General features: G+C 34.8%; 1 pseudogene; it reads left to right on the top strand.

Moving 5' to 3' along the window:
• The first annotated feature begins 18187 nt into the window (after positions 1 to 18187).
• On the top strand, positions 18188 to 63896 carry LOC121036487 (heterogeneous nuclear ribonucleoprotein A1-like; annotated as a pseudogene).
• The last annotated feature ends 63835 nt before the right edge of the window (positions 63897 to 127731 follow it).

Genomic DNA, 127731 nt, shown 5'->3' with positions numbered 1-127731 from the left:
ATATATATATATATATATATATATATATATATATATACGTGTGTGTGCATTTTATTTATATATTTATTTATTTATCTGATTTTTTGAAATTTTGAATCTTGGTTTAATTTCTTAACTAATTGTTAAAAACACTATACTAGACTCATAATAAAGTCAATGATACTAAATAATTACTTTACTTGTAAATCATACTTCTCATAACATTATTTATTTTTCTCTAGAACAGCTTTCTTATCAGTAGTAAATAATATTTGCTAAAATCAATAAGGAACAACTTCGTTTTATTAAATTGATTCATATAAGCATTTTAGCTATACTTGTGTCAATTAAACAGCAAAGTAAAAGATGCACAAAAGTATTTGCATAAATAAAACTTTTCTTCTCGCCTCCTCCAGTTCTCACATGACATGTAGCAGAAAGGAACTGGAGCGCATTTGTCAAAATAGTTAATATTGGCTTTCCAAATACAATCTGAGTATTCACTGGTAGACATATCTCTGATTTCATCTTCCTTTTTGCTTTAAGTGCCATTTTCATGCAAATAACTCTTAAAGGCATTTCCTGACCTGGAACATAGGCTTTAAACTCCAAATTGGGATGTCCACTGCTGTGAAGTCTCATTGGACATCTTCCTGGTAAATTAAACTGAACTTGGCTTCTCTGCTTCTACCTGCCTACAATCTGTTTCTATTCCAGCCAATTTCATATCCATCCCACTTGCTCGTCACATTGCATCAGATTTTTTTTTCATTGTTCAAAATATAGCTTGAATCTGCCCAATCATCAACTTTCAACTTTGCTTTTTAACAAGTTATCATCAGAGAGTTCCCAGTGACATTTTTTATATTGAATGTTCTGCCATTGTACTGCTTTAAGCCTTCTAATAGGCATCAATGGCAACTGGAATTTACCATGGTTTATAGATGGATTCTTCTAGGTTCTTATAGATGGATTCTTCTAGGTTCTTATAGATGGATTCGTCTAGGTTCTAGCCCTGTAAGCTTAAGCTTCTAGCAGTCATCCTCTTGCTCAGTGAATTGTATAGTAGTTCTTTTCAAAGTGTCATTCCTGCAACCTCATTCCAGGATCTAGGCTTTTTCACATGTCTCAATCATCAACACAGTTGTATCCAGCTATATGTTTGAAGAATAAAAGCTGGGTACCATATGGATCCAGAAGACAGGATGAGAACAAACTTGATGAAATCAAGTGTTCTAAAATTATACAAATGTTATAATGTTAATCTAATTTTATTTATCACTGGACTGTATTTGTTCCTTTGTGTACCATTCCTGGGTACCCAAAAGTTGCTTTACATTTTTTTAAACTTAACGAAATTCTATCTTGCACTAAATCATTTGTGGGGCGCCTGGGTGGCGCAGTCGATTAAGCGTCCGACTTCAGCCAGGTCACGATCTCGCGGTCCGTGAGTTCGAGCCCCGCGTTGGGCTCTGGGCTGATGGCTCAGAGCCTGGAGCCTGTTTCTGATTCTGTGTCTCCCTCTCTCTCTCTGCCCCTCCCCCGTTCATGCTCTGTCTCTCTCTGTCCCAAAAATAAATAAACGTTGAAAAAAAATTTAAAAAAAATAAATCATTTGTAATATTCAAATAAATTAAGTATAAACTTTAGATGATCTGAGACATGTAATTTTGTTTTTATCTCTTTTAACTTATATTCTGGAAATAGCATACATGTTCATTAAAAAAACATGATTATTAACAGCAGTAATAACAGCATTCTTCTGTTATTAGTTTAAGAGACACAATTTACTTATTCCATTATTTCTGATAGCCATACTTTTGATGGGCATTTCTAACTAGGTATTATGTAAAATCAATACCACTTAGTGAGTTAGCCTTCTTTTCCTTCTTTTAAATGTATATTTCTCTAATAACAAATAAGTGGAGAAAATGGTGATTAAATGCTTATCTGAGACATTCAAAATCATCATCATCTCTACCATCATGTCTGAATAGGTAAATTTAACACATTGAGGTCATGAGCATTATGTTATCATCATCCTTAATGTATTCCGAATATCGACTTCAGGACAGGACTCTTCAGAGCTGCCTGCTTTAAGGTTCTCTGCCATCACACTTAAATGTAATCCCCTGGAGTGATTATGTGTGAATAATTCAGAAAATTGCACCATGCCTGGGGTTTTAAAGCCACATGTTGAAATACAATACAAGCTTTGTACTATTGGAGCCAGAGTACTACATATATCTTAGTGATGCCCCTAAAAATTATAGATCCAGTGAGGAATTCACATTTCTTGCTTATATTTTGAGTGTTAGGCAAATAAAACACCATCCTAGTAATTTAAATATCATGCATGGATTATGTACCCAGACATTCAGGAGAAACAGAATTAAATTTAGAAAAACACAGAAGCATGTATAAGTATAAATATATCACTGGCACCAAATTAACTACCAAACAGATATATGCACTTACATATGTAGGTATTTATGTATAAATGTGTGTGTACACACACATATTTATACATAGATGCATGTACATTAAAGTATTTTTAAAGTACTTCTGTTGATTGATTTTTTATGGATACGTCATACAAGAATAAAATACCAATGTCTAAGGAAATGGTTGTTTGAATATATTAATCATAATCTGATTGTGACATATTTTTATACTGCCCCCTCCCCAGAAGTATTCCTTTAAAAAGAAAAAAAGTTTCCTCAAGATTTAAAAACTCCATTTGTCCAAAAAAGCTCACAATTGTGTTCCTTTAATATTGTAACTGTGAGGAATGGCCCATTTCATCACATTTGAGCTGAACGTGGATAAACGTTGATCAAGTGTCCAGTTCACAAAGCTTCCAACTAGAAAAGTGTTTCATTCAGAAATTGTGAGCTTGAAAGTGTTACATAACATTGGCAAAGGCAATCAACCAATTACAATTTGGTGAGTTGTACAATTTACGCTTCCTTGTAAATAAAGTTTTATTGGAACATAGCCACACGTCACACTCCTTTGTTTATGTATTTTCTATGGCTGTTTTTACACTAAAATATCAGCATTAAATAGGTGCACAGAAACCTTACAGCCTTGCTACCTGACCCCATACAGAAAATAGCTTGCCAACCCCTGGTTTAAATGAATATACTATATTTTGCCAAGGCCTGGTTTAGATGAATATATTGTACTTTAATAATGATACACATAATATAGCTTACCTGAATTCTGTCTTTGTACCTCATATATACCATTAGCTTTTTAATTTTCCCATGTAATACATTCTACATGTGTACTTTCAAGGATATTTATATTAGATATTAGTTTGCATTTTAAAATAAATTTTAACTGCCTTGAAAATTCTAGTTATTGACAGCTTTAAAATGCCACATACAGTTCTATACATAAAATATGGAGGATAAGACTTTCCTTTGGCACTAAATTCAATTTATGGGCATAGATTCTAATATTCTAATATTATGGGCATAATATTGCCATATTGCCATTATTGCCATAATATTGCCCATATTGCCCATATTGCCATAATATTGCCATTATTGCCCATAATATTAACATGGGCATAGATTCTAGTATTCTAATATTCACTTCAGGAAAGTATTTAGTAAAACTGCCATTTCAAGTGCAGAAACATGAGTGCTTGAAACAATTTAGGGGTATCTGTTGAAGGTTTTTTACTTTAATGATTAATGACATGTTTCAGTAGTTCCTAGATTTATATCGACTTAAAAATATATACAGTAAGAATTAGCAACTGGCATCATGTTAATCAGATTTTTTTGAAATGAGCATTTTTTATTCTAGATAGATATTAAAGTAATAAAACAGGATATCCATAAAAGCCAATTCTAGTTAGAATGTCTCCTTACACAAATAGTAGGAATTATTGTTGGAGTTTGTGAAATTTATTTAAAAAGGTCAACTTGAACATAAGAGTTAATACAGATCTATGGTATTTCCAAAACAATAATCTGAAAGCAACAACAACAAAACCTATATGACCATTAGCTTTAAGTTTGGAGAGTCTGACTAATTATCTGAAGGAGACAAGGGTTGAAAGGCAGTAAAAGGGCACTTGGGTGGCTTAGTTGATTGAGTGTCTGACTCCCAATTTCAGCTCAAGTTATGATCTCACAGTCTGCTGGTATCACTCCCCAGGTTGGACTCTGTCCTAACAGCACAGAACCTGCGTGAGATTCTTGATCTCCCTCTATCTCTGCCCCTCACGCATATATGGTTTCTCTCTCTCTCTCTCTCTCTCTCTCTCTCCCAAAATATATAACTGAACACTTTTTTTAATGGCTAACTACACATGTTTTTAATGGAAGTGGAAAGTTAGTGATAAGCCTCAATGAAATAATCATTGAGAAAAAATATTAGTGATTATACCAATCGAAAATATTTGATGGCATGATTTTAAACTCTTCAAATAGCATTAACAGCCTTCTAAATTATAGTGAATAATCAGGAAAATCCATAAGCATTGATAAGTTGGAAATATGTTAACTCATGTGGAGTTAGTGTTTCAGAGAAAAGGAGGAATATTGCTACAGGTGCCGCTCCTTAAATACCTATTGTATTTCTCCAATTCTTTGGTAAAGTATGATTCTGTCAGAGAAAATAACACATATTCTACTTACTTTGATATCATGACTAATTAAGTAAAGAGAGTGTTATAAACATTAGTCATAAACTGATGCTGAAATAAACAAATTTGACACTGATTAGACAACCATTGAGAAAATGAGTTTTTCTTCCAGAGCTTTAAATAAAAGAAAATTTTCCATGAAAAAAATGTGTAAGAAAAGATACATTCTGATTTCTTATCTATCCCCAACTGTCAGAGATTAGATACACATTAATTCCTTTTTTTTTTTAATGTTACTTATTTTGACATAGAGAGAGAGTGAGAGTGGGGGAGAAGCAGGGAGAGAATCGTCGAGCCGGATGCAGGGCTCAAACTAATGAACCTTAGATCATGACCAGAGCTAAACGCTTAATGGACTGAGCCACCCAACTGCTCCATTAATTCTTAATTAATATACAAATTAGCTGCTATGAAATTTAAGTTTATTTTCAGCTTTATAAAAGTAATCATTATGTTCATCAATAAATGAAATTGTGTTATTCTACCAATAATATATACTTGTGAAAAAAGATAACAAAAACCTTTAAAAATTTTGTTAGCATTATTTATTATTATATAAGGAACATGTCTTGTTGTTTCACAGATTTAGAACTAGGAATCAAGACTGCTGGGAACTTCTTGAAGGATGGAAACTAATATTTACAGTATGATCATCTTATATTCTTGCATCTCATAACTTTTTTTTAGTATTTATTTTGAAAAAGAGCACCGTCAAGTGGGGGAGGGGCAGAGAGAAAGGAGGAGAGAGAATCCCAAGCAGACTCAGCACTATCACAGTGGAGCCCAATGCAGGACTCCATCCCATGAACCGAACTATGAGATCATGACTTGAGCCAAACCAAGAGTCGGAATCTTAACCCACTGAACCGCACAGGCACCCCTACATCTCAATATAATTCTAATACTCTGGGACTATCAATTCATGATAATTCATATTTCATCAGAGAAAATTGAGGTCCACATAGAAGGTCAGGAACTTACTACCTGAATACCAGTGTTTGTGTTCAATTAAAGTCATACATGCCTAATTGTCAGGTTTTCTCCCTTTTCTCTGGGTTAGGTGATCTGGCTGTCCCATGCAGAGTAGGACCTTTAGTGGATTTTTCCCAGATCACCTGCTTAAGAAACATTTAGACAACTTATTGCCAATGTTGAATTTGGGTAGAAATAGTATGAATATTATATAAACTATTCTAATGTTTCATTTATTCTTACAGAAAGTCAGAAATGTGTGAAAAAAAGAATGAAAAAGAGTGTCAAAGTAAGCTACACTCACAGAACTCTCAAAAGAGGATTGCAACATTGTAAATCTAGGAAAAGTGAAATGTTCTTGGTATTCCCTCAAGAATGACAGGATGAATGGCCTGATTTGGATCTCAGGGCCAGATAGAATCTCAGACTATAAAGTGGTTGTTGATGTCAAGTGACTCCAGAGATCTTCAAACAACAAAACGTCTTTTTCTTATATCTTCTTTCCCTTTCAAATACTAGAGAACACACACACACAAACACATGTACACCCACACCCATACCCACACCCACCTGCACGCGCGCACACACACACACACACACCAAATACTGGTAGAGCATATATCACATTTTCCTAGATGTCTGAGTAAAATCAATTAGCACTAAATCATGCTTAAAAAATTGGAAGACTTCCAAGATAAAAACATTTGCAAAAATCAGAATGATAAAGATGCTTATGTTACGAAAAGCAGCTGTTAATTAGTTAATTTTCAGGTAGATTAATTGTTAGCAGTGGCACTTTTACTCATGAGATAAAATGGAGGACATTTTTTTCATGTTTTTCCTAAATTTGAAAGAAAAATTCTATGGATAATCACTCAAATAAGATCTTCCAAATATTTCATAACCCATGGTAATGAAATTTGTTTGAAATTTGTTTCTCACGCCTCATATTTTCTGCAAAATGGGATCTGCTGCCCAACTGAAGAATAATTTGTGTTAACAATTCTATTCAAGATTATCTCAATTGAATTACTAAGTCAGATGGACCCCCTAAACATAACTATGTCAAGAAATTTGTAAAAATGGACATAAACAAGAAATTAGAAGAACGAAGTCAGCAACCAGTAGTCTTGATTTTGTTTATCCAAGGGCCTGAAGGTGATAATTTTTAATTTTTTTAACGTTTATTTATTATTGAGAGACAGAGCACAAGCAGGCGTGGGACAGAGAGAGAGGGAGACAAAGAATCCGAAGCAGGCTCCAGGCTCTGAGCTATCAGCACAGAGTCTGATGTGGGGCTCAAACCCACAAACTGTGAGCTCACGACCTGAGCCCAAGTAGGAAGCTTTCCCAATAAGCCACCCAGGCACCCAGAGGGCACATTATTTAAAAGAAACAGCTTGTCTCCAATTTCTGTATGTTTTTAAATATTTACTTTAGAGAGAGATAGTGGGGGAGGGGCAAAGAGGGGGATACAGAGCATCTGAAGCGGGCTCTGCAACAGCAGAGAGCCTGATGCGAGGCTCACACCCACAGAACCGTGAGACCATGACCTGAGCTGAAGTCAGATGCTTAACTGATTGACCCACCCAGACACCCCTAACCTGTACACTTTAAGAGATACTTTATACCACCTGCCTGACCAAGCACAGCATAGGCAGAGAAAAGAGTAACAAGGTAAAAAAAGTGCTTTATGCATAGTCATAATTCAGCAATGAAAAATAAAAAAAAAAAAAGAGAGAACATATAAACTGAATACATAAATCTGAAACTTAAGAACTTGGCTATTATGAAATCAAATAAAAGTAAAGCCATATTTTAATCAGAACGTGATATAATATACACACCCAGCAAATTTTCAACTGTATCACCTTTTCTGGTACCTCTTATCTCTTGTCTGGCTCCTGATAAATCATACTTTTTTAAAGAATACTAAACAACAAGACCTGTCTGCATCACTGCTTTGGGGAAACGAAATCCATCGATTTCCCTTTGAAATTTGTGAAAGTTGGTATTTTTTAGTGATAAAATCCTAATGCCAGTGAAAATATCTAATGCCTGTTCATTGTTGATACACTATAAAACACATTCTGCAATTACCCTAAAGACAAAGAGCCCTACCATGCACATTTCATAAGCTATTTTTCTACCTAAAAACTTGCATGTAGCTTTCCTGATTCCAGCAGAGGTTGGGGAGAGGTGTTGCTATTGTTGTTTGTGTTTAACCTTTCATTATTTGGGTTACATCTTGTCACATCTTACTGGATCCAAGTCCTCCACCCGTGTATTACCAGATCATCCTCACTCTACTGCTTTACTCCTAAAAATGTCTTGAGTCTAGATCTCCCAGGCAGAATTAATATCCTCATGCAAACCTTCCTTGAGAGATTATGGTAAATGTTGCTTGTGGCGATTTTTGTTTCCTCTAGCATTTACCACCCTCCCACACCTTTCTCTACTTCATGTTTCTCTTTTCTTTTCCTTTGTTTTGTTTTGTTCCCCCACTGATTTTCAATCCCCTATTCTATTCTATACCCTCCAGCCTGCTAACTCAATACCTTTATTTCCTTGCTGTCTATTCCACTATGAATTGAGAGTGGTACAGTATGACTTTGAAACCTGGCAGCACAAGTGATGTGGGGCTAAAGTGCCAAAGTAAAAAATCCCAGATACATCTAATATTTGGTATTTACAAATAGAAAATGATTATTTATCTCTATAGTCATGTATAAACACATATACGTATGATATGCATATACACAAGTTGTGTGTGTATATATATGGAGATTCAGATACGGAATTGTAAATGGAGATGCACAAAGGATCTTCATATCTTCCAAGTGGCAGAAGCAATCTAAAGAACAATATGACAGTCCAAGAGCTGCTCTGAAGGAGTAACATTTTCCTAGAGTAGTCCTAATATTGATTTAGAGATTGTTCCTAAATTATCTTACAGTGTTCTGAGAAAAGCTATTCACAGTGGTTGATGTAGCAAATACTGAGCTACTATTTACATTCTCATAATAGCCAAATTTTGGCCTTGAATCAAAACAAAAGTGAATTCTAATGGCACAAAGATAGAACTAATTAGAGGTAAGAATCCAAAAATATAGAGTATTAACAGATATTTGTTGAATTAAATGTCATCTTTAGCTTAATTGAATACAGTGAAAACAAAAAAATTATTCAGTATAAAGAACTGTAGCTTCTATTTAGTGGATATATGAATTATTTTAGTTGTTTATTATCTGTTATTATTTCTTATTAAAATATTATGTTTTGAAGACTTAGCTAGAGAGAACAAAATGATAGCTACCAGAGAACAGGTGGGAGAGGGATGGATTAAATGGGTGATGGGGATTAAGGAGTGCACTTGTGATAAGCACCGGGTATTGTATGGAAGTGTTGAATCGTTCAATGTTGTACACATGAAACTCATATAATGCTGTAGTTTAATTAACTGAAATGTAGACAAAACCTTTGAAAAACAAAAATATATTGTGTGTTGACATAAATTTTAACTAGCCATCTCTGCTTTAGAATATAAATCTATCAGGTCATAATAATTTTTATTTTGGCAATCAAACACCAGATTTGTTCACATTATTAGGGGAATTTGAAGAATCTCATAAAATGTTTCAAAATCTCAAAAGTTCAATAAAAACATGACTTTCACAAGTTGTAATTTTTTTATCCAAAATATAATCTAAATATGAATAGCTGAGTGTTCACAAAGTTATTTATTGAGATAAATCAACCATCAGAACAAGGAGACAGGGTTTAGAAGCCTCATTAATCCACTTTTATTAAAAGTGGCCAGTTATTTGGTTATACAGTAATAACACTTTGGTGACACAGTTAATTTCAATTAAAAAAAATTGAGATTATACTGACTTTTTAAAAACATAAAGCAAAATGTTCTTGGTTTTTACATGTCCCAGTCTTAACATGGATATAAATAGAGGGAGAACACTGGAAAATTAAACAGGGAACCAAAACTTAGCTAGGTTTTTTAATGAATATGCAATGCCAGATAGTAATTAAGAGTTTAGTGTGGGAAGACAATCATTTGTATGCAATTCCACCTTGCCTTCTTACAGGCCATATGATTTTGGCCAAGCCATACAAACTCTCTAATATCATTTTCCTCATTTGTAAAATAAAAATGATAATGGCAATCATTACATAAATATTTATATGAATGAGTTAATTCACACAAAGTGCTTTAAACAAATAGTAATGTGGCTAAAGTCCAAAAAGTGTAAGATTTGCCTATATCAAAATATTAATTTAGACATAAAATCCATGGCTTATGATTTCAACTCTAGCATACTTTTCACCCTAATGTAAAAGATATGATATGCATCTTTTGATAAGTTCTCCATATATAAACACATATATACATAGATTTCAAGTATAGGTAAAACTGGATTCTGTATACATAGTATATACATATTCATAGTTTATATACATATACAACTGGATACTAGAGGCACCTGGGTGGCTCAGTTGGTTAAGTTTCCAATTCTTGGTTTTGGCTCAACCCATGATCTCAGGATTCTTTGGTTCAAGCCCTGCATCATGTTCCTCACTGCCGGTGTGGAGACTGCTTGGGATTCTGTCTCTGTCCTTGTCTCTGCACGACGGGGGGGCGGCGGCCCCCACTTACTCTCTCTTTCTTTCTCTCTCACAAAATAAATAAATAAACTTTAAAAAAGACTGAATAGGGTTGCCTAGGTGACTCAGTAGGTTAAGTGCCCCACTCTTGGTTTTGGTTCAGGTCATGAACTTGCAGTTTGTGGGCTGGAGCCCCACGTTGGGCTCTGCATCTGGGAGTGCAGAGCTTGCTTGGGGTTCTCTCTCTCCCCCTTTCTCCCTGCTCCTCACCCGCTTGTGCTGTCTCTCACAAAATAAATAAAAACTTAAAAAGTAACTGGATAAATATGTACATATAAATGAGGATAAATATATAAGCATGCTCATGAGTATATTGAAGTATGTATATATACATTTTAAAGGAATAAAACTATTAGATTATGCATAAATATGTGTATATATATATAGTACATAAAATATGAATGGCTTATCTAAAGAATTTCATGAAGAAACTGCTTTCAGGAAACTTGGTTTTATTCTTAAATTATCTTTTTTAATTTGGGACAAAATATTTAAACTCTTCAGATTGAAACCTAATCTGAAATATGAGAGAATTGAAATAGGTGAAATCTGAGGTCAATTTCAATTCTGTCAAAAGTGATGAAAAGTGATGTCTGAAAAGCAGTATATATGTATGTATATATGTGTACATATATATGCACACACATACATGTATTAGTATATATGCACTCACATATATTTGCATATATACAAAGTTATGTATATATTAGTTTCTTAAATTTATAAAAATACAATATTTTTAAAGGGTATACTATTATGTTAAGAAATTTAATGTCTCTTCCACAATAGTTGCTGCAACAATCAGACAAATAGAATCAATGAGGTTATGGAATATCTGAACAATTCTATCAACCAACCTGCCCTAATTGATATTAATAGAACACTGCACCCAAACACTGGAACATTAATCAAGATAGAAAAGACAGACTATATGCAACCCCATAAAATAATTCTCAATGCACTTCAAAAGATTATAAAGTAATATGGAATAAATTACAAGATAAAAGGAGTATTATACATCTCTTTGAAAATTTTACCACATATTGCTAGAGATGCATCACTTTTTGTAGTTGTGAATATAAAGTGGAGTGGAAAATTAAAGCAATAAATCAAAATATCATAAAATATTCATCAAAACATTGAAGTGCTCAAATCATTTTTTTTTAATTTTTTTTTCAACGTTTTATTTATTTTTGGGACAGAGAGAGACAGAGCATGAATGGGGGAGGGGCAGAGAGAGAGGGAGACACAGAATCGGAAACAGGCTCCAGGCTCTGAGCCATCAGCCCAGAGCCTGACGCGGGGCTCGAACTCCCGGACCGCGAGATCGTGACCTGGCTGAAGTCGGACGCTTAACCGACTGTGCCACCCAGGCGCCCCTGAAGTGCTCAAATCATTTACATGAACAAATGGTTTTATTTTTGCTAAGGTAACTTTTTTATTTTATTTAATTTCCCCAAACCTAAACACATTGAAAAGTTTTGAGTAATAATAAGCATATATTTCATTCATCATAATCAGAGGAAGTATTTAAATATTTTTATAATAAAGAACTATACAGTTTTTTTTTAATTTAACAGTACGAGTAGTAGTCTTGGAGATTATTTCCTACTTTCAACTTAATGTTTACAAATGTACTTTATGGTATCTCTTGGAACCATTTTTATCGTAGCTTTAAATTATATAAAACTTAAACTTTGTATAACTATACTGCAAGGGGTTATGCTTCCAGTCAATAGCAACTAATTTTTGGAACTAACTTCCTTCCTGACAGTATTAAAGAAGTCATAGATTAAACAGCCATAAATTCTTAAAATTTGGGGAAGATGATTTTGGTATGCTATAAAAAATTTTTTTGAATATGTACAGCAAATATGTCTTTAAATCTGTTAGTTTAGTAATACTTCAAAAGTGATGTTTCTAGAAAAACGTTCATTTTCCCCTGGAGTACTTTTTAAAATTAATTTGTTTATATTCAATAATTATCGTCCCTGTCTTCAACAATTTTATAGCTGAGGACATTTAGAAAAATAAACTTATCTAAACTTACAGAAATTAGATTTAATTGTTAATTTTCTTCGTTTATTCATTGCTCTATTCTGCTATTTTATACATTAAAATTCAGCCATGATTTTAATGTAATTTTTCTGAAGACATATTTGTGTGGTTTTCTTTTGCTGTGCTATTTATATTAATCAGGAATTGATTAGAAAAGATCACCTTGCACCTTAACCAAGTGAGTGCATTGCTTCATTATTTTACTATACAGAGACCTGCTGCTTTAGGGGAAAATAACAATTGTGTTCAATTACATCATGAAATTGCATCAGAAGTTGTTTTTCGTCACACAGCTTTTTTTTCTGGAGAATTTATCTTGAGTACTTATGTTTATGTATAACTTATTTATTTATATTTATATATCTCTATATAATTCTAAATATTTTAGTTAAAGAAGGTGTCTTTAGGGGTAGCATCTAGCCAGGATAGTCTTTGATAAGGAAAATGTCCACCACTTAGCAAGTGTATGAAAGTACACATGAAGGAACACATGAAAATTCAGGTATTAGACAAATGACTTGAACAGTGTCCTCAGCGTTGAAACAGGCCCATGGCTCTTAAGGTGTCTAATTTGAAGCACACATTATTCATGTGCATTTGCGTATGAAGCTGTAGGCAGAACAGGAAAACAGAAATGTGATGGTTTCTTAAAATGATTTATTCAGTTTTTAATTGAGATATGTAATTTCATCGTTCAGTCTAAATGATTATTTAATGTTCTCTATATTAATGTAATTAAAATTAATGCATGTGTTTCTTTCAATGGGAAAATAAGGTGTACTACTTAGAATATGAATGCAAATTTGGGGGATATTTTTATTTGCTAAAATTCCACTATATAATGCATATTTGTATATTTGCATATATTCTTTCTAGTTATGTGTATTATATATTTACCTTTATATCTTAAAATCTGTGTACAAATCATATAATAAGAAGTGAAGTTAGAGAATATACATCATATTTTTTTATTATTGAAATATAGCTGACATATGTGCTTTATTAATTTTAGGTGTATAACATAGTGATTCAACAATTCTGTATGTTACTCAGTGCTCACTCTATAAGCATAGTATATGTTGTATTAATTATGAAGCTAGGGAGAAAGCCCTAACTTAAATATCATATCCTCCTTGGTAACTTAGATGAGTAAAAAGGAGTATTTTCCTTCATTTTCATAAAAAAGCAATAGTACCTATTGCTTAATCCAAACTTACACATCTTAGGTGACACCCCAAGAGACTTCTGCTCAAAAATGGTGACTTCACTGTAATACCGGTGCCTTCTCCTCTCTAAATAATGTCTTAAGCTAATAGAAATAGAAATAAGTATCTTGTGATTTGCAGTAAACCATCTCTACTATCTTGATAGTATTTTAATGTTTATTTACTTTTGAGAGAGAAAGAGACTGAGCGTGAGCTGGGAAGGGGCAGAGAGAGAGGGAGTCACAGAATCTGAAGTAGGTTCCAGGCTCTGAGCTGTCAGCACACAGCCCTACACAGGGCTTGAACTCACTAACCATGAGATCATGACCTGAGCTGAAGTCGGACACTTAACTGACTGAGCCACCCAGGCACCCCTATCTTGATAGTTTTGAGCTAAAATAACAGGGAAGCACATAATTGTCATTGGTTACTGAAATGGCAGCAATTATGTTTGTACATCAGAAATGTATACATGTGCATAAATATTATTTAAGGAGAGTTAAAATCCTAAAATAGTGTTTAGATGAGATTACAAAAAGATAAAAGAGATCAACTAATACTGTGATTTATTTATACATATTGAATGAGATATGCCATTTTCTATGGGTTATCTTTGGGCTGTAGCTGTGCATTTAAATTTCGGCTTCATAAACAGATACTAAGAACATTATGGCTCCATTTTATCCATTTTTATATTCACCATCACCCCCATTTTTAGATTTCTAATCGGTACACAATTATTTGGCTAAATCTCTTGCATGGAAACACTCCAGAGAATAGTGATCAAAGAGCCTTATTGAGCTGGTTGCTACAGTAAGTAAGTTTACAGTTTTCTAGTGTGCAATCGTTAAGAATGGGAAAGGAAATGACCAGTGAAAAAAAGAATGCTTAAAGAATAGAGACTAGAGTAGAAATGCTGAAAATATTCAGCTCACATTTTATCTTGTCCCAAAGCACTGGAGGTTATCAAATTCACTGTGTTTTATTAGCAAGCTGTAGTTTTACAAGGAGCATGTTCCAGAAGGCATTAGCAGAGCTCATTACTTGAAACTATTTTGTATAGATCACCAATATATAAAGGAAGTTAGGAGTGAAAATAGAAACACATACCACTGATAAATGCTGAGTAATTAAAAGTCAAAACAAAGGTACACAACGAGGTCCTTGAAGAATTGAGAAGTAACATTTTGATATAAAATACTCACTAGAACAATGGATGTCAGCACGAGGTAGAAAAAATAAAATAAAATTTAGCAGAACCAAAGGACTCAAAAGATGACTGGTCTTGAATAGAACGTTTGTCTTAGCAATCCTGGCCATTGATTTCACCAACATGTCAGCTATTTCTAAGATTTTTTGTAGTTGATTTCCAAGAAAAGAAGTCATCTCATCTTTGTTTTAATATTCCAGGGCCTTTAAAAAATTAGAATATATTTACATACAGTAAATTGTACTCTTTGAGTAAACCAGATCTGTGAGGTGTATTAAATTCATAGTGTCAGATAAATACAATCAATTGAAATTTACATCACCCCCCCCCAAATTTGCCCTGTCTCCCTTTGTAGTCAGTGGATGATAAAGATTCACAACAATGCATAAAAACCACCATAATCACTGTGCTCTAATTTGTCTTGGAGAAACACTTGCTGTGTTAAAACTAATGGATGGATAATTAAATTGTCTCCAAGTGATTTTTCCTGATTTCATGTGTTTTCTCATACCCTTTATACTAATTTTATTCAACTTCTTTATAAGTTTAGGAGATTAAAGTGTGCCATGGATAATATGTTTTTCAAAGATTACTGAGAGAAATAATTTTAAAACATTTGAAAATAAAATGTATATTGATATAATGGATTTTTCATTTGAATCTTATTGAAGATACATAATCCACACATACATACATGAAACACAAATGCTTCGCATTAACTTAACTGTAAAAAGTCAATTGAACATTTATTGAAATCCTGTGAATTAATACATTCTGTAAGTAATATTGGGTTTAATATTTTCCTATTTGCTTCATAGTTAGGAGTTACATGTATCTCCCACTTCCATGTATGTCTGTGAGTCAGAACAAATAAACACCACCTAAATAATGATGCTTTTGTATTGATAGAACAAATATGAGTGTTCTCTGGTCATAACTGTGATAATTGTTTTTACTTGCCTGAATCTATTGTAAATATACAAAGTTGTGCCTGGTGTATTGAAATGTACATTATAAGTATACTACCACTAAAACAAATAACATTTATTCAATCCTAATCATTTTAAATGCTTTGCATGTATTATTTCATGCAATCATCACTGCAATTCTATGTAATAAGGACTGTTACGCCAATTTTATAAATTAGAATCTGAGGCAGAGAGTGTTTAAATAATTTGTCCATGGCATGTAGTTAATAAATAGTACAGCTTAATTCGAATGCAGATTCATTCTGGAGCCCACACTCTTCACTGCTACGCTTGAGACACTCCTGTGAAAATTTGAAAGTGCTTTAAAATTTATTTCAGTAAATAAGTTAAACATGTCTACATTGTTAAGGCTGTATCCATGCTTACCTCTAATGCATTCACCACTTTTTAACCATCACAGGATATGTTACTTTTCTACCATTTTACATACATTGTCTCTAGCATTTACATGACTTGTTTAAAACAAACACTATTAAGCTTGCATAAGATGGAACTTACAGTATAAACCATTATTTGGGTTGACTTATATATTATTCATTGATAATTATTAATTATATTTGAGTAAACAGATTTTGATATCATTGCCAAATAAAGGCACTTTACTATGCTAATGACAAATATGTCTCAAAAATTTTCTTCCAGGATGCAAATGGCATTTTTTATTTATTTATTTATTTTTTAATTTTTTTTTCAACGTTTATTTATTTTTGGGACAGAGAGAGACAGAGCATGAACGGGGGAGGGGCAGAGAGAGAGGGAGACACAGAATCGGAAGCAGGCTCCAGGCTCTGAGCCATCAGCCCAGAGCCCGACGCGGGGCTCGAACTCACGGACCGCGAGATCGTGACCTGGCTGAAGTCGGACGCTTAACCGACTGCGCCACCCAGGCGCCCCGCAAATGGCATTTCAATATTAAGTAAAATGTGAGGAAAATTTTTAAAATCAAACTTATGAAAATTTTGAAAAAATCTTGAGCAAAAAATATGAGAGGTTACACTCACTTTAACACTAAATTGAGAGTGTAGCAAAATGTGTTCTTTTCCAAATTCATGAAGTAAAATTACAACATTCATTTCATTCATTGAACAAATTGTTATTATCAATTCTGTATAATTACATGTTATTGTGAATATATTATTATTCACTTCATAAAAATGAATACGAAAAACATTTTATGATGTAATTATGGAAATTATTGTTACTGATAGTTATTACTCTTTAATTATTTAAGGAATGAGACCAATGAAGTTAATAGGACAGTTAGATTATCTCATTTGACAAAATCATCAGATGGTGCAATGAAATTAAGCCATATATGATAATGTCTTTGATATACGGTAGTAGTTGAGGAGTAGCAGAATATGCCTCCCCAAAATATACCACTTTGGCATATTGATTATTTTGGCATATTGATTATTTTGAATTAAGGTTACTTGAGAAACAGCCAGTGCCGGAACGATACTCTGATCTCCCTCTGTCCTCCTGAAAGGAGGAAGTCAATCTCCCATGAAAATATGGTCCCTACACCGGGAGGGTAGAAGGCATCATTACTGACAAGGATAGGAAATTTAGGGCCAAGAACAAATCTTCCTCACTAATTTACTACCTGATGCCCTGTTCTGAATAATAGCAATTCACGATAGCTGCACTTTCAGTTTGGAGGAGGAAAGTTTTATTGATTGTAAGGGAAAGGGAATGTAAGAAGTATAGAGAAGAACGAAGAAGGGTTAACCCATCAAATCAGGGACTCACAATAGCCAACCTTCCGGCTGGGGAAGTCCCCTGGTAAAGAGCCTGGTAGGAGTCCTGTAGCATCCTGGGCAAAACGTCCTGCCCTCAGGTGAGACTTCCAACTAGCTAGCTATTCCTGCCAGAGCAATGTCTATACTACTCGTGAGTGATTGATGGTTCTTAACTAAGTTTGCCCAAGTGCAGTCCCCAGCAAGCTGGGTTTTCTATTTCTCTTATCGTATCTCACAACCTTGGGAGTCCGGGAGTTTGTGTATTTCTTTTTCCTCCTGATCGGTTCCAGGGGGACAGCCTGGTCTGGCTCAAGGAGGTGAGGCAAGTTAATGGGTCTTGGTGTCAGGAACAGAAGGGCCAGTTATGATCACAGGCCGGACACGGAGCACAAGCCAACAACTAAGGCCCAGTGACAGTGTATGTGTGGCTCTGGGCAGAATTGCATGACAAGTCACACCAACAGCTTCTAGACGGAACAAGCCCAAACTTCTTTGTCCTGGCAATTCTCCACTGTTTCTTAGTCTAAATGCTAGAAAATCTTCCTGCTTTAGTCACTTGATCCCTTTAGTATTTTACAAGATTATATAAAGTTTTATTTTCACAATCTCCATGCAGTGTGTATGTATTTTTTTTAAGCAAGTAAAGAAAATGGATTAAGTATAAATAAAATAACTGGGATTAGAGAGTTAAAATGGTGGAGAAGTACGGGGAAGGGGATTTTCCTCCTTCCTCAAACACAGCAGAAGTGGGTTTGCTAGACTTCCCCTGTGCTGAGCTTAGTGGTGAAATGAAGTGTGCTCAGACGCCAGTGCTTGGGACCACGAACCCCTGTGAATCTGGGGGTAAGTAACGGGAATATTCAATCCTGCAATATCCCACAGTAGGGCATTTGGTGTATCAGCCAGGTATGCTGTGACCTAGCAGACCTATCGTCCTTGAGAAATTATAAATTAGATCTATGTGAAATACCTGGGTGGAAAAAGAGTCCAAACAGTTCTGCCTTGCAGCATACCAAAAATAGTATGAGCTCTTTTACTATAATAGCTTTGTCATTTGTTTTATGGCTTGATTCTATAATTATTTATCAATTCAATTCTTTGACGACACTTTTTGGTTTTTCAGTCAAGTCTTTAGGAGCAATGAACATAATCTATCAATGAAGTTTCTGCTTAACAAAAAAATCAAGAACCACATTTTCTTTTCCCAAAATGGTGAAAGTAGACATGTCATTTGCACAGAATGTTTGTTGACATTGACCATTGGCTATTAGGTATCCGTTGATGTCTAAAATCATATGCAAACCACATGACCTAAATCTGCGAAATAAACTGCAGTGCTTATTCAAACGTTAGTAACTATTTAGGAAAATGTTTGCCTGAAACCCAAAATGTGGCACACGCATCTACAGAACTTTATTCACATATTATTTTGTGAAACACGACTTTTCTTTTGAACAAAATAGCTATTTTTCTAAACTAATGTGACCCATCTCTAGACTTTCTCCAAATTTGGCACTTACGAAAAGTGAAAATTGTGAATTTTTCAGCTTCATAAGATGGAGTGACAATTTTATATTATGTGTTTCAAATAGAAAATCAGTTACATGAATTCCATTAACATACCTTTTTTTAAATTCAATTCATGAAGTCAGTGTTTAGATTTTGGAAGCTCATTCTGTTGAAGGTGAAACATCAGATATTCCTATGAATGCTTTATAAACTAAGTTGAAAGTTCAATGTTGAGGACAAAAAATTATTTGTTTTTGTGCTGTTAACATGACTACAAATTTGGATGGAGACCGGCATTGTTGCACAGCACAATGTACTTACTAAATTTAGAACACTATGGAGCAGAAATGCATTTAGACATGGTTGTGGCACATACATTATTCATAATTGCATCTGAACAGGCTGAGATATTCTGCTAACCCAAGATAAGCAGCTGACAGAATTCATAAAAATTAAGATATATGTCTTCATATACGTGCATGTTAGATATTTATTCAAAGGAATTAAATTACAGTCATTTGTAGAAATTCTTATTTTGAACTAAAATGCCCACCACTAATCAGATTTTTTAAATGTTTAAAACTTTAAAAATTAATGCAATTCAAACTAAGTGTTCAAAAATGATTTTGATATTTTTGTAACTGTCATCTAAATTTTGCTGTATTTTATTCAAAATTATTTAATAGCTTTCAAAATGTTCAATAAATGAAGCACCAATAATCTTCATTTTTAAAGTTCACTTTTAGTTATTGAAAATATACATTGAAGACAGGAAAATGCATTTTTCCCAACAAAATGACAGGGAAAATATGAAAAAAATATTTAAATAAAGCCTGAGATTTAATTTTCATTTCTTTAATAATATCTCAAAAGTCTAGACTTTTGAGAATAATCAGTTGAAGATGCTCCTAGAATGCAAATAGAATTAAGTTGAAAAGAGCTGCAATTTTGCAAAATCTAAATTTGGCCAAATACTTAAGAATAATAACCTTTTTTATGAAGTATTTTCAAAGTAAGATATTTTGAATGGAGAAAAAATTGTGAAAATTTGGGGGCTGAAATATATATACATTTTAATAGCGAAAAAAGTTATATCCCAAATGACCACCATGTGGTAAAAATTTCCTGAATTTACTTCAGCCCTTATGAGAGATAATATTCTCAATTAAAATATGAAAGTCCACAGAGAATCATTTGAAGGTGTCAAAATTTTAAACTTATTAAAGGTAGAATATAACCACTGTTTACTCTTACTATGTCATTTGTTTTCTCTTATAAAAATACTACCATCATTACTAATACCAGGAAAGGAAGAGGGACCTAGACCTAAAAATGATAAGAGATTACTACAAATGATGCTATGAACAAAATTTGGTAAATTATGAAATAAACATTCTTTGTCAAAAACAACCCATAACCTGGCAAATATCATTCAAGAGGAAATAGATAATCTGAGGAGCACTACGTGAATTAAATTAAATCAATAGTTAAACCTTATCAGAAAAATAACTTAAGCACATTTGCTTCACTGAGTAATGTTACCCAACAATTAAGGAAGCAATAATACAAATACTTCACACTCTGGAACTTAAAGAGGAGGGAATACTTAACAATACATATAAGCAGTCCTGCATCACTCTGATACATTAGCAAAGACACCAAAAAGTTCTGCTATAATACATCAGTATATGGAATCCAACAATATATGCATATATATATCTAATAAATTATATATGATAAACGTATAATTTATAAATATATAAAAATCATCATACATAACAACCTAGTAGCATTTATCCTGAAAATGCAAGAAGTTTTCAAAATGAATCAATGTAATCTTCATATTAACACTGTAAAGAAGGAAAGCCACATGATCATATTAACTGGTACAGTAAAAACATTTAACAAGCTCAACGTGCATTCATATAAAAATTATCATATTGGGAATTAAAAAAGCTGTCCTTAAATTGACAAGGGGGCAGCTACAAAATACCACTGATAACATTATACTTATTAGTGAAAGACTAAATGCTTTCCAGTAGGTCTGGGAACACAGTGAGAACAGCTAATCTCACCACTTTTATTCAATATTGTTTTGGAAATCACAGCCAGTGCAATAATAATAATAATAATAATAATAATAATAATAATAGTAATGGTGATGCAAGAAAAATGCAGATTCGAAAGGGAGTGAAAATTGAAATGTCCCTAATCACAGATGAACTGGTTATTTTCATAGATATTCCAAAGAATCTACACATAAATCTCTAGAACTAATAAGTGAGGTTACCAAGGTCATCGGATATGAATTCCACACCAACAACCAATCACATTTTAATGTAACAATCAACAATTGGAAACTAAAATTAAAAAAAAAAAACTATTTGTAATAACTCCCTTAAATAAAATACATAGGAATAAATCCAGAAAAACATATGTAGGACAAGTGTGTAAAATCAAAAATCATGGATACAAGAAATCAAAGAACACCTAAATAATTATACAGATATTCTATGCTCATGCACCAGAAAAGTTAACATAGTTAAAGTGACAACTCTTTCTAAGTTGATGTGAAATAGAGAATAATTCTAATTAAAATTCAAGCAGTAATTTTGTTCAGACCTAGAAAAGCTGACTCTAAAGTTTACACATAAATGGAATGAAATAAAATGGCCAAAATAATTTTGAAAACTAAGAGCATAAAGGACTCACACTATTCGATTTTAACACTTTCCATAATATTCGATTTTAACACTTTCCATAAAGTTACAACTATCTAAACTGTAGTATTGACAAAAGAATAGATGTATAGAACATGTACTAAATGAAACAAAAAGTATTGTCTGAGAATACGCCTATGTATAGTCATTTGATTTTTGACAAAAGTTCAAAATCAATTCAATGGAGAAGGGAGAGTCTCTTTTTTCTTTTTCCAAGCTTTTTAGTCTTTTTTTATTTCAGCTGTATTGAGGTTTAATTTACATATAAAATCATAAGATATTTAAAGTGCACAACGTGGTGCTTTGATATATGTGAACATTGTGAAAACATGCCTCCCATGTAGCTAACTTACACATCCATCACCTCATGTATTTACCTCCTTTCATTCCTTCCTTGTTCCTTCCTTCCTTTCTTTCTCTTTCTTTCTTTCTTTCTTTCTTTCTTTCTTTCTTTCTTTCTTTCTTTTTTCTTTCTTTCTTTCTTTCTTTCTTTCTCTTTCCCTTTCTTTCTTTCTTTCTTGTGAGAACATTAAAGTTCTACCCACTTAGTACATTTCAATATGGATTACAGTGTTATCAACTATACTCACCATGTTTAATTAACCGATCCTCAAACCTCACTCATCTTGTAGCTGAAAGTGTGTGCCCTTTTACCAACCTCTTTCTAATTCCCCTACACCCAGCCCCTAACAACCACATTTTACTCTGTGTTGCTTTGACTTTTTTGTTTTTTAAACCCATGTATAGGTGATACCTGGCAGTATTTTTCTTTTCCTGGCAGTATTTCAACAAATGAAAATTTAGACTTCATACACAAGAAAAGAAACTTGTGCTTTACACCACATTTTATATAATATTAAAACAAAATGGATAATATATTGAATTTTTAAAAGTAAACCTATTAATTAGAAAAGATCATATCAGAAAATCTTTGTGACCTTGGGTTGGAAAAAAGCTTTAGACATGGTTTAAAAAGTACAATCCGGGAAAGGAATTTATCCTTGGCATGCCTTCCTCAGGTCCTGTACTTTCTGATTTAATTTTAGGACATGAAAATCTATGTATTGAGAAACTACAAGCTTTTTTTTTAAAGCAGTTTGGGAACGCCAGGAATACTAGAAAGATGGAAAGATTTTATATAAGTGCAAGAAGGAAATGTTAAAATTGTACAGAAGAACTGTATTAGATACTTTAGGAAGAACAGAATATTTAATTATCCTGCTCTATATCTTACAACCATTGTTTTTATGACATGTATAAATGTCTCTATTTCATCTTGAGACATTCGAACTTCATAAACTTAATGTTTTCTTCTGGAAAGCAATCTTTCAGATCTGAAAACCTTATATTTTTATTATCATCTGTCCTTTTATATAAATGGTGTAATAAAGTCTGAAATACAAAACACTGTGTGTCTCTGTTACAGATGAAACTAAATAACACAATGTCCTCCAATTTTTCTTCTCTTGAACAAGAGATGCATTAATATATCGACTCTAATAAACTTCTTATCCTCAAAAGTATATGTCTGAAGGATTAGGTTTGCATCATACCTTAGAAAGTATGCTATATCAGTTCTTTTTGTTCTTTTTATTTTCTTGTTTGTTGTTTATTTGAAAATTGCAAACATACGATGTGATATATTAATGAGGGAGGCATATATTTGGGAAACAGCAGTTTGCCTGTCTTCCTTTACTGAATCTCATTTTATTGGCAGTCTGGGTAGTAGAACTGAAGGGCTTTCATGCCCTCTTAGCATTTCAAGTTTGTTTATTTTCTGTTTCCATTAGGAGAGCAGTGGTGAGTTATCATTTATTTTCATTACAGTTTTATGATGCAGATCTTTTCATGAATTTCTATTTTTTATAATATACTGGTTATTGCATACTCATAGAAATATGCATAATAGATAGTAGAAGAAATGTTTTATTAATCTGAATGCCTACCTTTAATGAAATGAAACTACAACCTCTTACATTTCATTTATATATTTGAAAACTACTTTGTCCTAAAGGGTTTGAAGCTGATAGCCACAAATCCTACTATCTTTAAAAAGAGTATAATTTCATTAAAATTGAGAAGAAATTAAGCTGACATATTTTACAGTATTAACCAAAATTGAATTTCCATAACTCTGAATAAGAATATATTGAAATGATCTTTTTTTTTCTAAACTGAAACGGTTTTTCTGCTAATGCTAATTGGATTATATCTTTGGCTTACTATCTTGTTATTACAACATATTTAATTATAAGATCATGAATAACATTACAGTTGTATAAAATATAAAGAATATGCTAACTTAAATTTGCTATATTTGCTCTCAATAATGATCTAGAGAGGCATCAAATTAAAGATGCCAAAGGCATAGTGTAGTTTTTAATACATCTTATCCTTCACCATGCAGTTTTACAGATATCCTGAAATTTTAAGTGTAAAGAAAGAGACTGGTATTTGTTTGGTATCTTCCTGATTGTTCCTTCTCCTCAACGCATGCGCGCGCGCGCACGCGCACACACACACACACACACACACACACACACACACACACACAAATGCTATTTCATTGATACATATATTGGTAGATTATCACATATGGTGTGTTAATTAGTTAATTAATTTGGAAAACTGCCACAAATATTATGTATCCATGTTTACAAGTTTTGAAATGTAGTTTATAAATCAAATTCAAAAAATAACAATTGGAATAAGCACAGGAAATTGGAATGCTAGACTAATGTGCATGAAATAAATATAAATAAAATACTATCTACAAGATGGCTGATAATCTTTTACCAGAAATTCTCTCATTAAAAAGTGTAAATGGTAGAATTTAACTAAAAGAATGCGAATCGTCAAAAGTAAAATGAATGAGATGAATTTTTCCAGTGAAATTAATCTGACAACAGTTGATCTCTTTCTGATCAATTTTCTGCTTCACTTATTCACTCCCTATTTCTAATCTGAGTGAAATAATGTGCCATTAGTGATGGTAGTTACATGAAATTACAGATAGATAAGATGTTTAGTGATTGACAAAACATAATAATTCTACTGAAATGGATCAAAATATTTATCACATTTTCCTTCCAAATACATAGAACTTATTTATAAATAGTGCCAATATAATTACATGTATAATAGAAATCATGTATAAAATAATCTGTTACTCTACAACTGTGCTGCTAAGCTCACTAGTGCTCACCACACAAATACTATAAGTAAAGGCATCGTTTCACTCAGGACCCTTACATGCCAAAAACAAACTCCACCCTATCTGGTTTAGGAAGAAAGATTTTAAGAAAATATTAGACAATTCAAAACTGTCCCTGAGGACAGAGGTCATGAGGCTTGACAGATATGAACCTAATGACATTGCTCAACCATGTTTTCAGGCTGACTAAAACCCACCGACACCAGAGCTCAGTGCAAAACTTCAGCCACTATTGTCCTTGTCACCTCCAAAACATGGATTCCATGTGTCCCCTGTTTTTGTACATTGCTCTGCTCTGAATCAAAACTTCTCTTGGGTGTATCTCAGTGCCTAAATTGTCTGCTTGTGTCCTATCTTCAGTGGATGTTGACAAAGAATAACAACACTAGTTTGTAATCAGGGTAGAGTCATCCTTTATAATGAAGAATATTCAAGAGATATGAGGGGACCCCAATCAAAACAAATGTCCACCAGAGTCCAGCAACCTTGCACACCCTTCTTCCATGTTAAATTTCTAGGGGCACCTGGGTGGCCCAGTCAGTTAAGCTACGACTTCGGCTCAGGTCATGATGTCACAGTTCGTTGGTTCGAGCCCCGCCTTGAGCTCTGTGCTGACAGCTTGGAGCCTGGAGCCTGCTTCGGATTCTGTGTCTCTCTATATATCTGCCCCTCCCCCACTTGCTCTGTGTGTGTGTGTGTGTCTCTCTCTCTAAAATAAAATAAAACATTTAAAAAAATTCATAAACAGTAATAAGAACCAGATCAACAACAACAACAAAAGATGCTTCTCCCTTTCATGTTATAAAATCACTTATAAATATGAAAATAAAATATCTGGATCTTTTTCTAGACCATCACATTTAGCATGACTTAAACAGTGTGCTCTAGTCACATTTCTTCTGTGTGGTAACACTTATATGTAATAAAATATGAAGTATCCCATGAAAATTTATGCAATGGAGTGGTCTTAATCACTCACTTCTCAAAAGTGGGGCAACACAAACCCTCAGCATATTCTGATTCAAAACCAAGTTTTGCTTTTTATTTCTCTAAATTTCTGAGGTATATCCATGTTTCCTCTCCTTCCACCCTAGTTTTATCTTTACATTATTCTATATGCAAATTTTAAAATGTATACCGCTGAAGGATCTAAAATAGTTGCAGAAAGAGACTGAGGGACAGGAAAATTATTTAACATGTATATATAAATATATGATACTACAAGGAAAATATATGAGTAGACAATTCAGTCCTTAGTTTTGAAACTGATCACAAGAGTATAATTGATATCTATGCCTTCTTCCTCCACTGTCCCGTCTATATTCCCTCTCTTCACAGCCTGCATCTTAGCTGATTGAAGTTTGTTATTTAATAGGCCCATCCAAACCTTCATTCCTGAAGGATGTAAGTTCATGCCAGTCCTTCACATAGGGGTTTATAAACACTTTCATTATTTAGTTCCAAGCATACTCTCTCTTCCTTCATTATGTAGCATCATATTTGACTTTACAAGAGGTATAAATACCTAATTCAACACTGGAACTGCTCATTTTACCAGTTTAAGCAGTGGTATCTGAACCCCAAAATGGAAGATATTTCAGGTTTTATTTCAATTGGGCCATTGTTGCATAACCTGGCAAGCACTTTTGATACATTCCTTTCTTAGATACTAATGAAATCTAAATGAGAGGTAGGCAAACTCTTTCTGTAAAGGAGCAGATAGTAAATATTGGTAGGCCATATGGTATTTTTTTACAACTACTCAACTCTACTGTTATTGCACAAATGCAGCCATAGACAACATATAGACAAATAGATTTGGAGATTTTCCAATAAATTTACAAAGCGGGTGGTGGACCAAGTTTGGCTCACAGGCAATAGATCAAAGACTCCTCCTTCTCTAAGCTGTCAAAATTTAAGTCATGAAAACAAGAAACAAATAAATTTGGAAATGAAATATCAAACTCTGTAGTAAAAAATGCCACTTCATTTTCCACATTCTTAGTTCCCAAACCTGTGTGTTTTGGCTCTTTGTGACACATGACAGTGCATCTGTCTCCAGTTCAAAACACGGAACACATTCAGTTAGACGAAATCCAGCTCTGCAAGCTAGCATCTGGGACTTCATCAAGTAAAGGTTTTAAAAGGTCCTATTATTCTCGTGAATGACTTAGATAATAATACCAAAAATGCTTTTAGGTTAAGTTGCCTTAATTAATTAATAAATTAATTGCCTTCATCCTTTTGCTGTACATGCTCAGAAGCAATGTTGTATAGGAGTAATGGTGATGAGGCTATTTGGAACCTCACAGATAGTTTTAGTGACAGAGACATCTACTCAAGAAAGTCAAATAAAACCCAGAATACAATTTATTTTTTTATGTTTATTTATTTTGAGAGAGACATACACAGTGTGTGAGCAGGGTAGGGGGTGCCAAAAAAGAGGGAGAGAGGGAATCCCAAGCAAGCTCAACACTGTCAGCATGGAGCCTGATGTGGGGCTTGAACCCATGAGCCTTGAGATCATGTCCTGAGCTGAAATCAGACGCTTAACTGACTGAGCCACCCAGGAACCCCAAGAACATAATTTAAAGGACATAAAATTTCTGCCTCTCAGTGATTTAAGGATACTACAATAATCTAAACCTGCTACCCAGTGTTTGGCTGGTCCCCCATGAATATGGTAACCTATATGGACTGAGTGTTGAACTCCTGGCAGATTGGGACTTTAGCATTGGTAGAAGCAAGATCAATCTCAGTGAACGGAAGTCTCTATTATTGATATTAGGTATAATCCTAAAATCTGATACCATGACACATGGTCACACTTTATTTTTGCACATTTTTGAGCATGCATTGGGATCACTGAGGGTTAGAGGCTAAACTGATCAATATGATTATTATAATGTATGGTTACTACCATTTCCCCAATATAGTCACTATGGTAATAAGTACATGTCCCTTGGGAAAAAAAATGTAAGAAAATATTTATGACACAATCTTAGGTTTTATCAGAGAGTCTTTTCTCAAAGTTTTCCTTTAATCAAAGGGCCTTGGTTCTGTCATATGATGGCATAGACTCAAGAATTATATGAGGATCCTTAGTGTATACTTTGAGGCTCAGTCATTTCTATTTTCTGCAGATGTAATTTTTTTTAAATTTTACACATCAAGTAAAACTTTAGTAGCATCTAGTATATTTTGGTCCTGAGGATTCTGATATTTTTTTATGATTAAAATCTGGGCCCATGGAGAATCTAAGATGGTAGAGTAGTAGGAGGATTCTAGGCTTGCCTCATCCTTAGAACACAGCTAGATAAATATAAAGTCATTTTGAACACCCAAGAAATCTATCTGAAGACTGACAGAACAAACTGCACAATTAGAGGGAGAGAAGAGGCCACATCATGGAAGGTAGGAAGTGCAGAGAGGTGATTTGGGGGAGAAACAGATTATGAGTGCTGCAAAGCGGAGGGAGCCCTGGTCACAGAGAGAGGTGAGGGACAGAGGAGTGAGGATGGGGGAGGTATACAGGGAATCACACAAGGAAAACACTTCCCAAAGATATTGACTGGAAAATGAGAGAGGCTGCTTTTGTGAGTTTTTACAACCAGTGGAGCTCAAAGACTATAGTTTTAGAGGTCTGTGACATGGCTGGTGTGGAACCCTGAGGTGCTGAGGTGCTCCTGTGGAAAAAAGAGATCTGAAGTCCGGGAGCAGATGGAATGATCTGAGGATCTCCTATAAGGAGAGACAGTTCCCCCTTCTTGAACCCCATCTGGAAGAGGTGGCATTGCTTCCATGGAGACAAAAGAGCCAACTGGTGACATTTTCCTCCCCCACACCTCAGTTCAAAATAACTCAGCAGCCTAGAAGGGAGTGGCATGATATATTCAATGTGCTGAATGGGAAAAATATGCAGCCAAGAATACTTGAGATTCAGCAAAGCTATCAGTCAGAATAGGAGAAACAAAGAGTTTCCCAGACAAAGAAAAACTAAAGGAGTTTATGACCACTAAAGCACCCTTTCAAAAAATATTAAAGGGGACTCTTTGAGTGGGAAAGAAAGACCAAATTGACAAAGACTAGAAAGGATCAGAGAAAATCTCCAGAAAAAAATGACAAAACAAGTAATAAAATGGCACTGAATTCATATCTATCAATAAGTACTCTGAATGTAACTGAACTAAATTATCCAATCAAAAGACATAAGGTGTTAAGTTGGATATAAACAAAACAAAATGAAACAAAACAAAACACAAACACCCATCTACATGCTGCCTACAAGAGACTAATTTTAAACCTAAACACACCTAGGGGACCCTGGGTGACTCAGTTGGTTAAGCATCCAAGTTCAGCTCAAGTCATGATTTCATGGATCATGAGTTTGAGCCCCGTGTCAGGCTCTGTGTTGACAGCTTGGAGCCTGAAGCCTGCTTCACATTCTATGTCTCCCTCTCTCTCTACCCCTTCCCAGCTCGCTCTCACACACACACTCTCTCTCTCTCTCAACAATAAATAAGCATTAAAAAAAAAAACCCAAAAATCAAAGACACCTATAGATTGAAAATGAGGGGATGGAGAAATACTTACCATGCACAGGGATGTCAAAAGAAGCCACAATAGCAATACTTATATCAGAAAAAAAATACTAGATTTTAAGCCAAAGACTGTACAAGAGATGAAGAGGGGCATTACATCTTAATAAAGGGGTCTATCCAACAAGATAGAACAATTATAAATATTTATGCCCCCAACTTGAGAGCACCCGGAATTTAAAACAATTAATAAAAAAAAAATAAAGAAACTAATTGATAATAATACAATAATGGTAGGGGATTTTAACACCCCACTTACAGCAATGGACAGATCATCTAAGCAGAAAATCAACAAGCAATCAATGGCTTTGAATGACACACTGGACCTGATGGACTTAACAGATATATTTAGAGCATTTCATCCAAAGCAGCAGAATACATACTCTTCCAGAGTGCACACAGAATATTCTCCAGAATAGATCACATACCAGGTCACAAATCAGCCTTCAACAGCTACAAAAAGATCAAGATGATACCATGCGTATTTTCGGATCAAAAAGCTATGAAACTTGAAGTCAATTACAAGAAAAAATGTGGAAAGATCACAAATACATGGAGGCTGAAGAACATCTTACTAAAGGATGACTAGATCAACCAGGAAATTAAAGAGGAAGTTTAAAAATACATGGAAATGAAAACACGATGGTTCAAAATCTTTGGGATGCAGCAAAAGCATTAAAAAGAGGGAAACATACAGCAATACAAGTCTGCTTCAAGAAACAAGAAAAATCTCAAATATACAATCTAAAGTTATACCTAAAGGGGCTATAAAAAGAACAGTAAATTAAGCCTAACACAAGCAGAAGCAGCAAAATAATAAAGATTAGAGCAGAAATAAATGACATAGAAACAAACAAACCATAGAACAGATCAATGAAACCAGGAGCTGGTTCTTTGAAATAATTTAAAAAATGGATAAATCCCTATCGAAAAGAATAGAGAAAGGACCAAATAAATGAAATCATGAATGAGAGAGGATAGAACATACTCGATGCCACAGAAATAAAAACAGTTGTAGGAAAATATTATGAAAAATTATATGCCAACAAATTGGGCAATCTGGAAGAAATGGATAAATTCTGAGAAACATATAAACTACAAAAACTGAAACAGGAATAAATAGAAATCTGAACAGACCAATAACCTGTAAATATATTAAATCATTAATCAAAAATCTCTCAACAAAGAAAAGTCCAGGGCTAGATGGCTTCCCAGGGGTTTTCTACCAAACATTTAAAAAACAGTTAATACCTATTCTTTTGGAACTGTTCCAAAATATAGAAATGGAAGGAAAACTTCCAAACTCATCCTGAAAGGCTGTCAAAGATCCTGTATAGCAAAACAATCTTGAAAGCAAAACAGGAGGCATCGCAATTCCAGAGTTCAAGTTATATTCCAAAGCTATAGTGATTAAGACAGTATGACACTGGCAAAAAACAGACACATAGATCAAATGGAACATAATAGAAAATCCAGAAATGAACCACTACTATATGGTCAACTAATCTTCGACAAAGCAGGAAAGAATATGTAATGGAAAAAAGACAAATGATGTTGGGAAAACTAGACAGCAACATGCAAAAAAAATGAAACTGGACCATTTTCTTATACCAAATACAAAAATAAATTCAAATGGATGAAAGACCTAAATGTGAGACAGGAAACTATCAAAATCCTAGAGCAGAACACAGGCAGTAACGTCTTGAAATCAATCATACCAACTTCTTACTAGATATGTCTCCTGAGGCAAGGGAAACAAAAGCAAAAAAAAAGTATCATAACTTCATCGAGATAAAAACCTTCTGCACAGCAACAGAAACAATCCACAAAACTGAAAGACAACTTACAGAATGGGAGAAGATATTTGCAAATGACATATCTGATAAAGGTTAGTACCCAAAATCTATGCAAAACTTATCAAACTCAATGCCCTAAAGATACTTCAGTTAAAAAATGGGCACATAACAAGAATAGACAATTTTTCCAAAGAAGACATACAGATGGCTAACGGGCACATGAAAAAAATGGTCAACATCACTCATCATTATGGAAATATAAATTAAAAACATGATGAGACACCACCTCACACCTGTCAGAATGAACTACAATTAACAATAGAAACCAACAGTTGCTGGTGAGGATGTGGAGAAAGGGGAACCATCTTACGCTTTGGGAGGGAATGCGAACGGGTACAGCCAGTCTGGAAAACAGTATGGAGTTTCGCTAAAAAGTTAAAAATAGAACTACCCTATGATCCAACAATTGCACTACTAGGTATTTACCCAAATGTTAAAAAATACTAATTTGAAGGGATACATGCACCCTGATTTTTGTAGCAGCATTATCAACAATAGCCAGATTATCGAAAGAGCATAAATTTCCATTGACTGATGAATGGATAATGAAGAGGTGGTAAATATATTTATTACCACCTCTCATACACACACACACACACACACACACACACACACACACACACACAAAATGAAATATTATTCGGCCATAAATAAGAACGAAATCTTGCCATTTGCAATGATGAAGATGGAGCTAGAGACTGTTATGGTAATCAAAATAAGTTAGAGAAAGAAAAATACCATATGATTTCACTCATATGTGGAATTTAAGAACAAAATAAATGATCAGGGAAAAAAAGAAAGGCAAACCATAAAACACAGCCTTAACTCAAATTTTTATTAATGCAGATATTGCATACAGAATTTCTCATAATTTCATCTGGCATCATTCTATCTCATCTCAAATATATTCCTTTCTTTTTGCTCTAATATCATCAGTATCCATACATATTTCAGAAATTTAATTTACTTTAAAAAAGCACTTCTTTGGCATGTAGAGTCTCTCCTCTGAGACACTGAATACAATACTGAAACTTTGTATTTCACATAGTGGAAATGCTGGAATATAACTCTTGTTATAGTTAGGAACAGTGACTGGCTTCAGGTGAGGAACATGAGGAGAAATTATTATTCCTTGGCAAAATAGTCTCAAGGGTTTCTAGTATAGCAGGAAAAAAACCTGGGAAAGGAAGGAAGCCTGCTTGTGATGAAAATGAAGCTCAGTGAGACTTAGAGGTCAAAATGGGTATCAGTTCAATCTTTAAATTCTGATAAGTGTTCCTTTTCCAATTCTCAGGGTCCCACTCTTTCCATAACAATGCCCTATTACATCAGAGATACAGTGTCTAAGGAATAAACTTCTTTTTAGTTTGCTATTTACTTGTGGTTTGCAGCTATACTAGCCCTATGACTGGAAGAAATGGTTGTTTCCTCATAGCACAATCATAGAAAATAGCTATGCCTCATCACATTTTCTTTTGTGAAATTAAGACTGACAAAAGGCTCATTCTGTAGGTTTTTCAATATATTTACAAGAGCCAATTAGCCAGTTCTTTTATTCATCTTGAACTTTACAATATTTTTTGGCAAGAGACAAGTACATCTCCCAAGAACTTACTCTCAATTTGTAATTCATTATAGATGATTAAAGACAATGATCTATTAAGCATTTCTACATTGTGTACCATGGTTCCTAGTGTCTCATACTCAAATACTAGAGGGTTACTTGATGCTTTTTAAATTCACTAAAGCCAGTTAACCTATTCTCAGGTCTCATTCTCTTGAGTGTCAAAGCTGACATCATGGTAAATGTCAATTTCTATAATACGTTAATACACAGGGCTCTTAGAAGCAAACATCAAAAACTACTTTTGTAAGTTTCTTTATAAAGTTTATTTATTAAATGATATTTGCTGTTTCACAGACTCTCTGGTGGACTAGAATCTGGCTTAGAGGACTAGATTCTGAGAACAAAGGCCAATGTCCCTACAGTCATAGGGACATCAGTCATAGCTACATCAGCTGTGGATTCTGTGCACCAGGTACCAGAATCAATTGCTACTTCCCAGAGTCAGATGAAGCCGCCACTGTCCCCTCAGCAAAAAATAAAATCCACACAAATCTTTCTTTCACATATTTTTTTTCTTTAAGTTCTGCATGAGTACATCTGACTACCAGTACCTGTGTTATATTTGTTTATTTGTAGTTAATGGCAATGCATTTTCTGATTTCTACACCGAGGAATTATTTACAAAATGTGGGAGATTCCCCACATGTGAGAATGGTATGCAAGATATGCTGAGCTGACTCAGTCAAGTACAACAGCCCATCCAATGACACATTTTGTTCACCTCACTGTAGGGGTTGGTCTCACAGTGTTCAACCTCCCCTCACCCATGCTTATCCTAGCTTTTGTTAATAATTTTTTTTTCCTTTTGAGTTTATTTAATGTTTTGAGATTTATTAAGGTGTCAGTTCATTTATTATGATCTTGAGGTTCATTGGATTTTCTGAAGGTGAAATTTGTGGGGTTTTTTTCTTAACAAGTCTTAAAGGTTTTTAGCATATTTTCTGTAAATGTTTTTAAAAACTTCTTATTTTTTAAGTCCTTCGGTAACTCTGATTAGATATATGTTAAATCAACTTGCTTTATCCTACAGGTTGCCTTACCTCTCTTTCATATTTTTTTTTAATTTATTTTACTTTGATTACATTTTGAACAGTTCAGTTTAATTTAAATTCCAGTTAACTGATCTTTCTATTCAAATGAATCTAATAAGTTGTTTACTCAAGCCACTAAATCTTTAATTTGGTTTATGTATTTTTTCATATCTGTATAAAGTCTCTCTGACTCTTTTTCAAAGTTACAAATTCTTAAAATCACTTTACATATTTCCTGATGATTCATGATATTTTCAATATTCTCTTGTACTTCTTAAAATCACTTAAATATATCCAGCTAATTTATGTCTCCGGTATTAACAATACCTGAAGTCTTCATATGTTTGTTTCTAATGTCTGTTGTTTCTGCAAACTCACTTTTCTTATTGCCTGTTTGAGTGCTGTGTGAATTTGGCTATAAAGTCTCTTGGAAATTTAGCCAAAATAATTATTCAAGTTCAATATGAAGTTATTTTCCTCCTGAAATGGATCCCATAGTCTTCTACTGGTTGCATGAAATCAACCATTAAATAAAATTATCCACATGTTTTGGAATTATATAAATATTGTAAATTTATGCCATGAATCCACATAATAGCTGACCTGTTGCTCTTTATTTTCAATTAATATTCCTTAGTTTTTCTTTTCTTCATTTACCCAAGGTCTAGGTCAAAACATGAGACTTTATTTACTATTTATTTCTGCTTTTCAGGCTTATTTCTTATTCAGCCTTGCATTAAGTTACATTATTTGAGGATCTTAGCTTATGTAGTTTATGATATTATACTTTCTATATGGTGTGGGCTCTAGGCTTTAGTTCTTTAATCTCTGTTCCCATGCAACCATTAAAATTAAGGTGAAATTCATTAAGTTTTGAAATACTCTTTAAAGTGAAAGCTGACTTTATATTACCTTATCATACAAAGCTTTTTCATTTCAGTTTTGTTACTGTCCTCTAGATTCTTTGATTTGTTCCAACTCAAGGATACATTTTTAAGCAAAAATAATTACCCAGTGTTTAAGGACACATTAACCAGAAGGATCATTCATGGAATCTAGTCCATCATACTATATTAGTCTATTGTTTTATATTTTATAGGAGGAAAATATCTAGCAAAGGTGTTTTTGGCTATCCTTGTGGGTCTCCCCCTGTAAGTCAGGGACTTCTTTTCACTTGCTGCTTTTAGAATTTTTTTCTTTATCACCATATTTTGCAAATTTAACTACCATATATCTTGATGTTGACCTGCTTTTGTTGATTTTGATGGGAGTTCTCTGTACCTCCTGGATTTGTATGTCTGTTTCCTTCCCCAGATTAGGTAAATTTTTAGCTATTATTTATTCAAATAAACTTTTTGCCCTCTTTTCTCTATCTTCTTCTTCTGGGACTCCTATGATATGAATGTTATTACATTTAAGTGAGTCGCTGAGTTCCCTGAGTCTATTTTCATGATCCATAATTCTTTCTCTCTTTGTTTAGCTTCATCATTTTCTATTATTCTATCTTCTATATTACTTATTTGTTCCTCTGCGTCACCCATCCTTGCGGTCGTTACATCCAATCTGTTTCAAATTTCACTTCTTGCATTTTTCATTTATGTTTTTTTAACTCTTTTATCTCTGTGGTAAGGGACTCCTTGGTGTCTTCCAGCCTTTCTCAAGCCCATGTAGTATCCTTATGATTGTTGCTTTAAATTCGGGATCAGACATATTATTTATATCTGTCTTGATTGGATCTCTGGCTGTGATCTTTTCTTGTTCATTCATTTGGGATATATTCCTCTGTCTTGGCATTTTGTCTAAGCTTCTGTCTTCTTCTGTGTGTTCGAAAAGCCTCTTATGTTTCCTGTTCCTGAAAGTAATGGCTTTATGAAGAAGAGGTCATATAGTACCCAGAGCCTGGCATAGGAAAAGCATTTTCTCACTAGTAAAAGGTAATGAGAAGTATGCGTGTATCTAATTAATGGATTTTTCACTGAAGGTTTTGTAACAAGTTTTTATTTTGAAGCTGACACATTACACTTTACCTATTAAAGAGTTAATGCTAGGGGCGCCTGGGTGGCGCAGTCGGTTAAGCGTCCGACTTCAGCCAGGTCACGATCTCGCGGTCCGGGAGTTCGAGCCCCGCGTCAGGCTCTGGGCTGATGGCTCGGAGCCTGGAGCCTGTTTCCGATTCTGTGTCTCCCTCTCTCTCTGCCCCTCCCCCGTTCATGCTCTGTCTCTCTCTGTCCCAAAATAAATAAACGTTGAAAAAAAAAAATTTAAAAAAAAAAAAAAAAGAGTTAATGCTATTTGCAAGTGTCATGAACCTTAGGCCTTAGGGAATATGAACCAAGATGACTTAGCCCTTACAAGACTTGAGAGGTGTATAAACTTCCCATTTCCCATTAATTCATTACAGGTAATAGGCCAATATAAATTATTAATTATGTCTCCATTCTTTCAAAGTCCCTTCTAATAGTAATAGCATGCATTCTATCACTGCTGCACATCAGGGTACTGGATATCCAGTGACACACTATTCTTTATAGACTTATGGGTTTGTTGTTGTTGCTTTTTTTTTTTTTTTTTGGGTTGAAAAATGCTGCTTTTAAGCAAAGAAAGCATTGACAGCGATAGTATACTCACCAAATATATTACTACAAAGTATAAGCAATATTAGTCATGATCTTTAAAATATTAAGTTAAATAGTGCTGTCTGAGTAGAGAATTTATTTGGAAGGATTAAAATAACAACCCTTAAGTTTCATTACATCCAGTTCATTGACTAACTTCTCACTCACCAAAACAAGAAAAAACAATGATAATTAAATTAAAATGACAAAAACCTGTTTCTTACAATATTAGATATTGTTAGAATTTATTTTCAGTAGTCATCAGAGTGTACAAGCATGTTACATTAAAAAGAAGCAAAGAGAATAATTTTTATTTGTCCAGTAATTTAGGGGTGAGGTTTTATGTAAGGGATTTTATGTGTGAAAAATGACTCAATAAACTGATCTGAACTATAAATCATCAGCTATAAGAGAAAAAGCAAACTTACCTTTACTTAAATTAGTAATAAATATGTATGTTGAAATGGTTCAGTGTATTTTAGAAGTATATTAACCAGGGGAAATATTAATATCCATTTCAGTAGTTTTTAAAGGTTAGAATTCCCAATTCTATAACACAGCAAAAAATTCTTATTAATTGAGATATGAAGTATTCGAAATTTTCAAACATTTCCATTCTGGTAATGATTTAAGGTTGCTAAGCAGCACATTTTTAATATATAAAGCTTTATTAGGGAATCTGTATGAACATTCAGGTAAAGTAACACAATTTTTATATAGGCATTTATAAATTTATCATGTTATCAGTTATGCATTGATTAGGATTATTAATAACAGAGATTATAATGATTAAACACTCAGCAGTTTGTTGTTTTTGTTTTTGTTTTTTTTTCACATATGACGTCTTTCTTCAGTGAGCAGCCCAGGGCTTATTTGATGGTTTACAGAATTTTAAGGACACAGACTGACTCTACTTTTCTGCTCTGCTGTACATAAATTCCATTTTTTAGAAGACTCCATTCTTAAGAAATCATCTGCACCCTTGTTCATGGTGATGACTTGGAAAGACAATCCCAACCCCAAGCACCAGAAAATGTATTAGTGTCTTACTTGGTTCAAATTGTTATAACAAAATTATTATAGACTGAGTGGCTTAAACAACAAACACTTATTTCTTACTGCTGTTGAGTCCAGAAAGTCAATGATCAAGCTGCTGGCAGATCAGGTGTCTGGTGAGAGCTCTCTTCCTAGCTTGTAGATAGCTACTTTCTTCCTGTTTCTTCACATGGCAGAGATTAGAGCAAAAGTCAAGTTCTCCTGTCTCTTCCTATAAGGGCACTAATTCCATCATGAGAGCTACCTCTTTATGACCTTCCAAAGGCCCCATCTTCACATATCATCACATTGAGGACTAGGGTTTCAATATATGAATTTGGTAAGGAAACAAAGAAACAATAATAACAATCAGGATGTGCTATCAATTGCTAATTTCCCTCTCTGGTTATTGGCTTAGGCATGAGCATGTGAGGCGGTTCTGGCCAATAGGAAGCAGAAATGGATTCTGCAACTTTAGGGGGGGGGGGCGAGTAGAAAAGTTTCATTCTTTCTCTAAGCTTTCTTAAGTGGATTTGCACCCGGGGGCTGCTATAGTTATCTTGCAACTGTAAAAGAACCTAGTCCGAGGGGGAAAAAATCATATACTGAAGATGGCAGAAGAGAGTAATAGAAAAAAATACCGATCTTGGGGCACTGGTGGCTCAGTCAGTTAAGCATCCAGCTCTTGATTTTCAGCTCAGGTCATGATCTCACAGTTTGAGAGGGTGAGCCTCACCTCACATTGGTCTTCTCACTGACAGCACAAAGCTTGCCTGGAATTCTCTCCCTGTCTCTCTCTCTGCCCCTCCCCTGCTCATGTGCTCAAATAAATAAATAAATAAATAAACTTAAAAAAAAGAAAAAGAAAAAGAAAAAAATACCAATCTTGATAAAATCTTGCACCACAGATAAAAACCTAGTCTCCTCTAAATTTCTGTTCCACATAACAGAAATATTCTTATTGTTACAATAAGCCTGTAAATTCAGAGTAGTTTTCTTTGTATTTGTAACAAACTATCATGATCTTATAAGAGCAACAGTAGAAAGTACTACACCATGATATTTTTTTTCTTACCTGATATATGATTGATCTTCAGGTTTACATTTTGCTCTAAGTCAACTTTTAAACATTTATAAGACAAAATTAAAGAAAAAGAAAAAGAAAATTGTCCCAAACAAAAGTGATAGGAATGACATGTCTGATAGTATCATTAGAGATTGAAATAAAAACTATACTATCTTTTAATTTATTTCAAAAATAACATACAAAATTCTTTACAATATGCCAAAATGTACTTCTATATACACTGTCTTTAGTTTTGCACATTGAAATACTGAACACAGGTATGTTCTGCTGTCATGATTATATCGTAACTTCAGAGGGATCTGATAAAGACACGATGAATTTAGGGAAACGGAGATTTATAAGGACAACAGAAACCCATCATTTCTTTTAAACCATAAGAGAAGGTTCACTGGACAAATGTCATATCCTAATTGCCTAACATATCCTATTTATCCTAACAACCTAATTATAAATGTCATAAAAACTCTGTAAAAGTTTTGGGGGAAATATCCCAGTTTAAGAGTGGCAATTTTTATTTTTTCACTAACACGAGAAATGTTTTGTGCAATTTGTGTTCTCAATCACTTGTGGTACAAGAAACCCATTTTTGATCTTCTATTGATGATTATTCTATGCTTTGGTAATTTTTGTAGACTTTTTAATTTTCTATAATGATGTGTTTTTTTTTTTCAACGTTTTTTTATTTATTTTTGGGACAGAGAGAGACAGAGCATGAACGGGGGAGGGGCAGAGAGAGAGGGAGACACAGAATCGGAAACAGGCTCCAGGCTCCGAGCCATCAGCCCAGAGCCTGACGCGGGGCTCGAACTCCCGGACCGCGAGATCGTGACCTGGCTGAAGTCGGACGCTTAACCGACTGCGCCACCCAGGCGCCCCAATAATGATGTGTTTTTTATATTAATTCATACCTCTCATCATGACACTTAAAGAAAAGTTAATGCTAGAACTAAAAAACGAATGTAAATATCAAAAGGGGTAAGAATCTCTTGCCTGTATTTAAGATTTTCTTATATTTGAGAATGTATATATTTTGAATGACAAGAATGTCTTCTAATAAGCAGAATTTGTTCCATAATAAAATTCTATATAAACTTGCTTTCTAAGGAAAGATTTTTAAAACATCGTTAAAGAATAAAGGTAGAGACATTTACCAAAAGACTATTAAAAAATCAGCAATGAACACTTATTATTAAGTAACATAATTTATTTTCTGTACAAAACTGAAATTTGGCCTCTTGAGAAGGAATGAATGGCAGGAGCTATTTTCTGAAGATATATGCAAAATTACCATGATTTCAATGAGTCATTATCACAAATGCCTGGACAATTATGAATTATGAGTTAAAGATAAACTAGTTGATAGAGGACATTGAATATATATGTGTGTATGCCTATTATTAGATGACTCATTACAAAAAGGCAAAAATTTAGTTCTTATGCCCAGAAAAAAAAGTCACAGTGCCTCTGTGAGTGGGCTTAAATTAAAGTATGTAAAATAGAAATAGGTTCAATCATAAAATAAAGGGAAAGGGTTTCCCTTACTTAAAGACTTACATGTACTAAGTAAACTTCTACTAGTAGGGTCAAATGGCCAAGTGGTGTGTTGGTTAAACGCAGGCACATTAGATTCAAATGGTCTAGGCTTCATACCTTAGTACCAGGTTATAATTGTACCACTTCAGCTTACTAATGTGTGTCTTTGAATAAATGACTTAACCTTCATTTTTCCCAGTTTCTTCATCTGTAAAATGCACATGATGAGGATAGAATCTATAGTGTCATTATCATTTTCATATAAGTTAATATGCTTAGTAATGCCTGGATTATGTTAAGTATACATTATTTGTTGATTTTTTTAAATATGGGAAATTTGTTATTTCTGTAAAACATGATAATTAATTTTGCATGAAATAAAGCCAAGATTTTTTAATGAGAAAAAGCAGATTCATTAGTAGTATTCACTGCTCTAAGATCATTATATTTCATTGTATTGGTTAATGCCTGAAGATGAAATAAATGATAGAAAAAATTGATATAATATAAATGAATTAGACTAGTTGGATATCTGGTCTTGTTTTAAAAACTACAAAATTAGCAAAAGAACTTTTCACGATTATAAATTCTAGCATGATTACTATTGATCACTATTTGCACAAACTGCACAGATTATGAACTACTTTGGGGGAACCAAACAGAAGTCATGAACTAACAATATGTCAGAACACTGATAATATAAACTTCACAAATTTGAGAAATCCTAACAACAAGATAGGCTGCTTTTGCACATTTGAAGGCTCTTTCTAAATCGTACAAGCTATGCAACATATTTTGTTTGACAAGGACATGGCTAACAATATTTCAAGAGTGTGACCTCCAATTCGAAATATTAAAGGCAAAAAAAAAGCAAACTATTTCAAATTCCAGTGCACATTGAATATTTTTTAAATTTATTTATTTATTTTTTATTTAATCTCTACGCCCAACAAGGGACTCGAATTCACAACCCCGAAATCAGGAGATGCACACTCTTCTGACTGAGCCAGCCTGGTGCCCTTTGAATATATTTTTAAATAAGCGTAACTTTCTATTTGTATATAAGACTGAATTGGTTTGTTTGTTTGTTTGTTTGTTTGTTTTTATGTTTGAGACAGAGAGAGACAGAGCATGAACGGGGGAGGGTCAGAGAGAGGGAGACACAGAATCTGAAACAGGCTCCTGGCTCTGAGCTGTCAGCACAGAGCCCAATGCGGGGCTCGAACTCACAGACTGTGAGATCATGACCTGAGCCGAAGTCGGCCGCTTAACCGACTGAGCCCCACCCAGGCGCCCCAAGACTGAATTGTTTTTAAAAAAAAATTTTTTTTTACATTTATTTATTTTTGAGAGATAGAGACAGCGTGAGCAGGGAAGGGGCAGAGAGAGAGAGAGGGAGACCTGGAATCCGAAGCAGGCTCCAGACTCCGAGCTGTCAGCACAGAGCCTGATGTGGGGCTCTAACCCACAAACTGTGAGATCATGACCTGAGCCAAAGTCAGACACTCAACCGACTGAGCCACCCAGGCACCCCAAGACTGAATTGTTAGTTGATACTATACTCATAATCTTAGCAGCCTTCTGTGATTCACTGATGAATCTCTGTTACAAATAAATAAAAACCCCATCAATATGAGAAGCAGCAAGCAACACAGGAGCAATTCAGTACGATATTGTGCTTAACATGTAAAAACAATACCCACATTCCTAAAGAAACCTGCTAACTACGAAAAAAAAAAAAAAACAGTAGGAAAATTGAAGTCCCTGTCATTAAAAATGGATTGATATATCATCTATATGTATTTAATATGTGTTGTGTCCCCTTGCTTATAATACAAGTTCTTATTAAGCAATGATCCCATTTTGTTTATATTTGCATTCTACTCAGACCCTTCTATAATGTTCAGAAGACTTTATATTCACAACGAGCTTTTGCCAAACCTAGAAAACACTTTCACATCAACACCTGTTGCTTCCATTTTGTTCAGGTCACTGAACCCAATACACCCCTAGAACTGTTTGTGCATTGACAGTCTGCAAGCTGACATAAGAAACTTTTCCTGTGGATATTTCTCTGGCATTTCCAGGTTGAGACTTTATAATCTCAAAGTGAAGGTCAACGTAGTAGACATAAAACAAGAGTACAGTTCAATGCAGGCATTCAATGACAAGTTAACTTGATATGGTTTAAATATGCTGCTCTCAGGATTTGATTAAATGTGGGCTACCAGCAGAAAAAAATGGACTATATCTCCTTTGGGCCATTCTCAATAAATATTCAGAGAGTCTCAGAGCAATTTATCAAAAGGTTATACTTTTCTGACAGGCACTTGGTATATCAACATTCTATGTTGTCAATTAAGGACGGACTCATATTGTATAACTTTCAGGAGCTGGGGTTGATACCTTCCTAAAAACATTGATAGGCCATCCAGGATTGCTTAATATTAGGGCATCTTACTTCAGCCTATACTTTTTCTTTGAGAAATAATTCTAAGTCTTCTCTAACGCAGGAACGAACACATAAATATGGCCAAGGGTCATTTCTACAGAGTCCCCTTTATTTATTAGCCAATTAATTAAATTTTTCAATTATGCAATGTATATTTATATAAATATATATTTATATTAACTGGTTATTATTATGTGATTGACAGTATGTACAATATCCCTCATAATTTTACATTAATGAAAATTAATTTTTTTAATGTTTATTTATTTTTGAGAGAGACAGACACAACATGGGCAGGGGAGAGGAAGAGAGTGAGGGAAACACAGAATCTGAAGCAGCCTCCAGGCTTTGAGCTGTCAGCACACAGCCTGATGTGGGACTCAAACTTACTAACCATGAGATTGTGACTTGAGCTGAAGTCAGATGTTTAACTGACTGAGCCACCCAGGCATCCCTAGAGATAATTGTTTTAATTTTGGAATGTTTCATCTAAGTTTTTGTTTTTTTTTTAATTTTTGTTTTTTTTCAACGTTTATTTATTTTTGGGACAGAGAGAGACAGAGCATGAACAGGGGAGGGGCAGAGAGAGAGGGAGACACAGAATCGGAAACAGGCTCCAGGCTCTGAGCCATCAGCCCAGAGCCCGACGCGGGGCTCGAACTCACCGACCGCGAGATCGTGACCTGGCTGAAGTCGGACGCTTAACCGACTGCGCCACCCAGGCGCCCCTCATCTAAGTTTTTTTAATTCAATTACATCACAATTCTTAGCAGGCCCTGTTGACATTAGGAAATTTCTTATCTTTCTACTAGAGAACAAATCATTCTAGGTGATTCAGATAATTACTTAAATGCTAAATAACTTAATCCAGTATTTTTTTTACTTTATTTTCTTCTTTCTTTCATTTGTAACTCCTAAGAACAACAGTAAGAATTAACTTAGTTATCCTAAATAAACAACTGCTAATTAATAGTAAAAAGAATTACATAACACACTGTGAGAGTCATGGATAGTTCTCTAAATTTGATTCACTTTGCTATTTAATTCTCCTTTTTCATCTTAAATAATAATGTAAGATTTTTTATTATCACATGGATGTTTCATGTAACTACATAATTATATGCACTTATAATAATTATGGATCATAATTAGAACAGGTAATTACTATGTGAGCATATTTAATTACATGGTTGAACACTTAATGCATGCAAATGTACTTTGCACTTGAGAGTAATATATGCTGCACAATAAATAATGTTTTTGGAGCTCTTATCAAGTAAAACTCTCGAAATCAATAAAAAAAAAGTAAAAATAAATTCAGATTTCGATAAACTTGGCTTGGAACCAAATTTAGGAAGGACTAAAGTGTCTTAAAAGAGCTAAAATATATTCATTCAAGTTTAACTAAGAATTCCCAGTCTATAAAGATATATTTAATACGCAGATTGTAAAACTTATCAGTTTTAAGTTATCTCTTAGTAGTTCTGGTATTTTAAATTCTTGATATTGAAATAAAAGCTTTTATATACTGCGTTCTAAGCCAATATAGAACATAGCCAAATATTTATATCCAAACTTAATATTTTTGTATGTAAATAATCTGAATGAATAAAGAATGATTGGAAAACTTTATGAATCCAAGATTCAATATCATATATTTTTCCACATATATATACATATATACATGTGTATATACATATTTACATGTATATATCATATATATATATGTATATATATATGCCACAAACCTATTAACTCCAGATATAGCATAATTATTCCTCATTGTGTTTTTTTTAAACTTCTAAAACTTGTTCTGAATCCCGAATAAGTGCTCTGTAAAAATTTGAACCAGTCAAATGTATTGCATACCCATTATTTCCCCCACATATAATTTTTTTTCGATGTTCCTAAAGTCTGGCCTCTGTTTAACTATTCTACTAAAAATTTATCTTATTACAAACTGCTTGTTATTTGACAAAAGCAGTGAATTTTTTTCAATCCTCATATTAAGTAACCTTTCTAATATTTTCTGTTTTTACAGTCTTTTTTTTTTTTAACTTCCTGAGTTTTCCTTCTATAGGATGCTTTCACTTAGATCAGAAAATTTTAGGAAGATGGTGGCATAGGAGGATGCTGGGCTCACCTCATCCTGCCAATTGCTTAGATTCCACCCACATCTGCCCAAATAACCCAGAAAACCACCAGAAGACTAGCAGAATGGACTCTCTGGAGCCAAACATAGACAAGAAGCCCATGGGGGAGGGTAGGAAGGGCAGAGAGGCAGTGCGTTCTACGTGGACTGGCAGGAGGGAGCCAGAGCGGTGGAGGGGCAGCCCACTGTGCAAGGCAGAGCCCCCGAAGTCTGGCTTGCAAAAGCGGAGGGGCCGGACTGTGTGAGTTCTGACAGCCAGTGGGACTTAACATCTGGAACGTTAAAAGTATACAGTTCTGTTCTCAAAGAGCGTGGAGGGTGAGAGTGCACTGGGAGGGAGTGTTGTTAAGCCCTGGAAGACAGAGGTCAGCTCGGCAGCAGAACAAAGGCACTGGCAAACACCATTTCCCTCTCCCATCCCCCAGCTGAAATTCCAAAGGGAACCAGTTCCTGTCACAGAAATTGCTTGAACTGCTTAAATGCCCAACACTGTGCCACTAGGGATCCATCCCTCCCACAGGTTTGCCTCACTACCGGTGCTGCAGGGGACCAACCACAACAAAGCAAGCTGAGCCTTCCCCTCCCACCCTTGTGCACCTTGGGTATCCACCCCGGCTAATACGACCTTGGCCAGATCCCATAGAAGCATCACCGCAAGCCTGGCAGTGTGCAAGTAGCCCAGACAGGGGCCACACCACTCCACAGTGACACAAGTTACTCCAGACAGCACAGGGGAAGTGCCTTTCAGTTTGGAACCACCGCAGGGACTACCCAAAATGATGAAACAGAAGAATTCTCCTCAAAAGAAACTCTGGGAAGTAGCAACAGCTAATGAATTGATCAAAAATGATTTAAGCAATATAAAAGAACAAGAATTTAGAATAATAGTCATAAAATTAATCACTGGGCTTGAAAAAAGCATAGAGGACAGCAGAGAATCTATTGCTACAGAAATCAAGGGACTAAGAAATAGTCATGAGGAGCTAAAAAATGCTATAAATGAGGTGCAAAATAAAATGCAGCTGACCACAGCTCGGATTGAAGAGGCAGAGACGAGAATATGTGAATTAGAAGATAAAATTATGGAAAAAGAGGAATCTGAGAAAAAAAGAGATAAAAAAGTTCCAGGAGTATGAGGGGAGAATTAGAGAACAAAGTGATGCAATCAAACGGAACAATATCCGTATTATAGGAATTTCAGAAGAAGAGATAGAGAAAGGGGCTGAAGGTGTACTTTAAAAAATCATAGCTGAGAACTTCCCTGATCTGGGGAAGGAAACAGGCATTGAAATCCAAGAGGCACAGAGAATTCCCTTCAGCCATAACTTGAATCGATTTTCTGCACAACATACCATAGTGAAACTGGCAAAATACAAGGATAAAGAGAAAATTCTGAAAGCAGCTAGGGATAAACAGGCTCTAACTTACAAAGGTAGACCATAAGAGTAGTCGCAGACCTATCCACTGAAACTTGGCAGGCCAGAAAGGAATGGCAGGAAATCTTCAATGTGATGAACAGAAAAAATACGCAACCAAGAATCCTTTATCCAGCAAGTCTGTCATACAGAATAGACGGAGAGATAATGGTTTTCCCAAACAAACAAAAACTGAAGGAATTCATCACCACTACACCAGACCTACAAGAGATCCTAAGGGGGATTCTCTGAGTTAAATATTGCAAGGACCACAAAGTACCAGAGACATCACTATAAGCATGAAACCTACAGACATTACAATGTCTCTAAACCCATATCCTTCAATAATAACATTGAATGTAATTGGACTAAATGCTCCAACCAAAAGACATACGGTATCAGAATGGATAAAAAACAAGGCCGATCTATTTGCTGCCTACAAGAAACTCATTTTAGACCTGAAGACACCTTCACATTGAAAGTGAGGGGATGGAGAAGTAGCTATCATGCTACTGGAAGTGAAAAGAAAGCTGGAGTAGCCATACTTATATCAGACAAATTAGACTTTAAATTAAAGGCTGTAATAAGAGATGAAGAAGGGTATTATATAATAATTACAGGGTCTATCCATCAGGAAGAACTAACAATTATAAATGTCTATGCGCCGAATACGGGAGCCCCCTAATATATAAAACCATTAATCACAAACATAAGCAACCTTACTGATAAGAATGTGGTAATTGCAGGGGACTTTAATACCTCACTTACAACAATGGATAGGTCATCTAGACACAGGATCAATAAAGAAACAAAGGCCCTGAATGATACATTGGATCAGATGGACTTGACAGATATATTTAGAACTCTGCATCCCAAAGCAACAGAATATACTTTCTTTGCGAGTGCACACGGAACATTTACCAAGATAGAGCACATACTGGGTCACAAAACAGCCCTTCATAAGTATAAAAGAATTGAAATCATACCATGCACACTTTCAGACCACAATGCTATGAAACTTGAAATGAACATTGGAAAAATGGAAAACTTCCAAAACCATGGAGGTTAAAGAACACCCTATTAAAGAATGAATGGGTCAACCAGGCAATTAGAGAAGAAATTTAAAAATATATGGAAAAAAATGAAAATGAAAATACAACATTCCAAATGCTTTGGGATGCAGCGAAGGCAGTCCTGAGAGGAAAATACATTGCAAATCAGGCCTATCTCAAGAAACACGAAAAATCCCAAATACAAAATCTAACAGCACACCTAAAGGAAATAGAAGCTGAACAGCAAAGACACCCCAAACACAGCAGAAGAAGAGAAATAATAAAGATCAGAGCAGAAATAAATAATATAGAATTAAAAAAAAACAGTAGAGCAGATCAATGAAACCAAGAGTTGGTTTTTTGAAAAAATAAACAAAATTGATAAACTTCTAGCCAGGCTTCTCAAAAAGAAAAGGAAGATGACCCAAATAGATAAAATCATGAAGGAAAATGGAATTATTACAACTAATCCCTCAGAAACACAAGCAATTATCAGGAAATACTATGAAAACTTATATGACAACAAACTGGACAACCTGGAAGAAATGGACTAATTCCTAAACACCCACACTCTTCCAAAACTCAATTAGGACGAAAGAGAAAGCTTGAACAGACCCATAACCAGTGAAGAAATTGAATCGGTTATCAAAAATCTCCCTACAAATAAGAGTCCAGGACCAGAAGGCTTCCCAGGGGAATTCTACCAGACGTTTAAAGCAGAGATAATACCTATCCTTCTCAAGCTGTTCCAAAAAATAAAAAGGGAAGGAAAACTTCCAGACTCATTCCATGAAGCCAGCATTACTTTGATTCCTAAACCAGACAGAGACCCAGTAAAAAAAGAGAACTACAGGCCAATATCCCTGCTGAATATGGATACAAAAATTCTTAATAAGATACTAGCAAATCAAATTCAACAGCATATATAAAGAATTATTCACCATGATCAAGTGGGATTCATTCCTGGGCTGCAGGGCTGGTTCAACATTCACAAATCAATCAATGTGACACATCACATTAATAAAAGAAAAGAAAAGAACCATATGATCCTGTCAATCGATGCAGAAAAAGCATTTGACAAAATTCAGCACTTTTCTTAATAAAAACCCTCGAGAAAGTCGGGATAGAAGGAACATACTTAAACATCATAAATGCCATTTATGAAAAACCCACAGCTAATATCATCCTCAATGGGCAAAAACTGAGAGCATTCCCCCTGAGATCAGGAACATGACAGGGATGTCCACTCTCACCGCTCTTGTTTAACATAGTGTTGGAGGTGCTAGCATCAGCAATCAGACAACAAAACGAAATCAAAGGCATCAAAATTGGCAATGATGAAGTCAAGCTTTCACTTTTTGCAGATGACATGATATTATACATGGAAAATCCAATAGACTCCACCAAAAGTTGCTACAACTCATACATGAATTCAGAAAAGCCGCAGGATACAAAATCAATATACAGAAATCAGTTGCATTCTTATACACTAATAATGAAGCAACAGAAAGACAAATAAAGAAACTGATCCCATTCACAATTGCACCAAGAAGCATAAAATACCTAGGAAAAACCTAACCAAAGATGTCAAAGATCTGTATGCTGATAACTATAGAAAGCTTATGAACGAAATTGAAGAAGATACAAAGAAATGGAAAAACATTCTGTGCTCATGGATTGGAAGAATAAATATTGTTAAAATGTCAATACCACCCAAAGCAATCTACACATTCAATGCAATCCCAATCAAAATTGCACCAGCATTTTTCTCAAAGCTAGAACAAGCAATCCTAAAATTCATATGGAACCACAAAAGGCCCCGGATAGCCAAAGGAATTTTGAAGAAGAAGACCAAAGCAGGAGGCATCACAATCCCAGACTTTAGCCTCTACTACAAAGCTGTCATCATCAAGACAGCATGGTATTGGCACAAAAACAGACACATAGACCAATGGAATAGAATAGAAACCCCAGAACTAGACCCACAAACGTATGGCCAACTCATCTTTGACAAAGCAGGAAAGAACATCCAATGGAAAAAAGACAGTCTCTTTAACAAATGGTGCTGGGAGAACTGGACAGCAACATGCAGAAGGTTGAAACTAGACCACTTTCTCACACCATTCACAAAAATAAACTCAAAATGGATAAAGGACCTGAATGTGAGACAGGAAACCATCAAAACCCTAGAGGAGAAAGCAGGAAAAAACCTCTCTGACCTCAGCTGCAGCAATTTCTTACTTGACACATCTCCAAAGGCAAGGGAATTAAAAACAAAAATGAACTATTGGGACCTCATGAAGATAAAAAGCTTCTGCACTGTGAAGAAAATAATCAACAAAACTAAAAGGCAACCAATGGAATGGGAAAAGATAATTTGCAAATGACATATCGGATAAACAGCTGGTATCCAAAATCTATAACGAAATCACCAAACTCCACACCTGAAAAACAAACAATCCAGTGAAGAAATGGACAGAAGACATGAGTAGACACTTTTCTAAAGAAGACATCCAGATGGCCAACAGGCACATGAAAAGATGCTCAATGTCGCTCCTCATCAGCGAAATACAAATCAAAACCACACTCAGATATCACCTCATGCCAGTCAGAGTGGCTAAAATGGACAAATCAGGAGAGTATAGATGCTGGCGAGGATGTGGAGAAATGGCAACACTCTTGCACTTTTGGTGGGAATGCAAACTGGTGCAGCCGCTCTGGAAAACAGTGTGGAGGTTCCCCCCAAAATTAAAAATAGATCTATCCTATGACCCAGCAATAGCACTGCTAGGAATTTAGCCAAGGGATACAGGATTGATGATGCATAGGGGCATTGTACCCCAATGTTTATAGCTGCACTTTCAACAATAGCCAAATTACAGGAAGAGCCTGAATGTACATCAACTAATGAATGGATAAAGAAATTGTGGTTTATATATACAATGGAATACTATGTGGCAATGAGAAAGAATGAAATACAGCCTTTTGTAGCAACATGGATGGAACTGGAGAGTGTTATGCTGAGTGAAATAAGTCATGCAGAGAAAGACAGATACCGTATGTTTTCACTCTTTGTGGATCCTGAGAAACTTACCAGAAGACCATGAGGGAGGGGAAGGGAAAAAAAAAAAGTTAGAGAGGGAGGGAGCCAAACCATAAGAGACTCTTAAAAACTGAGAATAAACTGAGTGTTTATGGGGGGTGGGAGGGCGGGGAGGGTGGTTGATGGGTATTGAGGAGGGCACCTGTTGGGATGAGCACTGGGTGTTGTATGGAAACCAATCCAACAATAAATTTCATATTTAAAAAAAAGAAAAAATTTTAGACAATTAAAGATGCAGCATGCATGGACACTGAAGACTAAAGGATGCAGTAGAAGAATAATTACACCATTTAATAGATCTACATGTGATTGAGCTTTTATACCTTAGTTCCTTTCTCTAAATCTATAAATGCATAATTTATGTAAAATTTGTAGTAATAATATTGCCTACTAATAACATTATTGTGTGGATTAACTAAAATACTCCTGAAATGTTGAAGTTTCAATAAACAGAATATATGGGAAGATAATATCTAATATATATGGAATATATTTTATACCAGGCTTCTTTCTAGAAGTAAATTAACTCATTTAATCTTTGTACACCCTATGTGGACAGATGTAATTGTCATGACCATTTTATAGATAACAAAGTTAAAAGAGTGCCTTTTTGATGCCAAGAGATTAATGGCAAATATATTATCCATGTAAAATAAAATTTAAAATCACACAGTTTAATTGAAAAAGAAACAAAAAGCTTAACTCAAAGGAATAATCTTTAAAAAATGATAATAGTGTATAGTCACAGATTTGGGAAGATTTTTGTCTGCTGAAGGATTCTTTACAATATTTCCCATTTAGTGTAACCCATGTAACTGTTTTTTGTAATTATATGTAAGGCTGATTGTAGCCATTATTTCAAACCACTAAATAACCACTTAGATTAAAATAAAATACTTTGGATTTTAAATAAATACAGTTCACTAGAACGAGGTAGAAATACAAAGCATTTATAAAAGAATGGTGTTTTTGATGACTGTACTTTGCATATATTCTCTGAAGTTTCCTGGTGCAAATTGTCACCTGTAGTCTCACTTCTATAGGAAATATCTTTACTGTGTAACTATCTTTTGCTTTTACCTGTGGGCACTCTATGCACCCTAATGGACAATCACCTATTCCATTTCAGGAATATTATGCTGTAAAACTACCTATTTACAATGTGATCTTTCACAAGTTAAAGTTTCACACATAAACCATATAGCTATCCATGCTTATAGCTCAATATTTATTTTTTATTATTTTTTAATGTTTTTATTTTTTATTTTTGAGAGGGGGAAAGACAGAGCATGAGTGGGGGAAGGGCAGAGAGAGAGGGAGACATAGAATCTGAAGCAGGCTCCAGGCTCTGAGCTGTCAGCACAAAGCCTGACATGGGGCTCAAACGCATGAACCATGAGCTCATGACCTGAGCTGAAGCGGGATGCTTAATCGACTGAGCCACCCAGGCACCCCACAAAGCACAATATTTATTAAAAGTTCTTACATGTGGTATGGTTAAGGGCTTTGTAGATGCTCAGGTTTTGTTTTGTTTAGGTTTTGTTTGGTTGTTTGTTTATTGTCCTTGTTTTTCCTCAAACGGTAATTTCCTAGCTTGCACCTTGCTTTGTGAAAGTAATTTAAGGATAAAATTCCCTTAAAAACAAACCTGTTGGTGTCCAAATATTAAGTAAGTAGATAGCAAAGGGAAAAAAAATAAAATGATCTGTTTCTGATAAATTTTGTTAAAGGTTAAAGGGAAGTTATTCTACACTGTTATGTAAGGCTCTTTTAGATTACTGTAGTAGTAACGGTACTAATCACTAGGAAATGAAAGGATAATCAAGTGATTCTGTGTTTCATACTCTTAATTCATCCCAATCTAGAACTAAGACTTTATAGAAGCTATATTTCTGAAGGAAGAATATTTAGGATTCCTTCAGAATTCAGACTTGGTAATAGCAACATGACTTTTCCTTCTTATAGCCATAAGAATATTAAACATAAAAATATCATTTTCAATGTTTCTTTTCAATCTCTATTAGGACCACTCAGACGATGCTTTATTATAATCTTCTTAAAATTTCTATTGTCAAGATTCCCAGTGAGTTTATGATGACAAATCCAATGGTTACCACTCCATTCTCCTGTCAGCAGCATGTGACATAGATAAACCCACCCTCACTCCTGGAAGATTTTCTTAACTTATCTAGAAAGACACCACACACTTTTGGTTATGGCTATGCCACTTTGGTTGTCCTTTGGTCATTCACAATTTTTTTTCTTTTCTTTTTTTTTTCTCTTTTTTCATACTATCTCCTAGAACTTAATGTTGCAGTATTGGTGCTCAAAAATATCAGAACAAACATTTTTTTTAAACGGTGCAAAGAAGTTATCAAAGATAATCATCTGTTGATTCTTAAAGCAGGTCACAACAAATTTCAAAATATTGAAATCATATGGAGAACGTCTGCATTCACAGTGCAATTAAATTAAAAATTAAGCACAAAAATGATTAGTAGATAATCCACATTTTTTGTTTTTATTTTTTTAATGTTCGTTTTTGAGAGAGAGAGAGCAGGGGAGGGGCAGAGAGAGACAGGGACAGAGGATCCAAAGCGGGCTCTGTGCTGACAGCAGAGAGGCTGATGTGGGGCTCAAACTCACAAACCATGAGATCATGACCCCAGCCCAAGTCAGATGCTTAACCCACTGAGCCACAGAGGTGTTCCCACATGTTTCTAAATTAAGCAATTTCCTTCTAAAGAAACCATGGATCATGTTTTATGTTAAAACATTTGTTAAATTTTTATGCATTTGATAACATTTGAACACAATAAAAATACAAATGTCAGCATACTTAATGTTCTTATAAAATGGTGCAAGTAAGGTGAGGCATCAAAAAATATTTATTCATATGGCACACTAGAATGCCTCTAAATATACATCCTTACAATCAATAAAAAGGCTCATAGCCCAAAAGAAAAATATGAAAATAGTGAATTAAAAATTAATAATAGAAAATAAAAATAGTCAATGATCATACACATGAAAATATATTAAAAATGTGATCTCCTTTATTTACTTATGTGAGGGCCAAGGACAGACTGTCCCAAGATGGGCCACTTTGGCATAAAGATTATTTTTCGTTAAAAATAATCAAAATCCAACAGATGTAGGAAAGAGCAGTCTCTCTGCCTCCCCCTCAGATGTCTAAATTTACATTGGAAAGGAGAACCTGTTCCAGGAAGAGAGCTATTAACTGAGCCAACCTTTGTTTTTCCAAACATCTCCTTTCAGCTTCTTGCTAAAGATCTATCTCCCCTTTGCATCCCCAGAGCCCTACCTCTCTCCTTAGCTCATATAAGCCTCACGTTGCCTCCTTGTCTTTGAATTTTCATGTATATGTGGATTCCCTCTACATAAGCCTATTAAATTTAATTTTCTCCTATTAATTTTTCTCAGGTCAATTTGATTCTAAATCCAGCAGAAGGACCATAGGGCACAGGAAGGTCTTTCACCCCAACACTTACCTGATTGGCTGTACCTTGCTTTGGTGATAATAATATGATTGTCATTTGATAATCTGTATTTTGTTAGTGATTTGTCAGTATATCTCAAAATATAAATACTGCATTTCCTTGGAACTAATAATTTCAATTCTAGGGGTTTATTCTGAATAGATAATAAATGTAAATGCAAAAATTCAATCAAACATTTTTTTTACTTGTTCTTAGCCAAAGGGCTGAGATGCGATCAAACTTTTTTTAATGATCAGATGATTCTATATAAACTAAAATTTCATAAGTAGAGGATTGACTAAATTGGGATAAATTTGGATGAATACCCCTACATATTAGTTTAGATGTTAAGAATAATTGATGAGAGGTGTCTGGATGGTTCAGTTGGTTAAGTGTCTTGCTCTTGATTTTGACTCAGGTTGTGACATCAAGATTCATGGAATTGAGCCCCACATTGGGCTCTGTGCTGACAGCATGGAACCTACTTGGGATTCTCTCTCCTTCTCTCTCTGCTCCTCCCCAGGTTGTGCATGCTCATACACTCTCTCTCTCTCTCAAAATAAATAAATAAATAAATAAATAAATAAATAAATAAATATATTTTAAGAGTTTAAAATACATATGTATATATATAAATATATGATGATGACATTAAACGAGAAAAATCATAGCTGTGTGACCTTGAAAATAATTCATAAACGAAGGAGTTGTCTTTATCTATAAAATAGAGATAATGATTATTAGGATATAAGGTCATTTTAAATAATAAAAGGCATAATAATTATAACAACCAACATTTAACATTTGTTATATGCTGCTTATATTGCTATATGTCTGGCACATGGTAAGTGCTTACTGAATGGTAACACTTTGTTAAAATATTGACAATATTGTAAAATATTTTGAAAAATATTTTGAAAAAAATATTTATGGATGAGAAAGAAGCCATGAAAACTTTTTAGTCACTAAAGATGCATAAAGCAGCACATCTTGTTCCATTTTTGTAAAATCATTTGTTTGTGTATGTGTGTAACAGAGTGATATCTGAATGATTTTATCAGAAGGGCTAACAATGTTACAACTGGATAGTGGGTCTTGAAATTATTTTTACGTTACTGTTTGGATCTTTCAGTATTTTATTTTATTTTATTTTATATTATATTATTTTAATTCATTTTATTTTATTTTTATTTTAAAGAGAGGGAGAGAGTACGTGTGAGCTAGGGACAAAAGCAGAGGGAGGGAGAGAGAAAGAGAGAGAGAGAGAGAGAGAGAGAGAGAGAGAGAGAGAGAGAGAGATCTTAAGCAGGCCCACACTCAGGGCAGAGTCCGACGACATGGGGCTCTACCCCATGACCCTGGGATCATGACTGGAGCCGAAATCAAGAGTCGGATGCTCAACTGACTGAGCCACCTAGGCACCCAGAGAATTTGATAATTTTAAAATAAGCAGGTTGTGTTAAAACAGGAAAACAAATGAAACAATTTTAATTTTGGAAAACTAGTAATGTATTGCATTAACAAGTTTCCTTGCGAGTAAATTAGGAAATCTTGGTGCTGTATTCAGGAGACCATTTATTTGAAAACATGAGTAAAAAAAGTAAGGGTAAGGATTATATAATTAAATAAAAGTTTTAATAGAATATAGTTTATATTCAAGGTAACTGTGTTTTTTAAAGTCTGCAGAGATACCTTGGTGGCCCAGACAAACGTCTGACTGTGGCTCAGGTCATGACCTCATGGCTAATGAGTTCAAACCTCTCATGGGGCTCTGTGCTGACAGCTCAGAGCCTAGAGTTTGCTTTGGATTCTGTGTCTCTCCCTCTCTCTGCCCCTCCCCTGCTTGCTCTCTCTCTCTCTCTCTCTCTCTCTCTCAAAAATAAGTGAACATTAAAAATAAATGTAAAACTGTGATCTGGCAACTCTTAGATTAGAATCAGTTGTAACAATACAAATTAAAATGCTGATTATATTTCCAGTTAATATTTTTGAGGAGCCATAGTAAATTAAGTGTTCAAATGCATAAGACTGCCTGATATGCTTACCTCTTAAGCTTTTAACCGTTATTCTCTCTTTCTTAAACATTTTGCTGCGATTCAAATCCTCTTCATTAATTTTCTAGCTATGAATATATATTTCCCTACCTTCTTTCTTCCATGAGGGCATTTTCCATTATATTTACCATTCTAAAAAGGACATGGAATTTTCCTTCCTCTCACCATGATCATTCACTTTTTTCCATGAGACCATCTGCCTAATAGGCTTTGCTCTTTGAGATTACCATTGTAGATTCTTCTGTACATCCCCAGAGACTGTGATCCATGTTTTCTCATCATTAATGAAAATCCTTCTCATTTGAAGCAGATTTTAGCAACAAGTTTTTTCTGCATGCTCTTATAAAATTTACATACAGAACAGTATGCTCATTTTCCATCCCTCTGGCATTAACATATATTGAGCACACAGGATTTTGTTCCCCCACCCGATTCACACTTGTAGCTCTCTATAGGATTAAAAGATTAGTGTGTATTAGCATAAACTCTAAGAAAACAAGGTGTTGTGGTATGAGTTGATATTAATCAAATAAAAAATTGTTAAGTCCATGATTGCATCAGTGAGTTTTTAAAAGAAATGTACTATATCTTCAAGAAAATAATGTTTTAAGAATATATAACAACTATATTAGAGCGATAGCACTGTAATTTTAAATAAGAATGGAAGGAAATTTCATTTTGGCACTTAGATCCAATGATAATTGGCACTGGCGTATTCTTTTTTTTTTTTTTAATTTTTTTTTAATTTTTTTTTTTAACGTTTATTTATTTTTTTGGGACAGAGAGAGACAGAGCATGAACGGGGGAGGGGCAGAGAGAGAGGGAGACACAGAATCAGAAACAGGCTCCAGGCTCCGAGCCATCAGCCCAGAGCCCGACGCGGGGCTCGAACTCACGGACCGCGAGATCGTGACCTGGCTGAAGTCGGACGCTCAACCGACTGCGCCACCCAGGCGCCCCAAGCACTGGCATATTCTAAAAACATGTGAAGGATTCCTCTTTGAGCTGAAGCAGGGCATTTTGCATCCTTAATAATCCTGCATTGCATTTAAGATTGAGACCCCTGAGTCTTGCAATAACTAGCAAATCTTCCTTAATCCCCAGTTCCCTTTATCTGAAATTCTAATACATGTAGATTTACTTTATGTAACTTTTCAGCCTTTTGTGCCCTAAAACATTCTAACATTTTGAGGTCTAATAGAGAAATGATTGAAGTAGAAAGAAAACTTTATATGTAACCCCTTAAACGTGTTCTTATCAAAAGCAATATTAAAAGCACTACACGATTTTGATGAAAAGATGTTACCAAGAGATAGGGATTTTATTTCTGGTTCTGGCGGTAATGGTGACTTCGTTTCTCAGAATTCTAACTGGCTGGCTCTTATGTAAAAGAGGGGGGCCAAACGGGATAATTTTAAAGGTCCCCTAAAAGCTCTTTTCAAAAATCAATCTTTCTACGTTATAGGGTTATATACGCTGTATTAACAAAAAGAGTTCCATACAAGAGGGATAGATTTAAAAATCTATGATATTGTAAAATTTACTTTTGAAATTATTGGAGCTCTCGTTGATGATTCTTTTTTTTTTTTAATTTTTTTTTCAACGTTTATTTATTTTTGGGACAGAGAGAGACAGAGCATGAACGGGGGAGGGGCAGAGAGAGAGGGAGACACAGAATCAGAAACAGGCTCCAGGCTCTGAGCCATCAGCCCAGAGCCTGATGCGGGGCTCGAACTCACGGACTGCGAGATCGTGACCTGGCTGAAGTCGGACGCTTAACCGACTGCGCCACCCAGGCGCCCCTCTTTGATGATTCTAATAACTAAATTTTTCAAACTAATCATCATTAGATCAGAATATGTAATTATATCATTTCATTTGGAAAAGCACAGTGATGTAGGTTTCATTCTGTAGTAAATATGGTTATTTCTTTCATCTTTACTTAATGGCGTAGGAATTTTGAGCCACACTATATGCAATATTTTTATGTTCATAATTTTATTTCTAGTGACCCAGGCTTGGCATAATTAAAGAAGAGGACAGTCTTTAATAAGGATCAAAAAACATCTCAAATCAACAGGGTGTCAGCTTGAGTCTTCTGGGAAGTAGATGCCAAGAAAGAGCTAGAAGATCCAAAGTTATATTGAGAGAAATGCCCATGAATGCTTCACAGAACGAGGAGCGGGGATGGGCAGGGAGAGCCTTCTGACCCCTTTGCACTTGAGAAAAGAATGAGTTAAGGGAGGAGGGTAGGTAGGAGGAAGCTCACATTCCAGTACTGCTCTGAGAAAATCTCTGCCAGGCAGCAGTCATGATTATCTGTATGAGGTGCCCACATTGAGCAGAAATGGCCCAGGTCTCTTGCCCTGACTCTGTTCACTAGTTCACTGGGAGCGCCTAGAAGAAAATATGTACACTTCAGTGAAAACAGAAGATGTAGCAGGTGGAAGCTATGAGCTAACTCGACCTCTTGCAGCAAGTTTTCTCTTGACAGGAGCTCTGGGTGCCACAGCTCCACGGCTGCCACAATTAGTGAAATTTACATCTCTACAATTTGACATGCTCTACTACTTGTACTCAGTGTTGTATGTGAAATATTTGATTCTCAGGAAAAAGCATGGAAACACTTAAAATGGAACAAAAATACATTTCTTTGTTACATTCAAAGTGGATATTCTTTTGAGAAAGAATTTTGCCCTGGACAGTTCCCTGTATCGCAAGTATCTATTAATGCTTGGTAAGACTAAGTGATTGATTACTCTTTTAATGAATTAATTAAGGTAACTGATTTGGAGGTAGCAACATTTACTGAGCATAAACTATGACACTCTATTTTATGTTTTCCCTAAATTATTTCATTTAATCTTCAACTAGTCTTGTGACATTGAAGTTCAACAAATGGAAAACTAAAATCTTTTGGTACGAACAATGTGAACTAATTGAACCACCAGCCCATTAAAACCTACCTGTGGAGAGCCTCCAGGGAAATTTCATGTTTGATTAGATGCCTTGAATGTACTAAGGATTGTCTGTCATCAGAATAAAATGGTATCAAGTCAGTTTTGCTAGAGAAATCGGGAACTTTTTCAGAGTCCTCAATGTAAGTGCAAGTTTTGGATAATGCCATATAGAAATGTGTATGGGAAATTTACCTTGAAGGAATTTATTCTAAAGTAACTTTTCACGATGTCTGCTAGGTTCATTATCATTACTGTCTAGCAGAACACAAAGTAGTATATACCACTGAGAGATTCAGGAATGCAGGTGAGAAGAGACACAGGCAAAACTGTCAAGACTCGCATGTGAAGGCACACAAAGAACACGTGAAACCGCAAGAAACTAAGAGAGGAAACCAGTAAAAGATGGGGTGCCTGAAAAATACAGACGAACCACAAGAAGAAAATTAAAAGATAAAATTGAGAGCTGAAAACCAATAAAATCATTAATAAAAATAATAAAATGATTTCAATATTAAAAGTTGGCTTATCCAGGGACTCCTGGGTGGCTCAGTCAATTAAGAGTCCCACTCTCTATATAGGCTGAGGTCATGATCTCAAGGTAGTGTGATGAGCCCCACATCACTCAGCGATGGAGCCTGCTTGGGATTCTCTCCCTCTCTCTCTGCCTTTCCCCCTCTCAAGCACACACTCTCTCTCTCTTTCTCTTTCTCTAAAAATAAATAAACATCAAAAAAATAATAAAATAAAATAAAATAAAAAATAAAATAAAATAAAATAAAAAACAATAAAATATAATGAAATCCAATTATGGATTTGAAATCTTCAGAAGACACAGGATAATTTTTAAAAAGCCATGAGTCTAAAGATGTATTTCCTCTTTATTTCAGAAAAAAATGGGAATTATTTTTATATTCCACAGATTGTTATAGTGTATTAAATTAACATAAACAATGTCTAAGTATAGAATGCCATACTCTGCACAATGGATTTTACAAATTTTCAAGTAGTTTGTTGTAACAGGGTGCTGGGGAATGATAAAGAGATATATTACAGTTCTTTCTGACTTTTATTACCATACTGAGCACAATAATAGCTAATTAAAAGATTATGGTATTTTGCTTTTAGGATTTATAATTTTGGCTGCAAAAAAGATGTATCTTTATCTAGAGTTTTAAATTACTATATTCCAGACAGGTAAGTCGTAACTAAAGCATATTTTCTGCATAAAGATGGGTAACATATTTATCACTTCCACTGTGTTTTTTATTTCAAAACTTCAGCATCATTAATCAAGCTATAATTTAATTTTGATTAAAGTGGATTATCTACTGAGTTGAAACATAAAATATATTAAGATAGATCTACTAAAAATGTAACTGTCCAGATGCACTGTTAATTTGCACTGAAATAAAACACCTGTAATATCTATAGGTATAACAATGTATGATGCCAAACTTCAAAAATAATACAAACATTATTATAAATAAAACTATTTAGATTAACTTTAATAAAGAACACTACAGCTGAGAATCAACCTCATACAATACCAAAGCAAATTAATCTAATTAATCCATCAAAATTTATCAAATAGTATTAATTTTTAAAACAGTTATAATATTAGTTAAAATAAATCTAAATAAAATAAATATTATTAACTTTAATACATGTGTGCTCATTATGTAATTACTGATATTTAACATTCAATATTATCATTCTTGCTAAATAATATAATCAAGATAACTTTTTTTAAGAATTTTATTCACACAGTTTTAATTTTCAGCAGATGCAAAACTTAATCTGAGTGCCAAAAAATCAATCTGACATTTGCTAAGGATTTAATCACATATAATACAAAATATTAAAATAAATAATATTTTGTGTTCATTCTATTCTGATTCAGTTAAAGAGGATTGGTAGGTTCTTCTAAAAGTTTTATATAAAAATTATGTGGGAATAATTTAAATAATCTAAACATTAATTATACCGTAATATATATTTTCCCGATGATTTCAGTACTCTAGCCTCTTAGTTACTTTATTGGGCATATTTCCAATCTTCTCCCCTGGATTCTAAGTACATTGAATTGAAAACGATGCCTTGTCAATATGCATTTCTTAATGTTGAATAGTTATATAAAGACAATAGAGCATACTTCCCCAAAACAGACTAGGCCCACCCGTGCTCAAATGATTCGGCTGCCATTTCTGGAAAACCACTTAAACTGTTGGGTTCTAATTTATTGACGGAAAATATGGTGTCTATATCATGTGACTGATACAAGGACAAAATTCCAGAAGATACAAAAGTACCTATATGGCATTACATGTACTAAACATACAGTAAATTCTGGCTTTTAATTATGAATGCACACACACTAAGCAAGTGTTGTCTGATAATGCAGGTGTCATAAGATGGACTATTATTTAGGATAGAAAGTTATACTTCCCATCACTAATATTTTAAATCATATTATGCTTTAAAAACTCAATTCAACTCTGAAAAGAAAATAAAGGATATATTTTCAACAAATCATTGCATTTTACCACAGATTAGAATGAAAGTGTCTCCAGTTCTAGATGATGCATCAGGATTTATGCAACAGAAAAGTGTCAAAATTATTTTTTCTCTCATGCTGTAACTAATTTTTATTTTCAGAAAACAATTCTCTATTATAAATTAGATAATTTTGAAAGAATGATTATCACAATTGCTGAAAGTTTGTTTTCAAAAACGTTTCTTACTCTCCTTCTATCATTTATCCTTGTCATCAGAGTTATAAACTTAACATGTAAAGAATTGCACTCTCTTCTGTTTTTGCTCCCACACTTCTTTTATAGCATGTCAATTACATATGGTTGAAAGAGGTTTTTGTTTTCACTTTTTCTCTCCCAAGATCACACTGAAAAAATACAGAGTGAGCAAGGATTTGAATGCGAAGATTTTACCTAATGTATTCCAGGTATTTACTGAATCGTAGAATTCTACTTTTTGATACTTATTTTCAGTAGCTGTACACAGAATGAGATTTATTTATCATGTAAACTAATTCATTCACCTCAGAGTGATTTTCAGAAATCTATTACCTTACAATCTTTCCCCACAATAGTATTTATTTAATACTTGAAAGGGAGAAATAAAAAAGGAAAACAAAAGAAAGAAAGCTATATTCTTTACTTGAGCACGGTTTCGTTTGAATTCATTTGTATGATAATTTAATCCCAAGAGATATATTTCTAATTTATTTTATAGAAATAGTAAAAAAAAAAAAAATTGGAAATAGTAAAAGCAATACAAAGGACATCATCTGAAAAATCCCTTTCCTACAATCCCTTCCAAATAATACAACTTCGTATAATAACACTGTGAAAATTTTAAATATATAAGCTCCCAATACTTTCACTAAGCTTCTATGAGAAGTAAATTGACTTTCTGCCCATGGAAGCCACTGAGGAAGCACCATTAACGTCTCCCTGTCCACTGCCATCATGTCTGAGTCAGAGTCTCCCAAAGAGCCTGTTCAGCTGCTGAAGCTTTTCATCGGAGGTCTGAGCTTTGAAACAAGCAAGGAGAGTCTGAGGAGCCATTTTGAGCAATATGGAACTCTTAGGGGGCTGTATGGTAATGAAGACCAAAGACCAAGAGCTCCAGGGGCTTTGGCTTTGTCATGCATGCCACTGCGGAGGAGGTGGGTGCAGCCATGAATGCAGGGCCACACAAGGTAGATGGAAGAGTTGTAGATCCAAAGAGGACTGTCTCCAGAGAAGATTCTCAAAGACCCAGTTCCCACTTAACTGTGAAAAAGATTTTTTATTGGTGGCATTAAGGAAGAGATTATTTTGAACCTTATGAGAAAATTGAAGTGATTCAAGTCGGTCATGACTGACTGAGGCAGTGGCAAAAGGAGAGGCGGTGCTTTTATAAACATTTGATGACCTTGACTCTGTAGACAAGATTGTTATTCAAAAACACCGTACTGTGGGGACACCTGGGTGGCTCAGTCGGTTGAGCATCTGACTTAGGCTCAGGTTAACTCAGGTCATGATTTTGTTTTGTGAGGCTTTGGGCTCTGTGCTGACAGCTCAGAGCCTGGAGCCTGCTTCAGATTCTGTGTCTCCCTCTGTCTCTGCCCCTTCCCCACTCACACTCTGTCTCTCTCTCTCAAAAATAAATAAATTAAAAAAAATAACTTAAAAAAAATAAAATTTAAAAACACCATACCGTGAATAGCAACGACTGTGAAGTAAGGAGAGCTGTATCTAAGCAGGAGATGGCTGATGTTTCATCCAGCCAAAGAGGTCAAAGTATTCTGGAAACTTCGGTGGTGGTCATGGAAGTGGGTTAGGTGGGAATGACAACTTTGGTCACAGAGGAAACTTAGGTTTCCCTATGATGACAGCAGGGATGGCTGTAACAGATTTAGTACTGATGAAAGCAACTTTGGTGGTGGTAGAAGCTATAATGAATTTGCCAATTACAACAGTCAATCTTCAAATTTTGGACCCAAGAAGGAGGAAATTTTGGAGGCAGAAGCTCTGGCCCCTATGGTGGCAGAGGCCAATACTTTGCCAAACCATGAAATCAAGGCGGCTAGGAGAGTTCCAGCAGAAGCAGTGGCTATGGCAGTGGCAGGAGGTTTTAATTACTGTCAGGAAACAAAGCTTAGCAGGAGAGGAGAGCCTGAGAAGTGACAGGAAGCTACAGGTTACAACAAATTTGTGAACTCAGCCAAGCACACTGGTCGCAGGGCCTAGCTGCTACAAAGACATGTTTTAGACAATACTCATGTGTATGGGCAAAAAACTCTAGGGCTGTATTTTTGACTAGTTATATAACAGGTCATTTTAGTTTCTGTTCTGTGGAAAGTGTAAAGCATTCCAACAAAGGGTTTTAATGTAGTTTTTTTTTTTTTTTGCATCCATGCTGTTGATTGCTAAATGTAATAGTCTGATCATGATGCTAAATAAATGGGCCAGAAAGAAAGAAAGAAAGAAAGAAAGAAAGAAAGAAAGAGGGAAGGAAGGAAGGAAGGAAGGAAGGAAGGAAGGAAGGAAGGAAAAGAAGGAAGGAAGGAAGGAAGGAAGGAAGGAAGGAAGGAAGGAAGGAAAGAAAGAAAGAAAGAAAGAAAGAAAGAAAGAAAGAAAGAAAGAAAGAAAAAGAAAGAAAGAAAGGAAAGGAAGACTCTGAGTTGTAGGAAATGATCCTTTGAGATTATTACAAAGCAAGGAGATCCCTAACATTAGATAACAGCTTGTACAATGAAGAAGGCAACAGAGTATTTATATGTTAGCTGTACTAAAACACACTGAAAATATAAACAGTACTTACATTTGTATAAAAGGTCTGTATGCCATATTTCTACTTAACCTCACTTTGTCATTATCAGAATGATCATAACTAAATTCTGATTTTAAGGAAACTTCCCTATGAATTTCTACTTTAATAAGTTTATTCTAATGTAATTCTCAGTCTTGATACAATGATGTTTATAGTTCATGAAATAAACTTCCATTCAGAAATCAAATTTGAATTTCCTCACCAACCTTGTAATCTATAACTCAGTGACAAAGATGTCACAGATCTTGATGTAAATAACAGTAGTATGGGTAGTTCTTATGTACCTGAAGTTGGAAAAATATATTTACTTTCTTGTGTTAATTTCAATGCAAGTCAAAATTAATATTATTGTGTATGGGAAAAATAATTTCGTGCATAAAGCATAGTATTTAGGGTCATTTCTCACTATTAACAATTCCTGGTGTATCCATCTAGAAACCTACTCTTCCTATCATTTTCTTTTATACAAGCAATCTATTCTCCAATTTGCTTTATGGATATCAACATACCTTGACTGTTGAATTATTACTTAAGGCTGAACTGTCAGACACATGATTTATAGATCCTACCCAACGTGACTGCCACATCAGCATCAGTGTCTGGGAAGTTCCCAAACAATCAGACTTGACTTCCTGTTACTCTCCTTTCTACATTGGGAGGCATTTGGGTTCTGGAATGACCATTGAACACGACCTGCAATACAAGTCAGTCTAGTGTAAGTGGCTTAAGTTCAGGATTTATTTTGTGTATCTTGTTAAAAGAATTCACCAATACAAATTGAGAATATCCTAACAGCTTTAAGGTTATCTTTCAGCTAGAAAATGCTATCAGAATACACAGAGGAAGAGGGCAAAGGAGGTCAAAACTGCCTAAAGCATTGTGAGGAAGGCAGAACTTTACAGACTTGCTTTTTTACTCACTCTTTCCTAGCTATGCTTCTATATCAGTAACCAGAAATCTCCTTCATCCCTTGTAAAGGCAGGGTTGTCTACTACTAACCTAGTAGTTAAACGTAGATGTTCCACGTTTTCTAAATATATTACCAGAACTTTATTATTGAACTCTATATTTACCTCAATTCTATATTAAATGCTGAAATTGCAACCCAATATTTTTATAGCTTTTTCTATTACAGCCATGGGTGACCTTGGAATGAAGGTCTGGAAAATGATAAATAAAAATGATAAATAAATATACATATATATGTAAAAGGCATCCAGGAAGTCTCCTTAAAAGAAATTTTAGGGGTGCCTGGGTGGCTCAGTTGGTTAAGCAGCTGACTGGGGCTCAGGTCATGATCTCGCCTTTTTGTGAGTTCCAGCCCCGTGTTGGGCTCTGCACTGACAGCTTTGAGCCTGGAGCCTGCTTTGGATTCTGTGTCTCCCTCTGTCTCTGCCCCTCCTCCACGTGCACTCTGTCTCTTAAAAATAAATAAACATTAAAAAAATATAAAAAAAAGAAAAATTTAAATTCCTAAGTCTAACTGTTGGGAAAAGTGATACATAACTAAAATTTTGATAAGTATCCCAATGTTGACAATGTATGAGGAGGCTTTATGACAATGCCTGTTTTTTTCACACCCTGACAGAAATAGTTTCTGTCACACCCTGACAGAAAAAGTTTCAACCTTTTTCATCTTTGCCAAGTTGATAACTAAAAGTAATATTTTTCATTAGTTTTTCTTTATTTGTGAATGAATTTCTATCACATACAATTAGGTTTGTGCGCATAACAAAAGAAAATACAAAGTAACACAGGTTCAAATCACAGAATGCTGCATTTCTCTCCTGTTAAAAATAAAACAGAAGACTTTGGGAGGTAGGGAACCCGGGGATATGGCAGCACCACAAAACTGACTGTGTTCCAGGCTTATGTCTCTAACCTCATGTTCATGTTCCAAACATCGCCTGGAGACTCAACTATCATAGTGCGTTCAAAAAATGAATTAAGAGGGGGCGCCTGGGTGGCGCAGTCGGTTAAGCGCCCGACTTCAGCCAGGTCACGATCTCATGGTCCGTGAGTTCGAGCCCCGCGTCAGGCTCGCATCAGGCTCTGGGCTGATGGCTCAGAGCCTGGAGCCTGTTTCTGATTCTGTGTCTCCCTCTCTCTCTGCCCCTCCCCCGTTCATGCTCTGTCTCTCTCTGTCCCAAAAATAAATAAACGTTGAAAATAAATAAATAAATAAATAAATAAATTAAGAGAAAGCAAGAAGAACAATCAAGATTTGACCCTTCTTTTAAAGCAGATTTCCTGGCTATCTCCCAACACTTTCATTTACATGTAATTTTGAGACCTAAAGTCAAATGGCCACAAGCTGCAACTATAAAGCAAGTTTATTTATTTTATTTTATTTTATTTTATTTTTATTTTATTATTAAGTAATTATTTTTTAAGTAATTAATTTTTTTTTTCTATGAAAGACGGGAGAATGACCTCTGGCAGACAACTAGAGGTCTCCAAGTTGAAACCCTTCTCATGGGTTTAAAAAACATTTGTGTACCAATTTTTTTCCTCTGGAATTCATATTCCTGTTAATGACATATTTTCTGTTTTTCGTTATGTTGGTTTTAAGCGTCCTTTCTATGTTCAGACATCAAAATTTTTGCCAGATATTTGAGTTGCAGTTATATTTTTTCCTAGTTTTTCATTTTTCTTTTGATTTACTTTCCTGCTCAGTATGCTTTTAGATTCTATATAGTTGAACTTTTCATAAAGATCATTATTTAAAGGTTAGAAGGATGGCAGTTTTGTTTTTTTTCTAAAAAAAATAGATAACACCAATTCATATACATTCGGCTAAATAGTGTTACAAAAGTATTCTGATGGTTGTTAAAAAGAAGATTGCAGTCGGGACTATTGCAGTAAGGGAGGTCTGGCTCAACTCTGACTACAGGGATAAGTGGGAGTTTATAGCTAAGCAGCAGAGCCAGAAGCTCAGTGGATGGATGGAAAATACGAAAAGGAGACAGACATCAAGGGTAAGGTGATTCTTGCTACATTCATTTAACAGGATTAGTGTGATCAGATATCAATGGTGGAGGGATTGCCATTAAAGTGACTTAGCAGGATTCTTGCTACATTTGGCTCAGGTAGGCGGAGGATGAATTGACCCAAGATGAAGCCTTATCTAAAAACAGGATAATGGGAGCCTAACTGAAGTTTCATAAAGAAAAGAGTCTTTGTCATTAATTTTAGGGTAAAAGGAACAAGGCAAAAATGAAACTTACTTGCAGATAACCCCATTTATTTTGACTTCCAACTGGAGACAGATTACACTGGGCTACTGAATATCCCTTGATAATAAAATACATCAGTATATATGCATTTTAAAAATGCTGGAAAAGAGAAAGCAGGGCAAGCAGAACAAATTAAAATCTATATAGCTGTCATTTGGGATATATAATACCCACACATCAGAAAGCATGTGAGTGATCTTTTTTTAATAAAATGTAGAGATGTTTGGGTGGCTCAGTCAGTTGAGCATCCGACTTTTGCTCCAGTCCTGATCTCACAGTTCATGGGCTTGAGCCTCATGTCAGGCTCTGTGCTGACAGCCTACTTTGCATTCTGTGTCTCCCTCTCTCTCTGCCCCTCCCCCCCCAACACACTGTTTCTCTCTCTCTCAAAAATAAACATTAAAAAATTAATATATATATCAGTAATAAATTATTAAATGTAATAAATTTTGAATTCATAAACAATGACCTATAGTTTTCAAGATACATCCAACCTGTAAGCAAAATAAAGTATTTAAGACTGGAAGATTATAACCATTTTGTGTCTTATCTGCTTTGTGAAACTTTTCATATTAAAAAAAAAAGATGCATGAAATTAAAACCAAAGAGATGTGATTCTATTGTTTCAACTAACAGTTTATGACTTAATTTGGAAAAACAAAAAGATATACTTTATTAGTGAAGAAAAAAGACACCAAAAGTATTTGTTCTTATATATCATCTGAGATGTCAAAAGAAACTTACAAAGAAATCATAGTTTTATTATACAGTAGAAAAAATATATATGTATATATGTCAACCTTATATTATTATTTTGATGATTGCTATATCATACGTAGAAAGAAATTTAAAAAATTAGTATTTCTAGGGTACACTGGTTAATGTAGTAGGGAAAATATGCATATAAAATATATACACATGCATAGTAATAAAATTGCTATAACATTTTATCTGAAAACATAAAAAGATGTTTTATCTTTTTAACTCAAAAGAAAAAATAATATTATGTCATCATATTTTGCATTAGAAACTTATTATGGCAGCAATTTCTTTCTAGTTCTGTTATTCTTAATAAATAAATACATGAAAACATTATATCTAGAAACCAATTTCACTGCCATTACGTTTAGATGAATAAAGGATGACTGAGTCTCTGTACAATTACAAAGCTGTAATGCAGACACTTTTTTAATTCCTGATGAATGAAATGAAGCACTCATTACATTGCATAAATTAATTGGTAGCCACGTAATCCACATAATTCCAATGGAATCACAATGAATTTTGTGGAATTAACAGCTCCAGACCATCTTGCAATTATGTTAGCAGCACTGTTTCTCACATAAAAATGTCATAGAAAATAAATGATGTTAATATTTACCCTATGAATAACAGTTTCATAGTCCACATGGTGAGTTAAACCACTAATGGCTAATCAGAAGTGATAAAATAGTGATGCCAATGAAATGTAACTGACTATGAGAAAAAAAATGCTATGGCTATGGATTAGTAAACTAAATTCAACATACAAAACAAGTAACAAATCCCAAATAAACTGATTAAATTAATAGGACCTGCTGTTTTCTTTTCCTTTCTTTGTTTTTTTTTTGGGGGGGGGAGGATGGAGAGGGAGTACAGGTGGGGGAAAGGCGCATACACAGAGAGAGAAAATCTCAAGTAGCCTCTGCACAAAATCACTCAGCACAAAGCCCCGTGTGGGGCTCAATCATATGACCCTGGGATCATGACCTGAGCCCAAATCAAAGTTGGATGCTCAACCAACTGAGCCATAGAGATGCCCCTGGAGCTGCTGTTTTCTTAAGACATTATGTATTATAATCATATTGAGACAGTTATACTGACCAATACCCACAATTTCATATCCATGAACAGAGTCTGAATGCAAAACTCCTTTTCATCCATAAATGATTGTATATATCTCCACCTTTTATGTTAATGTTTGCTTCATTGGGAGTATGTTTTCTTTTTTAATTATATAAAAGTGTATATTCTTTATATTTTTATAAAAATTATCAGATTAAATATTTTTAAAGTATATCTCTTGTTTTGGAAGTTGATGTTAATTTTACATACATGTCCCATGGGCACTTGACAAATATTTATTATAATCATGTTATGCTTAATTATTCAAAGTAGTTAGAAAATAAAAATTGATTTCCCTACTCTTAAAATGTTTTTATAAAATACATTCTTTTTTTTAATTTTTTTTTAATGTTTTTATTTATTTTTGCGACAGAGAGAGACAGAACATGAGCAGGGGAGGGCCAGAGAGAGAGGGAGACACAGAATCGGAAGCAGGCTCCAGGCTCTGAGCTGTCAGCACAGAGCCTGATGCAGGGCTCGAACCCACAGACTGTGAGATCATGACCTGAGCCGAAGTCGGACGCTCAACCGATGAGCCACCCAGGCGCCCCTATAAAATACATTCTTAAAAATATAAACAAAGACTTGACAAGTTCTCAAATAGCACAAACATACACATACACACATACCACACAGATACACACACACAAATATACATACCCACACACAGGTAATTTATCTTCAGGGCATGTTGACATGGCTAAATGTTATATTGGCAAGTAATCTGGATTTCTCACTGGGTATTCTTCTCAAGGTCGCTGTGCTGAATATTCTTGGTAAGTTACTAAGGCTGAATATTCTTGGTAAGTTACTAAGGCTCTAACAAGTTTCACCAGAATTTGATCTAACAGCAAAGACAACAAAAGGATTTTGTCTTGAGGACCAACCAACTCTGATTCATTGATAGTATCTGCTTAGATTGTTATGTTGAAAAGGATACTAACATCGTAAATAAGTTTAGCAACAGAGACCATTAAGAATATGATATTCTTTCTCCATTCTTTTACTCAGTACAAATGAAGACTTGGCCTGGAAGGATCATCTTAGAAAACCAACTAGTTTATTCATGGCCATTTATCAAGAAAAAAACTAATTTACCTGTCTTCTCTGCACACTCATTATTTTATACATATTGTAAGTTCATTACATAGAAATTATCACAGCTTTTAATTATTTTAAAAGTCATTCTCTAGTAGAGTGTGAACTTCCCTATGGTATTGTTTTTAATAGTACATGCTCAATAAATGTTCATTTCATGAATAAATGGATGAACAGGTGGTGTTGTTTTGAGGTTTAGAGTTTAATATTTTCTTAGTGGAAGCAACCCAAAAGCAACTATTGAAGATAGAATTTAGTCCTAAGGCCAAATACATGATCCATGTGTTAAATCAAGTTGGCATCGTATATATTTCCTATTCTAATGGACTGTGTAATTTAATTCATCAAAAAAGATCTCTTCTCTGCCAAAGGCAGCTCTTTCATTTAACCTTATAATATGGTTTGGAAAGAGCTTTCTTTGTTTCCTGAATGAGCTCAGCTTAATTTCTCCTGACTTCAGTCAAATTGGAGAGAATGGTAAAGATATAGATGGCAGAGAAAGAATGCAACCATGAGCTTCTACAAAATAATTATTAATTCAGAATGCTATTGAGTACTAGACAGTATTGGAAAAGAGCTTAGTCATGCCACACAAAATGAAAAATGGCACATAACCCTGAAAGCAATACATTTCTCAAATTTCAAAAATACCTACTTTAACAAGAGATGTGCCACGTACATGTCATTGTTGGCCTTTATGTGTAAAAGTTTACATGTATTTGTATTCATCTCCCTGCTCATTTTATATAGTATATTATGTGCCCTTTTTGTGTGTCATTGATTCTTCAAGACAGTGAGGATTCAAAGAAAATTAATATAGAAAATCTTCCATAGAGTCCATTTGATTTCACCTTGCTAGGTTGTTAAGAATGTGATAAGGATGAATTTATGCTGCTCAAGTATAGCATTGGGTTCAAAGAATGAAATAATGCTGCAATCTCTTAACATATACTGTTTAGAAGTTAGATAGTAAAATAATTCTTTTCTTTAACATTTATTTATTTTTTAGAGAGAAGACTGACAGAATGTGAGCAGGGGGAGGGGCAGAAACAGAAGGATACACAGAATCCTAAGCAGGTTCCAGGCTCTTGACCTGTCAGCACAGAGCCGGATGTGGGGCTCGAACTCACCAACCACGAAATCATGACCTGAGCTGACGTTGGATACTGAACCGACTGAACCTTCCAGGTACCCTGGAAAATACTTCTTTATACAGAAAACACTTCAAAGTATTTTTGTGAGCAAATATTTCTTTAATTCTGTTATTTTAGAGAAAAAGATATATTGAAGGTCATGGAATTCTCCTTAGTAATTTCTAATTAATATTAATAGTACAGCTAACACATCAAACATACTGTCCCTCATTTCTTCATTAAAAAATTGAGCATATACTTTGTGTCAAGCCCTGGGATATAAAAATGAAAACATCATACTCTCTGCCCTTGATAAACTCATATTTTGCTGAATTTTTTTCTGATATATGCAAAATAGATGCTAATAAGATGCTTGTTTCACCCTGAGGTGTTCAGAGAAAGTTTTGCCGAAAAGTAGAGGAGCTGGAATAATAATGGCAAAAGCAATTTCAATAGAAAGCACAGCGTGTGTAAAGGTAAGGGGAAAATAGCATCAAGATATGTTGACAAACAATACTATAAAAGGAGCACAGATTATTTGCAGGGGAGGGTTTGCACATGAGAACTTTCTGCTTTTTACAATACCATGAACTGATCCAATATGAGCCCCTTGTGTTTCAAACCATAGGAATGTGACCTTAAAAAGAAGAAGGAGGAGGAGGAGGAGGAGGAGGAGGAGGAGCAGGAGGAGCAGGAGGAGGAAGAGGAAGAGGGGGAGTGGGAGAGGGAGAAGGAGAAGAAGGAGAAGAAGAAGGAGAAGGAGAAGGAGAAGGAGAAGGAGAAGGAGAAGGAGGAGAGGAAGAAGAAGGAAAGATAATTTTGAAAAACTAGTGACATGTTTTAGCATCTCTTGGTTGGTAGCTGTTATCACTTTAATCTCTGTATCCTTTATTTCATGGCCTTCTTCCTTATGTACGTCTATGTGTCTTTAAATGTCCTTATAAGGGCACCAGTCATTGAATTTAGGAAATTACTGTGAAATCCAGTATGACCTCATTTTAATTTTGTTACATCTTCAAATACCCTATTTCCAAATAAATTTATATTTACAGGTACCAGGGCTGAGATCTTCAACATATCTCATTTGGGGGGAAGGTGCGGGAAGGTATAATTTAACTCACAAGACAAACTAAGGGAATTTTCATGATATTGCATGACACAAGATCTGCATCATATATATGTGAAGAGTCCACATTTATATTACCTTTCTAGTGAAATAATTGCCAATGTGAATGATTAACATAAAAAGTAATTTCAAACTGGTTGAATTCCCAGAGCTTCTAAAAAGGCAAATGAAAAATTCCTTTCTTAGTGGCATTCATACAACCCAATATGAGACTACTACAGAAAAACAAAAACAAAATCAAACAAAACACAGTCATTAAAAATCACACCACGAAGTGAGCCACCATTAGGGACAATCAGCTGACACAATGAATAAACAGGATGGAAGAGGAATATGTCTAGATTCAGCACATCTGTTCATCACTGCAGTTCCCCAAGATCCACTTCTATTGTGGATGCTGGTGGCCACCTCAAGCAAGTACATCAGGAAATCTACTCCCTGGTTCCAATCATCTTTTACTCTTGGAATAGGGTTCTTTTAAGAGACAGAAACCAATCCCACTTTAATGCAACGCTTATATTCTCATAGTGATTTCTATAGGACAATGCCTCATATGGTAATCCTTTTAGGCCAGTTTTCCACTGCTTTCCTGCCTGACTGTATGACCAAGCCATTGACTACTGCCCATGGATCAGTAAAAACTGAAACACTGGGGCAAACAGCATGGAGTTTTATCCCACCACACTGACATGTGTTTACCTTCCTCAATCAGAGTGGTAGTCTTCCAAACTGCGTGTTATCCATTCACTTAAGAACTGCTACCCATAAACTAAGCAGCTCTTAGTTGGTCAATCAAGAGCTCTTTATAGGCCACCACCCAAATGGTAACAGGATCAGGCAGCTCTTCAGGTGGTTTCACGGTCCTAGGGAAAGAGAGTCAACTTGCTTGTGAACGTATTGAGTACTTCTTTGTATTCCCCTATATGTCACATGTTCCCACACAAACCATTTTCATTTTATTATGGAACACTTCTGGACACTCTCCTTCCCTTTGGGTTGTTTCTCTGACATCACCCAAGAAATCATGGATATTTCAGGTTTTAAGAATACTTTATGTCATTCGCTCATGGAGGTGGTTTCACCTAATGTCTGATAGCAAGCTAGTAAATTGCCTTCAAATAGAAATTCTCTGATCCAAAATCCTAGCAATCATTGCTTGGTGGTGCCCACAGGTTTTGCTATAAGCCCTTGTCTGCATAAGGACTTCAAGACTCCTTTCATGTAGTTTTATTATAGGAGTTTCGCAATATTTCCAAGTGTGAAGTATGTGTCCCCCCACATCCAAATAAACCAACTAGATCCTGATATTCTAGTGTATTTTGTCCAATAGACAGTTTTAAATTAACACCTTGTGTGGGATCTGGTACTCCTATCGGTTTTCATTTGGCATGTTCAGTCAAGACTAGTCTGAAAGTAGATTTACATGCCTTCTATTTTATAATACTGAGTAGTGAAAACATTCCAGTTAGACATAACACCCATTCCCATAATACATTCAGATAAAAAGATATAATCATTTCACATAAAGCCTATTTAAACATCTCAATTTTCATCCAAACTTTAATTCTCTAATTTTTTGCATGTCTATATTTCTTCCAGCCTGTGGGCCTCATTAAGATTTTATCAACAGGTTTTGAAAACACAATGCATGGGACTCCCGTGTCAAGGAGTTCCAGAAACTTCACTTTTCCACCTCCTGACCATTTCACACACTCAAATGAATATGGCCTTTGCTACCCAGTCGGGCGCCTGGCCGAGGGACACCGGCCGCTTCATTAGTCCCTGTATCAATTAGAATGTAGGACTATCAACCCAAATTGAGGATAGGTTTCTCATTGCCTTCAAGGGTTTTTTTTTTTTTTTGGTTTGTTTGTTTTTTATTTTCCCCACGCTCGTTTGAATAAGGCAGATTTGTTTAGGGGTCTTTAAGGTTGTTGGTCCAGTAAGGGCTTCCATCAGACAACCTAGATTTCAAGACTGTAGACCTATGATCTGTGTTTTGATCTCACCAATGTATGCTTTATTCATCCCCTTTCTTTGTTTTTTTTTTTTTTAAGTTTATTTATTTATGAGAGAGATACCACAAGCTGGGGAGGGGCAGAGAGAGACAGAAAGAGAGGGAGAGAACCTCAAACAGGCTCTGCACCATGAACATGGAGCCTGACATGGGGCTTGAACCCACGAACCCAGATCATGACCTGAGCCAAAATCAAGAGTTGGACACTTAACTGACAGAGCCACCCAGGTGCTCATATTCATCTCATTTCTTAATAATAGTTTATTATTTCTTAATAGAAGTTTCCACTTTACTGAGAGAAATGTCTTTTTTCTTTCCTTTCTCTTTCCCCATTGTTTTGCCCATTCTCTTATGAATTATTGCAACCTTTGCAATCTGTTTTTTCAGCATAACACTTCCCTTTGGAAGAGTACATGAGGATAGGGGTTGTACCATGGCCAGCGGAATCCAGGCTTGTCCTGGTCAGCTTCTGTCCCATCACTCTCTCTTACTTTCATTTTCACTATTACAGAGAACAAGAACCAAGGGAAGGCATAATTTACCTTTTTTTGGTGCATGTGCCATTTGTCCTTCATTTTCTTATGCATTCAATAAGCCAATTCCTTGGAATCTGGATTCAACGTTTCTAATTTCCATTGGTCATTTTTCCTGCCAGCAGGATTCAGAGCCCATCTCCCATTCCACACCGTGGGTGCCCCATACCTCCCAAGAATCAAAGGTTTCACATTTCCCAACCTTTTAACCTTTCTCTTCCCAAACCATGTGATCCAGTGAGTCAGCATCATTAGACGTCCAAATGTCTTGTGTCTTTTGCACTACTTAAGACTGTACTTTAAACTGACAGCAATGCAGTGGAGTTGAGAGGAAAGAAAAAATACTAATTAAAAAAAAAATCAAGATAATCAGATTTGCCTTTCTAAATGACTCTCTTGGAGAACCTAAATTTGAAGTGATGAGCTTGACATACGGAATTCATAGGCAGGCTCTTTCAGCAATCCAAGTATGAATAGAAAAACAGTCTTAAACTAAAGTGGGACACCTACCTAACTCAGTCAAAAGAGCTTGCAACTCTTGATATCAGGGGTCATGGGTTTGAGCTCTACACTGGGTATACAGATTACTAACACAAAATAAAATGTAAAGGATAAATAAACAAACAAACTCAAACTAAAGTGATGCCAAGGGAAAGTGATCTGAATTAAAATTTTAAGTTATAATGGAAAACTGACAGGTCACTTAAATGTGACAGGTAAAAAGGAATGGTGTAACTAATTGGATTCTGCCTTTGACAGATAGTAAATTTTCATTTAATTGACTAATTTAGAGTAGAAGTAGTGTTGCATTTGAGATTCTTGTGAGGAATATGAGCAGAAATATACATTTGGCAGCATTTTCTATATTTTTAGCAAACAAATCAGGATTAGCGTCATTACTGGTGAGTCATCAGAAAGTAGTTCATGAACTGAGACTCAAGACGAAGAAAAGAAAAGGCTTAAAGAAGAAACTCTTAAAATTATCCATATTTGAGGGCCAGGGGGAAGGAAAGAGGAAGAAGAACTAGAGTAGACGATGATTAGTAAAGCTAGAGAAAGAAGCACTTCTAGGAGTAAGTCATTAATAAAGTTAAATGTTGCAGAAAGATAAAGACTAAAGAGAACCTTAGAACTTGTATAAAATATTTTCATTTAATGTGTTAATAAACAGGCACATAAGTTACTATATGATACCTTTTTGATAATAGTATTTCTTCATTATAGACTTTATTTATAATGTTATACATTTTTTTAAGTTTATTTATTTTAAGAGGAAGAGTGAACACTAGTGGCAGAGGGGTAGAGAGGAGAGAGAGAATCCCAAGCAGACTCTGCACCATCAGCACAGAGCCCGACGTGGGACTCGAACTCATGAACTGTGAGATCATAAGCTCAGTCGAGACCATGAGTCAATGCTTAACTGACTGAGCCAGCCAGGTGCACCTAGAATGTTATGCATTTTACTTGTACATTTGAAACATTATTCTAAGAAAAAATATTATTCTGCATTTGCTTGCTAAGTCTTCCATAACAAAGTACCATATATATGGTGGCTTAAACAAGAGAAATTTACTGTCTCAGTTCCAGATGTTAGAAGTTCAAAATCAAAGCAGGGGTGTTTCTTCAAGTTGTGTTACAAAGTTGTAACCATCAAGACAGTTTGGTCTTGGCATAAAAACAGACATATAGACTAATGGAATAGAGTAGAGAACCCAGAATTGGACCCACAAATGTATGGCCAACTAATCTTCAACAAAGCAGGAAGGGATATCCAATGGAAAAAAAGACAGTCTCTTTAGCAAATGGTGCTGAGAGAACTTGACAGTAACATGCAGAAGAATGAAACTGGACCACTTTCTTACACCATACACAAAAAACAAATTCAAAATGGATGAAAGACCTAAATGTGAGACAGGAAATCATCAAAATCCTAGAGGAGAAAGCAGGCAAAACCTCTTTGACTTCAGCCACAGCAACTTCTTACTCAACACGTCTCCGGTGGCAAAGGAAACAAAGGCAAAAATGAACTATTGGGACCTCATCAAAATAAAAATCTTCTACACAGCAAAGGAAACAATCAGCAAATCTAAAAGGCAACCAACAGAATGGGAGAAGATATTTGCAAATGAGATAGCAGAAAAAGGCTTTGTATCCAAAATCTATAAAGAACGTATCAAACTCAACACCCAAAAAGCAAATAATCCAGTGAAGAAATGGGCAAAAGACATGAATGGACAGTTCTCCAAAGAAGATATCTAGATGGCTAACAGAAACATGAAAAGCTGCTCAACATTGCTCACCATCAGGGAAATACAAATTAAAATCACATTGAGATACCACCTCACACCAGTCAGAGTGGCTAAAATTAACAACTGAAGAAACAACAGATGTTGGCAAGGATGTGGAAAAAGGAGAACCCTCTTGCATTGTTGGTGGGGATGCAAACTAGTGCAGCCACTCTGGAAAACGGTGTGGAGGGTCCTCAAAAAATTTAAAATAGAACTACCCTCTCACCCAATAATAGCACTACTAGGAATTTATCCAAATGGATACAGGACTGCTGATTCATAGGGGTACATACATGTTTCCCAATGTTTATAGCAGCATTATCAACAATAGCCAGATTATAGAAAGAGCCCAAACATCCATCAACTGATGAATGGATAAAGAAGTGGTATTTATATGCAACAGAATACCACTCAGCAATGAAACAAAATGAAAACTTGCCATTGACAACAACATGGATGGAACTGCAAGGTATTATGCTAAGGGAAGTCAGTCAGTCACAGAAAGAAAGTTATCATATGTTTTCACTCATATGTGGAAGTTGAGAAACTTCACAGAAGACCATGGGGGAAGGGAAAGAAAAAAAAATAGTTACAGAGAGGGAGGCAAACTATAAGAGACTCTTAAATACAGAGAACAAACTGAAGGTCGATGGGGGTAGGAGGGTGGGGCTACAAAGAAAACGGGTGATGAGAGTTAAGGAGGGCACTTGTTGGGATGAGCACTGGGTGTTTTATGTAGGTGATGAATCACAGGATTTTACTTTTAAAGCCAAGAGCACACTGTATACACTGTATGTTAGCTAACTTGATGATAAATTGTATATAATACATACATACATACATACATAAAACAGGTAACACCACTTTTCTGGGTTACTCAGGGCCTTCTGAAATGAGAACACCCATGGATGTGGGTGGGGGTTGGCTTTCTATCTAGTTGTTTACCTAGTACTTGGCATACAGCTGGCAATTTGTTCAAGATGGATGTCTTTGAAATGGATGCCTTAGTAATCAAAAGCTTAATATCAGGCACTTACATTATAGTCAAAAAAGCTTAATGTCAGGTATTCACACTATAGCCCATTATATGCAAAATCTTCAGTTGCAATGTGTAATTGAAAATTGCTGAGATTTGTTTTCTTGCTTAAGTCCTTGATATCAGGTAATTTATACTCATAACACATCTTGATCCAAACTAGCCATATTTAAAGTGCTCAGTGGCAACATCTGGCTAGTGACTACCTTATTGGATAGAAGAGTTCTAGAATACTATTTTTAACTTTTTTATTTTGTTTTGTTCTGTTTTCCCACGAACTCCTTGTTAGTCTTGTAAAACGGGCAATCATAGCTTAGTAGATTTGTTATTTATATTTGAACCTTTATGACAGAACATGGCAAATCATTTGTGAAGCAGATAATACTGGACTGAAGAAAGGGAGCAAATGTGAGACGGCCATCTTTGGGAGCCATTATTTGACCTCTCATGTGGGGCATCTAGATTGGGTGGGAGCTGGTGGCATGGGCAGTGAAAGCATTCACCCACAACAGAACAAAGGAGGTGGAAGTTTACTGAATGCCCTGCAAGGGAGCAGCAGGGCAGGACAGCAAGGGAGAAACCAACGGCCATGATGTGGTGATGAGAGGTCACAGTTAGAGGATGGAGTGAAGGAGTATGGGAACATATGGACTTTTTCCTGTTTTGGTAATCTTAGGAACTGTGCTTGCTTGTCAGTAGCCCATTGGTCAGTTGGGGCTTATGTCTTAATGGGCCTGTTTGCCTCAGCAGGGTGGCCAGTGTGGCCCCATTGCCTTGCTCAAGTTTCCATTGCTCAAGCCTGTTGCCTAAAATCAGACTCTACATTTAACATCTACCTATTTGAGCATTTATTTGCTAAAAAAGCATGTATAAATTATTATTTAATATTTGTAAAATATAAACATTCATAAATATTTTATTTACTTATTAAACATTTATTAAATGTTCACAGGATACAGATTTTATGTACTTTTTTTTTTGAGGCTACACAATTGCATTTTTTCAAAGTGTTTCCCAAGTGTACATGTAAAATGTATACACAAAAAGGATTAGGTAAATTGATCATGGCTTGATATGAAGGAAAAAATCACACACTCTTGGAATTGTACATGTGAGAGAGCTCTATTCCTTTGTATTCACATTTAGAGTTAATTTATGTTTATGATATCAGAAGGCTTACTAGTATTTTAATTAAAACTATATAGATCATAAATTTTAATCATGAATTTAATACTAAAAAGTATATGAGTAGCATAGAAATCATCTTTTTCCCCCAATTGCTCTTCAAGATAAGGAAAAAAAATTATAACTTTGTTTTTCCTACAAAACCCTGTTTAACTCTTGTCATGCTCTTCTCACTTCTCTAGGAGGCATAGACTTTCCAGGTCTAGTAGAATAAAGCACCAGGGCCAAGTATGGTCAATAAACACCTTGCGGATATTCCGTATTTTATAACTCAGCAGAGGATAATGGTTAATGAAATTGGTAAGATGTAAACACTTCAAATAATTTTTCACATTACAACTTCACTATGTATTTCTGTAGTGTTGTTTAATACATCAGCACGATCAAATTTGCTCAATAACATTTATCCAAAGAGCAGGCTCGTTCTTGTTAATATAAATACTACACTTGGAATTTAAATGCTATTTCATTATTGAAAATTATATTTTTTGAGGTTCTATTGATATGAATTATGACATCAAGTAATTTCATAAATGCAACAAGTTGGCCAGTGAGAGGGGAAACAATATTTTATAACAATGTAATAATATCATCATCATCATAAGTGAATTTTAATAGCATAATACTATGACTAAATGGAAGCATTTTAAAATAGTTCTCTTAAATGTACAAATAAATATTAAAGAAATACTTTCAGAGTATTAGGTATAAATAATAGGAAATAGGATTACATAATTCCTTGTAGTTTTGATTTATGGCTCTATCGGATTCTACCTAGCTACAGTTTACCTAAAACATAATGCCTAGAAAGTGCTATTAGAATACTATCTATTATTAATCAGTAGGCTATTTTGACAAACTCGTAATGGTTCTTTATCCTGGTAGACAATATTGTAGCAATATTTTATCAAACTACTATTAAAAAAAATTACCCTGGTAATAAGTTTACATTCAAAAAGTACAAACTAATACTATTAAAATGGAGTTTTATCAAAATTTTCTAACAACAGATAATTAATCTTGCTTGTAAGCTAGAATGCATCATAGTTTGAAAAATAATGTAGTGTAGTGGTTAGGAACTTGCCTAGTTTTGAATCCTGGTTCTATCTTGGACAGATCCATCAGTTTCCTCATAGAAATTGAGACTAATAATAGTCCCTACTTCATAGAGGAATAAATAAATTGATAAATGTATAATACTTGGAAAATTTCAAGTGTTCAGTAAATGTTAGCTGACATCATATCTTGAGTATTAAGAGACAATGACAGTAATTGTGATAAATCACTATAATTGGTTAAAGAAATTGAAAAGAAAGAGTTGATGTGGCACCTGTGTGGCTCTGTTGGTTAAGTGCCTAACTTCAGCTCAAGTCATGATCTGATGGTTCCTGAGTTCAAGCCCTGCATCGAGCTCTGTGCTGACAGCTCAGAGCCTGGAGTCTGCTTCAGATTCTGTATCTCCCACTCTCTCTGCCCCTCCGCCACTTGAGCTCTGTCTCTCTCTCTCAGAAATAAATAGGCATTAAAAAAAATGTTTTTAAAAGAAATAGATTTGATGGCCATATTTTAAGATGCATTGAATTATGCTATAGTTTCAGAATTTATGTAAGTGCATAGAAAATGCCTACTATGTGACAAGGGCCCAAAGCACGCAATAATTATTTCTATTATTTGTGGTAACAGTAATAGATTTTTTGCAACTAGTGTAATTCTGATCTAAAGCTGGTAAGGAAAGGGCAAAAATGAAAACATACATGTCAATTGACCTATGAAGCTGAGCCAAATTTTTAAACTATTAGCTAAATGTTTCCAATGCTGTATTAAAATAATGAATCATAACTAAAAAAGGCTTATCCCAGGAATAAATGCACACTTTATCAACAGAAAATTCTATCCCTATAAAATTCCACACAAATAAAATAAAGCAAAAAATCATATTGGTACAAAGCCTTTGATACATTCAACAACTATTTATTGTGAAAGTTATTAAGAAAGAGAAATGAAAACAACTTGTTCAATGTGACAAGTGTTAGTAATGTAAAACTTATAAAATATATCATTGTACATAATGGAGAAGTTTTGAAGCAATTGTCTTATACTTGGGAACAAAATAAAGATTTATACTATTTAGGAATAACATTCAAAGTATTTAAAAATAAGTCCAGAATCGATACTAATCACACATATGATGTAGTCAAATCCCATTGGAGAGTAACAGCTGATTTCTATCTTTGCTACAAATTTGCTACAAATATTAGATTTGAGGATCTAGCCAATGCAATAAGACAGAAAATGCACAGAGATTGATATTTTACCTAGAAAATCTGATACAATCCACAAATTGTTAGAAACACTGGGTGTAGTGAAGCAGTTAGATATTTAATCAATGGAAGAAATTAGCACTGATACTCAATTTGTGCTTATAAAATATAAATTAAGGATTATCTTAAAATAAATACAGTTTTATGAAACAAAGATATAGAAACATAGATAAGATTTAACATTATAAAGTTTTAAATTATCATTAAACTGGACAATAAATTTAATAAATTCAACCATAATTTTAGCACGATTTTGCATGGAAATAGACAAAATTATCCTAAAACTTATATGAAAGAACAAAGGTGTATATGGAATTTTTTGAAAGAAATGAAAAGAGCATAAGAGAGACTTCCCTATTAAGGTATTAAGACACATTACAAATCCATCATAAATAAAACTGATGGCACTAACATATTCACAGACAAATACAACAATGGAATAAACCAGAGAAAGAAACCATCTATATTATGGGAACTTGCAAATGATAGCAGGACCAATCAGTTAAGGAAGAAGGGATTGTTTATTGGGGCTGGGAAAATTAGCTCACTACTTGGAGGATAATATATTAAATCATAACATTATCTCACAAAAATAAAACTTAAGTGAGAAAATACATTTATATAGCATTGAGATGTAAATAAAAAATATCTATATATGATAAGGTGGGGAAAGATGTTCTTAATTAAAGGCAAAAATGTTCAACAACAAATCAAAAAAAGTGGTTTGAATCACATGGACATTAATGGTTTATTTTCTATATAGGACACCACAGTAAATACAGATTTGGGGGAGATAGTTATAATATAGGATAATAACATAAGAGTAAATTTGACATGTGGTTTTTAAATCTATGCAAATTAACATAATTTGACAGGCAATTCACAAAAGAAATCATTAAAATGGCTAACAAACATATAAGTGATGTCTAAGCTCATTACTAACTAGAGGAATACATATTAATACAATAATTAGAAATGACTTTTTATCCACTAGATAAAGCCAAGAACCTAATTTTAATAACATAAATTGGTAGTGAGACGGTGGAGAAACTGACATCATGATGCAGTGCTGGTAGGAACATAAATTTGCTCAGCCGTTCTGGACAGATTTAGGAAATGTTTTAAATGATTCAACAATTTCAGTTCTGGTATATATGCCTTAAAGAAACTTTTGGAAAGCTACAAAGATACATACCAGAGGATACATCACAGGTTAAATGTCCTTCAGTTAAAAAATCGATAAATAAAAGTTGGTTATTAGCAAATAATGAAACAAAATAGTCAATAAGAATTATCTAAATCTATGTGTCTCATTATGGACAGAACTCAAAAACAGAATATTCAGTGAAGAACAATAAGAAAGAAGCACACAAAGCTATGTAGCAAATACCATGCATGTCAAATTTTAAAATGGATATCTTCAAGGTCAACATGTGGGAGGAGTTTAGCCTATTGATGAGTGAAGAATGGAACAAAACAAGTAAATAAAGGAAAATTAAAAGAGAGAAAATATGTGTGTATTATACATAGAAAACTAAGATCAATGTCACTGTGTGTGACTGATTTAAAAATGAAAAACAAGCTAGATAGCTTATATTCTTACTCAATTAACTCCTGTCAAAAAACCAAGGTGAACTTTTAATTAGAGAATCTTATAAAGCATATTGATCTAAGAAACAAGTTAAGGCATGATTTAATTCTAATGACCAAAATTTATATTGAAACACTATTACCTAAAACTTATAAATATTTTAAGATTCTGTAGGTGAGGAGAGAGAAATTCTCTAACATTTTACTGATGGTTTGATTTTTCCATTTAACTTTCTGTATGTAAAACATATAGGAATAATATATCCTTAGTTGAGATTTTCAGCTAATACATTTGTAGCAAAAACATTTTTTTGATATTTTCTTTTCTTATAAAATAATTAATAACTAGGAAAGAGAATATAAAACTAAATATAGGGGTGTCTCAGTGGCTCAGTAGGTTGAGTATCTGAATCTTGGTTTTGGCTAAGGTCATGACCTCGTGGTTCATATCCTGAGCCCCATGTGGGGCTCTTCACTGGCACCATGGAGCCTGCTTGGGATTCTTTCTCCTTCTCCCTCTGCCCTTCCCTTTCTCATGCTCTCTCTCTCTCTCTCTCTCTCTCTCTCTCTCTCTCAAAATAAATAAAATAAGCTAAAAAAAAGAAATATACTTAATTAGAAAATTTGCCATATAGCAGAAAAAGCATTGGACAAAATTCAGCATCCTTTCTTAATAAAAACCCTCGAGAAAGTCAGGATAGAAGGAACATACTTAAACATCATAAATGCCATTTATGAAAAACCCACAGCTAATATCATCCTCAATGGGCAAAAACTGAGAGCTTTCCCCCTGAGATCAGGAACATGACAGGGATGTCCACTCTCACTGTTCTTGTTCAACATAGTGTTGGAAGTGCTAGCATCAGCAATCAGACAACAAAACGAAATCAAAGGCATCAAAATTGGCAATGATGAAGTCAAGCTTTCACTTTTTGCATATGACATGATACTTTACATGGAAAACCCGATGGACTCCACCAAAAGTCTGCTAGAACCGATACATGAATTCAGCGAAGTTGCAGTATACAAAATCAATATACAGAAATCAGTTGCATTCTTATACACTAATAATGAAGCAACAGAAAGACAAATAAAGAAACTGATCCCATTCACAATTGCACCAAGAAGCATAAAATACCTAGGAATAAACCTAACCAAAGATGTCAAGGATCTGTATGCTGAAAACTATAGAAAGCTTATGGAGGAAATTGAAGAAGATACAAAGAAATGGAAAAACATTTTGTGCTCATGGATTGGAAGAATAAATATTGTCAAAATGTCAATACCACCCAAAGCAATCTACACATTCAATGCAATCCCAATCAAAATTGCACCAGCATTCTTCTCAAAGCTAGAACAAGCAATCTTAAAATTCATATGGAACCACAAAAGGCCCCGAATATCCAAAGTAATTTTGAAAAAGACGGACAAAGCAGGAGGCATCACAAAACCAGACTTTAGCCTCTATTACAAAGCTGTAATCATCAAGATAGCATGGTATCAGCACAAAAACAGACACATAGACCAATGGAATAGAATAGAGATTCCAGAATTGGGCCCACAAACGTATGGCCAACTAGTCTTTGACAAAGCAGAAAAGAGCATCCAATGGAAAAAAGACAGTCCCTTTAACAAATGGTGCTGGGAGAACTGGACAGCAACATGAGAAGAATGAAACTAGACCACTTTCTTACACCATTCACAAAAATAAACTCAAAATGGATGAAAGACCTGAATGTGAGACAGGAAACCATCAAAACCCTAGAGGAGGAAGCAGGAAAAAACCTCTCTGACCTCAGCTGCAGCAATTTCTTACTTGACACATCTCCAAAGGCAAGGGAATTAAAAACAAAAATGAACTATTGGGACCTCATGAAGATAAAAAGCTTCTGCACTGCGAAGAAAATAATCAACAAAACTAAAAGGCAACCAACAGAATGGGAAAAGATAATTTGCAAATGACATATCGGATAAACAGCTGGTATCCAAAATCTATAAAGAAATCACCAAACTCCACACCTGAAAAATAAATAATCCAGTGAAGAAATGGACAGAAGACATGAATAGACACTTTTCTAAAGAAGACATCCAGATGGCCAACAGCCACATGAAAAGATGCTCAATGTGACTCCTCATCAGGGAAATACAAATCAAAACTACGCTGAGATACTACCTCACACGAGTCAGAGTGGCTAAAATGAACAAATCTAGAGAGGATAGATGCTGGCGAGGATGTGGAGAAATGGGAACCCTCGTGCACTATTGGTGGGAATGCAAACTGGTACAGCCGCTCTGAAAAACAGTGTGAAGATTCCTCAAAAAATTAAAAATAGATCTATCCTATGACCCAGCAATAGCACTTCTAGGAATTTAGCCAAGGGATATAGGAGTGCTGATGCATAGGGCACTTGTACCCCAATGTTTATAGCAGCACTTTCAACAATAGCCAAATTATGGAAAGAACCTGAATGTCCATCAATTGATGAATGGATAAAGAAATTGTGGCTTATATTCACAATGGAATATTACGTGGCAATGAGAAAGAATGAAATACAGTCTTTTGTAGCAACGTGGATGGAACTAGAGAGTGTTATGCTAAGTGAAATAAGTCATACAGAGAAAGATACCATATGTTTTCACTCTTATGTGGATCCTGAGAAATTTAACAGAATACCATGGAGAAGCAGAAGGGGGAAGAAAGGTACAGAGAAGGAAGGAGGCAAACCATAAAAGACTCTTAAAAACTGAGAATAAACTGATGGTTGATGGGGGGTGGGAGGGCAGAGAAAGTGGGTGATGGGCATTGAGGAGGGCACCTGTTGGGATGAGAACTGGGTGTTGTATTGAAACCCATTTTACAATAAATTTCATATTAAAAAAGAAAAAAGAAAATTTTTCATATGCTGCACAAATTCAAATTTGATAAATAATATCTTAGGCACCTGAGAATTTAGTCATTATGTATGTGCCATAAGATTTGCGCAGATTTAGTGTCTTTAATATAAACTTTTCTCACACCAAAAAATAAATGCATATTTTCCCATCCTTTCTTGCCATTTATCCATATATATTTAAGAACACTATATTACACACAAAAAAGTATTTTCTATTATAATTGTCTAAAATATATATTATGGTTCTATGAAAAGATAGATATGCATTCCATAGTTCTGTAAACAAATATATATAATTTTACACAGAACCATAGCTTTTTTCTGAAACTGATAAAGCCACTGGTCTCATATTAAAGAATAGAATATTCCATATTCAAGGGATGAGGACATGAAAGAGGCATTACTCCCTAGACCATAGGAAATTTCAGTGGGTGGTTTAGACAGCTGATGATTTTCAAGGGAACAAAGAGAATATGAGAAGTTTCTGTAGAAAGCTGGACCTCAGTCATGAAGTGCCATAATTACCAGGTTTAGAAATCAATTCTACTCATCTTGGGAAGACAAAATTAAAGCTACATGAAAAGGTATCTGGGAGCTAGTTAACTCCTTTTACAGACTTTTCTCTTTAGAGGCTGAATGAATACTAAATACGGACCAATCCATTAAATGGTTAATATTTGAGGGCAGCATACAGTACTGAATGAAAACACTTGAGATTTAATGATGAAAGTTTCATGAGGTATCAAAATCTGAAACCTGACCTCCATTTTAACTTGCTCATCTATCTATATCTATATCTAACCTATATTTATCTATCTATAGATAGATACATAGATAGATAGATATCTATAGATAGATAGATAGATAGATAGATAGATAGATAGATAGATAGATATTAATGCACTGAATTAGATGTTATATTTCTGGTGCATTTTAAATTTTTAGTAGAAATTTTTAGTAATCTATGTTACTAAAACATACTGACAAAACATTAACGATATACTCGGATGAGCATTTACTTTAATGCATATAAACAACTCAGAAGGAAGAAAATGAATTGTTAAAATTTGTATCTCGAGTATTTGAAAACTTCAACATATTTTATAACTACTTATAAAATGGAGAAACATTAAAAAATAAAATTACGCCTCCTTTAGGAGAGTGCATTTCACAGCACAGACTGCCCATCCATGGATGGCACTCTATGGATCCATCTGCTGGATCTATGTCAAGTCAACAATAATTATTATTCTAAAACAAACTCAGAGAGTAGGAAGCCTGGCTCAGGCAGATCGCGCTGCAGCCAAAAACAGGGGTAACTGCCATCTCCGTCATTCCTCTGGCTTTCGGAAATATGAGGGAAAGTGTGGGAAGAGCTGTTTACAAACTCTCAAATATGCCCCCGTGGATGATGACTCTGGATCCTCCATCCAACACATAAATGCCAGAAGGTGAGTGCAGATGTGCCAAAGGGGTACCTACCACTCTGTATCTCATTCCCAGTTGATGTGAGATCAGATTGAAATTCAATCATTACCTATCACAATACTTTGGTCACTGCCCTAATTTGGGTTACCAGGCCCTGACTCAATGACTTCAGTGCAAGTAGTTTATTTTGAACCTGATTCCAGGAAACTTCCATAAGGGAGTAGGAAGTGAGGCAGGGAAGGGAAATGCATTCATTTCCTAGGGCTAGTATAACAAATTGCCACAAACTTGGTGACTTAAAACAACAGAAATTTATTACTTCACAGTTCTGGAGGCCAGAAGTCTGAAATCAAGGCATCAACAGGACCACACTCACTACAAAAGCCCGAGGGGTTCATCCTTCCTTCTCTTTTCCGGGATTTGATGGCTGCTGGTACTCCTCGGTTTGTGGCAGCAGGCACTCGGTCTGTACCTCCTGATTCACATGGCTTTCTTTCTTCTGTGTCTCTGCCTTTTTTTGCCTTTGGTAAGAACATTCTCATTGGATTTAGGGCCCAGTCGAATCCAGATAATATTATGTCAAAATTCTTAATTAATTATACCAGCAAAGACACAATTTCCAAGGTCACATTCTGAGTTGCCAGGTGGCCATGAACTGGGGGGAGATGATATTCAAAAGGCAGCCAAGGGTGTGCTATTATGATACGCTATTAGGTAACTAGAAGTCAAATCCAATGGTAAATTCTGGAAACCAGTGGAGAACGGAAGCCTCATAGTTGCATTCCACACATCCAAAGTAAGGAAATTAACACCAATTTCTGTCAATAATTAGATGAAGCTGTTGGGGGTGAGAGGGAGGAGGTGGCCGAACATGGGAGGAAGCAGGCTAAGAGGGAGCACAGTTCTAGAGTGGGGTCTCTTTTCCCCTATCGCAATAGTCCTGAATAAAATTGGCCTTCATCATTTTAACTAGTTTTGTCTGCACCTCTCTCTCTTTCTCTCTCTTGCCTATTGGCTCTGTTTTTCTGGAGAACCCTAAGAGATTTGGGCACTGAGAAATGTGCTATTGCTGCACCAAATACCTAAAAATGTGGAAGTGGATTTGGAACTGGGTAATGAGCAGAGGCTGGAAAAATCTAGAGGCACATGCTTTTAATAAGTCAAGTTACTATGAAGAGACTATTGCTACAAATGTGGACTTTAAAGGCTACTCTACTGAGGTCTCTGATGGAAATGAAGAGCAGGTTGTTGGAAACAAGAGAAAGACAATCATTCTTATGAAAGTGGCAAAGAATTTGGCTGAATTGTATACTAATGTTTTGTGCAAAATAAAACTTGAGAGACATAAAACTGGATATTCAGCTAAGTATATTTCTAAGCAAAATACTGAAGATGCAGTCTAGGTCCTTCGACTGCTTATGGTAAAATGTGAAAGGAGAAACATAAATTGAAGAAGGAATTGTTATGCAAAATGGAGCCACAATGTGGTGATTGGGAAAATCCTCAACTTATTCTTATTGCAAAAAATGAGAGTTTATTCTGAAAAGAATATTAAGGATGTTACCAAATGGCCATTAGAGATAAGGAAATTAGTATGGTTATGAAAGACAAATTTAATCAGCCTCCATGAAGCAGGTGTCAGGAACAGAAATGGGATTATACCAGCAGAAGCACTGCCTAAAGGAAGAAAAATAATAATAACATGGAATGAAAGACTACTAGCATGTGTTATCCTTTAAGAAAAGGGAAGAATGACCCCCAAGCAGATTAGGGATCATGAGGGCTGCCACTCCGACCAAAGTCAAAGGCCCCTTGGTTTTAGAGGGCAGGGCCCTCATAGAGAGTTGAGGGGGCTATCTCTTGACTGAGCTGAAGGGGTAGCTGCTCTGCAGAACCATGGGGTGACACTGCCATTGCAGTGGACCTGGAGGACAGAAAACGGAACCAAAGAAGAGTATCCTTGAATTTTAAGATCTAATGGAATTTGTCTTTCTAGGTTTGGGACTTGTTGGGGACCTGTCACCCCTTCCTTTTTTCTCTACTTCTTCCTTTTGGAATGAGAATGGCTATCCCCTTCCTGCTCCCCATTGTATTTTAGAAGCTCATAACTTTGTCTAGTTTCAAGTTCACAGCCAGAGAAGAGTTTTGCCTCAGGATGAATCCTACCTCAAGTCTCACTCATGTCTGATTTAAGGGATATTTAGATAAGACTTTGGACTTTAGACTTTATAGTTGATGCTGGAATTTGTTAAGACTTTGGGGCCATCAGGTTGGAATTAATGTATTTGCATGTGAGAAGGACATGAATTTGGGGAGACTAGGGGCTGAATGTTATAGACAAAATATCTGTGTTCCCTCAAAATGTGTATGTTGAAGCCTTAACCCTCAATATGACTATATTTGGAGATAGGGTTTGCAAGGAAGTGATAAACATTAATTGAAGTCATAAGGGTAGCACTCATTCCCATCTTACAGGACTGGTCCCCTTATAAGTAGAGCGAGAGACACAAGAGCTCTCTTACTTTCCACTATGTGAGAAAATAGAAAGAAGGCAATAGTCTGCAAGCTGGGAAGAGAGCTCTCACCAGAAACTAATTATGCTGACATCTAGATCTTAGACTTCCAGTGTCCAGAACTGTGAGAAAATAAACGTCCATTGTTTAAGCCCTCTAGTCCATGTTATTATGTTATGGCAGCCTGAGCAGACTAAGATAATAGCCTTCATGCCATCATTTATATTCTATCAATGCAACCAACATTAAGAAAAATAGGGTTAAAATATCAGAGGAACCAAATCCATCTGAAAATGTATGAGTCTCTGAATCACATCAAGCCTGAGGTTAAATAATTCCTTGACTATTCAAATATATAACCTATACAAGCATCTTTCTTTTTCTGTGTGAGTTGAGTTTTTTCGAACTTGTAAACAAAAGATTAAAGATTCAAATTAGCATTCTTCATACATGTGAGTATGCCTGTACTGTCTGTATTTCTAATGAACAAGTTGTTCTAATAGACAATATGCAATAGATCTCTTTACCTAATGTCCCAGGTGGTTAACTTTAAACTGAACTTTTTCTGTAGTAATCCTACTATCTGCGTAAATTAAAAAAAATAATAGATTTAAAAATATGTATGTGATGAGTAAATAATATGCTGGGAAGTCCAAGATCAAGGTACCAATAGATCACTGTATGATGAAAGCCTTCTCCCTGGTTTGCAGATGGCCCATTCTTGATATACCCTCACACAGCTGAGATAGAGATCATCTCTCTAGTCTCTTCTTATAAAGCCACTAATCCCATTCATGAGGGCTCCACCCTCATCATCTAATTACCTCCCAAAGTCTCCACTCCAAATACAATAATTGGGAGTTAGGGCTTTAGCATATGAATTTTGTAGGGACACAAACATCAGTCCATAACAATTGTATGCAAGTATTAGCTTTAAACACTAAAACTTTTAAAGCATTAGCATGTTTCTTCTGGAAAATTATTATATGTTTCAATCTTGGTACATCTCCGTATCTCTATATCAGTGTGTAGACAAGTATAGAATATATCATTCTATATTTCCATATCGATCATTTTTTTATGAAATAGAATATATATCTCTGCAGTACAAGTAAGCCATTAGAACCCAAATCCCAGACTCTGCTGTGAAAAATATATAAATCAGAATGTCTTTAGTACTATTTTTCTTTGCTACTTTGTTTTTCCTAGATATTGCTCAGGATCATTTCATGGGTCACTTTTTTTTTTAATAACCTATTTCCTGTTATGCTATGAAACTCTCATTGCTTATGGAGCTATTCCTCACAGGGATATATATATTATAAATAAAAATGAGTTACTTTTCATTGAAAGTCTTTAAGATCTGACATTAAATTTCTAAGCAGGTCTTTGGGACTATTGGCAGTCTTCATCGAGATGTTTGTATGTGTGTATATAAGTACATTTTTCTGAGACAAAGTTTCATACATTTTACCAGGTCTTATCAGAGGCCCATGATTCAATGCAGTTAAAACTCTGCTCCAATAGCAGAAATGGGCTATCTAATATGTTACTGGGAAAAAGACAATGCTTCCTACCCTGACTATCACACTAGAGTATTTATGCCTGTCCTATTAAGAATTTCTATTTGCTGTCTAAATTACAGAAAAAGCATCACCAAGGTAAAAATAACGAATTTTACCTAATTTCTGACAAATATAATATGTCAGTCATTAGAGAGTTAATTCCTCAAAGCAGCATTGACATGTGGCTTAAAGAGTCCCAAAGGAATTTAAATTAATTCCCTCCCTAAGCAGCTGTCACAGTTTTGGTAAAATGCTCACATGATCTCCCCTTAGACTGCATCTGTTTCTTTAGAAAGGTCCTAGGAGCATTTCTTTAAGCACTGAGAAGCAGGATTATCCTATTAAATGCACTTGCTTTTGAATTTATTTTAAATGTGTTCAGGTCAAAAGTCAGTGCAAATAGATCATGTGAGGTCATGCGCCTAACTCCGACTCTGACTAATTTACAAAAATTCTTCCTTGAACCATTTTATTAAACAATGTTATTACATTTTTCAAAGTAAAATTAGAAAAAAATTTAGGGTCCAAAACTCTTTTCTGACCTTAGGGTCACAGTGCAAAATTTATATATCAGCATGTTTCTGGGATTCTATTACCTATAGGGAAGAAACTTATTAAATCCTACAAATACCATGATCATTGGTTCTGACAGACCTGATGATATTCCTGTTCTTGTAAAAATGCTGAAAATATACAGGGGCTACTTTAAACTGGCCATGTTGTTTTCTAAATATTAGCTCTGCCTCTTATTGTGGTTTTTCAACTAGATTCATTAATTAATGAGAGATAAAAAGAGAAAGAGAGAGAGATAAGTAGAGTGCACATATGCATTGTCTTGGTAGGGCGACCATAACAAAATATCACAGATTGGGTAGCATAAACAATAAAAATTTATATTCTCCAAGTCCTGGAAGCTGGAAGCATAAGATCAAGGTGTTGGCAGGTTGATTTCTTCTGAGCCCTCTCTCCTTGGTTTGTAGATAACTGTCTTCATGCTGTATTCTCACATATCTTTGCTCTGGGCACACACATTCCTGTATTTCTTTATGTCCAAATTTCTTCTTATAAAGATATCAGTTAGACTGGATTAGGACCCATTCTAATAGCATCATCTTAATTTACTCACCTCTTTACATTTTTTTTTTAATGTTTATTTATTTTTGAGAGAGACAGAGACAGAGCATAAGCAGCGGTGAAACAGAGAGAAGGAGACACAGAATCTGAAGCAGGCTCCAGGCTCTGAGCTGTAAGCACAGAGCCCCACGCGGGGCTCAAATTCACAAACTGTGAGATCATGACCTGAGCTGAAGTCGGACGCTTAACAGACTGAGCCACCCAGGCACCCCAATTTACTCACCTCTTTAAAGACTCTAACTCCCAAGTCACATTCTAAGGTCCTAGAGGTTAGGGCTTCAGCATATGAATTTGGGGGAAACACAATTCAGCCCATTAGAACATATACATTATTGTACAGATAAGGTGTTTTTGAGAGTAAAAGAGAGAACTATTTATAATCACAAAGTAGCAATATTAATGAAACAGAACTATCCTAGGCAGATAGTCTGGTCATCCTTGCATTTAGAGACCCTTTAATGAAATGTCTGCACAATTCAAAATTCCAGTTATTCAATGTACCCTTTATTGCCTCCATTGAAACTTGCTCTTTTTCATTACATACTGAAGTGTTCAATTTCTTACTGCATCATCGGCCCTACTAGAAGTTGTATAAAGTCTCATTACAGCCATGTTTGCAAATTCTATGTTGTGTTTTCTACAGAGCTATAAATGTTCGAAAGGAAAAATGGTCATGTAAATACTTTATTTTTTTTTATTTTTATTTATTTATTTTGCAAGATAGAGCAAGGGAGGGGTAGAGAGAAAGGAGAGAGAGAATTCCAAGCAGGTCCCACATTGTCAGCATGGAGCCAGATACGGGTCTCAAACTCACTAACTGTGAGATCATGACCTGAACCAAAATCAAGTCAGACACTTAACCAACTGAGACACCCAGGTGCCCCTAAACACTTTAGTTTTTTAAATTGAAAGAGATGCATAGACTCTTAAATAAAGAGACCAAACTGAGAGTTACTGGAGGGGAGATGGGGAGGGGAGATGGGTTAAATGGGTGATGAGCATTAAGGAGGGCATTTACCAGGCTGAGCACTGGGTGTTGTATGTAAGTGATGAATCACTGGGTTCTCCTCCTGGAACCAATACTACTCTGTATGTTAACTAACTTGAATTTAAATAAATTAATTAAAAATTGAAAAAAAATTGAAATAAGTCCAGGTAGGTTTTGGAATATATAACTTTACAGATTTTAATGAGCTAAAAGCTTGCTTATATCATATATTATGTAGCACTACCAATATAGTCTTAGGAGTACTCTATAGTAAAAACACAGTGACACTTATGAAGCAAAATATACTATCACTTTAAGTAAAAATATTAAAATTACACACACACAAATAAATATAAAAGAAGCAAGTAAAGAATGATAGAGGATGGAATTAAGTGATGAAAAGATGGAGGAGAAGCACTTGGGTGACTCAGTCTGTTAAGTGTCTGACTCTTGATTTCAGCTCAGGTCATGATCTCATGGTTCGTGAGATCAAGCCCCGTGTTGGGCTCTGTGCTGAGCATGGATCCTGCTTAGGATTTTCTCCTTTCCTCTCTCTCTGTCCTTTCCCTGCTCATGCGCCTATGTGCACTCTCTCTCAAAATAAATAAAAAAAATTTTTTAAATGGAGAAGTAAAAGATTTCCAAAGTTTTAAGCCTTTTGGCTTAACAGAAAAGTAAAGAAGAAAGAAAGAAATGTCAAAGCAAGAATGATAAACTATATTCAAATATATTACATTAGAGAACAAACAGAAAATATAAAAAGATATGTGTATTCATTTCCCAGAGCTGCCATAACAAATTACAATAATTTTGGTGACGTAAAACAACAGAGATTTATTTTATCACACTCTGGAGTACATAAGTCCCACATCAAGTTGTTCACTCCTTCCAGAGGCTTTAAGGGATTATCTAACTTGGCCTTTCTTGGCTTCTGGTGGCTTCTGTCATTCTTTGGCTTGTGGCTACATAATTTCAGTGTCTTCCTTCAACTTCCCAAGGCCTTCTCTTCCATGTATCTCTTCTGCATGTCTCATATAAAGAAATTTGTCTTTGGATTTAGGATCTACCTTGATAATCCACGATGTATGCCATCGCTAGATCCTTAATTACATCTGCAAAACTCTGTTTCCAAGTGTTTATATTAATAGATTCTGGGTTGTGGATATGGACCTATCTTTCAGAGGGTTCATCATTAAGTCCACTATGATAGTTTAGAAGTTCAGAGCTTGGAAAATAAATTTTGGAGTTATGTGCATATAATTATAAGCTTATTCTCCTCCATATATTAAAATTCAGCAGAATTAAATCTTAACATTTATTTCGGAAATACTTTATAACTAAACTAAGTGCTCTGCTAAGACAAGCAACTGTGGTAGGTGTACAAAGGAAGTCCTTGCTTTAGTCCATGCTTTACTTGATGTGATTACTTTCCCCACAGTTTCATAAATGTTGGTTATATGCCAAAGCCAGTGCTTTGATGAATTGGATCTTTTAAGCAGTGCTTTGGGAACACAAAATCCAGGAGTTTTTAAGAGTTTGTCGCTAGTAGATTTGGAAAACTTCTTTAGCAAACAAACTGAATAATAAAATCATGATGTATACCATTGCATCACAGGATACAGAGGGAAAAACTGAATTTTGAGGCAAGCAGGCCTGGATTTGACTCTCTCACACCTTGACAAGTTGCTAAATGCTCTGAGTTCTCCTCCTTTCAAATTGTAATAACCATAACCTCATGAGATTGTTAAAAGTGTAAATGATTAAGACATGTTAGCATACATTATTTCATCTTGTACATATTCAGTTTTTAATAAGAATGAGTTCTAATGGCTATATAAGAAAAAACACAATTAGCAAAATATGTAAGTGCATCCTAGAAGAGAAAAGTATGTGGTAAATAGATGTGATTAATTCAACAGCACATTAAAAGAATTATTCACCACAATCAAGTGGGATTTATTCCTGGGCTGCAAGGGTGGTTCAATATTCACAAAGCAATCAGAGTGATACACCACAGTAATAAAAGAAAGGATAACAATCATGGGGTCCTCTCAATAGATGCAGAAACAGCATTTGACAAAGTATAGCATCCATTCTTGATTAAAACAACAACAACAACAACAACAACAACAACAACAACAACAACTCAACAAAGCAGGGGTATGGAGAACATACCTACCCGTCATAAAGGCCATATACAAAAGACCCATGGCTAATATCATCCTCAATGGGGAAAAACTGAGAGCTTTTCCTCTACCATCAGGAACAAGAGAGGGATGTCCACTCTCAACATTTTATTTAACATATTTATTTAACATAGTACTGCTAATCCTAGCCTCAAAAATCAGACAACATAAAGAAATAAAACCTATCCAAATCAACAAGCAAGAAGTCAAACTTTCACTATTTGCAGACGACTTGATACTCTACATTAAAAAAGAGAAAGACTCTACCAAAAAATTATTAGAACTGATACATGAATTCTATAAAGTTGCAGGATACAAAATCAATGTACAGAAATCTGTTGCATCTCTGCACATCAATAATGAAGCAACAGAAAGAGAAATCAAGGAATTGATCCCATTTACAAGTGCACCAACACCCATCAGATATCTAGGAATAAACTTAACCAAAGAGGTAAAAAATGTGTACTCTGAAAACTATAGAAAACTTGTGAAAGAAATTGAAGATGACACAAAGAAATGGAAAAAGTTCCCATGCTCACAGACTGGAAGAACAAATATTGTTATTGCTATACTATCCAAAGCAATCTGCATATTTAACATAATCCCTTTCAAAATACCACCATTTTCACAGTGTTAGAACAAACAATCCTAAAATTTTTATGGAATCACAAAAGACCCTGAATAGCCAAAGCCATCTTAAAAAAGAAAACAAAAGCTGGAGGCATCACAATTCCAGACATCAACCTATATTATAAAGCTGTAGTGATCAAGACAGTATGTACCAGCACAAAAGCAGACACAAAGATCAATGTTACAAAATAGAGAACCCACAAATGCACCCACAACTATAGAGTCAACTAATTTTCAACAAAGCGGAAAGAAAATCCAATGGGAAAAGATAGGCTCCTCAAGAAGTCGTGCTGGGAAAACTGGGCAGCAACATAGTAAAAAAATGGAACTGGACCACTTTCTTACACCATACACATAGACAAAAATAAATTCAAAATGGATGAACTCCTAAATGTGAGACAGGAAACCACCAAAATCCTAGAGAAGAACACAGGTAGCAACTTCTTTTACATCAGCCATAGCATCTTTTTACTAGGAAAACAAAGGCAAAAATAAACCATTGGGCCTTCATCAAGATAAAAAGCTTCTGCACAAAAAGGAAACAATCAGCAAAACTAAAAGGTGAACAACAGAATGGGAGAAGATATTTGCAAATGACATATCAGATAAAGGTGAGTATCCAAAATCTATAAAGAACTTATCAAACTCAACACCCAAAAAACAAGTAAACCAGTTAAGAAATGGGCAGAAGATAAGAATAGACATTTTCCCAAAGAAGACATTCAAATGGCTAACAGGCACATGAAAAGATGTTCAGCATCACTCACCACCAGGAAAATACAAATCAAAACCACAATGAGATATCACCTCACACCTATCAGAATGACTGAAATGAACAATCCAAAAATCAGCAGATGTTGGCAAGGATGTGGAGAAAGGGAAATCCTCTTACACCGCTAGTGGGAATGCAAACTTGTGCAGCCACTCTGGAAAACAGTATGGAGGTTTCTCAAAAAGCTAAAAATATAACTACCCAGCAATTGCACTAGAAGGTATTTACCCAAAGGATACAAAATACTGATTCGCAGAAGCACACGCACCCCAGTGTTTATAGCAGCATTATCAATAATAGCCAAATTATGGGAAAAAAAACAAATGTCCATTGACTGATGAATGGATAAAGAAAGAAAATGTGGTATATATATTCAGTGGAATATTACTCAGGCAGCAAAGAGAATGAAATCTTGCCATTTGCAATGATGTGGATGGAACTAAAGTGTATTATTCTAAGCAAAATGAGTCAGAGAAAGACAAATACCATATGATTTCACTCAGATGTGGAACTTAAGAAATAAAGCAGGTGAACATAGAGGGAAGGAGAAAAAAAAGAGAGAAAGAGGGAGGCAAACCATAAGAAACTCCTAACTATAGAAAACGAACTGAGGGCTGCTGGAGGACAGTGGGCAAGGAGATGGGCTAAATGCGGAGGTGTTGTGATGAACACTGGCTATTATAAAGTGGTGAATCACTAAATTCTACTCCTGAAACTAATATTACACTATATGTTAACTAACTAGAATTTAAATAAAAATTTGAAGTTTTTTTTAAAGAAGTAGTCTGTAGCAAACTAGTGAAGGGAAATGGGTCTTCATTAGCCCTGATTCAATAATTCCACTGTCTATCACATTCTCTCTGCTTTCATGTCCCCTCTAGACTGATCCTACCAAACTAAATCCTGACTGCTCATAATAAATCTATACTAAAGTACAGCAGCACAACTTGTGAAAGCCTTACTAAAGATGCTTTCTAAGGAGTAATTCTGAAACTGAGAAGATTGCAGATATACTAAGAGGATTATAGTTATCTACTAATAGTATATTTTCATGGAAGTTGATACTCTACATAACCTATATTACATTACACCATTACATGCCTACTTTTAGATGCAATGTGAATTTTCACACAAACAAATGTCTTGGTCACCAACAGAGCTTGTCAATTTAAGAAAAAAATGAATTTATTAAAAGTATTTGGTAGCTCACTAAATCTCTGGAGGACACAGAGTTAAGCATAGGACGAACACAGCCAGATCAATGTCCAAACCACAGCAGGTATCACTATAGCTAAGTCAGTCACATGCTTATACCTGAGCCACAAAGAAGATTGAGATAGAACAGAAATTCATAAATGTAATTGATTGTACTTTATTATTTTTTTTTATGTTTATTTATTTTGATAGAGAGAGTGAGCAGGGGTGAGGCAGAGAGAGAATCTCAAGCAGGCTCTGCAAAGCCAGCTCAGAGCCCAGTGCAGAGCCCGTTGCAAGGCTGGATCTCAGGAACCCTGAGATCATGACCTGAGCCAAGATCAAAAGTCAGACACATAACTGACTGAGACTCACCTGAATGGACTATAAATGGGAGTTGTCCTACTTTTGCCATCTCCACATATAGGCAAATATTTCGCTCAGTTAAAGCTTAGAGGGGCCTGAATTATAGAGAAATTTACTTTCCTTATGTGTGAAATGAATAGGAAGTGGAAAATATTTTACATTATGATTAAGGGGTTAAAAAATAAAAATAAAAACAAACAGAAACTGTTTTATTTCCCCTAACAATTGAATCTGTCTTTTAAGAATCCTTTTTATAACAGAATGGAATTTTTCTAGATTTCATATTTTGGCCTTAGTAAAACTTTGTGTTTTAAATAATAAAATTAAAATGGATGTAGAGGTGTATTTTACTCTTGTGCTAATGTGTAAATTATAACCTGCCCATAGTGGTCTACTCAAATAAACAAGGACATTTGAATAATCAATGATCAGGTGCTAAAAAAATTATTGCTTATATCACTTAATGACTTCACCAGATCTCATAGTTATTTACAATTTTGATTATTTACTATTCAGGGGAAAGACCTGTAATCTACTGAGATCACTATAAACAGCTTCAGGGCTTCTGATAAGGGCACTTAAATGGATTATCCTTTATACATTAGCTTGAATAGGTTATCTAACAGGAATAATCGGAGTCCTTCAGGATAAATTTCTTCTAGATTAATCTAAACTGACTTTTTTAAGCACATTTTTTTTCTTGAACCATGTTAGAATCTGATTTTTATCATGTTCTGTTCCCTATAAAATGTGTAATAATTGACTATGTCCCGTATCAGAATTGAAACATGCTCCTGTAGCATTTCTTGGAAGACTCTAAAAATTGACCAACAGTCCTCTAGCAGTACAATTGTAGAACATGCATTTATTTTAAAAACTAATCGAAAACAGCAAGAAACAGCAGTTAAGAGAGTATACCAGTTGGGAAAATGCAAATAGTACAATAAATGAATATTCAGTTTTATCGTTTGATGTGATAAAATAAAATCATAAATACTCATGGTAACAGTTTCAAAAGTTTTAAAAATAAATTATTTGTCTCTCTACACAAATAATTAAGAGGAAAATATATGCACATAGTTTGGTGCAAGTTTATATTCTTTGGACATTTTCCAGGCACAGTTTTCCATTTGTACTAATAATCTGCCTGACATTAAAATACACTTTGAGCAGCAAATTTTTACAAGCCATTGGTAATTAAACAGGAATCATTCCTTGTGATATGGGACTTCGAATGTGTTTAAGATGCAAAAGAAAGCCTTTAATTAACTCCTTATAAATTTATGATGTGACAAGATATTGTCTGTTTCTTTTTCACAGGAGACCTCCCAGAGCCATCAGAGGCCCAGCTCGAGCTATTAGTTACCTTTCAATGGCAGCAAAGCTACTGGAGAGTTGAATGGAACCTGCACTATCACACTGCACTTAAGAACAACTGCATAAAATATTAATCACTGCAGCTCCACATGTGAAATGTTACAAAAAAGAAAGTCAAAGAATAAGGGGGAAAAATCACTGTAGGGTGCCATACATTAGCATCAACAAACCACTTGTAATGGCTAAAGCAAAATGTGGTGGCCCAAGTCCCACATGCTAATAATTTTCAAACTTTTGTCATGGTTAAATAATGACCTAGCCACAGTGGGGTGCCCTCATATAAAAGGAAGGGGCTCTGTCCTAATAGGGAAAAGAAAACAGCCCTAGTGCCAACATGACAATTGAAACAATTCATCAAAAACAAACCAAAATGTTAAATCGAGCCTGCTGTGTTCCTAAAGCTGTTTGTGGATGGCAGCACTCTTCTTCATGGAGGTTTAATATCACATTGGCCTTGTGAAGATTATGTTTGCTTTAAGTGAAATAGTCTATAACAAATGTTATTAAACAGCATCCACAATCACTTCTGAAGGAATCAGAATTACATTCAATCACTATTATACACTAACAATACTAAAAAGAAAAAGATTTGTACTAAAAGCTAAACATAGTTTACAAACAAATTTGTTAGCATAAAATTTATATATTACAACTATATATGTAATATATACATTTCAAATATATATTACATTATATACTTTTAGGTTCCAAAGTATTTATTTATATATAAAAAACCTTCTAAGGTGAGACAACAATGACTATTTAAAAAAAAAGAGGTGGGGGACGTTTAACTCAATAATTAGTCTACATATATATTTTAATCTCTGTACAGAGTTGCAAAGGTGAGAGAAGAGTAAATAGAATGGTAAACACACACACCCACCCACCCACACACACAAACATATACAAAGGTGCCTTATAGGCATATTAATGTAAAAAAAAAGTGAATTGAAGTTGGAAAGATAAGTGGGGGTGGAGAGGTAAAGAGGAGAGATGTGATTCAGGATGCTTAAGAATCAGGTTAATGACTGACAGCTGAGGAGCTTGCTTTAGCAAGGCATAGTGGGATAAGGAAGAAGAGTTACTTTGGGTCACAAAACTGTCAAACCCAAAGCTCCTTTACTGGAGTTCAACCATCTTCTCTTCTGAGAATACAGGGCTGCTACATTGTTGACTCAATCTCCTGAGATCCTAAAAAAAGACCTTTAACTAAAAGCTTTTCTTTATTTAAGTTAAAGGTTATGTTTGAATGAATTGAAGCAAATATTGCTTTCCTTAATGGGAATTAAGAAAAGAGACCAAGAATTCTACAAATCAATCACATAGCATTTAACAGCTCAAAGCATATCTATCAGTATAATAACAATAAAATAACTCACATTTATTAGACATTTGCTATTTGGAAAACAATGTTCTGAGTGCTTCACCAGAATTAGCTTATTTAAATTCAGGGGCGCCTGCGTGGCGCAGTCGGTTGAGCGTCCGACTTCAGCTCAGGTCACGATCTCGCGGTCCGTGAGTTCGAGCCCCGCGTCGGGCTCTGGGCTGATGGCTCAGAGCCTGGAGCCTGTTTCCGATTCTGTGTCTCCCTCTCTCTCTGCCCCTCCCCTGTTCATGCTCTGTCTCTCTCTGTCCCAAAAATAAATAAACGTTGAAAAAAAAAATAAATTCTAGCACTATTTTCATTTTATTGATAAGGTTAAATGATCCGCCTAAGGTTTAAATGTCAAAATGGAGAAATAACCAGAGTCCAAGCTCAGGAATTCTGGCACTCAATTGTACTTTTAACTGCTGAACTCTACAGGTTTCCCAAGCAATACCTTAGGTGTGTTTCCTTCTCTCAAGCTACATAACCATCCATATGGAAGCTGGCGTAATAATCAATTCGTGTATTTAAAAAAAAATAAAATAATCGTAAGTATTTGTGTAGAAAGAAGAAAGGATGGGTTAGGAGAAGCAGTGTGTCCAAAAAAAGAGAAAAAACAGAGTAAAGTCGGAGGATGTAGACCTGAACTAATGATTGAGTGAAACACAGAGTAAATTCAATGTATATGAAAAGGAATATATTTCCTTTCTAACTGTTTTGATGCAAATTCAAAGTTCGGGAGAATGCACCAAGAAGAAGGAAGGGTTTCCGCAATGAGAACAAATCTATCAATCCTGTGGAATATAGTGGTGAGTTAGGACTGATGGAAGATTCCATTGACTCAGTGTGGCACTGTTTAAGGGGTTAGGAAATATTACTCAAAGAGAAATACCAAGATTTCGTAAACACAGGTTTGTATGGTTAAACAGAGAGATTTTCAAAATTGGAACTCATAGAAAATTGTTTTAAGGCAAAGGAGTCCTGTTTTAGGGCTTAGGAATTAAAATAATTGAAAACCCACTTGATATTTCTTTATATTCTAGAATCCAGGAAATTCACATTGAAATTTGATACTTGATTTTCATATTGATATCAAAATGTACTGTATGTGATATTAAATCCATATGTTTGAACCACATGCAATTGCCTATTATATCCGACCAATCTGGTCTACAAGAAGAGGACTTTTCATATATTTAATATATATCACAAAGCGCTTGTCACATCATGTAGTAGGGAAACATTTGGACATATGAATTAAAGCTACAATGTGTTTGGGTTGGTTTTACTGATTTCTTGATAACAAGCTAATTTTTTAAAAAAGGGTAATAGTTAAACATAGGCTTGTCGCCTCACCCTGTTAGAATTTTTTTAGCACTTGTCACTACGAAACCTTGTGTTTATTGACTAGAGCGCAACGAAAGTGTATGCCCTGCTTACAGTGCACACAGGGAGTTATTCCTGCTTTGGGGGTAGCTCTCCTCCACTCAAATATCCATAAAGCTGGCAACTTCATCTTTGATCTGTAGCCACCAAGGCCTCATCGTCATCTGGCCAGAAGAAGAGGGTAAAGATCATAGCATAACAAACACACTTCTCCAAAACATTGGCTTGGAAGTGATCCATATCACAGTGGCTCCCATTTTCTCAGTGAGAACTAGGCACAAAGCCACACTTAAATGCTAAAGAAAGTGGGCGATACAATTTAGCTGAGTGCCTTGGAAGAGGAAATAGGCCCTGCAGAGAAGGTAGCACATCTACCACATCGATGTAAAACCATTACTTGGTTTATCTATAATGTGGCATATTTTTAAAAGCATTACCAGAAGTAATTCAATGGTACTCACTCACTGAGAATTGTTAGTTTCCTTGTTCTCATTGTTATTTAATTTACCTCTTAATTCACTGATGAAACTGGTTCTCTCCTCAGCAACATATGTGAAGGGGAATTATGCGCACTACCTTTTGCTAATAAATTTCATTGGGTGAATTGTAGTGTGTAGAACTTTTAAAAATGTGACATAAAAATATTAAAGACATACGTTATCATTTTATAAGAAAGTGATTTTGAGACTATACATCAGAGTCAGTACTTTTGACATAGTATTTTTAGTAATTTATAATCATTTCATAATAAGCAGATTCAGAATCATAAAATAGAATGCAACAGAGAAAAAATGTATAGTTAAAATCTTTACATTAAAAACTATTTCAGGGGCACCTGGGTGGCTCAGTCAGTTAAGCGTCTGACATCAGCTCAGGTCATGATCTCACAGTGTGTGGGTTCGAGCCCCGCATCGGGCTCTGTGCTGACAGCTCAGAGCCTGTAGCCTGCTTCAGATTCTGTGTCTCCCTCTCTCTCTGCCCCTCCCCTACTCATGCTCTGTCTCTCTCTGTCTCAAAAATAAATAAAAAACATTTAAAATTTTATTTTAAATAATAAAATAAATCTATTTTAGTCCTCATTCTGCTTTTAATATCTACTGTTGCAAAGTGGGGCAATTTCGTCCCGGTTTTATATGTAAGCTTGCGACTACAATGAGTAAGTTTTATATGTACGTTGCGACTACAATGAGTAAGTTTTATACGTAAGTTGCGACTACAACTGCACCATCCAGGCATGCCTAAAATCTTATTCTAAACTGTTAACATTTTGAAGGCATAGATAAGAACTTAGTCAATGTTTTCTCCTGGACCCAGCAGACCAGCTGGTACTTGGTGAGCATTATAATAAATATAGATAGAAAAGAATAATGATTTGACTCTGGATAATTCATATTTTAGTGACAGTAGAATATGGGAAAGGAATTGACTTAGGTAGAAATATTCTGACAAACCTCTTTTATCAGATAACCCTCCCTTAGGCATTTCTATCACGGTAAAATATGTATTAAGAAAAATTTTATTTTTTACCTATTGAAATAATTAAGAAAGGTGATATAAATTTCAGGCCTTTCAATAAGAGGCTATAATTCTATTAAGTGAACTTTGTAAATATGTCTTATTTAGCTAGAGTATACAAAAGTAACTTTGCTAGAAATTTCTATATAGATTTTCTAATAAAATACTTAATCCAGTAATATTTTTCTACAAATGAATAAATTAAGCTAGCTATTGCTCATGTTTTTGGAGAAAGTAAAAGATACATTTTTAGGGCTTTTAATACTTATAGTTTTTAAAATCTGTTGCCAAATAGAATTTAAACACAAAACTCATAAGACATTAAGACATTGACCTTCAAAAGAGAAATCTAATTAGGTCATACTTATGGAAGTGTGTGTGTGTGTGTGTGTGTGTGTGTGTGTGTGTGCACATGCGTGTATTTGGTTACTATCTGAAAGACTTTTTAATCTGCTCATTATCCCATTATGATAGGGATTCACCATATTCTAGTTCTTCTTCTCATTTTTTTTGAGATCTGTATAGCACCCTGTCATACTAAGAATTCTCCATAGATAAATGATAATATAAGCCTTTTTTTAAATAGTGTTATACAAATCAAGTATTTTCCTTAAGAACTGTTATCATTAGCAAGACATTTTATCCTGCTTCTTATCATTTGAAATAGTTTAATTCTCTTTTTTATAGTCTTCATCAATAATAAAATTAAGTTACTTTCTCCAGAAGTTAATACCATTACAATGAAATGATCAATGACAATTGATTGTTTTATTTAGTATATATATTAAATATATATATTTATATTATATATAAATAATATATATATTTATAGTATATATACTATATATAAATATACTATAAATATATATTATATATATTATATATATATTTAGTATATATATTAAAATATATACTAGGAGCACTTGGGTGCCTCAGTCAGTCAAGTGTATGACAGGCTCAAGTCATGGTCTCATGATTTGTGAGTTCAAGCCCCAAATCGGGCTCTGTGCTGACAGCTCAGAGCCTGAAACCTGCTAAGGATTCTGTGTCTCCCTCCCTCTCTGTCCCTCCCCTACTCACACTCTGTCTCTCTCTCTCAAAATAAATAAACATTACAATAAATAAATAAATAAATAAATAAAATATATACTAAATTCAGAAAACAATATATTTATACTACATATACTATATGTTTGTATGTACATATATATGTCAGTATATATACTTTAAGTACATTCTTAATACTCAAATTCTTATTATCTTTTCACATGTAAATCAGTTTTTTTGAAATGTTGTAAATATTCTAGTTTTCTTTTTCCAAACTCATCAATTCAGTCTAAATGATCTCACCCATAGATAATAGTCACCTTATGAAAACAAGTTGCTATAGGACATATGTTGTTTTGTTAAGATCAATTTCTTCCGTTCTCTCATGTCACTTTTTTTTCTTCCTTTTTTAAAATTTTGTTTAATTTTGTGATTCATCTTAACAAAAGACAGTCTGCTAGTGGAAAGAGTCTTGCAATTTTAATAGAAATTAATTTCACCGCTGAAAAGAAATCTTTTTTCACTGCAAATTGGTAGGCTGCCAGAATTTGTTTCAGTGGAATGAATGAACTATATCAGACTCACAATGCATTTATTCCCATCTCAGCAGACTGGGATTTTTCTTTCTTTGCTATTTCTCTGTATGAAATGTAGATAAGGAAGACTGTAATAGGGCCTGGGCAAAAATTCAAGATGTTTGCCAAAAGCACATGTCTGTCCAACACACGAGGGAAATGATAGCCTTTATCTTTAAACTCCAAAAATTACCAGTGTTATTACAATCTTACTTCATCCTTATTCAATTATAATTGCATATTTAAAAAATAATGAACTGTATACCCACTGCCCAGCAATTACTCTAACTTCACAGTCCTAATTTGATATATCCAAAGAATGGTTGTAAGGTTTTATTTGCTTTGGCTTTGTCTTGTATTCTTTTGTAAAATAGATTAAACAATACACTTCTAAAGCTTGAGTTAATTATTTGCCAAAAGAAATCTCTCCAGCCAATGATAGTCTTGGAAGGAGTTTTATAATTTTTGGCTGAGCTATATTTTTTTATCATCTACAATTCATTGAAAAGGATGCTTTTAGTTCTTAGTGTAGATTCTTAAAACTGCAGTAAAAACAATTTTTATCACAGGCTTTGTGGCCAAAAGCAAACATCTAGAAGCTAAATTAAAATGAAAATAATCCCACTACTAGTATGCCCTAGGTTGGTAATTATTATGAATTAAAAAGCAAAATTAAAGTATAAGTATAGGCATGTTACAAATACACTTGATAAATTAACTAACAGAATATTGAAAGGATAAATAATAATAACAAAATAACATTTTGAACATTTAATGCACTTAATCACAAAAACCACTTTATGAGGTAGATATAATTACTTCTTCCTAGGGAAAGCAAGCACAGAATGCTGAAGTAACACGTCTCAGGTCATGGTTTATAATGAGTTTGAACTAGGTAGTCTGATGAAATTTCACTTTTATTTCAGCCACATTTCAAGTTTCCACGCTAAACCTAGTGGGAGTAAACTGTGATCAGACGGTAATTAACCAACGATCAATGCAAACTGTTAAACTGATTAGCAAATTTGTGGTAGGACTTTCTTTGTGGCCACAGAGTCTGTCTCAGGTTCTTTTTTAGCTGAGCGCAATTTGTGGGGATAAGACAACAGTGACTAATATTGAGAATAGAGTTGGTCCTTTCAGAGAAGCTCTGTGCCTATGCCTGTCGCTTTCCAGTTTTGCTTTCTGTCTGGTACTAGCTTAGCTATGGATGTGCATGGAAACAATATGAGGTTATTGACAGCCACGTAGCAGTAGAGACATTTGCTGGTAACTGCAGAGGGCATTCAGAGATATAGGAAATGTTCCAGATATTGTTTTATAGAGAACTTGTACAAACAATATAGACTCTCAATTTGTCGTACATGCTAGAGTGCATTAGATTCGTACCTGGAACCTACAAAGTTTGCGTGGCCATTTCAAAGTCTCCTCAATTCTCCCAGGAAAGGATCTGATTCATGCCGTCTCATGTCCTCAGAAGTGGTGAAGGAAAATGAAGAATGAGGAGACAAGATGGCAACTATTTTTTTTTTTTACCATTGAAAATATATTTAATTGGTGTGGGGCCCTGTCCGTGTAAACAATTTGATTCTAGAATGCAATACAAATTCCATGGACCCATATGACCTACAGTTATTTATCAGTGAAGATTTAGAATAATGGGTAGAGAAAAGGCAATAATATATATATATTTTTTATGCTTATGGCAAATTTTATTTTATTATTTTTTAATGTGAAATTTATTGTCAAATTGGTTTCCATACAACACCCAGTGCTCATCCCAATAGGTGCCCTCCTCAATGACCATCACCCACTTTCCCCTCCCTCCCACCCCCCATCAACCCTCAGTTTATTCTCAGTTTTTAAGAGTCTTTTACGGTTTGCCTCCTTCTCTCTGTAACTTTTTCCCCTCCCCCATGGTCTTCTGTTAAGTTTCTGAGGATCCACATAAGAGTGAAAACATATGGTATCTGTCTTTCTCTGTATGACTTATTTCACTTAGCATAACACTCTCCAGTTCCATCCACGTTGCTACAAAAGGAAGGTGGCAACTACTAAAATTCTCTCTGTGTATTGGCTGGATCCCTAAATGTAAGAATGACCTTTCTAGGGTACTCTCAAAATAAATTGGTAGGAAAATGAGGCCTGTGTACATATATACCTCGACTGTATTATAACTACTCTTGCAAGATATCCTACATGGCCTGTGATATGCAGGTATTTGGAAACAAATATTAGCTGAAATGCTTATCACACCCAGAGCTTTTTAGGATACTAATCCCTTTATGAAATGAAACTGCATATGGTAGTATAGAAAAATTTATAATTAGGTGTAAGTCTTACATAAGCTCTTTTCTGCTCTTCTGTTCTATTTTCAGAATGTCTCTTCTGTCTGTAAAATGTAATATTAAAACTTTTTGATAAAGAGTGGGTTATATCAGCTCAGCCCCTTGAGAATTTAGTGCTGGTGCTCTGATTCCTAAAGGGAATGTGAGTCAGTGATATTCAAGACCTGTGTAATCCTTACGCAACTGAGAATCTGTTAGCCCGAAACTATTCCCATTAACAATGCTATAATGTCCTTGCCCATTTTGTCATGTTGACATTGGCACTGATATGGGTAAAATCATGAGCACTTTAGGAATCAAAGCACCAGCACTAAATTGTACTAAGAGTCATTGAATTCTTCACCAAAACTCACACAGCTAAAAAATAAAATTTCAGCCTGGTTTAAAAATATTCTTGATGAGGGGCAGCTGGCTGGCTCAGTTGATAGAGCATTCAACTCTGTACCTCAGGGTCAGAAGTTCAAGCCCCACACTGGGTGCAAAGAAAGTTTACTTAGAAAACAAAGAAATATTTTTTTAAAATCTATAAATAAATAAATAAATAAATAAATAATAAATATTCTTGATTAAGTAATAAAAGTTAAATATTGACTCTTGAGTAAGTACCTTTTTAACATTCTGTGTGATCAAATAGGAAGCTTACAAAAAGCATTTCTGATGTATACTAAAGTACAAAGGTTGTCTCAAGGAAAACAGTTTGGGTAACTGAATTGTGAGCTGAACGAGCTGTTTTTCCCCCCCATGGAACACCATTTTATTTCATGAATAATTGTTAAACTATATATATTGAGACTTGACAGCTACTTCTCAAAAATGAACACAGTGACCTGGTTCAGATTCTGTGTCTCCCTCTTTCTCTGCCCCTCCCCTGCTCACGCTCTGTCTCTCTCTTTCTTTCAAAAATAAATAAATGTTAAAAAGAATTTTTAAAAAAGGGGGGGGCACCAGGATGGCTCAGTTGGTTAAGCATCTGACTTTGATTCAGGTCATGACCTTGCAGTTTGTGTGTGTCTCTCTCTCTGACCCTCCCCTGCTCACGCTTTGTCTCTCTCTCTCTCTCTCTCCCTCCCTCAAAAATAAATAAACATTTAAAAAACTTAAAAAAATGAACAGAGTGAATCCACCGATCATTTTAAGGTAAAAAGCCAACAGTATTGACTTCAAGCATTTGGAATTTTGAAAGTTTTGTCTTAACCATTATGACATTAAGAATTTCCCATTATGGGGCAACTGCATGGCTCAGTCAGCTAAGAGGTCAGGTCATGATCTCACGGTTCATGAGTTTGAGCCCCACACCGGGCTCTATGCTGACAGTGCTGACTGAGCTTGCTTGGGATTCTCTCTTTCTCTGACTCTCCCTCTCTCTTTCTCTTTCTCTCTAACTATAAATAAACTTAAAACAAATTAAAAAAAAATAATTTACCATTATTGGGACACCTGGGTGGTTCAGTGTAGTTAAGCATCTGACTCTTGATTTCAGCTCAGGTCATGATTTCACAGTTGTGCAATTGAGCCCTATGTGAGGCTCCCAGAATGGATCCCGCTTGGGATTCTCTCTCTCTCTCACTCTCTTTCTGCCCACCCCCCCTCGTGCTTGTGTGCTTTGTCCCTCTCTCTCTCTGTGTCTCAAAATAAATAAACATCTCTTTTAGGTTTTTTTTATTTTATTATTTTTTAATGTTTTTATTTATTTTTGAGATAGAGAGAGACAGAGAATGAGCAGGGGAGGGGCAGAGAGAAAGGAAAACATAATCTGAAGCAGGCTCCAGGTCCTGAGCTGTCAGCACAGAGCCTGACATGGGACTTGAACTCATGGACTGTGAGATCATGACCTGAGCTGATGTTGGACGCTTAACTGACTGAGCCACCCAGGAGCCCCAAAATAAATAAACATAAAAAAAAAGAATTTCCCATTATTTAAAGACTTTTCTTTTCTCTTTTAAAATTTTTATTCAGTTCAATTTATTTAACCCAAAAATACCCAAGAAACAAAAAAATTTTTTACCCATTTCTTTCACCCTCCACCCTCTACCTCTCACAACACCAATCTGTTTTCTGGTTGAGTCTGGTTTTGGGAGTTTTGAGCCTGGTTTTGGGAGTTTTGAGCCTGGTTTTGGGAGTTCTGTTGTTTTTTTCCTTAGATTTCATTTAACATCATGCCTTTGAGGTCCATCCATGTTGTCTTAAATGGCAAATTTTATTTTTTATGGCTGAATAATATTCTGTTGTGTAAATATAACACAGTTTCTTTACTTATCCAATGATGGACACTTAGATTATTTTCATACCTTGGCTATTATAAATAACACTGCAATGAACACAGAGGTGTATATATAATTTCAAATTAGTGTTTTTATTTTCTTTGAATAAGTACACAGAAATGGAATGCTGGATTATATGGTAGTTTTATTTTTAATGTTTTGAAGAACCTCCATACTGTTTTCCATAGTAGTTGCACCAACTTACATTCTCACCAATAGTACCATAGTACCAATAATACCAATAGTACTAACACTTGTTATTTTTTGCCTTTTTGAATAGTCATTCTAACAGGTATGAAGTGATATCTCCTTGTGGTTCTGATTTGCATTTCTCTGATGAGTAATGACGTAGAGCATCTTTGCATGGACCTGTTGGCCATCTGTATGTCTTCATTGGAAAAATGTTTATTCATGTAGTCTGCCCGTTTTCTTAAATTTGATTTTTTTCCATTGATTTCTATTGAGTACTATATATATTTTGTGTCTTAGCCATTTATCAGATGTGTAATTATCAAATATTTTCTCCCATTCAGTAGTTTGCCTTTTCATTTTGTTGACAGTTTACTTTGCTATACAGATGCTTTGTAGTATGACATAGTCCCACTTATTTATTTTTGCTTTGGTGTTTGATTAAAATAATCATCTCCAAGACCTATGTCAAAGAGCTTACTGCCTATGTTTCTTCCAAGAATTTTATAGTTTCAGGGTTTGTTTTAATATTTTTTAAGTTTATTTACTTATTTTGGAAGAGAGCATATGAGCAAGGGAGGGGCAGAAAGAGTGGGAGAGAGAGAACAAAAGAGAGAATCCCAAGCAGCCTTCACGCTATCAGCAGGGGCCAATATGGGGCTCAAACCCACAAACCGTGAGATCATGACCTGAGCTGAAATCAGAGTCAGACATTTAGTAGACAGATACCCAGGCGCCCCAGAGTTTCAGGTCTTACATTCAAGTCTTTAATCCACTTTGAGTTCATCTTTGTGTATGGTGTAAGATAGTGGTCCAGTTTCATTCTTTGGCATGTGGCTGTCCAGTTTCCTGATACCATTAATTAAAAAGATTGTCCTTTCCTCATTAAATATTCCGTGATTCTTGGTCATAAGTTAATTGACCATATATGGGTGATCTCTGTTTTGTGATCTCTATTTTGTTCCACTGATCTATAGGTCTGTTTGTATGTCAACACTGCATTGTTTTAATTATTATAACCTTATAATATAATTTGAAATTGGAAAACCTGATGCCTCCAGCTTTGTTCTCAAGATTGCTATGATTATTCAAGGTCTTTGTGGTCCCATGCAAATTTTAAGATTGTTTGCTCTATTTCTCTGAAAAAAAAATCATTGGAATTTTGATAGGTTTTGAATTGCATCTGCATATTACTTTGGGCAGTAAAGACATTTTTTTTAAATATTAATCATTTCAATTCATGAGTATGAAATAACTTTTGATTTATTTGTATTTTCTTCAGTTTCTTTCATTAATGTCTTATAGTTTCCAACATACAAGTCTTTCATCTCCTTGGTTAAATTTATTTTTAGCTATTTTATTATTTTTGATGCAATTGTAAATAAGACTCCTTTCTAAATTTCTCTTTCTGATAGTTTGTTATTAGTGTAAAGAAACATGATGGATATTTGTATATTGATTTCGTATCCTGCAACTTTACTGAACTTATTAGTTCTAACAGTTTTTGATGACTCTTTTGGGTTTTCTATATATAATATAATGTCATCTGTAAATAGTGACAGTTTTATTTTTTCCTTTACCATTTAGATGTCTTGTATTTATTTTTACTTATTTTCCTTATTTAGTTCCTCTGGGTAGGACACCCAATTTTATGTTGAATAATAGTGGTGAGAGTGGACATCCTTGTCTTGCTCCTGATCTTAGAAGAAAAGCTATTAGCTGTTCATCATTGGGTATGATAGCTGTGGGCTTGTCATATATGGCCTTTATTATGTTGAAGTATGTTGCTTTTCTACCAACTTGTTGAGAGTTTTTATCATAATATATGTTGAACTTTGATGTTTGAAGATTTCTGCATCTATTGAGATGCAGAAAGATCATATGATTTTTATCCTTCATTTTGATAATGTGTTGTGTCATGTTAATTGATTAGTGGATGTTGAACCATCTCTGAATCCCTTGAATAAGTCACACTTGATCATGGTATATGATCTTTACAATGTATTTATTTTTGGTTGCCAATGTTTTGCTGAGGAATTTTGCATATATGTTCATTAGGGATATTGGACTATCATTTTTTTTCTTCTGTGATAACCTTGTATGAGTTTGGTATCTGGGTAATGCTGGCCTTGTAAAATGTATTCAGAAGGGCTCTCCACCCTTCTTACTTTTTTGGAAGAGTTTGAGAAGAATTGGTATTAATTTTTCTTTGAATGTTTAGTAGAATTCACTAAAGAAACCATCTGGTTTTGGACTTTTGTTTGTTGGGAGGCTTTTGACGACTGATTCAATCTCCTTACTAGTAGTTAGTCTGTTCAGATTTTCTGTTTAATCATGATTTAGTCTTGGCACATTTAATTTCTAGGAATTTATCCATTTCTTCTAGGTTGTACAATCTGTTGGTCTACAGTTGTTCATAGTGGTCCCTTATGATCCTTTGTATTTCTGGGGCATCAGTTGTAACATCTTCTTTTTTATGATTTTATTCATCTGAATTCACTCTTTTTTTTCCTTGATGAATCTAGCTAAAAGTTTATTAATTTTGTTTATCTTTTCAAAGAACAGCTCTTAATTTCATTGACCTTTCCCATTGTATTTTTAGTCTTTCATTTATTTGAAACCTAATTTTTATTATTTTCTTCCTTCTACTAAGTTTGGGCTTCACTTGCTCTTCTTTTTCTAGTTCTTTGAAGTGTAAATTTAGGTCATTTATTTGAGACTTTTCTTGTTTCTTGGGGTAGGCATTTATCACCAGGAACTTCTGTCTTAGAACTGCTTTTGCTGCATCCTATAAATTTTGGTATGTTACACTCCCATTTTCATTTGTCTCAACCAATTTTTTGTTTTCTCTTTTGATTTCTTCCTTGATCAATTGCTTGCTGAGTGGCAAGTTGTTTGATTTCTACATATTTGTGAATTTTCTAGTTTTCTTTATGTAATTAATTTCAACAGTTGGGGTCAGAAAAGATGCTTGATATGCTTTCAACACTCTGAAATGTATTAATACTTGTTTTGTGGCCTAACATATAATCTATCTTAGAAAATGTTCCACAGGCACTTGAGGAGAATGTGTATTCTGTTGTTTGCGGGGGGGGGGGGGGGCAGTGTTCTGTAAATATCTCTTAAGTCCATCTAATCTAACATATCCTTTAAGGCTGATGCTTCCTTATTGATTTTATGTCTGAACTATCTATTCATTGATGTGAGTGGGGTATTAAAGCCCCCTACTATTATTGTACTGTTGTCTATTTTTTCCCTTTAGGTTTGTTAATGTTTGCTTTATGTATTTAGGTACTCCTATATTGGATGCATAAATTAATTCCTCAATCAAAAGACAGAGTGGCTAATGGATTAAAAAAAAAAAGACCCATCTGTATGCTGCCTATACAATACACACTTTAGCTGCAAGGACACACAGACTGAAAGTGTAGGTATAGAAACAAATATTTCATGAAAATGATAATCAAAAGAAAAGCAGAGTATTTATACTTATCCCAGGCAAAACAGACTTTTCCATAATGGTCATTTTGCATAATGATAAAAGGGTCAATCCAACAGGAGGATATAACATTTGTAAATATTTAAAGACTTTATCAATGGGATTGGTGATGATAATAACAAATACAATTTTATTTGATATTTTATAATGAAATTTGCAGACATTATAACAGTGAATAAATGTTTTCCAAATGACTAATATATGATGTTATGAAGTATATATAGGTAAATACCCATTCAAAGTACAGGATATATCAATGGATTTTATTGACATAGAGCATGAGAAGTTCGTTGATGTGGTTTCAAATTCCAGATTGAAATAAACAAACAACAGCTTGCTGAGTTTTGGCATAGTGTCAACAACAAAGACTATTCATGATTATCTGAAAAGATTATTAAAATATTATTTAGTATTCTAATTATGTATCTGCATGAGGCCATATTTTCTTCACATACTTCAGTCTAAACAACACACTGCAATATACTGATCGTGGAAGAAATCTGAGAACCCAGATAGATTCTATTTAGCCTGAAATTAAAGAAAATTGTAAAAATGTAAAAAATTCCTCTCATTACATTTCTTTGGTTTGGGGAAAAAATAGCTACTTTTTAAAAAAAAAAGTTTTTATTTATTTATTTTGAGAGAGAGAGAGAAAGCACGAGAAAGGGAGGGGCAGAGAGAGAGGGGAGAGTGAGAATTCCTAAGCAGGGTTGCACTGCCAGCACAGAGTCCAACTTGGGGCTTGAACTCACAAACTGATATCATGATCTGAGCCAAGTCAGATGCTTAACTGATTGAGCCACCAGGCTCCCCAAAAGAGTTACTTTCTACAAATATATTTAATATTAACCTGCTATGGATTGTCACTGTTAGTTTTAAAGGAATTAATAAATATTTTATAACACTGATTTTAAATCCTAATAAGATACACATAGATGACATCAGTATATGGGTATATAGATACAGATACAGATGTAGCTGTAGCTATAGTCATAGATGTAGACATAGATATGACTCACAAAAACAAAACTTCTTTGGGACCCTCAATAATTTTAAGAGTGTAGGGTACTAAGATCATTATGTTTCAGAAAGGTGATATGTTTCTATTTCTCCATGTATTGCATCATATCTCTCTCCCACAATAGATTTGCATCTCTTCAAAAATGTCCCTACTAAAAAAAAGTTTCTTAAAATATCAACACCATTATATTGCATCTCCTTGGCTTTTATTGTTCATAGTAGCATTTATTCAGAATCACTATTCAGAATTTCATATTTTCATGTGTATGTTTTGTTCATCTGCTTCTTTTCTGTACCTTACATTGGAATGCAAGCTTTGTAAAGATAAGAGTTTTGTTTGTTCACTACTGTATCCCCAGTGTCTGAAACAGTGCTCAATTAGTCTTGGCACATTTAATAACTGCTGTATAAATTAATAGATAAAAATGAGTAAGATGGCAGCATCCTCTCAAATATCTTATATTATTGCACCCAAGGTATTTTCCCCCTAGTTATACATTTGATGATGTCATTTCAGGACTTAAAACTTGCATTGCTTTTCTGTCAGAGTCAAGTGTTTTAGCAAGACATTCAAACCCTCCATGGTCCATATGAAAGTAATTTAACTCTCCATACTTATGTCTCCTCACCCATTGTTTTGTAACGTACGCTCTAGTAACTTGGACCTATGTGTAGTCACCCAGATAACATATTGTTACTGATTACAATTTCTAATGTTTATATAGCTCCTTTAATTATCTCTTAAACAAAAATGAATAACATAGATATATGAATAGATAAACACTTCCCCTTTGATAATAATAGTAGCTTTTATAGAATGATTGATTTAATAATTAGCCTTTAATATTTATTGATACTTAATATTATATTTTTAAATCTCTGATCAAAAAGTCAAGTAAAAGGTTCAATAAGATAGTGAAACAGCTGTGGAGGCACCTAGGTGGCTCAGTCGGTTAAGCATCCAATTTTGGCTCAGGTCATGATCTCATGGTGAGTTCGAGCCCTGCCTCCGGCTCTGTGCTGACAGCACAGAGCCTGGAGCTGCTTTGGATTCTGTGTCTCCCTCTCTCTCTGCTTCTCCCCACTCATGCTCTGTCTCTCTTTTTTTCAAAGATAAATAAATATTTTTTAAAAAATTTTAAAAGATAGTGAAATGGCTATGAAAACAATAAAGCTTTGTGTTGTGAGCGTGGGCACGTATGTGTGTAACTTGGGTGGGGAGGCTACTTCATGTAGTATATTCAGGAAAGGTCCTCTTTCCTGAAATATGTCAGATGAGAACTTAATTACAAGAATGAATCAAACATTTGGAGATACAAGAGAGAGTAAACAGCAGGTGTCAACCTATTGATGCTGGAAAAGGCTTGATACATTCCCACAAAATAGCAAGTTCAGTATGGCTGAAGCCAGTGATCAGGGAGAAGTGTGACATGAATTACAGTCAAAACCAGACCATGAAAAGATGATGTAATTACATGCATACCTCCTGAAAGAGTTTTCTTGATATTCTCATCACAATTGGAAACCATGGGAAAGGTTTAAACAGGGGAAAGATAAAATTATTTACACATTAAAAAGTTGGAGGATTGGGTAAAAGAAATTCAATATAATATGATGTACTTGTTTATACTGCACCACAGCATGTGGCCAGAATTATAGATTCCTCTTTTGCATGTTGAAGTATAATAAATCATGTGTTAAATCTACAGACAATATAGTTGATATGAATAATATTCATTTAAGAGAGCAACAATTCATGAATAAGTCTGTTAAATCTCTTTTGAAAACATCCACCTAGGTAGGAAATAAACAATACTAAATTCTAACATATATATTTCATATGTTCATATATAATATATGAAAAGATTATATAGATAAGTTATATAAATATGTATGTTATATAAGTTATATATCCATATATGTTATCCATATATCCATAACATATACATATATGTATTATATATACACATATACATATATATGTGTATACACACACACATACATATATATATAAAGTTATATATGTGTGAAAACATGAAACAGTGAGAATCAAGCAGAGGGGAGACCAACACAGGGCTTGAACTCACAAACCACGAGATCATGACCTGCCTGGTTGGGCGCTTAACCAACTGAGCTACCCAGAAGCCCCCTTTTTAAAATCTTTATTTATTTTTTCTATTTTAACTAATTTCCATACCCAATGTGGGAACTGAACTCACAACCCTGAGATCAAGAGTTGTATGCTCCACTGATTGAGCCAGCCAAGTGTATCTGCAGAGGGTTTTTTTGTTGCCTCAGACCTACAAATTTTTATCCTAGGGATTCTAATGAAGTTGTATTCCTCAAACTCATGGGGATTTAAATGAGATGTATGTGTGCTTTCATACATGAGGAGACATCACTGGCCTCCAGTAAGGTATACTTTTTTTATCTCACTTCTCACTGATGTTCCCTATTATATCCTTGGACCAAAAGTGTCTTTCACTTATGAAGAACACATGTGCTAAGTACTCCCTGATAAGAGTCCCAGGGTTTCTTTGAACTTCTGTCCTTTTTGACATTTCACACTTTGTACTAGTTACGAGAACTCTTAGCTGCTCTCACCACTATTCAAGTGCCTTCCCAAAGTGAATAAAGGTTTTCTATGAGGTGTTCTCTTCCACCCTGAGAAGTCAGATAGTGGTCATATCTAATCTAGGGTCTCTACTACTGGGTATTCTCTCTCACCTCCCCATTGCCATATTTATTTGGGGAAGGTTTTATTATTTATTTTGTTTGCTTTTTGGAAATGTTTCCACTAAGAACTCCATTCTTCCATTTGGTTTTCTCATACAGTTTGGAGAAGGAAAACTGCTTAAACCCTTTATACATCCATCTTACTGGTACATTTTAAAAATTCTATATACTTTGATTCACCCAAGATCTAACTTTGGATATTAAAACCAAATTTTTGAACTCTAACTGAAATATTTTGGTCTCAAGAGTCTAGTTTTAACACTCATTTCAAAATATTGTCTTGCCTACAAACTTAAAAACAAATAACAACAAAAAAAGCTTCTTCTGTGAAAGCAAGTTTTTTAATTCTATTGTAGATCCATTTTGTTAATAAGAGTATAAGGCCAGGGTGCCTTGGGTAGCTCAGTCGGTAAAGCATCTGGCTTCAGCTCAGGTCATGATCTTGCAGTTCGTGAGTTCGAGCCCTGAGCCGGGCTCTGTGCTGACAGCTCAGAGCCTGGAGACCGCTTTGGATTTTGTGTCTCCCTCTCTTTCTGCCCCTCCCTTGTTCACACTCAGTCTCTGTCGCTCAAAAATAAATAAAGGTTAAAAAAAAAAAAAAGAGTATAAGGCCAGTAATTCAATGGGTATAGTACCTCAAGCAACTTTGAAAAATCAGTAGTAACTAAGAACAAAATATATTTATCAATATATGAAAACAGCATACATTTACAAGGAGAAACTTTAAATCTAGAATTACAAATAGAATGTCTAAAATATTCAAATGTTTAGAGAACATCGATTTATATTTGAAAATAATTTGAAAATAGAATGAAGAAAAATATTGAATATAACATAAATTCCCACCAAATTAGCAACTCACCACCTAAATGAAATAATAAAATATTGCAGAAATTTATGCTCAGGGGAGATTTTTCAAATCTCACACATTTTATACTAAAAACTGCAATGAGTATAATAAATGTTAAAGGACACTGATAGGAATCCATGTTCTGAGATTTACTTTCTGTTAAAAGAAGAATATTTTGAGGTTATAATTTAATGCACTTTTTAAATATACACAATTACTTTTATACTAGGATAAAAATACAGAAAAATATATGAATAAAAATAATGATGAGCACTATAGCTTCTATAATACAATAAAGTATGATGAATCTTTTTATCATCAAAATTTTATATATTGCTAACTGCTTTATAGCTAGTAAGAGATCACCATTATGAACAGTTATAAAACTTGTCACTTTTTAATGCAGACAGTTCGTTTTTACAGAAGCATCCATCAATTTCTTGTTCTTCATAAAACTTTTTCCTTGCCTTATGAATATTTCAATTTGCATGAACTTTTATATACCAATTATAAATGTAAATGTTTTTGACAGAGGGTATTATGTAAAATGGCACCCTATTAAAATCTCATATTTTTTAAAGAGGACTTGACATTCAATACCAATAGCACAAAGTATTTATAGTATTCCATGTCACTAGTATGTCACCTATCATTTAGGTAACGCATATTTATTTGTATACATGGTCATAGATTTTGTACATTTTCTCAGTCATGTGCTCTGTAGAACTATTTCTATATTGGAAAACATGGGGGTTTTTTTTTAGTAAAAATTAATGTGGAACATGCATATGCTAAGACATCACGTATATCCTTCAATGTTAAATGGCAGTATATCAATCAGTTTTCATCCTCCAATTTTTGAAGTACTTCTTAGCTCCTTATGGCCAGGAGTAGCGTTTCTCAAGAAAAACTTTATCATCAGAATCACTTGGAATGCTTGTTTTTTGTTTTTTGTTTTTTAACGTTTATTTATTTATTTTGAGAGACAGATAGAGAGGAGTGGGAGAAGAGCAGAGAGACTGGGATTAGAATCCCAAGCAGCAACAGTGCAGATGCTGATGTGGGGCTCAAACCCACGAACCATGAGATCATGACCTGAGCCAAAATCAAGAGTTGGACACTTAACCAACTGAGCTATCAAGGTGCCCCTTGGAATGCTTGTTTAAAACAAAGTATGACTCCCTCTTACCTTAGACTTACTAAATAAGAATTTCTGGTGAGAGGGTCAGGATCTGAGAATGTTTTATAATAATTTCTTTATGTATTGCTACAGAGAGCAAGTTTTCAGTACCATTGGCCTAGAGGATTAAATAACATACTTCTTGACTTAGTTTTCAAATCTCTTTATTCAGCCTCCATCCTTAGCTCTTCAGCAAATCAATCTCATACTTCCCATGGACCAACTACTCAGCTTTGCACAAGCTATTATATTCCATAATTCTCAACTCTCAACAGATATTTATGTTCTGTCCAAATTCCTCACTTCTTTCTTTGAAGAGTTAAGTGTCTAAAAGTGATTCTTCCTGAAAAAATGAAGACCAGAATCCTTGTGTCTTAGTCATATGCTTTGAGATATATCCACTGTTCAATTTATTAAAAACATAAAATAAAAATGAATGATGTGTATAACATTGAGAGATTTTAGAGAAAAATCTTTTTTCATGATTCTGAAAAATGGTGTTTCTGACTTGGTTACAAACTAGAAAACGTTTGTTTATTGCTTTTTAAGAAGGATTTTCTGAAATATATTAAAACTAGATGTCAGATTTACTTAGGTTAGGCTGGTTCTCTGAGTATGAAATCATAACCTTGAATTTGTTTATAAGTCTTTAGTCTATTCTTATTGAGTATTTTTAAGTCACCATGCTATACCTTACAACCTCTGTGACATTTATTTTATAACCAGAAGCCTATTCCTGTAATGGAATTCTTTTCAATATTTACTTTTAAGATGTTTCCTAACGTTGAGTACTTTAATTTTCTGCAAGAATTTTGGTCCATAATCTTTAAATACTATTCAATATGTCATCATTTCAAGAAATATTTTTCCAACATTGCACTTATTTCAAGGTAAGAAATTTAAGGCATTAGGTAATTGCATATGTGGCAAGTGTTTATGTTTACAAAGCAAATCCCATGAACCCAACAAATCTCCATTACTGAAATGCTCCAGAATATGTAATTCCACAAAAAAAAATTGGTCATATTAACCTAAGTGATGCCAGTGTCCTATGGACATTTTTGAAAATACAGCAATATGCAAGAATTACAATAGTATTGTTAATAAATTTTTTTCCATCTCATTCTGGACCAAAGAGTTGAAAGGTAGCATCACACATATGGAGTGGAGGATTAGTAAGTTGGAGGATAATGAAAGTGGTTGGGGCATGGAAATAAAGGCACTTCCACAGGCTCCAACTGGACAGAGAGGAAATATCAAAAAGGGACTACAAAAGCATCTACATTTTGTTTAACAGTAGCCTGGAATATGGACAAGGATGCTCAGTATTATGGGCCCATTTTTATATTCAGAGCAAAAGAAAGCCACTCACAATATTTAAGCATATGGATAATAGTACTAGATTTGTATTTTAAATTAATCAATCTGGTTTCAATGAGAGAATTTTTAAAATATGTTTCACAGTGTTTGCAGTTATTCCATTTAGGGACACATGTATGTGGTGGTGGTTCTTCTTCTTCTTCTTCTTCTTCTTCTTCTTCTTCTTCTTCTTCTTTTAATGTTTATTTATTTTGATAGAGAGAGAGAGAGAGAGAGAGAGAGAGAGAGAGAGAGAGAGTGTGTGTGTGTGTGTGTGTGTGTGTGTGTGTGTGAGCGGCAGAGAGAGAATCCCCAGCAGGCTTTGCATTGTCAGTTCAGAGCCCAATGTAGGGATTGATCCAATGAACCGCAAGATCATGACCTGAGCTGAAATCAACAGTTGTTCACTTTACCAGCTAAGCCACCCAGATGCCCCAAAACATGGACATGGTTCTGACAAGAGATGATTTCATTTTGAACCGATAGGGTAGAAAACAGTAAAGAATACTAAACCAAGAAGAGTCAAAAATCCAAAAGACTTTGTAATATTTCTAAAGTGGAACAAGAGGGTTCAATATGCTAAATAAGAGTCTACCCATCATATCTTTTTACCAGAAAAAAATTACGTGAATAATTCATATAAAAGCTATATTTCCCCTCGTGGTACATTATGCATTTATGAAAAAAAATCATTTTTTTTTCTGGAATGATATAGCTGCATTGATTTTCCTTCTGGATGTCTTAAGCCTATTGAGTGATTAAATCACTCTAAAGTAACTTGAATGTCAAAGTATCACAAGATGTCTGGAAATTTTTTTTTAAAAGACAAATAAAACTAATAGCACAACCAAATTTACTTCCTGAGAGTGATCTAATTATTCATTTAAAAAGATAATTTTGAAAAAATTTCTCAATATTTCTTTTTCCCGAAGTGACTTTAAAGTGCAGCCAAAGCTATGCTCCATTGCCTTATAAAGCACTCATATTTAATAAAAAATCATATCCTACAAAATATATGCACATAGATATTATAGAAGATGAAAAAGAAGAGTCTGGTAGAATAGAACATTAAAATGGAATTAAGAAAAAGCATTGCTTTCAATTAGATGTGTATCCTTTTTCTTTTTAGACCCAAAGTAATTGGGGTTTTAAGCTCTTTAAAATTAATATAGAACTAGACTGGGGCCTACGTAAAACATATAGGCTTTATAATTCTTTGTGTATTAGTGCATAAAAAGAAAAATGAAATGTACAAAAGATATGAGTTAATCAAGATGGGATTTTTTTTCAAGAATAGAAAGAGCTTGTGTTTTAAAATCTATACACTTTATAATTTTCTTTGTGGTTTAAAAATGCCATGGAAATATGACATCTGAAGTAAAGTGGATAATTTGATTTATTTTTTTATTTGAAATTTGGAGCTGCAAATATGGTTATGGTTTGAATAATCATTATTCATCCATTATGAGTTGAATCATATCCTTCAAAAGAGATATGTTGAAGTCTCAATCTATAATACCGCAGAACGTAACCTTATTATGTAGCCTTATATTTACATTATATGTGACCTTAGGGTCTTTGTAAAGACCGTATTTAATCGGGTTAAACTAAAATCATTAGGGTGGGCCTTAAGCCAATATGACAGGTGTCCTTACAAAAAGGGGGGAGAAAAATGAAAAATAAGAATCAGAACTATACAGGGAACAAAATGATGGTTACCAGATATGGGAGGGGTGGGCAGTTGGGCAAAATGGGTGAAGGGGAGTAAGAAAGGTAGGCATTCAGTTATGGAATCAGTAAGTCACAGGAATAAAAAGCAGAGCATAAGGAACACAGTCAAGGATACTATAATAGCGATGTAATGGGACAGACGGTAGCTATGCTTGTGGTGAACACAGTATAATGTATAAACTTGTAAAATCACTAAGTTGTACGCCTGCAACTAATGTAGCATTGTGTGTCAACTACACTCAAATAAATAAAAAAAAAGGGGGGGGGTGAGATTTGAACACAGAGATAGACCTGACCAGAGAGAGGGCTATGTGAAGAGACACAGGGAAAATCCTGTGTGAAAGCAAAGGCAGAGAGTGGAGTGACATATCTACAAGCCAAAGAAGGCCAAAGATGCAGTAACCTACCAGAAGCTAGGAGAGAGGCTTGGAACAGATCTATGTTCTTTTAAGCCATGCAGGTTTGGGTTATTATATAGCAAACCTAGCAAACTAGTACATCATTTGAGTAGATAAATTTACTTCAGAATACTGACAGATTGAAGAAACACTTTCTTAACACCCATGTGATATTTCATACTAATTGAACATCATTATTTAAAATACCATTAATTACAGAAAATACTATAAAATATAGCCATCTGGCCACCATTCAAAGCTTTACCCATATACTTGGCATTGTGGAGAAGGTATTATAATTTGAATTCACTCTTCTTTTATTACTAAAAGATTTACATTAGTACTAAGAAATTACACTACAAGCTTAATCATGTTCACACTTGCATATAAACTTGACTTTGAATATATCCAAATCATTTGGGAATATGTCTCCAAAACTAGCACTGCATCTTACATGTTATATTTAATAAGTAGTTGTTCAACAGATCAAATGAGAGATACAAACAAGGATAAAAATGTCATTCTTGAGTTTTTAAAAGTAGAATATCTAAAATATAATTAAATATATCTATATTTTGAATTATATAAGAAACAGGTACATAAAGCAGATCTACTAATTTACTGTTTCCACAACTTACAGTTCTGGTCTTAAAAAAATGAACACAGAGGTGTATTTTGTGGCAAAATCTGACACTTTTCTTATGTTTGGAAAGGTTGCAGTCATGGCATCCCATACAACCAGAAAAATTTTACACTTAATACTTTATATTTGGATCACAAATTTCATTCCTTTTAAAATAAAAAAAAAATAATAAGTAGCTTCTCTCCTTGACCCTGACTAAGGTTTAAATGCCACATATTTTTATTCACCCTGACTGTGGACAAACACTCCCATGAAAGCAGTATAAAGACTAAAGGAATAATAAGCAAATTCTCCCTTAGGATCTTTTGTTTTGTTTTGTTTTTTCAATGTATTTTCTCTGAGGGCCCTTGAATTCTTTTGAAAATTAATGGTCTTAAACATTTGGTCCAGGGTGTTAGCTGGCTCAGTCAGTTGGGCAACTAACTCTTGACTTCAGCTCAGGTCACGATCTTACAGTTCATGGGTTTGAGCCCCACAATGGGCTCTGCACAGACAGTGCAAGGCCTGCTTGGGATTCTCTCTCTCTCTCTCTCTCTCTCTCTCTCTCTCTCTCTTAAAATAAATAAACTTAAAAAAATAAAACATTTGGTCACACTTTTCTTATTTAAGAAAAAAACAAACATGTCTTACATAACAAAAAGTTTAATACCAAAAAAAGTGTAACCCCCCCCAAAAAAAGTTAAAACAAATGCATATTACCATGAACTGTATATGTAATCAAGTAGCACACCTCAAACAATTACACAAAGTAACTAGGAATGGAAAAACTAACACTTTTATCAATTTAACACTGAGACCAATTCAAATACAGCTGACTCAAATACAATTCTACAATTATGAGAATTCTTATTGCCTGCATAGGGAGATTTCGGTTGGGTAGGATTTTGAGTTAGGGTTCAAGGTTGGGTAGACATGAGCAATGGGCACGCAGGAGCTCTGGGGCAGACACTGCAATATGCTGTCCAAGGCCATGCCCCTTCTGAGGGCAGTCATATCCAGGGTCTGATTAATGCAGGGCTTAAAAAGCCTGGTCATGCCAGCCCAATGGGAAACATAAAAGGTCATCCTTGGGGCACCTGGGCATCTCAGTCGGTTAAGCGTCTGACAATTGACCTTGGCTCAGGTCACGATCTCACGGTTGTGATATCAAGCTCCATGTCGGGCTCTGTGCTGTGCATGGAGCCTGCTTGGGATTCTCTCTCTCCTTCTCTTTCTCTGCCCCTCCACTACTCTCTCTCTCTCTCTCTCAAAATGAATAAATATTTTTTTAAAGGTCATTCTTGCTTCAGAGCTCCCTGTGGGGTTGTCTGAATTTGCCATTGGGCCTTGAGTGCAATATTCCTCTTCTGCCTAATTCTGCTTCTTCCCCTTCTTCATACAAATGTTAATCACAGGGAAACCTTAATAAAAATCCTGCATACTAAGGTTACCTGAGTGGCTCAGTCGGTTAAGCATCTGACTTTGGCTCAGGTCATGGTCTCATGGTTTTTGAATTTGAGCCCCGCATTGGGCTCTGTGCTGACAACTCAGAGCCTGAGGCCTGCTTCGGAATCTGTGTCTTCATCTCTCTCTGCACCACCCCCCCCCCCACTTGTTCTCTCTCTCTCTCTCTCTCTCTCCCTCAAAAATAAATAAACATTAGTTGTTTTTTTTTTTAAGTCCTGCATACTAAATCCCACCTCAGAGTCCCCTTTTTAGGGAATGCAGTCTGATACAGTCTAGAAAAGTAGGCACTCAGAATGATGCTGGAGTTGAATCTCTTGCAGTCTGGCTGGCAATAAGGTGCCATCATCGGTGCCATCATCATATCAGGAACACAGAGTATTCCTGCCATGCATGGCAGAACAATTGTTAAGTTTTACCAGTGGAGAATTGGGATGAAAATAATGCATTAGCTGGCACCATGTATGAGATGTTTGAGAAACATATGGGAAATAGTAACCATAAGTACAAGGGAATTAGGTGGTTGTTATTAAAGTTATCAAACTCAAATGGCACAGTAGAAAAATAAGAAAATGTCCAGAAAAAATTTATCACACACTGAAAGCACGGGTAAAATCCAGGGGGACTCTATAGTACCACACATTTCTATAAAATAGGAGACTAGGGGCGCCTGGGTGGCTCAGTCAGTTGGGCGTCCAACTTCAGCTCGGGTCATGATCTCACAGTTCGTGGGTTCAAGCCCCGTGTCGGGCTCTGTGCTGACAGCTCAGAGCCTGTAGCCTGCTTGGGATTCTGTGTCTCCCTCTCTCTCTGCCCCTTCCCCGCTCATGTTCTGTCCCTCTCTGTCTCTCAAAAATGAATAAATGTTACAAAAAAAATTTTTTTTAATAAAATAGGTTTACCAGCATAGCCAAGCTCCAAATGAGATTAAACTCTTACCTAACACAGGTATTCTATGTCAAGTTCAGGACCCTGGTTGGAAAAGAATATGACACTGACATGAAATAGAAACATTTGGGTTGATGTCCCTGAAAATCTTGAATCCTTAGATACTCTGACCTCACTGAACCCATGGAGTTGCCTATACCTTCTTATTAAGGGCTAGTATGCCTGCCCCACCTTGCCTGAAAATCATTCAGAAAATTCTCCTGAAAATAACCACTGTCCTCCTTAGAATCTTCTCTAAACCTCCCCTCCCCTGGCCACTGTGCTTATAGTGCTTATAAGCTATGCTTATAGCTCATCACTCAGGGATGAGCTTGGCCTAATGAAAGAAGAAAGAGATTATATATAACAGAGCTCCAAGACCTGGCAAGAAGTAATCAGAAAAAGCAAGGAGGATAGGTATG

Source organism: Herpailurus yagouaroundi, unplaced genomic scaffold, assembly GCF_014898765.1.
Source record: "Herpailurus yagouaroundi ecotype Mexico unplaced genomic scaffold, PumYag 162, whole genome shotgun sequence".
NCBI lineage: Eukaryota > Metazoa > Chordata > Mammalia > Carnivora > Felidae > Herpailurus > Herpailurus yagouaroundi.
This window is presented reverse-complemented; position numbering and strand designations above follow the sequence as displayed.